At 41.0% G+C, this 110,150-nt stretch overlaps 1 protein-coding gene across 1 annotated transcript; it reads right to left on the reverse strand.

The window, feature by feature from the left end:
- Positions 1 to 25,647: 25,647 nt before the first annotated feature.
- Positions 25,648 to 87,617, reverse strand: LOC140727675 (immunoglobulin-like domain-containing receptor 1). The gene is made up of 8 exons (XM_073045314.1): positions 87,318 to 87,617; positions 62,032 to 62,202; positions 48,740 to 48,889; positions 46,096 to 46,215; positions 34,521 to 34,667; positions 31,959 to 32,093; positions 28,372 to 29,237; positions 25,648 to 26,247 (listed from the first exon to the last, which is right to left on the reverse strand). The coding sequence occupies exons 1-8, from the start codon at positions 87,367 to 87,369 to the stop codon at positions 26,206 to 26,208; spliced, it is 1,683 nt and encodes a 560-aa protein (XP_072901415.1). The 5' UTR covers positions 87,370 to 87,617; the 3' UTR covers positions 25,648 to 26,205.
- Between the last annotated feature and the right edge of the window lie 22,533 nt (positions 87,618 to 110,150).

Genomic DNA, 110,150 nt, shown 5'->3' on the forward strand with positions numbered 1-110,150 from the left:
ATTTGGGTTTCGGTTTTATCCCTTCAATATCGCCTAATAAAAATAATATTGGGTTATGTGGAAGTTGTGTTCCAATAATTTGTTCCAATAAAACTCTTAAATTTATCCAAAAAGGTTGAATTTTAGAACAAGACCAAGTAGAATGTAAAAAAGTACCAATTTCTTGGTTACATTGGAAACACTGATCAGATAAATTTGGGTTTAATTTATTTATTTTTTGTGGTGTAATATATAATTGATGTAAAAAATTATATTGCACTAATCTTAACCGGACATTTATTGTATTTGTCATACTATCAAGACATAGGCTTGACCAATTTGTTTCTTCAATTTTAATATTCAAGTCAATTTTCCATTTTTGTCTTGACTTATGGATTCCTTGTTTAATTGCCTGTTTTTGAATCAAACTATACATACAAGAAATAATTTTTTTAGTTTTTCCTTTTTGAATTAAAGTTTCTATTTCATTAGATTTCAGCAATAACATTGTTTGACCCAATTTTTCTCTTAAATAAGCCCTTAATTGGAAGTAACAAAAAAGTGTTGTTTGATATTTTATATTTATTCTTTAATTGATCAAATGACATTAATATACCTCCTTCAAAATAATCTTCTATATATCTAATCCCTTTTTGAACAATTATATAAAAGTTGATTATCCATTGTAAAAGGAATAAGTCTATTTTGAATTCAAGATCTCTTTGCTAATAAAGATTTCTTTATCTCATCATCAACATTTATCTTATTCCATAAATCAATCAAATGTTTTAATATAGGAGATTCTTTCTTTTCCCGTATCCATTTAGATTCCCATTTATATATAAAATCTTCTGGTGTATTTTCTCCTATTTTATCTAGTTCTATTCTAATCCATGCTGGTTTATCTTTATCAAAAAAAGATGCAATAAATCTAAATTGATTTGCTTTATAATAATTCTTAAAATTTGGAAGTTGTAACCCTCCTAGATCAAATTTCCATGTCAATTTTTCCAACGATATTCTTGACATCTTACCTTTCCAAAGGAACTTCCTCACATATTTATTTAACTCTTGAAAAAACTTCTGGGGTAGTTGTATTGGTAGTGATTGGAATAAGTATTGTAGTCTAGGGAATATATTCATTTTTATGGTATTTACTCTACCTACTAATGTTATTGGTAATATCATCCACTTATCAAGATCTTCTTGAATTTTTTTCAATAATGGTAAATAATTTAATTTATATAAGTTGTTCATATCATTATCAACTCTTATACCTAAATATTTTATACCGTTTATCGGCCATCTAAATTGAGTTATTAATCGACATTGACTATAATCTCCTTTAGTAAGAGGTAAAATTTCATTTTTATCCCAATTTATTTTGTAGCCTGATATTTTCCCATATTCTTCTAATCTAGAGGATAATTTACGCAACAAGTACAATGGGTTTGTTAAATAAAGCAGAACATCATCAGCAAATACGTTAATCTTGTATTACTCCTGGTTAACTCTGAAACCCTTAATATCTGGGTCCATTCTAATTAATTCAGCTAATGGTTCTATCGCCAACACAAGTAAAGCAGGTGATAATGGACAACCTTGTCTAGTTGACCTTGTTAACTGAAATGGTGTTGAAATTTGACCATTTGTCACTACTTTAGCTTTGGGATTAGTATTTAAAGTTTTAATCCATTTTATAAAAGATACTCCTAATCCATATTTTTCCAATACCTTAAATATAAAATCCCATTCCAATCTATCAAATGCTTTTTCTGCATCTAAAGCAACTGCCACACTCATTTCCTCCCTCTTTTGAGCCAAATGAATTATGCTAAATAACTGAGTTATATTATCTGCCGATTGTCTATTTTTAATAAATCCTGTTTGATCCATATGTATTAATTTTGGTAAGTATTTAGATAATCTGTTAGATAAGATTTTTGCTATTATTTTATAGTCAGTGTTTAACAAAGAAATATGTCTATGTGATGTTGGCTTTAAAAGATCTCTATCTTTTTTTGGCAATACTATTAAAATAGCTGTCGAAAAAGATTCTGGAAGTTTATGCGTTCTTTCCGCTTGGTGTATTAACTCCATAAAAGGAGGAATTAATAAATCTTTAAACTTTTTATAAAATTCAGGCAGAAAACCATCTTCTCCTGGGGATTTATTACTTTGAAATGATCCTAGAGCTTCTTCGACCTCTTTTAATGTAAAAGGCATATCTAATCCCTTCTGTTCTTCCGAATTCAATTTTGGAAGAGTTATTTGTGATAAAAACCTTTCTATCTTGACATTATCATTTTGTGATTCTGATTATACAGCTCAGAATAAAAATTCTTAAAAGTTTCATTAATTTCTAAAGGTTTCTAAGTAATTTTATTTACTCTTGTTCGAAGTGCATTTATCGTTTTAGAAGTCTGGTCTGTTTTTAACTGCCAAGCAAGAACCTTATGTGATCTTTCACCTAGTTCATAATATCTCTGCTTAGTTCTCATAATTGCTTTTTCTGTTCGATATGTCTCAAGTGTATTATATTGTAACTTCTTGTTAACAAGTTGTCTTTGTTTTTCTTCTGTCATATATCTTTGAGATTCTTTTTCTAATTTTGTAATCTCTTTTTCCAATTGATCTATTTCCATCATATATTCCTTCTTAATTTTAGAAGTATAACATTATCTGACCTCTCAAATATGCCTTCATTGCTTCCCACAATATAAATTTATCAACTGAATGTGAATTTGTATCTAAAAAAAACTGAATCTGCTTTTTCATAAAATCACAAAAATCTTGATGTTTTAGTAATATTGAATTAAATCTCCATCTATAAATTGATTCCTCTTTATCTATCATTATCATTGTCATTATCAAAGGAGAATGATCTAACAATATTCTTGCATTATATTCCATATTTTTCACTCTGTCTTGAATATTCATTGTTAATAGGAAAAAATCTATCCTTGAATAAGTTTTATGTCTATTTGAATAAAATGAATAATCTCTTACTTTTGGGTTAATTCTTCTCCATATATCAATCAAATTTAAATCTTTCATCAATGATAAAGTTAATTTTGCTACCTTTGATTTTGTGACAACCTTTGTTGATCTATCTAAAACTGGATCTAGACAAAAGTTAAAATCTCCACCTATTAATACTTTGTCATGTGCATTAGCCAAATTCAAAAAGACCTCTTGTATAAATTTTACATCATTTTCTTTTTTTTTTAATTTTTTAATTAGTTTTTCAAAGCATTTTACAAAATTAAAAACCCCAAATCCCAATGAGGAGCATTAATACAGAGCAAGATTAAGCATACAATAACAATATGCTACAAAGGAAGAGAATTTAACAAAAAAAGCACCTAAATTAAAGACAAGTGAGCTTAGCGTCCTCCCCAAGCCCCACAACACAAGAAAAAAACAACAACAACTCCAGACCAACCACCACACAGTATAAAGAGTATAAGTCTGGACAGTCAAACTCCCAGACTGTGAATACACTTAGCAACAGAGGATAATAATGCCTACTACCAGAAAAAAAAGGGAGCTGAAAGCAAGGGACCGAAAAGAAAAAAAAAAGAAAAAAAAACCCTAGTCAAGAGGAAGGTTATGAAAGTACTCGATAAAAGGTCCCCAGACCTTATGGATCTTTAGATCCGAATTAAGAACCGATTGAATAGCTAAGGCAGATTTAGTAGGTGATCTGGTAACAGAGGACGATCGGTCCAGTTTAGGATCCAACCAACAGTTGAAATCACCACCCAATATAAGAGAGTATGAGTTTAAGTCTGGTAGTGAGGGAAAAAACCATTCAAAAAAGTTAACATCATCAAAGTTGGGGCATACAGGTTTGCTAGTGCAACTCTAGTGTTATATAGTTTACCAGAAACAATAATAAAACGGCCATTTGTATCAGATATTTTATTATGGAGTTCAAAAGGAATATTTGAATTAATAAGAATGGAAACTCCCCTAGCTTTAGCGGCAAAGGATGAATGAAAATGCTGACCCGCCCACTTTGACAGAAGCCGGGAGTTATCAAAACAACGAATATGAGTTTCTTGAAGGAAAGCAATGTCAGCTTTGAGTTGTTTGATATGTGAGAATACCTTCCTCCTTTTAACAGGGTGGTTCAGTCCCTTTACATTCCAGCTCACGAATTTAAGTGCACTAGCCATTATCAATTACTAATGCATAAAAGGCAGCAGGCATATAAAAAGTCAAGCAGTACAATAGCAGTCTGGGAGCAGAGATGTAAACATAGATTCGTAAGGTCAAAATATAAAAACATGTCCTAAGCAATAAAGAGATGTTGGAACTGGAAAATCCACCCCACCCGCACAACCCAAAACTAGATGGCTACCAAAACAAGTAGCTAGCTCTACCAAAAAAATTAACCCAAATACAACTTCCAGATCTGTGTCATTAACAACATTTCCGTATAAATATTATAGCAAATAATAACTAGTTTATGCACTAGAAAACATAACTACAGATTAGAACACCTTCTGCAGAAATGTACAACTTAATACAGAGAAAATCGGAAGAAAACCAAAACTAACCTACCCGCGAAACATTATAGAAGAATAAAGTAAGAGAAAGGGGAAAAAAAAGGTAAGAAGGAAAAAGAAAAAAAAAGAGGAAGGGGAAAGTTATAAATTCAAGACGAGTGTTTATCAACCATTTACAGAGAAGGGAGAAAAAAATTCAGAGATTAGAAAAAAGGGGTGAAGAAAAGAAAAAGATAAAATAAATAAATATTTAAAACAAAGGAAAAATAAATCAGCAGTTGAACTGTGAACCGACAAACAGGGAGGCCTTCACTAAAGACTTCGAACCTCCAAAACAAGTTAGAATTAGTTGCAGAAATCTGTAGGTAAAGTTATACAAGAATAAAAATAGATTACACACACACCAAATCCCGGGAGAGATTGTCAACGGCCCTTAAAGTTTCAATGAATAATGTCCGAGTGATTCAAGTGAATTCCGAGTCCAGAGAAAGTAATTTTACTACGAGGAGTACTTATCCACCATTTTATGAGGTCCGATCAGATTCCGAAGATGGCTGGATAGCCGGAAGACTTGCCACAAACGCTTCAGCTTCCTTTGCTGATTTGAACCACTTATATTTCCCGGTATTAAGCTTGATTCATAGATCAGCAGGGTTACGAAGGGAAGATTTGAAACCACAATCAAAAAGCACTTTCATTGCGCCTTTAAACTCAGCGCGCATCTTTAAGGTCTGGGGTGCAAAATCTTCCACAAAGCGAATGGTTGTATCCTTGAAGGGAAGCGACCCCCTGCGACGCGCCTCTACGATCAGACTGTGTTTTACCTGGTATTGATGGAAACACAAGATTACTGGTCGCGGGTGGGAGCCCAGAATTCCGGGGGGAGCGTAAACTCTGTGTGCCCGTTCGAGCTCAGGCGGCTTCGGAAGCAAATCTTTCCCGAATAACTCACAGAGAAACTCGGCGAAAAACTTCACGGTTGATCCCTTTTCAGTCGCCTCTGGTAATCCCAGAATTCTGATGTTACAGCGTCTGCTACGATTTTCGAGATCCACCATTTTGGAAAGAAGTTTGTTAGATTTTTCCTCTAAGCTGGAACAGAGAGTCTCCAAGTATCGAACATGACTTTCTAAATCTTCAGAAGTCGAATCGATGCAAGATAAGTGTTCAGCATGTTTGTCCACTTTATCATTGATCCGATCCAGTTTGTCTTCTAACTGTTTGACAGCGGTTTTAAATTCCTTTAAGATTTCGTCTCGGAGCTTTCCAAGCGCAACCAGCGTCTCGTCCGACGGGGTCATGGCTTCTTTTCCCCCGGGTTTAGAACTCTTGCGGAAGTCCCCAGCGGTTTTAAATTCCTTTAAGATTTCGTCTCGGAGCTTTCCAAGCGCCACTATAGTCTCGTCCGACGGGGTCATAGCTTCTTTTCTCCCGGATTTAGAACTCTTGCTAGACATTGTAAGTTAGATATATTCACAGGCAAGTAAGAGATACCGAAATAATTCCTAACTAAGGTTTAAAAAATGGAGACATTTAGTGCAAAGGTAGCGACAGTAACGGAACAAAAGTTCGGAGCAGCTAAACAATCGCCATCTTACCGGAAGTCCCCCACATCATTTTCATTTGGTGCATAAATATTCATAAGAGTCCATAGTTCTGAAAAAATTTGACAATGTATAATTACATATCTCCCCGCCAAATCAATTAATACATTTTGTATTTTAATTGGTAAATTTTTATTAACCAAAATTGCAACTCCTCTCGCCTTTGAGTTAAATGAAGCTGCAATAACTTTTCCAACCCAATCTCTTTTTAATTTCTGATGTTCATTCTCTATTAAGTGTGTTTCTTGTAAAAAAAGCTATATCTATTTTCATTTTTTAAATGTGTGTTAAGATTCTTTTTCTTTTCACCGGTCCATTAAGCCCATTAACATTAAAACTTTAAAAATTTAGTAAATTAATCATTATTTTTAATTGGGTTACTCCAATCTATAATAATACCTAATCTTTCAACTTTCGTGGTACCTTGGGGAATCTTTTAAAAATTCTCCATGTTGCTATGTGTGTCCCCACTGATCATCCAGGCAAAAAAAGAAAGATAGAAGAAAAATAGATTATAAAGAAAAAAACAAAATACCCCCCCCTGCTAATGTTGTGGATAAAAAAGAACACAACATTACCCCTCTCTGTTGACGGGTCATGGCAATCGCCATGATTACACACGTGAATCCCGTAGCAATCAATCCAAAGCTCCCCCAGCTCCCCCGCGACATAAAAAAGTATATATATGAGAAGAAAAAAAAGAAAAAATACTACTCGCAATTAATATTTCTCAAATTTTGCCTTTCTCCCCCTGTATCATCCTTAAATGTCCATCAATTCCATTCACTGTCTCTGTCTTCATCTTTAATCCATTACGCTTAAAAATCTCTGTGTGTAATTAGCGAATAATTGGGAGTTTTTGTGCAAACTCCTCCGCTTCTTGATAATCAGTAAAAAATCTTTTTCCATCCTCCAAAAAAATTATCAGTGTTGCTGGGTGACGCATTATGAATTTATAACCCTTTTCCCATAAAGCTTTTTTCACTGGGTTAAATTCCTTCTTTCTCTTCGAAAGGTTATAACTTATATCAGGATAGAAAAGAACTGCTTTCCCTTCTATCATCAATGGCCCTTTTCTCTTTCTGGCACATTGGGCAGCTGCCTTCAGGATCTTTTCTTTATTTTGGCATCTTAAGCATTTTATCAAAATTGATCACGAATTTTGATCAGCTTGAGGTCTTGATCTTAAGGCTCTATGAGGCCTTTCAATCTCAATTAGTTTCTTCTTTACAGGGATCCATTTTTGAAAAAAATTTATTGGATCTTCTCCTTCTTTATCTTCTTTAAGTCCAACAATCTTAATATTGTTTCGTCTGCCAAACTTTTCAAGCTTATCCACTTTTTCCAACAATTGTTTTCTTTCTGATGTCCAGGCAAAGATATTATCTTCCATTTTATTCATTCTTTCAACCATGTCTTCCATTGTGGCTTCCAAGTCTATAATTCTCTTATCCATTTTTTCCTGTCTTTTTATCATTTTATCAAACATAATTTCCAAATTTATCATTTTTAAAATTTCTTTTAATGCATTTAATTTTTCTAATTTACACATTATTTGCATCAAAGTTTTTTTCTATATTTCCAGAAAAACTTTTCCCTCCATCTTCGTCTGATTTATCCAGAGAATCCGAATCTGCCTCAGATTCACTTTCACTTCCGTTTTCAATCGTAACTGGGATTTGTAGTTCTGGATGCTCGCGTTTGCGCATGCTCCTTCCTTCACGTTTGCGCAGTTCTTGTTGGTCTTTTTCTTTAGAAATGGTCGATGTTGCCGCAGTTTCCTGTTCTGTATCACCGGAGGTAAAATGTACCTTAGCCCGCGGTTCTTTGGCAGCAATGGGCCTTGATTCTGTTCCAACTTGTGTTGTCTTCACGGTAATAGTTTTCTTCATCTTCTGTTTATGAGACATAGTTTAAAACAATCCAGAGTAGTTTAAAAGTAACTTTTAGAAAGTATTTACTAACTTTTCTTCACTTAAACATTAATTTATTGATTTTTTACGGGAGAGCTGGATTTCAGTGTCTCGATCCTACGTCATCACGTGGCATCCCCCCCAAAACAGCTCTGAGAAAAAGACACCCCCCCTCCCCTCCCAAAGTCAGAAGGCCAGCCAAAAGAAGGCTGGCAGCTACAATTAATGACATCACCCTCCCAAAACTACCTGCTGATTTGACTCCTATTTAGTTCCAAGGTCAACTGTATTCCAGGCTAGACTAAATAACGGCCAAAAAAAAACTTAACCCTCATAACAGGAACACAAGTAGATTATTACAGTTTCAAAACAATAGAATAAAAATACCCAAACTAAGCCATATTGATAAAAAAACCTCGAGAAAAGAGTATGAAATAATAAAAAACTTATCAAAATTCAGAACATATAATCACACTCGGTATTAACTCATTAAAATCTTATTCTCTAAGTAAAGCATTTAAATCACAAGGAAGTCTAGCTGCGAAGTTTCACCAGAAGTAAGAGAAGCAATTATTCATATAGCAAGAAAATAAACAGTCAATCCATTGTTTTTAAAAGTCCCAGCCTTCTCTAATCGAGCAAAACCATTCTTTAGAAACCAAAGTGTCTGGGGGACAGTGACCACCGCTCCCTGGCCTTTAACATTATCATGGAAAAGGATGGAATCAGAGAGGACAGGAAATTTTTTAATTGGGGAAGGGCAAATTATGAGGCTATAAGGCTAGAACTTGCGGGTGTGAATTGGGATGATGTTTTTGCAGGAAATGTACTATGGACATGTGCTCGATGTTTAGGGATCTCTTGCAGGATGTTAGGGATAAATTTGTCCCGGTAAGGAAGATAAAGAATGGTAGGGTGAAGGAACCATGAGTGACAAGTGAGTTGGAAAATCTAGTCAGGTGGAAGAAGGCAGCATACATGAGGTTTAGGAGGCAAGGATCAGATGAGTCTATTGAGGAATATAGGGTAGCAAGAAAAGAGCTTAAGAAGGGGGCATGAGAAGGCCTTAGTGAGTAGGGTAAAGGAAAACCCCAAGGCATTCTTCAATTATGTGAACAAGAGGATGACAGGAGTGAAAGTAGGACCGATAAGAGATAAATGTGGGAAGATGTACCTGGAGGTTGTGGAAGTGAGCGAGGTCCTCAGTGAATACTTCTCTTCGGTATTCACCAATGAGAGGGAACTTGATGACAGTGAGGACAATAGGAGTGAGGTTGATGTTCTGGAGCATGTTGATATTAAGGGAGAGGAGGTGTTGGAGTTGTTAAAATACATTAGGATGGTTAAGTCCCCAGGGCCTGATGGAATATTCCCCAGGCTGCTCCATGAGGTAAGGGTAGAGATTGCTGAGCTGCTGGCTAGGATTTAAATGTCCCCGTTGTCCATGGGAATGGTACTGGAGGATTAGAGCAAGGCGAATGTTGTCCCCTTGTTCAGAAAAAAGTATTAGGGATAGTCTGAGTAATTATAGACTAGTGAGCCTTCTTAGGGATTCTTAGAGATAGGATCTATGGGCATTTAGAGAATCATGGTCTGATCAGGGACAGTCAGCATAGCTTTGTGAAGGGCAGATCATGTCTAACAAGCCTGTTAGAGTTCCTTGAAGAGGTGAACAGGCATATAGATGAAGGTAGTGCAGTAGATGTGATCTACATGGATTTTAGTAAGGCATTTGATAAGGTTCCACACGGTAGGCTTATTCAGAAAGTCAGAAGACATGGGATCCAGGGAAGTTTGGCCAGGTGGATTCAGAATTGGCTTGCCTACAGAAAGCAGAGGGTCGTGGTGGAGGGAGTACATTCGGATCGGGGGGGTTGTGACTAGCGGTGTCCCACAAGGATTGGTTCTGGGACCTCTACTTTTCGTAATTTTTATTAACAATCTGGATGTGGGGGTGGAAGGGTGGGTTGGCAAGTTTGCAGATGACACAAAGGTTGGTGGTGTTGTGGATAGTGTAGAGGATTGTTGATGATTGCAGAGAGACATTGATAGGATGCAGAAGTGGGCTGAGAAGTGGCAGATGGAGTTCAACCCGGAGAAGTGTGAGGTGGTACACTTTGGGAGGACAAACTCCAAGGCAGAGTGTAGCCCTCCATTAGTCTTGATAGACCATGGATTTGTGCCTTGGAAAGTTTCCAGGGCACAAGCCTGGGCAAGGTTTTTTTTTATGGAAGACCAGCAGTTGCCCAAGCTGCAAGTCTCCGCTCTCCACGCCACCAATGTTGTCCAAGGGAAGGGCATGAAGACCCAAACAGCTTGGCACCAGTGTCATCGCAGAGCAATGTGTGGTTAAGTGCCTTGCTCAAGGATACAACACACTGCCTCAGCTAAGGCTCGAACTAGTGACCTTCAGATAGGTAGACAAATGCTTTAACCACTTGGCCACAAAAGGCAGAGTACAAAGTAAATGGCAGGATACTTGGTAGTGTGGAGGAGCAGATGTATCTGGGGGTACATGTCCACAGATTCCTGAAAATTGCCTCACAGGTAGATAGGATAGTTAAGAAGGCTTATGAGGTGTTAGCTTTCATAAGCCGAGGGATAGAGTTTAAGAGTCGCGAGGTAATGATGCAGCTCTATAAAACAACGGTTAGTCCACACTTGGAGTACTGTGTCCAGTTCTGGTCGCCTCACTATAGGAAGGATGTGGAAGCATTGGAAAGGGTACAGAGGCAAGTTACTAGGATGCTGCCTGGTTTAAAGTGTATGCATTATAATCAGAGATTAAGGGAGCTAGGGCTTTACTATTTGGAGAGAATGAGGATGAAAGGAGACATGATAGAGGTATGCAAGATATTAAGAGGAATAGATAGAGTGGACAGCTAGCGCCTCTTCCCCAGGGCACCACTGCTCAATACAAGAGGACATGGCTTTAAGGTAAGGGGTGGGAAGTTCAAGGGGGATATTGGAAGAAGATTTTTTACTCAGAGTGGTTGATGCGTGGAATGCACTGCCTGAGACAGTGGTGGAGGCAAATGCACTTGCAAAATTTAAGAGACTACTAGACAGGTAAATGGATGAATTTAATGTGGGGGGGGGGTTTATATGGGAGGTAGGGTTTAAGGGTCAGCACAACATTGTGTGTCGAAGTGCCTGTAGTTCTATGTTCTATCTTGCAGAGTGTTTCCAAGACAAACAGGATATCGAAGAGACGGCTGTAAATCTTTGTTAAACAGTTCCGACATAACCGCTTTGAATTTGGAATGTTCATTCATGACCTCGGGTGAAAAATCCTTGACAATCCTAATCTCTGACCCTTCTAATCAATCATTTCTCTTCGACAAGATTCACAAATTAAACATTCCTTTGTTTGAAATTCGTGAAAACAAATTATAACTGATCTGGGTTTGGCTCCCAAAGGTGGTCTGGGCACAGGCAATCTATGAGCTCGATCAATCTTAGGTGCAGATGGTAAGATTTTAGGAAATAATTGTACCAAAAAGCTTGCAAAGAATTCAGTTGGCTAATCACCTTCTGTTAACTCTTCAAGACCCAGAATTCATAGGTTATTTCTTCTACTTCTGTCTTTAAATCAAAAATCTTCTGTCTTAATTTCTCATTAGATTTAGATTGCTTTTGCAGGTCATCCATTCTTGCATCCAAAATCGTCAGAGTTTCTTCATTCTCTTCCATTCGTTTATCATGCTCAGTTAAGGTTTTTTGAATAGAATCCAGTTTTGTGTCCATTAGTTTAAATTCAGATCTAAGTTGTTGGAACTTGTTGGAAGATCCTTTTCTGTGTTTTCGAAGCTAATCCATTATGGACTCCAAGGATGCAGGAGCATCTTTTTTTTAGTAACTTTGGCATCCTTCGTACTCATAGTAAAAAATAACATGTTTAAAAGTGAGGTTTCAAAACAGATTGGAAACAGTAAAGTAAGTGAGATAGGAGTGACCGCAAGAAGCTGTTACTCCATTCACAACCAGCAGGAGAGCCAAGTCACGTAATATCATGGCCATACCTTTCTCCTTGTCGTCTTTGCTAGCTTCAGCCTGTTCTGGTGCTACCTGTATCTTTTTGTCTTTGCTTTCTCTTTGTATTTCTTGTTTTCTAGTGTGTTTTGAAGTCCGAGACACCATACTCACGTTCCTCTACTCTTTACTTAACAAAAATATCTTTCATAGATGGTCAAAAGTAACTTAACAGCTATTATTCCTTGAGATTCATGGGAGGGAATTCGAGGCTGATAATACTGAATTATGGCATCACTGGGAGTCCTCATCTTTTTTTCCAGTCCTTTTGAAGCAGTGATTTATCTAAGGTATGGCAGGTATGGCATGTGCCGTCTAAGATATGGGGCACCAATGAGCAGTTTCTATTAAAGTCAGACAAGCCATCCTCGGATAGTGAAAAAAGAATTTTCTTCAGATGTATGATCTGTCTTTGATTATCATGGGTGAGAAGCACTAGGATGGCCTTATTTCAGAGCATTGTGTAAGAAGACCATGAAACGTTTCTTCACGAAGAAGAAGGAAAGTGGAGCTGAAAGACATTTAGAGATGAAAGAAATGAATGACTGATGAGAAGTCGAGAGACGCTGGGTTAACAGCTAAGGAGGAAATGGAAAGAGTCACGAAGGGAACACACTTGACCATCTTCACAGAGAAATGGATGAAAGGTCCGCTCATCTGCATGACATTGACGCCAAGTTGGGTTCCTTCTCGATGTTGAGAGACTATGTTACAGCGCTGACAGTAACGACCTAAAAAAGAAGTGCAAAGATTTGTGCGAATTGTACAGCTCTGATGTTGATGGACAGCAGCTATATGAAAAAATTTTGGATTGCAGAATGTTGCTATCAAGGCGGGTCAACATGAAAGTATGAAGACCTGAAGAGCTTTTTGAATTTATTGTTGAGTATGGAGATGAGAGCGTCTTTCTCAATCTTCACATTGCTATTCAGATAATGCTAACCATCACAGTTTCCATCGCCAGCTGTGAGAGATCGTTCAGCAAGTTAAAACTAATACTTTCATATTTGAGAGCCTCCATGGGTCAAGGCAGACTCTGTGCTCTTGCTCTGCTGAGTGTAGAAAGAGAAGAAACTGAAAAAATGACTATGATCACATCATAGTCCAATTTGCATCAGTGAAAGCAAGGAAGGTGCAGTTATAATTTTCATGTAGTGCCATAATTTGTTAATTAAAAGATTAACAAACTTGACTTGTATTTTTGAGCTGATATTATGGTAAAGTTATCTAAAAGGGTGTCAGATGCTTGGAGAAGGGTGCAATTTCAGTGCTTGCCATAGGCACTATTTTCCATAGATACGCCGCTGTATTGAAGGGTCTTGGCTCAAAACATCAACGATACTCTTTTCAATAGATGCTGCCTGGCCTGATGAGTTCTTCCAGCATTTTGCGTGTATTGCTTGGATTTCCAGCATCTGCAGATTTTCTCTTGTTTGTGAGTTTACTAACTGGCTTGCTGAGTTTCATTTTCTAAAAGATTGTAGTGAAACAGATGGATATTTACGGCAAACTGGGTATCCTAACTGGTCCTTGCTTCCCTATTTAGTTAATTAATTCAATTTGCATTTCACAGCTGGCATGGTGTAATTCGTACTTGTGGCACCAGATCATTAGTTTAAACCTTTTCACTCCTATTCCAGTTGCTATGTTGTGCTAATGTTGGGCTAATTATTCTTACTACGATGCTATCTGTAGTGCCAGATATGACAGCTTCAAATTTTAAGAAAAAAAAAAATTATTTTCTGATAACCCGCTGGCTGGTGGCATAGTGGCACCAGTGCCGGACTTCGGAGTTTGAATCCAGCCGGCTCCCGGTTTGAGCGTCAAGCTAGGAACTCAACCTCACAAAAATAAGAAAGTCTGCTAAAAAAAAACGCGTCACCACGGAGTCCCGATGACTCCACTCGGAGTTAAGGGCTTTCTCTAGTCAGCTGAAAAGATACAAAAACCTGAAAGCTTGTACCACCAAGCTTAAAGTCAGGTTTCATCCTATTATTATCAGATTCCTGAATGGACATCTTGGACTCTTAGATTCACAGTCTACCTGCTTATGAGCTTTCACTTTATCATTTACCTGTACTTCAGATTTTTGGTGGGTTTTACACTTTATTATGTTTGTTATAGCTTTACCTTATTCTAGCTAAATGCACTGTATAATAAATTGATCTGTGAAAAACAGTTTGAAGATGAGTGTTTCACTGTACTTTAGTACATGTGGCAATAAAACAATGTGAGTACCAATATTTACCAGAAGGCAATTGCATAGACCAAAGAAGTTTATGATATCATTTGAGGTATGCAGATACTTTTCATGTATATGTCCAAGTTAGTGAGTACTGTAAACATAATTTGGGGGATCGGAATAAGTGGACTGGCATAAAAGACTGAAGCTGGCTTTTGGTCCTATGCTTTAACATCTGGCTGACCCTCTGTCAGATCATTAGTATATGCCACTACTAATGCAGTTCTATTCTTTATTCAGGTCACATGTTATATGCTGGTCCCTTGCATTATTTATTCTCCTTGTACAGAGTTAAGGTCATGAAAAGCAGTCTACTTTTGAGTAAAAGCAAATCATTATACCATTATCTGTGGTGAAAGTTAAATAATGTAACAGTACCCTCTGCTGAGCAGATGTGGGAGTACAACATTATTCAGGAGAAGGAATAGGACAGTGAATATGCAGTTGGCACAGGGCACCCTGTGGCTATTCCCCTTGAAAATAAATACATAGTTTTGGATACTATTGTGGGTGGATGACCTCACAGAGGAATTCCACAGAGACCAAGTTACTGGTCATGGCTTCATGGTGCAAAATGGAAAGAGGGAGAAGAGGGGAGCAGTTGTAATGTGGGACTCAATAGTCAGAGGAACAGAGAGGAGCTCTGTGGACGTGAACAGGACACCCGGATGGTATGCTGCCTCCCAGCTGCCAGGGTTAGGGATGTCTCGGATTGTGTTCACAGCATTTTGGAGGAGGAAGGGGAGCAGCCAGATGTCTTGGTACATATTGGTACCAATGACATAGGAAGGAAAAGCAAAGAGGTCCTGAAGAAAGAATTTAGAGTGATAGGCAGAAAACTGAGAACCAGGACTTCTTGGGAAGTAATTTCTGGATTGCTACCGGTGTTGCATGCTAGTGAGGGGAGAGACAGTGGTGGTGCGGGGATCGATATTCTCACGGGCAGATTGTTAGAGCTGTTGGGGAGAGTTTAAACTAATTTGGCAGGGGGGTGGGAACCGGAGTGAAGGGATGCAGGTTTGGATGAATGGTAAAAAGCAAAGATAGTGTGCAATCAGACAAGTAGATAATAGAACAAAATTGCAGCCAGCAAGGATGAGTATCAGTGCATTAGGGATGCAGAATCAAAAAGGGTAGCAAATATATTACTCTAAGTGTTATATCTCAATGCACAGAGTATAAGAAATGAGGTGGATTATCTTGTTGCACTTTTACAGATTGTCGAATATGATGTTGTGCCCATCACTGAACGATGGTTGTAGTTGGGAGCTGAATGTCCGTGGTTACACATTGTATGGAAGGGTTGGGAAGGTTGGCAGAAGATGTGGCTCTGCTGGTAAAGAATGGCATCAAATCAGTAGAAAGATATGACATAGGATCGGAAGATGTTGAATCCTTGTGAGTTGAGTTAAGAGACTGCAAAGGTAAAAGGATACTGATGGCAGTTGTATACAGGTCTCCCAACAGTAGCTGGGATGTGGACCACAGATTACAACGGGAATTAGAAAAGGCATGTCAAAAGAGCAATGATAGATAGATAGATAGATACTTTATTCATCCCCATGGGGAAATTCAACTTTTTTCCAATGTCCCATACACTTGTAGTAGCAAAACTAATTACATACAATACTTAACTCAGTAAAAAATATGATATGCATCTAAATCACTATCTCAAAAAGCATTAATAATAGCTTTTAAAAAGTTCTTAAGTCCTGGCGGTTGAATTGTAAAGCCTAATGGCATTGGGGAGTATTGACCTCTTCATCCTGTCTGAGGAGCATTGCATCGATAGTAACCTGTTGCTGAAACTGCTTCTCTGTCTCTAGATGGTGCTATGTAGAGGATGTTCAGAGTTTTCCATAATTGACCGTAGCCTACTCAGCGCCCTTCGCTCAGCTACCGATGTTAAACTCTCCATTCCTTTGCCCACGACAGAGCCCGCCTTCCTTACCAGCTTATTAAGACGTGAGGCGTCCCTCTTCTTAATGCTTCCTCCCCAACACGCCACCACAAAGAAGAGGGCGCTCTCCACAACTGACCTATAGAACATGTTCAGCATCTCACTACAGACATTGAATGACGCCAACCTTCTAAGGAAGTACAGTCGACTCTGTGCCTTCCTGCACAAGGCATCTGTGTTGGCAGTCCAGTCTAGCTTCTCGTCTAACTGTACTCCCAGATACTTGTAGGTCTGATGACCATGGGAGATTTTAACATGCAGGTAGATTGGGAAACTCAGGTTGGTAATGGATCTCAAGAGAGAGGCATTGAACAAATTCAATCTGATGGCTTTTTAGTGCAGCTTGTCGTTGCACTTAGTGGGGGATCGGCTATACTGGATTGAGTTTTGCGTAATGAATCGGAGGCAATTAGGGAGCTTAAGGTAAAGGAACCAGTGATCACAATATGATTGATTTCAGCTTGAAATTTCATAGGAAAAATGTAAAGAATGACATAGCAGTATTTCAGTGGAGTAAAAAAATTACAGTGGTATGAGAAAGGAGTTGGCCAAAGTAAATTGGAAGGAGGTGCTTGCAGGGATGACAGCAGAAAAGCAATGGTGTGAGTTTCTGTGAAAAATGAGGAGAGTGCAGGATAGGTGTATTCCAAAAACAAATAAATTCTCAAATGGCAAAATAGTACAACTGTGGCTGACAGGGAAAAGAAAATCTAATGTAATAGCAAAAGAGAGGACATACAACAAAGCAAAAATTAGCAGGAAGATAGAGGATTGGGAAGCTTTTAAAAACCTACAGAAAGGAAATGAAGGAATCATTAGGAGGAAAAAGATGAAATATTCAATCAAGCTAGCAAACAACGTCAAGGCGCATAGAAAATCTTTTTCAAGTATGTAAAAAATGAAATGGTGGTGAGGGTAGATATAGGAGCAGAAGAAAATGAGGCCAGAGAAATAATAATGGGGGACAAGAAGATGGCAGATGAACTAAATGAGTATTTTGTATCAGTCTTCACTGTGGAATACACAAGCAGTGTGAAAGCTGTTGAAGAGTGTGAGGAAAGAGAAATGAGTGCAGTTATGGTTACAAGAGAGAAGGTGCTCAAAAAGCTGAAAGACCTAAAGGTGCATAAGTCACCTGGACCTGTTGAACTGCATCCTAGGGTTCTGGAAGAGGTAGTGCAGAGATTGTGGAGGCATTAGTAATGATCTTTCAAGAATCATTGGACTCTGGCATGGTTCTGGAGGACTGGAAAATGGCAAATGTCACTCCACTCTTTAAGAAAGGAAGGAGACACCAGAAAGGAAATGATAGACCAGTTAGCCTGATCTCAGTGGTTGGGAAGATGCTGGAGTCAGTTATTAAGGATGAGGTTATGGAGTACTTGGCAATACAGGACAAGATAGGACAAAGTCAGCATGGGAAGATCTTATGGGAAAATCTTGTCTGACGAACCTGTTGGAATTCTTTAAGGATATATGATAAGTCGGATAGATGAAAGGAATGTTGTATATTTGGATTTTCAGAATGCTGTTAACAAGGTGCTACACATGATGCTGCTTACCAAGTTCAGAGCAAAGGTATTACAGGAAAGTTACTGGCATGGTTAGAGCATTGGCTGATTGGTCGGAGGCAGCGAGTGGGAAGAAAAAGATCCTTTTCTGGTTGGCTGTCAGTGACTAGTGGTGCACTGCAGGGGTCAGTGTTGGGACCACTCTTTTTATGCTGTATATCAATTATTTAGTTGATGGAATAGATGGTTTTGTTGCCAATTTTGCAGATGATACGAAGATTGGTGGAGGGGCAGGTAGTGTTGAGGAAATGCGAAGGCTGTAGAGAGACTTAGTCAGATTAGGAGAATGAGCAAGAAAGTGGAAAATGAAATAACAATGTCGGAAAATGCATGAATTTCGTAGAAGAAAGAAATGTGCAGACTATTTTCTAAATGGTGAGAAAATCCAAAACTCTGAGATGCAAAGGGACTTGGGAGTCCCTGTGTACAGCACCCTAAAGGTTAACTTGCAGGTTGAGTCAGTGGTGAGGAAGGCAAATGCAATGTTAGCATTCATTTCAAGAGGTCTAGAATACAAGAGCAGCGATGTGATGCTGAGGCTTTATAAGGCACTGGTGAGGCCTCACCTTAAGTATTGTGAACAGTTTTCGGCTCCTTATCTACAACAAAATGTGCTGGCATTGGAGAGAGGTCAGAGGAGGTTGACAAGGAAGATTCCAGGAATTAAAGGGTTATCATATGAGAAATGTTTGATGTCTCTAGACCTGTACTTGCTGGAGTTTAGATGGATGGGGGGAGGGATCACATTGAAACTTTTCGAATGTTGAAAGGCCTAGACAGAGTAGATGTGGAAAGGATGCTTCTGTCATGGTCCGGTCCGTGAAATCTGCATTCTGGTTCACGGTCTGGTCCATGTACCTTATAAGCCTACAGACTCTCACAGCTACCTGGACTATTCCTCTTCCCACCCTGTCTCTTCCAAAAATGCTATCCCCTTCTCACAATTCCTCCGTCTCCGCCGCATCTGCTCTCAGGATGAGGCTTTTCATTCCAGGACGAAGGAGATGTCTTCCTTTTTTAAACAAAGGGACTTCCCTTCGTCTACCATCAACTCTGCTCTCAAATGCATCTCTCCCATTTCCCGCACATCGCCCTCACCCCATCCACCCGCCACCCCACTCGGGATAGGGTTCCCCTTGTCCTTACCTACCACCTCACCAGCCTCCAGGTCCAACGTATAATTCTCCGTAACTTCTGCCACCTCCAACGGGATCCCACTATCAAGCACATTTTTCCCTCCCCCCCTTTCTGCTTTTTGCAGGGATCCCTTGTCCACTCGTTCCCCCCATCCCTTCCCACCGATCTCCCTCCTGGCACTTATCCTTGTAAACAGAACAACTGCTACACCTGCCCTTACACTTCCTCCCTCACCACCATTCAGGGTCCCAGACAGTCCTTCCAGGTGAGGCGACACTTCACCTGTGAGTCAGCTGGTGTGGTATACTGTGTCCGGTGCTCCCGGTGTGGCCTTTTATATATTGGTGAGACCCGACACAGACTGGGAGACGGTTTCACTGAACACCTACGCTCGGTCCGCCAGAAAAAGCAGGATCTCCCAGTGGCCACACATGTTAATTCCACATCCCATTCCCATTCTGATATGTCTATCCATGGCCTCCTCTATTGTCAAAATGAATCCAAACTCAGGTTGGAGGAACAACACCTTATATACCGGCTGGGTAGCCTCCAACCTGATGACATGAACATTGACTTTGCTAACTTCTGTTAATGCCCCTCCTCCCCTTCTTACCCCATCCCTGACATATTTAGTTGTTTGCCTGTTCTCCATCTCCCTCTGGTGTTCCCCCCCCCCCCGCTTTCTTTCTCCTGCGGCCTCCCGTCCCATGATCCTTTCCCTTCTCCAGCTCTGTATCACTTTCGCTAATCACCTTTCCGGCTCTTAGCTTCATCCCACCCCCTCCGGTCTACTCCTATCATTTCCCATTTCCCCCTCCACCCACTACTTTCAAATCTCTTACTATCTTTCCTTTCGGTTAGTCCTGACAAAGGGTCTCGGCCCGAAACGTCAACAGTGCTTCTCCCTATAGATGCTGCCTGGCCTGCTGTGTTCCACCAGCATTTTGTGTGTGTTGTTTGAATTTCCAGCATCTACAGATTTCCTCGTGCATGTTCTTTATTCCAGGTTTTCCGGGTTTCCCCAGTGTCTGTTGAGGCACTTGATTCTTGTTTGGGCTGGCTTAATAAATAGCTTCAGGATTCAGCCACTGGCTGCTGGATTGTTCCTGTCCAAACCCTCAGTCTGCATCCCTTCCCTTCACCTTCCTGTCTGGAGCCTCGCCTCACCTCACCTGGCCTGGAGCCTTGCCTCGCTTCGCCTGTAACCCTTGCCTTCTCTGCTGTCAAGTTCAACCACCGGAGCAAGATAAGGAACTGTCTTTTGTTGTTTTGAACTGTCTCTGTGTCCACGCCTTCACTAGGTATGTATGGCCGTCTGCCACTACCTTGTGTTGGGAACCGTCTTGTCGTATTTTGCATTCTGTGTATGAGTCCTGGCCCTACATCCTGTACCCAAGAAAGGGTCCCGACTCTGTTCCATGTTCCTGTCTCTACCTCAACCAATCAAGGCTTCAGGGTCTCGTCCAGTCCTAGCCATGTCCAAGAACCTTGTCCTGTCCAAGCCACGACTTTGTGTTCTCGTCTTCTCCATGTGCCTTGCCCAGCCCAGGAGTACCTTGCTCAGCCTGGTGCTGGGGTTCCCTCGTCCTGTGCTGGGGTTCCCTTGTCCTGTCCGGGTGTCTCATGTCCAGTCCTGTTGCCTCTCCTCGTCCTGTAGCAACGTCTTGTCCTCTCCTGGTTCCGGGATCCGAGCCCGAGTCAAGGCCCAGGTTCTGGGTCCTTGTCCAGTCTCTGGCTCGGAGTCCTTGTCAAGGTTCCAAGTTTCTAGTTCCCAGTTCCATGTCCTAGTTCCAGTATCCTAGTCTAGCCCTAGCCCAGGCCTGGAATCCTTGTCCCATCCAGGGCCTGTGTGATGTCCAGCGTCCTTTCTTCCCCACTTTCCTTGCTTCCTTCTCACGCCTAGTCCTGTTCCTGGTAGTTCAGTGTCTGTGTCTTGCTTTTGGGTCCACTCCCAACGCCCCCAGTATGACAGCTTCACATAGTTTAGGACAAAATGGGACAGCCTCAGGATAGAGGGTGTCCATTTAAACCAGAGATGCATAGAAATTTCTTTAGCCAGAGGATGGGGAATTTGTGTAATTTGTTACCACAGGCAGCTGTGGAGGCCAGGTTATTGGATGTATTTAAGGTGGAGATTAAGTTTTTGATTGGCCATGGTATCAAAGGTTACGGGAAGAAGGCTGGGGAGTGGGTCTGAGGAGGTGAGAAAAGGATCAGCCATTACTGAATGGCAGAGCAGACTTGATGGGTCAGCTGGCCTAAATCTTGCTCCTATGTCTTGTGGTCTTATGGTCTAAGTTAACTATCAATAGAGTTTAAAAATAACGATCAAAGTGGTGCTTTTTGTAATTAAAAGTTTACCTACTTTTTACATTTAACAGTATGTTTTAAATTTCAGAGATTAGCAATAAGATTGGGATTAAATATTCAGTGAATGTATTTTTAAGCATTGATTGAATGAGCCAGGTTGTGCTTGATATGACCACCATCCTCAATTAAGAAAAATTTAAAAAATAGAACTTAATCTGAAAGTACCTTCATAATGAAGATCAGTGTGGGGTCACTTGCATGTAATCTGAGTCCAGCAGCAGAGCTTGAGGCTCGATGCACCAGCACGTGAATTTTTTTAATTTCTGTGGGCCGTTAGAGAGTAAATGGGCATTAGATTTCCATGGAACTGCCATGCTCATCAGCTTCAGTAATACATCTTGCTTTTATGTCTCAATGTATCTTGAAATAGGCTTTAAGCACATGCATTGTTTCATGATCATTTATGGCTCTCTCCCCAAAAAAATGGAGTAAATGATAATAGACGGAGGTTCCCGATACAATCCTGAAACTTCTTTTCTACTTTGAATGGTCAATGGCCAGTGATTCCCTCGAGTCGGTGGAGATTTCACATTTCGTCAAAGAGGCTTGGAGAATGTCCTTGAATCTTTTTTTCTCTGTCACCCGATAGTGTCTTTCCTTGACAGGTTGGAATCGAACATTTGTTTAAGGATGTAGTGTCAAGCATGTGAATGAAGGAGCTCCAATGTAGCCATCTGAATGCAACAGAGCCTCTTTAATCTCGAGGTTGGCAGGGTATATTGTCTGCATGAAATTTTAGCAGGGTTTGAGGTCCCACATGGCAGGCTGATCCAGAAGGTTAGAACACATGAGTGAGCTAGCCAAAATTAGCTTGGTGGAAAGAGTCAAGAGAGTAGTAATAGGGAGGGGGGAGGATTGGTTGTCAAATTGGAAAGCTGTAACCAATGGGGTACTGCATGAATTGGTCCCCTATTGTTTGACAATTTAGATGAGACTGTAGGTGGTGTGATATGTACGTTGCAGATTGGACCAATATTGGTGGTTATAGTGGACAGTGAAGAAGGCTATTGAAGTTTACAGTGGAATATTGATCCATTTGGAAAGTCAGTAGAGGAATGATGATGAAACTTAACTCAGACAAGTGCAAAGTGATACATTCAGGAGGTTAAACCACTGCATAGTGACTGGCAGGGCCCTGATGACTGTCATTGATCAGAGATATTTGGGGATCCAAGATGCTCCCTGAAGGTGGTGACACGGGTATGCAGTGGTGAAGAAGCTCTATGGCTTGCTTACCTTCATCAGTTGTAATATTGAGTACAAGAGATGGGACATCATGCTTCATTTTTATTTATTTTCAGGTACAGAATGTTAACAATGAGCCCACGCTGCCCAATTATACCCATGTGACTTACCAACCTGTTTGTCATTGGAAAGTCGGAGAAAGCCAGAGCACCTGGAGGAAACCCATTTAGTCACAGGGAGAATGTACAAACTCCTTACAAATACCAGTGGGAATTGAGCTTGTGTCGCTGGTGTTGTAATAGCGTTTCGCTAACCATGCCAATTTCAATGTAAAAGGACAGCTGGGTTCACTTGAACATCAACATTTTTTTTTGTCAGAATTTCTTCTTTACTGGATTGTATAAACTCAACTTTTTCCACTTTGTGCTCTTTGCCATGGTGTAGTTTTATTGTGTACATCTTCATGAGGCCTCTGTGCATCATGATTCATAACAAATGTCATTGGATGAAAGAGATGCATGGTGCAATAACATATTATTGCAAATTTTGCATATTTTGTTTTAAGTGCAAGACTTGGATCTGTGATATTCTAGATGTTCTTTAGAAATAAAATTTTGAATGAAAGCTAGGTGAGAGCACTGAAGATGAATGTAGTGCTGGCTTTTAAACTTGTCATATTCCAACTAAACGTGAATAAAGATGTGTGAAACAGAGACCTCCCTCCGTAAGCTATTCATTCCCTTTCTCTGCTTTGTCATTCAATGAAATCACTGCTGATCTTTTACCTCAGAAAAATTTTTCTGCCCTTCCCTATGACCTTTAATTCTGTTTATAATTAAAAATTCTTTCTTGAAGATACTCAGCAATTGAGCCTCTGAATATCGAAGATTCTTTACCCTACAGGTGAACAAATGTCTTCCCTTTTTTCTCTCCTATCTGCCCATCTCCTGATGATGATATTGATCTCAGTTTCTAGAAACCCATCCAAGGAGAACATTATCCCTACATCTACCCCATCAAATGCTATAAGACATTACAATCATTTCAGTGAAATCATTACTCATTCTTTAAATTTTAGGGAAAATTGATTCAATCTGCTTGACCTCTAAGTGGTAAGTTCAATGTCAGGAATCTCTTTAATACATCTACTACACTTTCTCAAATGCAATAGTGTTCTTTCTATATTAAGAGATCAGACCTATGTATAGTATTCCTGCAGGCTCACCAGTGTGATATCCCCATTCTTGTACTTGGTTCATTAGGAATAAAGGCCAACATACAGAGATGAAGAGACTGCCGATGCTGAAATCTAGAGCAAGAACAAATCCTGCTGGAGGAACTGAGTGGGTCATGCAGCAGAAGTGGTGGTGGTTGGGAGGGAGCAAAGGAACCGTTGATGCTTTAGGTCAAGACCTTGTAACAGGATTGATGTCAAATGCAGTGTGCACTCCTAATTGCATAATGTATCTAAATGTAAATTCTCAATGGACACCCAGTTCCCTATCAACACCAACATCAGACCACACTGGACTTGCTGAAATTCTAGCCTTTTAAATGATGAGAATATTACAATTGGTAAATGCTTAAATTTCTCTGAGAAAACTTGGGGACAGGCCAGATCTGTTGGTAAACGTTTAACTTCATTGAAGATGCAAGATTATCTTGGAGCAGTGCTGCAAGCGGTATATTAATTTCTTTAATAAAATTCAGAGAAACTCTGGAGATTGTAGCCTGTGTTATCAAGCTGCAGTTATCACTTGAACTGGAAAACTATTGCTCAGTTTAACCAGGACCAGGTGATGAGCAAATTGGTTCTAATACCACTCAAGCAGAGTTACTAGATAATGTTACTAATTCAGAGCTCAGTAAAATATGTTTGAGAATCTTTGTTTTGAATTCAATTGTTATTGATATTATATTATTCTACATTCTTTGTGGCTAACTTGTATACTTTTGCTTTAAAGGAGCTGACTTGTGGATCAGTGAGGTGATGTGGTGGGACCACGGTGTTTATTTCTGTACCGTTGAGGCACCGGGTGATACGACAGGGGACTCTGACAAAGAAGTTCGACTTATAGTTTTATGTATGTTTTCAAATTGTTTACATTTCACATATGTTAAGTGCTGTTTATCCATTTGTACACCTAATTCATTTCATTTAGGTGATCTGCAAGATAAATACTACATATAGAAACATAGAAAACCTGCACAATGCAGGCCCTTTGGCCCATAATGCTGTGCTAAACATGTACTTTAGAAATTACACAAGGTTACCCATAGCCCTCTATTTTTCTAAGCTCCATGTACCTATCCATGGCTTTCAATGACCTGTGCACAAGGATACCCTTACTCCCTTTGAATACTAACACCTACCAATCCCTCTATTTAAAAACAACTCTGCTCAAATGGATAACCTCACGTTTCTCTTTAACTGCTATGTTGTTGCATATTTCCTCAAAGCCTCTGCAGCCTCATCACTACTAATTCTCTACAAATATATTCAGAACTTTCATACTTTGTATGAGATTTAGTATTCTTTTTAAATTTACATGGGCTCATATTTTATCATCCAGTGTCACATTCACTTCAGATATCCATGGGAAATAAAGGGGAAATGATTATTAAATTTTTGCTGTGTCTTTCTTGTCAGATGTGGCATATCACATAATATCTTCATTAAGTTTTGCATCTTTAATTTTTTTTGTTCTTTGATAATTTCATTTCTTTTTTTAATTTTAATATCCCAATCTGTTCATTGACTGTCTGCTGTCCATGTACTCATATTCCCTCAGTTCTTTACTCAGCTGTGGGGTCACTTGTTATGTAATATACTCTCCTGTCAGCAGGATCTCCTTCATGTGTTCCATTGGACACCAAATGTTTCCCATAAGTGATCTGCATGTTTGTTATGCTGATAATGTTGCCCATTTTATTTTCCTGAGCTCAGACCCACATTTTTTTTCTCCAATGTATTTTTTTGAATGTATGTCTTTTTGAAACTGGTTATACACTAAAGTGTTGATTTCCTGTCCTGACTGTTGTGCAGTCACTTCTGAGCATTTCCTGCATCTGAGTCCTCCACACACAATTGCTTTCAGCTGTCTTGTTTTATGCATTGCTGCACAGATAAAGGAAAGCAAGAGAAGAATAATTTTAATTTATTTCAATGTATAGATTATTTATATTAAACAATATCAAAATATGAATGATTAGAATTACTACATACTAATTTGAAACAATTAGCTATTTTGAAATTGAAAGTCATCAATATAATTGTTTATAATACAGTTGACATTTTTGCCATTGCCAATTTACAATCATAATGAGATGAGATTTTTGATAGATTTTAAAGCTACAAAATAACAAGTAGTCTCAATGAATATTTCCTCAAACAGGAAACCACTTACTGTTTGGACTAGATGAAAACCCAGGTATAGATGAGATGGCTGCCAATTCCCCATTAGGTGTACATATTATTAAAAAAAACTAAGTTATCCACCAACGTCCAATTGCACTTTGTCTATTCCACAGACAATCATAATGAACAGTTTCTGTTGTGAAGTTATAGATCTCAAGCACAGCTTGAATATTCATTTTGGAGCTTTTTTTATGTTATGTAAAAGCCATGATGAAAAGATAACAGAGGTCATCATCTATATACTTCAGCATAACCAACATATCAATTGTGGAAATCTCCATCATATCACAATACTTCTCCCACTCCGAGAACTGCCACGTCCCTATCAAAAAGATAAAGATTTGTTTTAATTTAATTCTTTTCTAAACTGTAATGCAATTTTTTTAGAAATAACTTTTTAGAAGAGGGAAGCTATTAACAAGGGGAAAAACAAATTACAGGAGAGTTAGTATAAAACATTTCAAATTTCAGTATTTGTAAAAGAAAACTTTCAGTGCCAAATGTTACGCCCATGGCCCCCTCCTTTTTGAGAATCGCAGGATCGCTATTGATTCGGGTTAGGAGACCCAGGAAATGAGAGAGAGACACGCAGATTCCTCAATGTTTGGAATGTGTCCTGGGCCTCCGAGAGACAAAGCCACATGAATATTGGAAGCAGCTGTTGAAGGTCTTTGTTCTCGGCAAACCTCTCTCTCTCTCTGTCTCGTTGGTGGGGGAAGAGTTTGCTGCCAACTCTCGAGTTGGAGAACTCGTAAAAAGTGACATGGCACACTTTAACACTGTAAATTAGTGATTGTTTTTGTTGGTCTCCCCTCTCGCTGTGTGACACCTATCTGCACCTTTATTAGGGACAGAGAGCCTATGGCACGGGAAATTGGTTGGGTGAACGATCAGTTTTTCTGGACTGGAGATCACGGTCCCTGTTGGGGGCTCTGCTATTGCTTGTTTGGTGGTGGTGATGGGTGCTAATGCTTTTTTTGCTGAATAAGTGGGGAGGGGGAGGGTTTATGCTTTGCTGTTGCTTGTGCATGGGAGGACAGAAGGGGGCATTGGGGTTTTGACGTTTTTACTGTCACACATTCTTTGCGGCACCCTTCTGTTTTCATGGATGTCTGCGAAGAACAAGAATTTCAGGTTGTATATTGTATACATTCTCTAATATTAAACAGAACTATTGAAATTATTGATAATGTTCTGCTCAAATTCTGCACCTAGCAGAGTCATAAATATGAGCTTTTAGGAAGATGGGCACTTACATTTTGCACTTAAAGACCCAAGCTCTGGGTCAAACTGTACAAATCCTAGAAAGGTAGTTCCATAAAAAAAACAGGTGGGAAGATCCTCATTATAGTGAGCTCATCTCCAACTGCCACACCTGCAGAAGTCAGAGACCAGCACAACTGACCTCGCCCCACTGTCTGATTGCCACCAAGTTCAGCAACAAAACACAAATGTCCTGAGCTCAGGGAATAACAGGTATTTTATATCCTGCTTCTCAGCCTTTTACAGTTCATTTGATTGGGGTTTATCAGCCTTAAATAAATCAGTCAGTACAGTTAAGTGCTTTATTTAGTTTGGTTAGTCTTTATATTTTTAATTAATTTCTAGTACTAGTAGGGGAAAGTATACAGTTAATGGCAGGAGCCTTCACAGCACTTATGCAGGGAGGGATCTTGGGGTTCATAGCTTCCTGAAAGTTGCAACACAAGTAGATAGAGTGGTGAAGAAAGTATGGCATGTTTGCCTTCATCAGTCATGCCTCGAGTACAGAGTCAGGAAGTTTTGTTACAGAACTTCTGTTAGACTGCACTTGGAATATTATATGCAGTTGTGTTTGCCTCATTACAGGGATGATGTGGAAGCTTTGGAGAGGGTGCAAAGAGGTTTACCAGAATGCGCTCTAGAGAGTATTAGCTTAAAGTAGGGGTTCGACAAACTTGTTTTTTTACAGTGGAGAGTCTGATATAAGTTTACGACATTCTGAGAGGCATCAATAGGGTAGATGGTCTGAATCTCAGGATAGAATTGTCAAATATAAGAGGGTATAGCTTTAAGAAGAGGGGGAAAGTTTAAAGGAGTTCATTTTACTCATAACTGTCAGGGATGGTGGTGGTGGTGGCGGAAGATAATGGTGGTGTTTAAGGGGCTTTTAGATAGGTACATGAATATTCAGGAACAACGGGAATATGGGCAGAAGGGATTAGTTTAATTTGGCATCATGTTTGGCACAGACATGGGCCTGAGAACCTATCCTGCACTAGAATTTTATGTTCTACATTATACTTTTAAGATATTAACTTATTTTCTAACTATGATCATATGACTTAAATATGACCATCAAATATATAAAGTACCAGAATCTGTTACACGTAGGGTATAAGGAAAGTTTGTAAAACTGCACTGAGATAGAAAAGACTGCAAAAGATATATTTTAATACAAACTTACTGAGAGATGTTCAATATTTGATCTGCGTGTACTACTTTCTTGTGATTCCCCATCTACTGAATGATAGCTTGGTGGCTTTTCATGATATTTAAATGGCTTTTTCAGAGTTTCCAGCCAATCTGCCATTCGATCATCTTGCCGAGTTCTGTTTTGTTGAGAGCGGCTTTCGAAATCTTCCAGGGAACTCCATGATCCTCGACGCCTTCCACGAGGTGGAGGGGAGTAACTTCGGTCTCTGCGTCTATGCCTTCGTTCAGGTGAGTGGTCTCTATTGCTCCTCCGATGTGATCGCCTATCCTCCTCATAACCTTTTCTGCCATTCCTCTGATTTGAACTGCTGTGCCTTGATCTATCATAATCTGAATCATCATCACTATAATCTCTGTGACTTCGTTCTCTTGGAGGAAACTGTCGTCCACCTTCATAATCACCTCTCCTGTTCCCTGGATATCGGTTAGACCTTCTGTCTTGTGAGCTCCGACTTGACCTTGATCCTCCCTGATTCCTTTGATTTCCACGAAACTCCGATTCCAAAATGTCCTCATGGCTTCTCGTCCTTCCGTGATAATTCCTTCGGGATGAGTTGCTGGTTTGTTGTGATGAGGGAAGGCTTGTTTCACGGATTGTCTCCAGTATTGGGGGCAGATGGATAACACGGCGATCTACCTCTCTAACTCCAATTTCATTGAGTGATGAAAGCACACTGGGAGGTGGGCTACCACTTGTGCGGATTCCATTTTGTAGAGGTTGTACGGAGTTCAGGTTCTTCACTTCATTCTCTATGTAGTCCAGCATCCTAACAGAAGAGTGTGGGTGGGCACTGTAAGGAATCATCGTCAGAGGTATACTGTTCTTTGTGGAAAAATCTACACAATGGAAAAAAGTGGAAAATTTACATCTTTGCATCAATGCTTCAAAGTACTTTCAGACACACACCAATTCCACTAAATAGTCTTTTACATGTTATAAATAAAAAGACAAAAATATATAGAAAAAATGTTCAATTAAACAACCACTCAGTTTTGGTGCTAAAATATTTTCAGGAAAACTATCCAACAGTGCAGAAGGGAGATGAGGGAAAATATCAGAATTGGTAAAGTCTCCAAAGGGGGAAGAGATGTAGCTAATGTAGGTGTCATTGTTTGTGTATGGTTGCATCAAGCTATGCTTAGGGCCTGGGTGTACAAACACAGTGTTGACTATTGCTGAGATTCCCCATGTTGTGAAGGATGGGCCTGGCCTTGTTACCACAGAATATTCCATTCACTTCAACCATGCCACACCACCTGACACTCAGAAAAGTTTCCACCGATCACAAGTTAATCAGGCAATGATCAGCATGGTACATCTCTTAGAGAAGAAACCCTAGGTCCTGTTAGATGGTTCCATGAACAATCTGTCAGCCATTTGGCAAAATTTTCAGTGATAAGACCTCTCAAGCAAACGCCATTTCCTCATTTGGCTGGTGGTGAGAGGGGACCCCTGAATCATACCTCAATCCCAACTGCACATTATGGTGAAGGTGGCTACAGTGCAGATGTGACCCCATCCACCTCCTTGTTGACTGTGCATGCCCCAAGAAGGTCTGGAAAAGGATACAGTGATTGTTGCCAAGGTTCACATTGAGCAGCTTTATGAGCTGTTCTCAGGAGTATACATCACCAGCTGCTATAGAATTGACAACTCTGTGAAACTTGTTGGGTCATTGAGTGCAGAGCTATCTGCAAAAAAATACTGCCAACTGATTCTTTTCAAGTTGCAGGACCGTGCACTGAGGAATGCACGAATGTGGGTGCAGCCTAAACAGAAGCTCCACACAGACCACAGTCTGGGGTCCTCCTGCCACTGGACACGGAAGGGCTGTGGCTCTCACATGTTTCTCCAATGGAATTAAAAATCAGTGACACTGACATATTGTAAATACTGCAAGCGAATGCAGGCTTATCTGTACACCATGAAAACTGTACCATCGATTGCCAGACATTGTCGCTCAGGTCTTGGAGTACATATGTTTTTTCTGAGTGAATACTCTTCTTTCCTTGCTAATTTTGAATTACATTACTTGCTTTTTTGCATGGTGCTTGCTATTTTGAATGGCTTGCACCTTGGCCCCAGATGAACAGTCTTATTCAACTGTATCCATGTAAGGTTTGAATGATAATTAAACCTGATTTGATTTGAAATAATGCCATGAGATGAATGTATAACTTTTTTTTCATGAATTGAAAAAGACCAGCATTGTTACACATTGCTGATGCAATGTTTAGGAAAGCCAAAAATTATGCCACCTTGACAATGTAAGTATCATAAGAAAAGTCAAGCATTGCCTCAGCATTGTCAAGGACCCATCCCATCTGTCCGACAATCACTTTAACATCCTACCATCAGACAGAAGGTACCGCAGCATAAGATCAAGGACTTTGTTAGGCTGGGTAACAGCTTCCTCCCCCCAGGTTGTGAGACTTCTGAATACACTATGACCATCCAGTACACATTATTTATGACAAAACCAGTAGCATTATACTGTCGTATTCTTAACTATATGTGCATATGCACTTTATGTCAATTTGTACACAGAGAGATTTTTTAATTATCTATTAATATTATTGTGTTAATACGTTTTATGTGCTGTATGTGAAATGTGAACTGTGTTTTGCATCTTGGTCCCAGATGAATGTTATTTCATTGAGCTGGATACATGTATATGATTGAATGACAAAATAAACTTGATCAAGCACAACTATTTACTCATTGCTGTAAATGAAAACAATGCTGCAAATCATACAATTACAAGCTTACGAACAAGGTCTATTTTGTGGAACTAAAATCTCAGGCAGTGCAGAAACTTAGATCAAGACCTCCTTGTATATTCAAGTTGTTGCTATCTTCTGCTTTGATCTATTTGCAGTCTACAGATTGATAAGTACTTGTCAGCACTTTCTTCTGGCTTTACCACCAAGTTCAAGAACAATTACTACGCCTCAGCCATCAGGTTCATGAACAGAAGGCGAAAACTACACCTATTTGCCCCATCACTGAAATGGTCTGACAACCAATGATCGAACTTTAAAGACTCTTCATCTCATATTGTCATTATTTATTGCTATTTACTTAATATTTGCATTTGAATAGTTTGTTGCTTTCTGCACTCTGGTTGATCTTTCATTGATCCTGTTGTAGTCACGATTCTATAGATTTGCTGAATATTGCTGCAGGAAAATGAATCTCAGGGTTGTATATGGAGACATGTATGTACTTTGATAATAAAATCTACTTTGTACTTTATATTAAAGAAAAGTTGATGTTATACTGATCTACTGCAAGTGATGTAAGCAAATCATTAATTAGCACAGCAATTAATGGTTTTGCCTATCAGCTCCAGAGACCACGGCTCGACCCATTGCTCAAGCGTTAATGGTGTGGAGTTTGCAAGTTTCCTCCTGGAAATCCAAAGACAATGCCAACTTCAATTTTGACCCATAATAAACTGAGATGGCACTGAAGTCACTGATGCATATGTTATCGTGAGCTATTTTTTGTCTCAACAGTCCAAACATACACTGGTGAATTAATATTAAACTACATACCTCTTTGTGATGGCCCATTCATGTAGAAAGAGTTTAAATGTGAATTCCTTTCTTCTTCACTATACATAGGCCCATTGTACATCCAAGGTATTAGTCCCTGCTTTGCCTGCTTGACAAATTCATGCCTCGCAAGAGCTAAGATTAAAAAAATATACATCGCCAGATAACAAATTGTTTCTACATAATTGAATTATACAGCAGCAGCTTATAGATGGAATTACTACCATGTATATAATAGGATGCAAGCTACTATTTGATGGGATTTCATTTGGTTGCCAGTCATTGTTGCTATCATTTCTACTATATTTCACAACCAAAAACAACAATGCCCATTAATTAATAGGGAGAGTTAGCAAACAGTTCACTTGTATTTTAAAACAACAGATATACGAGTTATGCAGGCTAAGATGCTACATATTACAAAATTTAGCTTTGTGCCACTGATATAACAATTTGAAGACTGTTAAACACACATGCACTTTCATGTTCCCAAATACTTCAAACTTAGGAAGATTTAATGGTGTAATATATATCGTGTGCATCTAATTTCAGTCTATTTCCTGGACGTTTCCCAGGTTTGCTGATGAGTTTCATCTCCTCACACTCGTTCTGCAAATTGAGTAAATCCACAGAAAGCAGATGAATTTGCAAAGCTTTATAAATAAGTATACAAGTGGTTTTACATTATTTGCTCATTTTTCTGCTTCAATGGAATCAACCCCATTTATTTTAAATGCACCATACACCTAAAGGCAGAAATCTGACTCCCAAAATTGCAGGATGTTTTCATGCTTCCTGCTTGTTAATCAACTGGCCTATCAGAACAGAATTCATTCTCCATGTTCCAAAGCAGAACCAAGGCACTAGGAAAAATATTATCCTAGCTTTGTAAGTTGACACAATTACCATTGTTATGCATACAAGTAAGTGGCTCCATAAATCCTGCATTGCATACTCCTTTGGGATTAAGTTTCAAAATAAATACACCATGTGCTAACTGCACAGTACATGTTCATTTGAAAGCAGTGGGGCTTTTTGAATTGTATAGATACAAAGATAATGTCTGGATATAAGGTTCAAAACCTGTGTCCAAATATCAATCAAAATAATGCTAACTATAGTTTGTCTACGTATTTTCAACGGAGACAAAGATGATGTGCAAGTCAATTCAGTTACACAATTCATTGTCATGCACCTTAAATATGGGTTACATCAAGTGATTAGGATCCAGAGAACTGGTTAATATATCAGACAAAGGAAAACCCATCAAATTCCTCTTAACTATTCAAGAATTATAAAAGAAAATATGAAAATCAGTATGTAGAAAACAATAGATCTTTACAGAAAATGAACTATAATACTAATGTCTTCTCACAATAAAAAAGGTAGGCTCACCTTTTTTAATTCTATATAAAATGAGTTAATTTGTGACAACGCCCTGGATTCTCCCAGCCACATTTTAAGAAAAAATAAAAGTGCAACTTCTGGTAGATGGAGTTCAACCCAGGTAAGTGAGAGGTGATTCATTTTGGTAGGTCAAATATGATGGCAGAATATAGTATTAGACTCTTGGCAGTGTGGAGGATCAAGGGATCTTGGGGTCTGAGTCCATAGGACACTCAAAGCTGCTGCACAGGTTGACTCTGTGGTTAAGAAGGCATACAGTCCATCCGCCTTCATCAACCGTGGGATTGAGTTTAAGAGCCGAAAGGGAATGTTACAGTCAGGCTCCACTTGGAGTACTGTGCTCAGTTCTGGTCACCTCACTACAGGAAGGATGTGGAAACTATAGAAAGGGTGCAGAGGAGATTTACAAGGATGTTGCCTGGATTGGGCAACATGCCTTAAGAGAATAGGTTGTGTGAGCTCAGCCTTTTCCCCTTATAGTGATGGAGGATGAGAGGTGACCTGATAATGGTGTATAAGATGATGAGAGGCATTGATCGTGTGGATAGTCAGAGGCATTTTCCCAGGGCTGAAATAGCTAACACGAGAGGGCATTGTTTTCAGGTGCTTGGAAGTAGGTACAGAGGAGATGTCAGGGGTAAGCTTTTTTTTCTTACGCAGAGATTAGTGAGTGCGTGGAATGGGCTGCCAGCAATGGTGGAGGAGGCGAATATGATAGGGTCTTTTAAGAGACTCCTGGATAGGTACCGTACATGGAGCATAGAAAAATAGAGGGCTATGGGTAACCTTCGGTAATTTCTAGGTAAGTACATGTTTGGCACATCATTGTGGGCCGAACAGCCTATATTGTGCACAAGTTTTCTACGTTTCTATGTTTTCCTGGTTTCTAACGATGTAACAATGTACATTAACATCAGCATAAGGTCTGTACACAACTAAAATACTGATATGATGTATGCAGATCTTGGAATATCCCTGCATCTCACTCATAGAAGAATGAGATCCCTGTGTCAATTAATCAGCACGTTCATAACTTGTTCATAACATCATATGCTCATTAGAAATCCCTCCCTTATTAACCATATTATCCAACTACTGTTGTATGAGAAAGAGTAGAAAGATAACCCACAGGAAAATAATAAATAGTAGATTTACCTTTCTCTGGGCAACAGCAATGTTTTGGGCAGCAAATGCACCGAACATAGCAACAGCATCGTTGTGGACAGCATTGACACCAACAGATACTTATCAAAATGAATAACAGTAAAAAACCCATGATAATAAATATCACCGTCAGCCAATCTGAAAAAGAAGAAAAGATGGAAATAATAGTCTTTTTCCAATAAAGCACTTTGCACATTGTTTGTGGGAAGTAATTCTCACTAATGAACAGCCCCAGCATAAAAGGCACAAGCAAATCAAAGCACAATCCAAGTAGAGACTAGTGGCATAATACGATGATCCCAGTGAACTGAATATGCAGTATCTTTTTATTACCTCAGAGACAACATTATAGAGCCTTTATTTCTCCCATTCGGATGATAAACAGGTGACACAGCTGCACAGTTAGTAGACCCACTGCCTTGCAATGCCTAAGATCTGTGCTCAATCTGGACCTTGGGTGCTGTGTGTCTGGAGTTTGCATGTTCTTCCAGTGACCTTGTGAATTTCCTGTGGAAGCTGCAGTTTACTTCCACCTTTTAAAGACATGCAGATTGGTGGGTAAACTGGCCATTGTAAATGGCCCCTGTTGTATATGTAACACTCGCTTTGCCTAGTTGCTTACTAGAGGGGGTGATAACCCCCTGCCCGGCCAAACTTAAGAAATCCCATTTGGGTGGTTGCTGTACGATGTGTCCTCTGTTACAAATCAGTACTCCAAAATAACAAACAACACACAAGATGTGATTAAATGATTAAGCTTTATAACTCTTGCTTTGATTATATAGTTAGTAGAGAAACAAAATATAAAAGAAAAAGGGCCCAGATCATAAGATTTAAAACTAAACAGTCTGTGCACAAAAGTTGGAGCTCACAGTTTCCCCTTCACCAATCCTCCTTCAATCGTTGCTGACCCTCGGACCCTCGCTCCGAGTCCACCCCGTCTGGTGGTTTACCAGATCTCTCAATTTGCGTCTTCTCTCTTCATCTCTCCTCGACCAAAGACCGTGAGAAAACCCGGCTCCCAGACACACAAGAAAGAACAACATTTCCTTATTGGCTAACCCCTGCATTCTAGCCATCTCTGTTATCTCTAGCCAAAACCCAAACATTGCTACTACAGAGAAACCATTACCTCAGCAGTGAACAATACAGAGAAGCCATTACATTAGCCTTAGCTGTGACACATTACAAAGAAGCCATTACATTCTCCCCCCATCAAATTTAGTCATGCCCTCTTGACATTGAGATAATTCACCAACCTTTCCTGCAAAACACAAAGCTCAATCCTGGTGCAAAAGGCAGTGACATAGCTCCCCAAAACAGTAGAGATCATGCCCTGTTCCCCAGGCACTACCTAGGCCAACCTATCCGGTGGTTTCCTAATTCTGAGGCATCCGTACCTCCTCACCTAACTTTTCAGGCTCAGCCGCTACTGGGGATACTTCGGGTCTACTTGACGAATCCTCCCTTGATCTATCACTCATGTCCCCCTGCAACTCAGAGCCCCCTGTTCCGTGTCCAGGCCCCGCTTCCTCTCCTTCAGGGTCCTACAGTAACCCAGGCTGCCCACAGATAGCCTCTCCCCCACTTCACTTAGTGGGAGAAGGGCCAGAAGTCTCTTCCTCAATCAATAGCAAAAGTCAGCATATACCACACATCCAGGTCCTCATCCTCTGAATCAGTATCCCTCTCAGGGGCAGGGCCTGGTCCAGCCTCTCCCGCTGTGGGCCCTGCAGTCACACTGCGTTTTTGCAGAGTCCTCTTACTAGGTGTAGGCTCCAAGTCAGACTCTTGATCTACCTGCACCTCTTGTCCCGGGGCAACAGCTGGTCTGGATGGAGAATCTTGACAGGCCCATTCCCCTCCTCTGGTTTCACTCAGAAAACTGGTAGGTTTGGCATCTGACTCTCCACCACATAGGGTGTGGCCACCCAGCGGTCAGCCAATTTATGCTTTCCAGGTAGCCCCCAAAATTCCTTATGAGGACGGTCTTCCAGCAGGAGTTGGGAGAACCTCACCTTCTGATCATACCTCCTATTTCCACGATTCTGCTTGGCGGCTGTGACCCACCCAATTCATAAGCCCTTTTCAGTTCTCTCCTCATATCAGGCACATACTTCAGATAAGGATTTGGAGGTAAGTCACCCATGTCAGTCCCAAAACAAAGGTCAATGGGCAACCTCGTCTCGTGCCCAAACATCAGACAATATGGCGAGTGCCCAGAAGCTTCCTTTTGTGTACAGTTGTAACAATGAACCAGATGCCCAATATGTTGCTCCACCTGCTCTTCTTGCTGATGTCCAGGGTTCCAAGCATGTCTAGCAAGGTCCGATTAAACACTGGGGATCGCCCTGAAATACTTCTCCCATAACACTTTTGCCACTGTATTCGCCTTGGTAGGAAAAGCCTGAGCATATCTAGTGTAGTGGTCCATGATGACCAAGACATTCACTGTGTTGCTTGCATCGGGTTCTATGGACAGGAAATCCATACACACTAGGTCCAGGGGCCCTGCACTCTGCAAGTGGGACAAAGGAGCTACCCGCGTAGGCAGTGTCTTCCGCCGTAAGCAGCGAATGCATGACTTGCAGTATTCTTCAACCTCCAACTTCATCCGGGGCCAGTAAAACTGGTCTCTGAGCAATCCATAGGCCTCTTCCATCCCCAAATGTGCAGAATCATCATGAAGTGACTTCAACGCCATCCTCCGATACTTCTTGGGCAGAACCAGCTGGCAACGCTGAGGTTTGTCTGGGGGTGACGTGACCTGGCATAATATCTGGTTCTTCAACTCCAGCCGAGGACATTCTTTCAGTAACGGAGGAACCGAAGCGTGTTTCATCTTCTCCGCCTGAGCCATGTCTCCCTTTTCAACCGCGGACCAAATAGTGCCAATACCCGGATCATCTCGCCGAGCAGCTGCCACTTCCCCAGAACTCAATTCCAGCAGCTGATTGGTTTTCAGAGCTGTCAGGTTAATGGGGAATGGCGTCATCAGAAGCCCCCAATTGATCCACCGCTCAATCCGGCCCCTCCTTTTCCTCTGCCTTCACAGTGATGGCAAACTGACACATGGCCTTCCCCCCAGGGGCAGGAACGCTCTCCCACTCCTCGTCCCTGTCCAGTCCCTCATGCGCCTGTCAGAACAAAACATCCGCATCAATATTCCGGCTTCCCAGCCAGTACATCAGGCTGAAATCATAGGCAGACAACGCTGCCAACCACCGATGGCCTGTGGCATCCAGTTTCGCCGAGGTCAGAATATAAGTTAGGGGGTTGTTGTCTGTCCCACCTCAAACTTGGCCCCGTAGAGACAGTCACTCAGCTTATCCACCACCGCCCATTTCAACACTGGGAATTCCAGCTTGTGGGTGGGATAGTTTCTCTTGGAGGGCGACAAATTCCAGCTGACAAATGCCACAGACCTCAACCCAGTGCCCTGATCCTGATACAGGATGCCCCCATCTGTGTGCAGTACACATGGCAATCTGGGGTCCATAAAAGCCGGCACCGGCGTCTGGTTCAGCAACTCCTTCAGCGACTGAAAAGCCTCCCCACATTTTACATCCCACCTCTGTCCAAAGGTTTCCGATGGGTTTAGATATTCTCCACCCTCGTGTCCTTTTTTCCCACTCCCTTTCTTCCCCAAGGGAGGGTAACCACACAGAAGCTGATTCAAGGGGTGACTCACTTTGGCGTAGCCCTTCACAAATCTCTGATAATAACCACAGAACCCAAGGAATGAGCGCAGAGCATTCACAGTCTGGGGCATTGGCCAAGTGGTCACCACTTCTATCTTGGCCGGGTCTGTAGCTGCTCCATTCCATGAGATTGTGTGTCCAACATAGCTAACAGATGTTTGACAGAACTGGCACTTGTCCAGTGAAAGTTTTAACCCTTCAGCTTTCAGGTGGCCGAGCACCTTCAGTAGCCTCCCAAATACTATGAGGTCATCTAAATACACCAATACCTCAAGGAAGTTCATATCCCCCACCATCTTTTCCATGACCTACTAGAAGGTTGCCAGGGCTCCCAATATGCCCTGTGGCATCCTTTCGAACTGGAAGAATCCCAGGAGACATATAAATGCCGTCTTCTCTTTGTCAGCCTCACTCATGGGGATCTGGTAATAACCACTCCTCAAATCCAGCACACTGAACCACTTGGCACCACTCAGACAGGCCAGCGCATCCTCGACCCTCAGGACCGCATACTGATCAGGGACGACGCACCTGTTCAGAGTCCTATCGTCTACACACATGCACACTTTCCCGTCTTTCTTCCAGGCCACTACTATTGGGGACACATAGGGGCCTCTAGACTTCTATTCCAAAGAACAGGCAGAGCCTGCCACAGCTGGGACTTTGAATCTGATTTATCCATTTATTCACAGAGAAGTAAGGGCAGATACTACCTCAGAATTCTCATTCTTCACTGGGGGACATGGATTAATTATACATTCCAAAACCGACCACTCTTTCCCCTCACTTCTCAGATAGAACCCTGTCTTTGAAATCTCCACCTCCAGCTACCTCAGCGCTGGTCTGCATTAAAACGAGAGTTGCGCCCGCCATTTTAGCAAACCTCCGCTCACAATCGCAACTTTAACAGTACTTAACAGTGGAATTAACAATTCATCTGGAGTACATATATCTGCCCCACTGGGTCATTGCTCAGGGTAATCACACAGCATCCAACATAATCAATCCCAGAGGAGCCCCCACAATTATAACACTCGCTTTGCCTAGCAGCTTAATATAGGGGGTGATAACCCCCTGCCTGGCCAAACATAAGAAATCCTGTTCGAGTGGATGCTGCACGATGTGTCCCCTGTTACAAATCAGTACCATGAAATAACAAACAGTACACAATATGTGATTAAACAATTAAGCTTTATAACTCTTACTTTGATTATATTGTTAGTAGAGAAACAAAATATAAAAGAAAAAGGGCCCAGATCATAAGATTTAATAATAAACAGTCTGTGCACAAAAGTTGGAGCTCGCGGTTTCCCCTTCACCAATCCTCCTTTGATCGTCGCTGCCCCTCGGACCCTCGCTCCGAGTTCACCCCGTCTGGTGGCTTACCAAATCTCTCCATTTGCGTCTTCTGTCTTCATCTCTCCTCGACCAAAGACCGCGAAAAAACCCGGCTCCCAGACACACAAGAAAGAACATTTCCTCATTGGCTAACCCCTGCATTCCAAAGCCCCATTATCTCTAGCCAAAACCCAAACATTGCTGCTACAGAGAAACCATTACCTCAGCAGTGAACATTACATTCACCTTAGCAGAGACACATTACAAAGAAGCCATTACATACAGATAAGTGACAGAATCTGGATGGAGGTGGTGACCAAGTGTGGAGAATAAAAAAATGAGAACATTGTAGAATGAGTGAAAATGAGCAGCTGAGCATCAATGTGGATGTAGTGGGCCAAAGTGGCTGCTTCTGTAACCAAAAGCAGATCACATTTTCAATTAGAGAGAACCAAAGACAATCACACCACTAGATATTTAACAGTCCGACTCTTGACATTTGTTTGAATTACAACATTCGAAACTTGTGAACGTTCTAGAAAGTAAGAGGTTTTAAAACTTATACATACATTCAGACAGCATTATCCTCAGCTTCATGGGGTGTACAATTTCTTATAGTTGTCAGTGGTGTCCTAGGAAATGCTTCATATTTTTATTTGTTTATAATTTATTCTGGTCCCAGAGATGAGATTTCCCTTACTGTCTGACCTGAATACATAATTTTAGATGTAACCCTTCCACCGTAGGCTCATAACGAGCCAACTATTCCTGTGAATCCAACTTAACAGTAGCATAACTCTACAATGCATGGTGAATAATGATAAAAAGGCAATTTCCAATAAACAACCACATCTAGGGTAAATATGATTCGGGTAAACACAACACATAAAAGGTTGAATGTCTCTAAGGGAAAGTAGGACTGTTACATATATGAATATTGACACCCATGCAAATTTACTGTTTGCCAGGAAGCAATAATTTAACTCACACCAGAATAGGCTTAGATTAAAGTTGCATTGACAAAATATTTTTAAACTGTAACAAACAAAATGAAGTAAAGGGGCCATTACACACATATGAGCTTATAGTGAGCACTTTATTGTTGGAGCTCACTGTGGCATAATCAATCCAGTTTGCTTCCCTTCATTTACTCACTGTACAAAACAGTTCTGCCTGAAAAAAAGTTGTGGAACATCAATAAATATCCACACCACATCCAAGGACAAAGCATTGAATATTATTCAAGGTGATATGATAACTAGCTAATTTAAAGTTATCCGTATATTCTCCATGAGATCATTGTCTACATGAAGATTTTCTGACAGCAGTATCTGTCCTTCCAAACGCATGCCAGAAGGATGTTACAATCGTCCTGGGGGGACTTAAATATGCAGGTAGATTGGGAAAAATCAGTTTGGTGCTGGATTACAGGAGGGTGAGTTTCTACAGTGCCTAAGAGATGGCTTTTTAGAGCAGCTCATGGTTGAGCCCAGTGGAGGATCAGCTATTCTTGATTGGGTGTTGTGCAATGAACCAGAATTCATTAGAGAACTTAAGGCAAAAGAACCCTTAAGGACAAGGGATCATAATATGATCAAATTCACCCTGACATTTCAGAAGGAGAAGCTGAAGTGAGATGTATCAGTATTTCACTGAACTAAAGGGAATTACAAAGGCATGAGAGACGAGTTGGCCAGAATTGATTGGAAAAGAACACTGGCAGGGATGACAGCACAGCAGCAATGGCTAGAATTTCTGTAAACAATTCGGAAAGCTCAGGATATATACATCCCAAAGAGGAAGAAGTATTCTAAAGGAAAGATGACTCAACCATAGCTAACAAAAGAAGTCAAAATTAACATAAAAGCCAAAGAGAGCGCATATAATGGAGAAAAGATTAGTGAGAAGTTAGAGGATTGGGAAGCTTTGAAAAACCAACAGAAGACAGCTAAAAAAGTCATTAAGGTAAAAATGGAATATGAAAGTAAGTTAGCCAATAATATGAAAGAGGATACCAAACATTTCTTCATTTACATAAAATGTAAAAAAGATGCTGGAGAGGTAGTAATGGAGGACAACAAAATAGTGGATGAACGGGATAAGTATTTTGCATTAGTCTTCACTGGCAGTATGATGAAAGTTCCAGGTATCAAGAGGCATGAAGTGTGTGAAGTTACCTTAACTAGAGAGAAATTTATTGGGAAACTGAAAATTCTTAAGGTAGATAAGTCAGCTAGACCAGATAGTGTAGAGCCCAGAGTTCTGAAAGTGCTGACTGAAGAGATTGTGGAGTCATTAGTAATGATCTTTCAAGATCTCACTAGATTTTGGAATGGTTCCAAAAGACTGGAAAATTGCAAACATTATTTCACTCTTCAGGAAGGGTGAGAGGCAGATGAAAGGAAACTCTAAGCCAGTTAGTCTGACCTCTGTAGTTGGGAAGATTTTGGAGTCGATTATTAAAGATAAGGTCTCAGGGTACTTGGAGACACATGAGAAAATAGACAAGAGTCAGCATGGATTCCTCAAGGGAAAGTACAGACCAACAAAGTTCAGCAAGGCATTGATAAGGTACCCATGCAAGACTTATTGAGAAAGTAAGGAGGCAGGGGGTACAAGGGCACCTTGCTTTGTGGATCAAGAATTGGCTTGCTCACAGAAGGCAAAGAGTGGTTGTAGACGGGTCATATTCTGCATGGAGGTCAGTGACCAGTGGTGTGCCTCGGGGATCTGTTCTGGGATCTCTTCTCATCATGATTTTTATAAATGACCTGGATGAGGAAGTGGAGGGGGATTGGTTAGTAAATTTGCTGATGACACAAAGGTTGGGGCTGTTGTGGATAGTGTGGAGGGCTGTTAGTGGTTACAGCAGGACATTGATAGGATGCAAAACTGGGCTGAGAAGTGGCAGATGGAGTTCAACCCAGATAAGTGTGAGGTGATTCATTTTGGTAGGTCAAATATGATGGCAGAATATAGTATTAATGGTAAGACTCTTGGCAATATGGATGATCTGAGGGATCTTGGGGTCTGAGTCCATAGGACACTCAAAGCTGTTGTGCAGGTTGACTCTGTGGTTAAAAAGGCATACGATACATTGGCCTTCATCAACTGTGGGATTAAGTTGGAATACTGTGCTCAGTCCTGGTCACCTCACTACAGGAAGGATGTGGAAAATATAGAAAGGGTACAGAGGAGATTTACAAAGATATTGCCTGGATTGGGGAGCATGGCTTATGAGAATAGGTTGAGTGAACTCCACCTTTTCTCCTTGGACGATGAGAGGTATTGATCTTGTGGATAGTCAGAGGCTTCTTCCCAGAGCTGAAATTACTAACATGAGAGGGCACAGTTTTAAGGTGCTTGGAAGTAGGTACAGAGGTGATGTCAGGGGTAAATTTATGTTTCTTTACGCAGAGAGTGGTGAGTGCGTGGAATGGGCTGCCAGCGACGGTGGTGGAGGCGGATATGATACGGTCTTTTAAGAGACTCCTGAATAGGTTGCAAAATAGAGGGCTATGGGTAACCTTAGGTAATTTCTAACTAAGTACATGTTTGGCACAGCATTGTAGGCCGAAGGGCCTATATTGTGCTGTAGGTTTTCTATGTTTCTAAAACTGTTGGAATTCATCAAAGAAGTAACAAGCAGGGTAGAGAAAGACGAATTGGTTGATGTTGTGTACTTGGTTTTTCAGAAGGCCTTTGACAAGGTACCATACATGACGTTGCTTAATAAGCTACAAGCCCATGATATTACAGGAAAAATTCTAGCAGGGATAATGTAGTGGCTGATTGGCTGGAGGCAAAGAGTGGGAATAAAGGGAGCCTTTTATGACTCTCTGCCATTGATGAGTGGTGTTTCACAGGGGTCTGTGTTGGGATCGATTCTTTTTACGTTTAATGTCAATGATTTGGATGATGGAATTGATGGCTTTGTTGCAAAGTTTGCAGATGATATGAAGATTGGTGGAGGGGCAGGTAGTGTTAAGGAGCTAGAGGGATTACAGAAGAACTTAAACAGATGGACAAAGAGTGGATGTAGAGAAGGTGTTTTCTATGGTAGGAGCGTCTAAGGTCAGAGGACACAGCCTCAGAATATGGTGGAGCAGACTCGATCAGTCAAATGGTCTGAATCTGCTCCTATATCTTGTGGTCTTATTGTCTTAAATGGGTTCTATGAGTGTTTCACCAAGGTCTTCACTCATGTTTGTCATCTTTCAACTGGCTCCTTCTGCTTCTTCCAAAACTCCTACACACTCTCTCTCTCTCTCCCCCCCCCCCCCTCTCTCCCCCTCTCCCTCCCTCCCTCCCTAGAAAATGGCTACCCCACAATCCCTCTAGAATATTCCAGGGCATCTTATCGGACAGAATGTTAACAAGACAAACCTTGTTGGCTAATTCAACTAGCCTAACTTATCAATCAGCTGAATTATTCAATTGTGTAATGTAATAAAAAGGACTACATTGCACTTTGAGAAAACCTGCAGAAAATAAAATACCCAACAGCATAACAGTATTGATACAAAAAAGCATGGTCCTAAACCAGGGGTATTACATAGACAATCAGAGTTAAAGATCAATAAACACATAGTAAAAGAGCTGAGAAGGAGAAGTAGAAAGTAAAGGAGATGAATTCACTGAATTTCGATATTGAAAGGAATAAGAAGGAAAAAATCCATTGAAAAGAGGGAGAAATAAAAATTGAAGACTTTTTTGTTTAAAATAACTTTCAAATCTAAAATAAATCACAACTTTATGAAAAGAAACCTGAAATGTGATAAAATCTCTGGAATTGAGATAATGAGCAGTAGTATCACATGCAACACACACAAAGTGCTGGAGGTACTCAGCTGGTCAGGCAGCATCTATGGAAATGAATGGATAGTCAACGTTTCGGGCTGAGACCCTTCTTCAGGACAGAGAAGGGGTAAATAGTAGAATAAAAAGGTGGTGTGAGGGGAAGGAGGCTTGCTGGAAGGTGACAGGTGAAGTCAGGTGGGTGGGAAAGGTCAAGGGCTGGAGAAGGAGGAATCTGGTAGGAGAGAGGAGTGGACCATAGGAGAAAGGGAAGGAGGAGTTGGAGACCTAGGGGGAAATAATAGACAAGTGAGAAGAGGTGCAAATAGAGGAGTTGGGGGGCTGGAAGAATTTAGTTACCAGAAGGAGAAATTGATTTGCATGCCATCAGGTTGGAGGCTACCAAGACCAAAGACAAGGTGTTGCTCCTCCATCCTGAGGATGGTCTCACCTTGGCACAGAAGAGGTCATGGACTGACATGTTGGAATGGGAATGGGAATGGGAATGGGAATTAAAATGTTTGGCCATCAGGAAGTCCTGCTTGTGGTGGATGGTGCCGAGGTGCTTGACGAAGTGCACCCCTAATTTACAACGGGTCTCATCAATGTAGAGGAGGCCGCATCAGGTGCATTGGATACAAAAGACATTTTTGTTTTAGGACATTCTATAGATCGCTACAAAGCTCAGTTTGATCTATGGTACAAACACAACCTCTGAAAATTTGATGCATTTCAGTAATGAGGCATTAGTAAAATCTCAATTTTGCAATGTAGAGCAACATTTGGATATTCACATTAACCTGCTTTCACCAGTATCCTTTATTAACTACAGACAACAAGCCCCACTGACCATTACTATCTTGACGAAACTGTCTGTTCATTGGGTTTATAGAGATGTTTACCTGAACTATCTAGATTTTCGTAGGGTGCTATTTTGCTTTCTGGCAATTATTTTAAAAAATTGCAATTTGATTGGTTATTTCAAAGTCTATAGTCATATACACGTGTACATGTATATACAGGTGCAATGAAAAACTTACCTACAGCAGCATCACAGGCACATAGTGGTAAACTCTCTTTCCACCTATTCTAGTTGTATTCAATGAACGATCTGTAGTCAACTATGTTGACTTTTTCAAATAATTTTATCAATGTGATTTTACAAGGATGTTGCCTGGATTGGAGAGCATGCCTTATGAGAATAGGTTGAATGAACTTGGCCTTTTCCCCTTATAACGACGGAGGATGAGAGGTGACCTGATAGAGGTGTATAAGAGGCTGAGAGGCATTGATTGTGTGGATAGTCAGAGGCTTTTTTCCAGGGCTGAAATGGCTAACACGAGAGGGCACAGTTTTAAGGTGCTTGGAAGCGGGTACAGAGGAAATGTCAGGGTGTGTTTTTCTATTTTACACAGAGAGTGGTGAGTGTGTGGAATGGGCTGCCGGTGACGTTGGCGGAAATGGATACAATAGGGTCTTTTAAGAGACTCCTGGATAGGTACATAGAGCTTAGAAAAATAGAGGGCTATGGGTAACCTTAGTTAATTTCTAAAGTAAGTACATGTTTAGTACAGCCTTGTGGGCCAAAGGGCCTTGTAGGTTTCCTATGTTTCTATGTTTCTCTATGTAATATTTATCATCTTGCAGATATCCTAAATGAAATGATTTAGGTATACAAATAAATAAACAGCACTTAACATATGTGGAATTTAAACAATTTAAAAACTTACGTAAAACAATAAGTCGAACTTCTTTGTCAGAGTCCCCTGTCGTATCACCCGGTGCCTCAACGGTACAGAAATAAACACCGTGGTCCCACCACATCACCTCACTGATCCACAAGTCAGCTCCTTTAAAGCAAAAGTATACAAGTTAGCCACAAAGAATGTAGAATATATCAATAACAATTGAATTCAAAACAAAGATCCTCAAACATATTTTACTGAGCTCTGAATTAGTAACATTATCTAGTAACTCTGCTTGAGTGGAGTTAGAACAAAGTTGCTCATCACGTGGTCCTGGTTAGACTGAACATTAGTTTTCCAGTTCAAGTGATAACTGCAGCTTGATAACACAGGCTACAATCTCCAGAGTTTCTCTGAATTTTATTAAAGAAATTAATATACCACTTGCAGCACTGCTCCAAGATAATCTTGCATCTTCAATGAAGTTAAACGTTTACCTACAAATCTGGCCTGTCCCCAGGTTTTCTAACTCAGAGAAATTTAAGCATTTACCAATTGTAATATTCTCATCATTTGACAGGGTAGATGTAGGGATAATGTTCTCCTAGAAACTAGAAACTCCCAGTTTCTAGAAACTGAGATCAATATCAACATCAGGAGATGGGCAGATAGGAGAGAAAAAAGCGAAGACATTTGTTCACCTGTATGGTAGAGAATCTTCGATATTCAAAGGCTCAGTTGCTGAGTATATTCAAGAAAGAGTTTTTAATTATAAACAGAATTAAAAGACAAAGAGTAGGGCAGGAAATGTTTTCTGAGATAAAAGATCAGCGGTGATTTCATTGAATGGCAAAGCAGAGAAAGGGAATGAATAGCTTACACCTCCCTCTCTTTCACACATCTTCATTCATGTTTAGTTGGAATATGGCAAGCTTAAAAGACAATGCTATGTTCATTTTCAGTGCCCTCACCTAGCTTTCATTCAAAATTTTGTTTCTAAAGAACGTCTAGAATATCACAGATCTAAGTCTTGCACTTGAAACAAGATATGCAAAATTTGTAATAACGTTATTGCACCATGCATCTCTTTCATCCAATGACATTTGTTATGAATCGTGATGCAGAGGCCTCATGAAGATGTATACGATAAAACCACACCATGGCAAATAGCACAAAGTTGCAAAAGGTGAGTTTATACAATCCAGGGAAGAAGAAATTCTGAGTAAAAAAAACATTGAGAAATTAAGAAATGTTGATGTTCAAATGGACTCAGCTGTCCTTTTACATTGAAATTTAACAAGCACGTGCAGTAGGCAATTGGGTATGAAAATTGCTTTAATGTCAAAGTACAAAAGTAAGTTTTACTTCAATCAGAGACCAAGCTTGGAAATCGTGTGCATTTTGGCATTCTAACATGAAAAAGGATACATTTGGTTCTTGTGATGTCATTTCATATTAGAAAAGAGGGAATAAGCAAGGAATTTTCAACTATAGTACCTGCACCAAATACTTCCTCTGGCAGCTCATTCCATGTGCTCACATCCTCTTCATGAAAAACTTGCTCCTCGATTCCCTTTTAAATCATGAACCCTATACTGATGCCCTGTACATTCATACTTTGGACTTCCTTACCTTGGGGAAAAGACTATTACCACCCACCATATCTATGCCTCTCATAAATTTAAACACTTCATAAGATTGCCCCCTCATTCTCTTATGTTGCAAAGAGTAAAAACCTAGCCTGGCCCACTTCCCCCTGTAACTCAGGTTCTCAGATCCTGGCAACATCTTCACAAAACTTCTCTCTTCTCTTTCCAGTTTAACCGTGCATTTCCTATAACAGGATGGACTGAACTGTACATAGTACTCCAAGTGTAACCTTACCAAAGGTTTATACAACAGTAACATAATGTCCCAACTCTTTTACTCAGTACCCTGACTGTTAAAGGCCAGTGTGCTAAATGCCCTTCTCACCACTCTGTTCACTTGTAATGCAGCTTTTAACAAACTATGCACTTGTACTCCTGTACCTTCTGCTCCATTACAATCTCTAGTGCACTACAAGTCCTGCACTGATTTGACTTTCCAAAATGCATCACCTCATTATCTGTATTGAAATTCATTTGCCACTCTTTGGCCTACTTAGTTTACTGATCAAGATCCCTCCAGAATCTACAATAACCTTCTTCAATATTAACAACAGCCTTCAACCACTACCCTCTGCTTTTTACTTTGCTGAGTGGTGGTGCAGATTCAAGGGATCAAATCGTCTATTCTTATGCAATCCATATTTTGACTCACATTTAAAAGGTTTTGGTATTTACATCAAAGGGATCCAGATTTTTACAATTCCAGCTGTAAGATTTTGGACATGCCTAGCATGCAAATCTCTAGATTGCCCCCAGAAGGACATTTATGCTAGCCAACAATATCATATTATTATTACTATGCACATGTAATCAACATTTTGCTTGCACCAGATGATCAAATATTAAAACAAAGAACAGCATAAAAAGTAACAACACCAAAAAGAATTAAGAGGCAGTAAGTTATGTCATGGATAATAAAAATTTTTAAAGCAGTTTTTCAAAAGAGGAACAGAATATTTCTGCTGGAAAAGGAGATAGGACAAGGGGTGAAATACTGAGAACAGATAGCCTATAATTATTGGCGTCAATGTGATGCTTACTGTTCTGAATGGTGATCTTCCTTTGTCTATATTCGTTCCCCAGTATGGGTTCATTCTGGCCCCGTTTCTGAATTACAGTTCGCACATGACGCTGATCATCTTGGCAATCATTGGATGGATCTTGGCCCATACTCAACATAGCAATGTACGCTGCGAGAAGGACTCAAATTAATTCTTGTGCACGTTCATGTATTATACATCATCATATAATTTTATATAGTATACAAAAATAAACAAATTATACTGTTCTAATGTATTTCACAAATAGACAAATATTTGAGACCTGTTTTACTTGTATTACGCTCCTTAATTCCTGATTTTTCCTATAAATAAAACTATTTCTCCTGGTATCTTGCCAACTGAAGGTAATCACTGAGATTCTTGCTGGCAGCCTGTGACATTTTCGAACAAATGAAACATAGTCACCAAAGCTGCCACTGCTGATCTCTTTGTGCAAAACAGTTTCATGAATACATTCTCTTTCATATTTAAGTTTAATTATCATTCAACCATACAGGATTACCCATGAATAAAGCCAAACCAAAGTGTTCCTCCTGAGCTGAGGTGCAATACATAGTGCCAACAGCATATACTATATAAAATAGCATTAAGCATAGTCACATAAAAAATACACATTGCCCAAGTTCCTCAGTGACATATCTTGAAAATTGATGGTGCATGAGTATTATTGGCAAGAACAAGCAGTTTACAGCAGATAATGAAGACGTACATGCAAGCAATCTACCCTGTCTTCCACTGACTGAACACTGAACACCGATGGTAGGGGTCAGCTCTTAATGCCACATCACACTGCTTCCGGCGTCAACTTTCCTGGACTACTGCAACGGGCAAGCCGTCAGCAGGAGAAGAGATGAATGGGTACAGAGAATGTTGCTAAAGTGTTTTATGCATGCAAGTGTCAACTACATCAAAAATCACTTCAAATTGCTTTTGACATTGCATTCATTATAGAGTACAACATGACAATCATCTCATGACTTCCGGTAAGATGGCGATAGTTTAGTCGCTTAGAATTATCGCTCTTTTTCATTTCTTACCTCCGCACTCTATCTCCTTTCTTTTAAACTCCAGAGTGTTAAATTTTTTGCTCTCCTACCTGCCTGTGAATACACCTGTCCTACAATGGCCACAAAGTTCCCTAAATCTGGGAAAAAAGAAGTCTCTACGATTGCAACTGTCTTGGGTTCCTCTGCCGAGATTATCTCTATTTTGGAACAGCACCGACAAGAGATTATATCTGAACTTAAGTCTGAATATAAGTCTTCTTTCAGTTCGTTGGGAGTCAAAATTGGATCAAATTAATTCCAAAGTGGAGGATCATGCCGAACTTCCCTTTCATCTTGAGTCAGCTACTGAAAATTTAAAATGTCGCGATCAGCAGCTGGAATTCGTCTGTTTCAATTTGAGTGAGCATAACACCAAGTTAACGTCCAAAATAACTGATCTCGAAGATCGGAGCAGGTGTCATAATCTACGAATCCTCGGTCTGCCAGAGGCTATCGAAAGTGGGTCTCTTGTTGAATTTTTTTCTTCTTTACTCTCTGAGATTTTTGGGAAGGATATTATTCCGACCCCACCCAAGTTAGACAGAGCTCACCGTACATTTCTGGCCAAGCCCGAGTTGGGCTCTAGGCCACGCCCAGTAATTCTGTGCTTTCATCGATATCAGGTGAGAAATCTTTTGATCATGGAAGCACGTCAGAGAGGAAAATTGGATTTCAAGGGTAATTTTATACGTATTGTTGAGGATTATGCTCAAGTTCTGAAGCTGCGCACTGAGTATAAATAAGTTATGAAAGAGTTCTACAATCGTGGATTCAGGCCCTCTCTCTGTTATCCAGCCCATCTCTGAATAACTCTTAGTACTGGACAAAAAAATGGTTTAACTCGGTTACAGAAGGTCAGAAATATATTGAAAGACTCCCTGCCGTTTCAACTCCATCAGACTCAGTCCGATTATTTAAAATGGCCACTAAGTACTTCTTTAAAAAAAAATTCTTTCTAGTTTTTTTCTGTTTTCTTTTTAAATTATTGTATTTTTTCATAGTTTCTCATGGGTGGGCTACTCTGGATTATTACTTTGAGTTAAGTTTAATACTTTTTGATAGAACTGTTTCTTCTTTTCTTTATGCATAATTTTAATTTGTAGTGCATAAGCTCTCTGGTTTTTGAATTGTTGTCAAACGGAGCTTATGATGATGTTGAGAAACTGAAAGTTGGTTTTTGGGGTGTTTTTTTCTCTGAAGAGCTTGCTGCTGTTTTTTGGTAGCTTTTTTCTTCTGGGATTTGAAGGCAGGGAGGGCCCTCTAGTGCCAACACCATACATAGAACCTTTAGTTATTCCTTGTTACTCAAGACATTTTTTTGTTCTGATTCTCTTGTCTTATATTTTTGTCTCAGAGCTGTTTTTTGAATATTTGATCTTGTTTATGCCTACTACCCTTTATGTTTTTTTAAATGACAATGGTTAGCCCGTTGAATCTTATAAGCGGGAAGGTTAAGAGACTGAACTATCCTGTTAAAAGAAGGAAGGTGCTTTCACATCTTAAGCAGCTCAAAGCTGACATTGGTTTTCTGCAAGAAACACATATTCGAAGTTTTGATAACTCTCGTCTTATGTCCAGTTGGGTGGAACAGCCCTTCCATTCTGCCTTCCCGGCTAAAGCCGGTGGGGGGGAAGGGGGGGGGTCTCAATCCTTATGAATCAAAATGTTCCCTTTGAGCTTCACAACAAAGTATCTGATAAAAACGGTCCTTTTATTATTGTCTCTGGAAAACTGTATAATACTAGGGTAGTCTTGGCTAACCTGTATGCTCCCAATTCGGATGATGTGAACTTTTTTGATCAATTTTTCTCTTTATTGCCTGACTTGAGTTTATATTCTCTTATATTGGGTGGTGATTTTAATTGGTGCGTAGATCCAGTTTTGGATTGATTGTCATCTGTTCCTAGACAACCTAGTATATCTGCTTTATCTATTCACTCTTTTCTTTCTAATTATGGTATCTCCGACGTGTGGCGTTTTTCCCATCCTACTGAGAGAGATTATGCCTTTTTTCACATGTCCATCATACTTTTACTAGAATTGATTATTTTTTAATGGATAACCAGCTGATTCCATCTGATCGCTCTTGTGATTATCAGAGTATATTGATTTTGGATCATGCCCCAGTTACCCTGTCTATACATTTTCCTGGTTTCCCTCAAATGAATAAACATTGGCGTTTTACCCTAACCTTGTTGTTGGATAATGATTTTGTAAAATTTATGAAGGACCAGATAACTTATTTTTAAAACACTAACACGTCATCTGAAATCTCATCCAAGGTTGTCTGGGATGCCATGAAAGCATATTTGAGGGGTCAAATAATTTCATATACTGCGAATCTGAAAAGAAATACCTATTTAGAGCAATTAGATTTGATCAGTCAGATTAAAGAAACAGACCAACTATATGCCCAGTCCAAAAATCCCAAACTGTACAAGAAGAAAGTAGAACTTCACACTAAGTTTGACCTTATTTCTACCCAACCAGTTGAAAGTCAACTTCTTGAAAGCAAGAACTAATTTTACATTCATGGTGATAAATCTGGCAAGTTTTAGTCAACCAACTAAGACGCTCTAAAGCTAAACAACAAATTACAAAAATTCGAATGGGAAATGGGAACATTACTTTGAATCATTCTGAAATTAATGACACATTTAAGAATTATTACTCTCGATTTTATACCTCTGAACCTTTAAATGGTAATATCTCTGTTGAGCATTTTTTAAACAGTTTAAATATTCCTTTGCTTTCTTCCGACCTTAAAACAAAATTCAATGAGCCATTATCAATAGAGGAAATATCCTCTGCGATTTCTGCACTGCAGCTGGGTAAATCTCCTGGATGGTTTTCTGCAGAATTTTATAAATCATTTTCCTCACAGCTTTCATCTCAATTATTCTTAGTTCTATCTGATTCATTTAAACATAGAAAATTGTCAGCATCATTTAACGAGGCATGAATCATTTTTAGCCAAAGAAGGTAAAGATCCAACAGAGTGTTCTTTGTATAGACCGATTCCTTTGTTAAATGTCGATGTTAAAATGTTGGCTAAAGTTTTAGCTCGTAGATTGGAGAACTTGTACCTTCTATTATTTCTGAAGATCAAACTGGTTTTATTAAAAATCGCCTTCTTTTTTTTAATATCCAGCATCTATTTAATATCTTATATTCACCTTCAATTGGGACTCTTGAATGTGTCATTTCTCTTGATGCGGAGAAAGCATTTGATCATGTGGAGTGGAATTACCTTTTTGCAGATTTAGAAAAATTTGATTTTGGTCAAAGTTTTATTTCATGGATTAAATTGTTATATTCATGTCCCACCACTTCTGTTTTGACCAACTCGCAGCAATCCCAGTCTTTTAGCCCTAAACATGGCACCTGACAAGGATGTGCTTTAAGTCCCTTCCTTTTTGATTTGGCCATAGAGCCACTGGAGATTGTGTTTCGTAGCTGTGCTGAATTGATGGGGATTTGGAGGGGAGGTGTTGAGCATAAAGTTTCTCTTTATGCCGATGATCTTTTTTTTTATATCAAATCCAAGTACTTTACCCCCAATGTTTTTACTTCTTAATCAATTTTGTCAGCTTTCCAGTTGCAAACTTAACTTACATAAGAGTAAACTCTTCCCAATCAATAGCGAAGCATAACCATTAGTATTTCATGACCTCCCTTTTAAAGTAGTTAATAATCAATTCACTTACCTTGGTATTACAGTAACAAGGAACTTCAAGAATCTTTTTTGAGAAAATTTTGTTAATCTTTTAAATTCTACAAAACAGAGTTTGACACAGTAGTCACCCTTGTCTATGTCTCTGGTAGGTCAAATTAATGTTATTAAAATGCATATCCTTCCTAAATTTTTATACTTATTTCAGTCTTTACCTATTTTTATTTCTAAAGCTTTTTTTGATCTGTTAGATTCTATTATTTTGTCCTATCTATGGAAGGGCAAATGTTCCAGACTTAATAAAGCTCACCTTCAAAAATCTAAAAAGGAAGGCGGTATGGTCTTGCCTTACTTCTGTGTATATTATTGGGCAGCCAACATTCATTGTCTTACTTTTTGGTCCTTCTTTAATAATCCGTCTGACTACCCAAAATGGGTGGCAATGGAGTTGGAACTCTAGTAAAGATCTCTCCATTTCTGCACTTCTTGGATCTGCACTTCTTTATCACTTGCCTAGACTAATTGTTAATCCTCTTAATATACATACTCTGAGAATATGGGCTCAGTTCAGAAAATGTAATGGCCTTCATGGTTTCTCTCTCTCTAGTCCTATTTTACACAATCAGCTTTTCCTACCTTCTATGCAAGACTCAACATTTCATGATTGGTATAGAAAGGGCATTAGGCACTTTGAAGATCTTTTCATAGATGATCATTTTGCAACTATTTAACAACTGTCTGTAAAGTTTAACCTACCTAATACTCACTTCTTTAGATATCTTCATATTAGACATTTCATTAACCCTTTAATATCTAATTTTCCTGAGATGCCAGAGAAAAATGTTGTGGACCTGTTTCTTTGTATTAATCCATTGGGTAAAGGTTTAATATTTACTATTCGTGATAAGTTAGTGATCTTGAGGCATGCTCCCTTCGATAAAATTAGAACTGCCTGGGAGCATGATTTAAATATTTCTTTATCTGATGCGGTTTGGGATTCAATTCTTAAGTCAGTTAACTCAACCTCTTTATGTGCTCGCCACTGCCTTTTGCAGTTTAAGGTTGTACACAGGGCTCATATGTCTAAAACTAAATTATCATGGTTTTATCCTGACATTAGCCCTATAAGTGTAAAGGGGGTGAGGCTTCTCTTATTCATATGTACTGGGCTTGTCTTAGTATAGAGAAATTCTTTATCCCATATTCTTAATTGCCACTTAGAACCTAACCCTCTGATTGCTCTTTGTGGCACCTTGGGTGAAGTAGACATTCATTTGAGTCCGACTAAATGTCAAACATTATCTTTTGCCTCTCTTTTGGCTAGACGGTTAGTTCTTCTCAGGTGGAGAGATGTTACCCCACCCACTCATGCTCAATGGCTTAGTGATATTATGTCCTGTTTAGACCTTGGAAAGATTCATTATTCACTTCTCAATTCGGATATAAAGTGTCATAAGGTATGGGGACCTTTTCTTGAATACTTCCATAACTCCTCTTTAGATTAAGTTTATTCTTTTTTTGTACTATAATCCCTTACTTTCAGCTTTTTTTTTCCTGTAAGCTTTACAGTTTTTTATGAGAATTACATTATAGTTTTGGTAGTAGGCATTATATTTTCTTTTTTTAATATATATTTACAGCTCTGTGGGGTCGAACGCTCCGATTAATTTTTCTTTTACACATTGAAATGGTTGGCCTGAAGTTTTGTAGTGGGGAGGATACTAACTTTATATGATTTTATTTTGGGTGCTTTTTCCTTATTGTTATGAATTATATATTAGACACGTTTGTTTTGCACTATATAAATCTCCATTTTGTTGATGGGTTTTTTTGGTAGTTGTATTGTAAAACCTCAAAAAAATTAATTTAAAAAAAGATCATCTTGTGCATACTGAATGCCAAGTTCGTTTCTAGTGGTGTTGGTTGAAAAGGTGAGGGAGATTCATCTACTTTCCTTCAAAATCTGGTTTCTGTTCTTTGATGGCTATGTTAAGTATTGAAACAAATTTAGTTTAATTAAAGGAGAGCATCTCTGCAACGAAGAGCTTTCTTAAGTTCTACAATGAGGGGTTATCTAAAATTTGAGCCTAAATAAGACTCCTGTTTAATACTAGTTCTATGTAGTTACAAGATAATCATGACTGTCCAGTATTCAAAATGGCATATCTCAGTCATAGATTTATACAACATGGAAACTGGTCTTTCTGCCCAACATCTATATGGACCAAGATGCCCATCTCAGCAAGCGCCAGTGTCCTGTATTTGGCAAGTATCCTGCTGAACTTTCGCAATTATTTTTTAAATATTGTATTTCTTGCCACTCCCACTTACCATAGGAGCTTGTTCCAATACCCACCATAATTTGTGTGGCAAAGTTGCCCCTCAAATCCCCTTAACTACTTCCACTCTTGTCTTAAATATGTGCCCTCGTGTTTGTGACTCTCTAATGCTGGGAAAAAATCTGTGACTATCTACCCTATTCATGCCGCTCATGATTTTAACACAATGTCTATGTGCTCACCTTCCCTCACTCCAGGGAAAACGGTCCCAGTTTATCTAATCTCATTTTTTAACCCAAGACCTTCATTCGCGTCAACATCCTCACAAACATCTTCTCCATATTCTCCAGCTTAAGTACATGCTTCCTATAGTGTGACCACAAGAGGTGTGATTCTTGCTTAGGGTGCAAGAGGCCCCGGGTGAGCCCAATTCTGGGGCGGCATGGTTAGCGAAACGCTATTACAACACCAGCGACACAAGCTCAATTCCCACTGGTATTTGTAAGGAGTTTGTACATTCTCCCTGTGACTAAATGGGTTTCCTCCAGGTGCTCTGGCTTTCTCCGACTTTCCAAAAACAAACTGGTTGGTAAGTCACATGGGTATAATTGAGCAGTGTGGGCTCATTGGCTGGAAGGGCCTGCTAACATTCTGTACCTGAAAATAAATAAAAATGAAACATGATGTCCCATCTCTTGTACTCAATATTACAACTGATGAAGGTAAGCCATAGAGCTTCTTCACCACTGCATACCCGTGTCACCACTTTCAGGGAGCATCTTGGATCCCCAAATATCTCTGATCAATGACAGTCATCAGGGCCCTGCCAGTCACTATGCAGTGGTTTAACCTCCTGAATGTATCACTTTGCACATGTCTGAGTTAAGTTTCATCATCATTCCTCTACTGACTTTCCAAATGGATCAATATTCCATTGTAAACTTCAATAGCCTTCTTCACTGTCCACTATAACCACCAATATTGGTCCAATCTGCAACGTACATATCACACCACCTACAGTCTCATCTAAATTGTCAAACAATAGGGGACCAATTCATGCAGTACCCCATTGGTTACAGCTTTCCAATTTGACAACCAATCCTCCCCCCTCCCCATTACTACTCTCTTGACTCTTTCCACCAAGCTAATTTTGGCTAGCTCACTCATGTGTTCTAACCTTCTGGATCAGCCTGCCATGTGGGACCTCACGGCCCTGCTAAAATTTCATGCAGACAATATACCCTGCCAACCTCGAGAATAAAGAGGCTCTGTTGCATTCAGATGGCTACATTGGAGCTCCTTCATTCACATGCTTGACACTACATCCTTAAACAAATGTTCGATTCCAACCTGTCAAGGAAAGACACTATCGGGTGACAGAGAAAAAAAGATTCAAGGACATTCTCCAAGCCTCTTTGAAGAAATGTGAAATCTCCACCGACTCGAGGGAATCACTGGCCATTGACCATTCAGAGTAGAAAAGAAGTTTCAGGATTGTATCGGGAACCTCCATCTATTATCATTTACTCCATTTTTTTGGGGAGAGAGCCATAAATGATCATGAAACAATGCATGTGCTTAAAGCCTATTTCAAGATACATTGAGACATAAAAGCAAGATGTATTACTGAAGCTGATGAGCATGGCAGTTCCATGGAAATCTAATGCCCATTTACTCTCTAACGGCCCACAGAAATAAAAAAAATCCACGTGCTGGTGCATCGAGCCTCAAGCTCTGCAGCTGGACTCAGATTACATGCAAGTGACCCCACACTGATCTTCATTATGAAGGTACTTTCAGATTAAGTTCTATTATTAAAATTTTTCTTAATTGAGGATGGTGGTCATATCAAGCACAACCTGGCTCATTCAATCAATGCTTAAAAATACATTCACTGAATATTTAATCCCAATCTTATTGCTAATCTCTGAAATTTAAAACATACTGTTAAATGAAAAAAGTATGTAAACTTTTAATCACAAAAAGCAACACCACTTTGATCGTTATTTTTAAACTCTATTGGCAGTAGACCATAAGACCACAAGACATAGGAGCAGAATTAAGCCAACTGACCCATCAAGTCTCCCATCTTCCCATGCTGACTTCGTCCTAACTTGTCCTATATCGCCAAGTACTCCATAACCTCATCCTTAATAACTGACTCCAGCATCTTCCCAACCACTGAGATCAGGCTAACTGGTCTATAATTTCCTTTCTGGTGCCTCCTTCCTTTCTTAAAGAGTGGAGTGACATTTGCCATTTTCCAGTCCTCCAGAACCATGCCAGAGTCCAATGATTCTTGAAAGATCATTACTAATGCCTCCACAATCTCTGCACTACCTCTTCCAGAACCCTAGGATGCAGTTCAACAGGTCCAGGTGACTTATGCACCTTTAGGTCTTTCAGCTTTTTGAGCACCTTCTCTCTTGTAACCATAACTGCACTCATTTCTCTTTCCTCACACTCTTCAACAGCTTTCACACTGCTTGTGTATTCCACAGTGAAGACTGATGCAAAATACTAATTTAGTTCATCTGTCATCTTCTTGTCCCCCATTATTATTTCTCAGGCCTCATTTTCTTCTGCTCCTATATCTACCTTCACTACCATTTCATTTTTTACATACTTGAAAAAGATTTTCTATGCGCCTTGACGTTGTTTGCTAGCTTGATTGAATATTTCATCTTTTTCCTCCTAATGATTCCTTCATTTCCTTTCTGTAGGCTTTTAAAAGCTTCCCAATCCTCTATCTTCCTGCTAATTTTTGCTTTGTTGTATGTCCTCTCTTTTGCTATTACATTAGATTTTCTTTTCCCTGTCAGCCACAGTTGTACTATTTTGCCATTTGAGAATTTATTTGTTTTTGGAATACACCTATCCTGCACTCTCCTCATTTTTCACAGAAACTCACACCATTGCTTTTCTGCTGTCATCCCTGCAAGCACCTCCTTCCAATTTACTTTGGCCAACTCCTTTCTCATACCACTGTAATTTTTTTACTCCACTGAAATACTGCTATGTCATTCTTTACATTTTTCCTATGAAATTTCAAGCTGAAATCAATCATATTGTGATCACTGGTTCCTTTACCTTAAGCTCCCTAATTGCCTCCGATTCATTACGCAAAACTCAATCCAGTATAGCTGATCCCCCACTAAGTGCAACGACAAGCTGCACTAAAAAGCCATCAGATTGAATTTGTTCAATGCCTCTCTCTTGAGATCCATTACCAACCTGAGTTTCCCAATCTACCTGCATGTTAAAATCTCCCATGGTCATCATAACATTGCTCTTCTGACATGCTTTTTCTAATTCCCGTTGTAATCTGTGGTCCACATCCCAGCTACTGTTGGGAGACCTGTATACAACTGCCATCAGTATCCTTTTACCCTTGCAGTCTCTTAACTCAACCCACAAGGATTCAACATCTTCCGAACCTATGTCATATCTTTCTACTGATTTGATGCCATTCTTTACCAGCAGAGCCACACCTTCTGCCAACTTTCCCAACCCTTCCATACAATGTGTAACCACGGACATTCAGCTCCCAACTACAACCATCGTTCAGTGATGGGCACAACATCATATTCGACAATCTGTAAAAGTGCAACAAGATAATCCACCTCATTTCTTATACTCTGTGCATTGAGATATAACACTTAGAGTAATATATTTGCTACCCTTTTTGATTCTGCATCCCTAATGCACTGATACTCATCCTTGCTGGCTGCAATTTTGTTCTATTATCTACTTGTCTGATTGCACACTATCTTTGCTTTTTACCATTCATCCAAACCTGCATCCCTTCACTCCGGTTCCCACCCCCCTGCCAAATTAGTTTAAACTCTCCCCAACAGCTCTAACAATCTGCCCGTGAGAATATCGATCCCCGCACCACCACTGTCTCTCCCCTCACTAGCATGCAATACCAGTAGCAATCCAGAAATTACTTCCCAAGAAGTCCTGGTTCTCAGTTTTCTGCCTATCACTCTAAATTCTTTCTTCAGGACCTCTTTGCTTTTCCTTCCTATGTCATTGGTACCAATATGTACCAAGACATCTGGCTGCTCCCCTTCCTCCTCCAAAATGCTGTGGACACAATCCGAGACATCCCTAACCCTGGCAGCTGGGAGGCAGCATACCATCCGGGTGTCCTGTTCACGTCCACAGAGCTCCTCTCTGTTCCTCTGACTATAGAGTCCCACATTACAACTGCTCCCCTCTTCTCCCTCTTTCCATTTTGCACCATGAAGCCATGACCAGTAACTCGGTCTCTGTGGAATTCCTCTGTGAGGTCATCCACCCACAATAGTATCCAAAACTATGTATTTATTTTCAAGGGGAATAGCCACGGGGTGCCCTGTGCCAACTGCATATTCACTGTCCTATTCCTTCTCCTGAATAATGTTGTACTCCCACATCTGCTCAGCAGAGGGTGCTGTTACATTATTTAACTTTCACCACAGATAATGGTATAATGATTTGTTTTTACTCAAAAGTAGACTGCTTTTCATGACCTTAACTCTGTACAAGGAGAATAAATAATGCAAGGGACCAGCATATAACATGTGACCTGAATAAAGAATAGAACTGCATTAGTAGTGGCATATACTAATGATCTGACAGAGGGTCAGCCAGATGTTAAAGCATAGGACCAAAAGCCAGCTTCAGTCTTTTATGCCAGTCCACTTATTCCGATCCCCCAAATTATGTTTACAGCACTCACTAACTTGGACATATACATGAAAAGTATCTGCATACCTCAAATGATATCATAAACTTCTTTGGTCTATGCAATTGCCTTCAGGTAAATATTGGTACTCACATTGTTTTATTGCCACATGTATTAAAGTACAGTGAAACCCTCATCTTCAAACTGTTTTTCACAGATCAATTTATTATACATTGCATTTAGCTAGAATAAGGTAAAACTATAACAAACAGGATAAAGAGTAAAGGCCACCAAAAAACTGAAGTACAGGTAAATGATAAATGTAAGCTCATAACCAGGTGGACTGTGAATCTAAGAGTACATCTTATTGTACAAGATATCCATTCAGGAATCTGATAATAATAGGATGAAAGGTGTCTTTGAGCTTGGTGGTACAAGCTTTCAGGTTTTTGTATCTGTTCAGCTGAGTCGTTAACATGTATTTCAAGCCAGTGCCCTAAATGATAGATAGATAGATAGATAGATACTTTATTCATCCCCATGGGGAAATTCAACTTTTTTCCAATGTCCCATACACTTGTTGTAGCAAAACTAATTACATACAATACTTAACTCAGTAAAAAATATGATATGCATCTAAATCACTATCTCAAAAAGCATTAATAATAGCTTTTAAAAAGTTCTTAAGTCCTGGCGGTAGAATTGTAAAGCCTAATGGCATTGGGGAGTATTGACCTCTTTATCCTGTCTGAGGAGCACTGCATCGATAGTAACCTGTCGCTGAAACTGCTTCTCTGTCTCTGGATGGTGCTATGTAGAGGATGTTCAGAGTTTTCCATAATTGACCGTAGCCTACTCAGCGCCCTTCGCTCAGCTACCGATGTTAAACTCTCCAGTACTTTGCCCACGACAGAGCCCGCCTTCCTTACCAGCTTATTAAGATGTGAGGCGTCCCTCTTCTTAATGCTTCCTCCCCAACACGCCACCACAAAGAAGAGGGCGCTCTCCACAACTGACCTATAGAACATCTTCAGCATCTCACTACAGACATTGAATGACGCCAACCTTCTAAGGAAGTACAGTCGACTCTGTGCCTTCCTGCACAAGGCATCTGTGTTGGCAGTCCAGTCTAGCTTCTCGTCTAACTGTACTCCCAGATACTTGTAGGTCTTAACCTGCTCCACACATTCTCCATTAATGATCACTGGCTCCATATGAGGCCTAGATCTCCTAAAGTCCACCACCATCTCCTTGGTCTTGGTGATATTGAGACGCAGGTAGTTTGAGTTGCACCATATCACAAAGTCCTGTATCAGTTTCCTATACTCCTCCTCCTGTCCATTCCTGACACACCCCACTATGGCCGTGTCATCAGCGAACTTCTGCACATGGCAGGACTCCGAGTTATATTCGAGTTAATAGCAGTAGGGTTTGGTTAAAATACTGGTCAAAATTTGACTAGCTTTAACACTCATAAAAACTTACATAAAAATGTATAAAGTATCAAGGTTACCAGAGATATTTCCCTGAGATCTTTCCCTAAAAGGGTAAAGTAGTAATGAAGATAAACAAAATAGGTAACGTCCAATGGTAGTACTTACATGAGGAATAGTATTCAAATATGGGGTCTTTGCAAAATGTTTTGAAACGCCAGGTGACAACTACATCCTGAACTTGTGAGGATGTGGAATAATCACATCTTAGAGCAATGGAAGAAAAGAGTGTTGTCGTGCGTTTTGTCTCTGGTACAGTCACCAACAATGCAAGGCATGCTGCAAGAGAAAATAATTGTAGATGTTCAACACAAAGTTCTGTGGAGATTATAATATTACAATGCAATTAATTTGGTTTTAACTGGAGTACATTAAATTCACACATTAGAACTCAGAATTAGAGCTTCAAATGACTGTTCTATGTCCTCATTACCTTTTTCTTCTGGCTGAGCAAGTCTATTGAATATAAAGTATATGTATACGAATTAATAGTATCAGTATATGAAGTCCTTCTTTCTGGACAAATACTCCAACAAAAAGAGGATTTCAGCGATAACTTGAGTTGGTAAACAGAAATTCCTTTGACTGGGATAGACTGTCATGGCAAGCGGATTTTCAATGGTTTGGATACCACTGTGGAAGAATCATTCTAAGTTTCAAAAGGGTGAGTGTTCACCTATGCCCAAGTCCTGATCGTCTCTGCCAACCTCTACTCAAAAGCTATGTGAAATCTTGATGCAGGCCACTAGTGTCAAGTTATCACTGAAGTGAAAATTGTGAAAACCTTTACTCTACAAACAACTTTGTCCTTCAAACATCCAAATTTGCAGAACTATAATGTTCCAGTAATATTTCAGTTTTGCACTTACTTGAATATTTAGCAAAAATGTATACTTTGTATTGATAGTTAAAACTCCATAACCATGCAAAGGCCATTTACTGATTTTTAAAAGAATAAAGAAAACCGTTAATGAGGAATGAAAAGTTTATTTGAAGAAGTCCCTTCAAAAGTAAGAGAATGACATGCCAAAATGGAGCAGAATGGATTGGGCCTGGTGTTTTTCCTCCAGTTTGTGTTGGGCCTCACAAACCAGAGGAACACCTCATATTCTGCTAAAGTATATGACATCCAATGGCATGAACATTAAATGTTCCTATTTTAGGTAACTCTTACCTCAGGTTCCATGCCTTCCCTCTGCCACTGTCTCCTTCTGTTCCTCCTCTGACTCCCTATTTTGTCCCCTTTTTTGACCCCCCACTCACTCAGTGCATAATCATCCAACTTTGACCAGCACACAAAAAAACTGGAGGAACTCAACAGGTTAGGCAGCATTTGTAGAGGGAACTGGTTATGTTTACATCCTTACAATAATTTGGGGAGAAGAAATTGCTCATGAATTCCGTCTTAATTAAATTTGTTACTGCTTTGTAATTATGACCTCTAATTTTGGATTTTGACACGTGGACACATTTTCTTATTCCTACTGAGTTATCTCACTGACTTTTCTCAAACAGATGCTCAGACCTGTTCAACTCTTCCTGTTAACCACATAGCTCGCTCTTGTAGATCAAATTAGTCCAAACAAAAAGCAGACACATCATTTGACGGACTGCCAGGAACTCAAACACTGGATGCATATGCATTTCCCAGGGTGCTTATTTAACCCTTATAGCCTGTCCTAGAGTTCCTGCTTCAGGTGCATATTCTGAAGCAAAGAAATCCAAATAATAAATGAATGGGCAGCAGATAGTCTTTACAGTAGACTTCTACAATAGGAATAAGCCACATTTTGCTCAATGATATATTCCATGTAGAATATTTCGCTGTGACATGCAAATTAAATGTGTGGCACAATAGTGCAGCAAGCGTCATTGTTGTCCCATGGCTCCAGTGACTGAAATTTGATCCTAATCTCCAGCATTGTTTGCATGAAATACATACGTTCGCCCTGTGAGAGTGTGTGGTTGCCCTGGATGCTCTAGACATCGCCCACATCCCAAAAAGGTGTTGTTTAACTGATTGCTGTGCATTACCCCTTGAGTTGACGCATAGCCAATGAATAAGTCAGAGTTGATGAACATGTGAGAAAGAATAGGCTGTAAGAAAATAAGTGAGGGAATGTGCTTGATCCAAGAGCTGGCAAAGAATTAAATAAAGAATTGGTTTATAGACAGTTCTATAGATGGAATGTATCCCCCGATGGGGTAATGCGTAATAATGGGACATACGTAATAATATTTCTAATGAGAGAGTTGGTTAAGAAAACAAGCTCCACGTGTAAAATAAACCAGGGGTTCCCAGCCTGGAGACCACAGACCCCTCAGTTCATGGTCAGGGTCCATGGCATGTAAAAGATTGGGATATAAACTTATTCTGATGAAAGGACGGTGTCCAAAAACAATAAATCTACTTCTCTTCACAGATGCTTCCTCACCAGTTTCCAGCATTTTATGATTTTATTGCACATAAAATTAGATCAGGCATATTTTGGAATGCAAAAATCAAGGATGCTGAAACAGGGTGAAATTCAATTAATTAGGATTTTAAGGTTACCTAGAATTTATGGTCTGAAAATGTTGTCCTTACAAGCTACCTTAATATGAAGATAGAATCCAATCAGAAAATAAAATCTGAAGCTGTCATATCTGGCACTACAGATAGCATCGTAGTAAGAATAATTAGCCCAACATTAGCACAACATAGCAACTGGAATAGGAGTGAAAAGGTTTAAACGAATGATCTGGTGCCACAAGTACAAATTACACCATGCCAGCTGTGAAATGCAAATTGAATTAATTAACTAAATAGGATCAGTTAGGATACCCAGTTTGCCGTAAATATCCATCTGTTTCACTACGATCTTTTAGAAAATGAAACTCAGCAAGCCAGTTAGTAAACTCACAAACAAGAGAAAATCTGCAGATGCTGGAAATCCAAGCAATACACACAAAATGCAGGAGAAACTCATCAGGCCAGGTAGCACCTATTGAAAAGAGTTTTGAGTCGAACCCCTTCAATAGGACTGGAAAAAAGGATGAGGAGTCAGAGTAATAAAGTGGGGGAGGGGAGGAAGAAATACAAGGTAATAGGTGAAACCCGGGGGGTGAAGTAAAGAGCTGGGAAGTTGATTGGTGAAATAGATACAGGGCTGGAGAAGGGGGTATCTGACTGGAGAGGACAGAGGCCATGGAAGAAAGAAAAGGGGGGGGGATCACCAGAGGGAGGTGATGGGCAAGTAAGGAGATAAGGAGGTAAGGTGAGAGAGGGAAATGGGAATGGGGAATAGAGAAGGGGGGGGGGGGGGAGAGCCATTACTGGAAATTCAAGAAATGGATGTTCATGCCATCAGTTTGGAGGGCTACCCAGATGGAATTCAAGGTGTTGCGCCTCCAACCTGAGTGTGGCCTCATCCTGACAGTAGAGGAGGCCATGGACTGACATGTTGGAATGGGGATGGGAAGTGGAATTAAAATGGGTGGCCACTGGGAAACCCCACTTTTTCAGGTAGGTGCTCAGCGAAGTGGTCTCCCAATCTATGTCAGGTCTCATCAATATACAGGAGGCCACACCAGGAGAACCAGATACAGTAGATAACACTAAAAGACTCAGAAGTGAAGTGGTGCCTCACCTGGAAGGACTCTCTGGGGCCTTGAATGGTAGCAAGGAAGGAGGGGTAGGGGCAGATGTAGCACTTATTCCATTTACAAGGGTAAGTGCCAGGAGGGAGATCAGTGGGCAGGGATGAATGGACAAGGGAGTCACGTAGGGAGCGATCCCTGTGGAAAGCAGAAAGTGGGGAGGGGGCGGTGGGGAAGATGTGCTTGGTGGGAGATCCCATTGGAGATGGTGGAAATTATGGAGAATTATATGCTAGACCTGGAGCTGGTGGGATGGTAGATGAGGACAAGAGAAACCCTATCCCTGGTGGGGTGGCAGGAAGATGGGGTGAGGGCAGACATGCGTGAAATGGAAGAGATGTAGTTGAGGGCAGCGTTGATAGTGGAGGAAAGAAAGCCCCTATCTTTGAAGGAGGAGAACATCTCCTTAGTTCTGGAATGAAAAGCCTCATCCTGTTAGCAGATGCGGCATACCTGGAGGAATTGAGAGAAGGGGATGGTGTTTTTACAAGTAACAGGGTGGGAAGAGGTATAATCCAGATAGCTGTGAGAGTCAGTGGGTTTATATTAGACATCAGTAGATAAGCCGTCTCCAGAGAGAGAGACAGAGAAATCAAGAAAGGGGAGGGAGGTGTCAGAAATGGACCAGGTAAATCTAAGGGCATATTTAAAGTTGGAGGCAAAGTTGATGAAGTAGACGAGCTCCATATGGGTGCAGGAATCAGCACCAATGCAGTCAATGTAGCGTAGGAAAAGTTGGGGATTGATACCAGTTAAGACTTGGAACACAGACTGTTCCACGTAGCCGACATAGAGGCAGGCATAGCTGGGACCCATACGAGTCACAACTACACCTCTTATTTGAAGGAAGTGGGAAGAGTCAAAGGAGAAATTATTGAGAGTGAGGACGTCCACCAGAGAGAGGAGTGTGGTGGTGGAGGGGAACTGGTTGTGTCTGGTGTGCAGAAAGAAATGGAGAGCTTAGAGGCCTTCTTGGTGGGGGATGGAGGTCCATAGGGACTGGGCATCCTTAGTGAAAATAAGATGATGGGGGCCTGGGAAGTCGAAATCACTGAAAAGATCGAGACAGTGTGAAGTGTCTCAGATGTAGGTAGGAAGGGACTGAACTGAAGGGACCAAACAGCGTCGAGAAATGTAGATACAAAGTTCAGTGGGGGCAGGAAGAAGCAGAAACAATGAGTCTACCTGGAGAAGCGGGTTTGTGGATCTTGGGTAGGAGGTAGAAATGGGAATTACAGTGTAGTTAGTTAACTACAGGTCTGAGATGAACAATAAATGTATCATAAGCCATATCTGGTAAGTAAAAACAATGAAGTGGCAAAACATCCTGGAGTCTCATGGGCAGTATTCAATCATTACACTGAGAATTCACAATTTCCTAGGTAGAATATATACCTGGATTGGAGTATGGGAGAAAACTATTAGATAAGGTGACTATGAAGAGAGATTGAGCAATATATCATCCAGATTCTGCCCTGAAATAAATAATCTGTTATCACTGAACACAACATACAATTCAATCACAGATTGGAGGTAAAACTGCACATTTTTTTGTCCATCCCTAAATGTCCTGGAATAGAATCGCTTGCTGGGAGCCTAAAACAGAGAACAGATCAGTGAAGGACAGCAGGTCTCTTCCCCTAAACACAAAATACTCTGCAGATGTACAACACGCTGGAGGAACTTAGCATGTCGGGCAGCATCCGTGGAAATGAGCAGTCAACGTTTTGGGCCGAGACCCTTTGTCAGGATTGAAGAGGGAGGGGGTAGGGGCCCTATAAAGACAGTGAGGGGAGAGTGGGAAGGAGAAGGTTGGTAGGTGCCAGGTGAAAAACCAATCAGAGGAAGGATTGAGGGGTGGGGAAGGGGAAGCAGGGAGGGGATAGGCAGGAAAGGTGAAGAAGGAATGTAAGGGGAAAGCACTATGGGTAGTAGAAGGAGGTGGAACCATGAGGGAGGTGATAGGCAGCTGGAGAAGGAGGCAGAGTGAAACTGGGATGGGGGAAGGGAGGGGAGGGAATTACCAGAAGTTGGAGAATTCGATGTTCATACCAAGGGGCTGGAGACTACCCAGACGGTATATGAGGTGTTGCTCCTCTAACCTGAATTTGGCCTCATCATGGCAGCAGAGGAGGCCATGTATGGACATATCCAACTGGGAATGTGAAGCAGAGATGAAGTGGGTGGCAACAGGGAGATCCTGTCTGTTGTGGCGGACGGAGCGGAGGTGCTCGATGAAGCGGTCCCACAATCTGCGTCGGGTCTCACCGATGTAGTGGAGGCCGCACCGGGAGCGCCGGATGCAATAGATTACCCCAACAGACTCACAAGTGAAGTGTTGCCTCACCTGGAAGGACTGTATGGGGCCCTGAATGGTGGTAAAAGGAGGTGTAGGCACAGGTGTAGCACCTACACTTGCAGGTATAAGTGCCAGGTGGGAGATCTGTGGGGAGGGACGTGTGGACCTGGGAGTTGCAGAGGGAACGATCCCTGTGGAAAACAGAGAGGGGTAGAGAGGGAAAGATGTACTTAGTGGTGGGGTCCTGTTGAAGGTGGTGGAAGTTGTGGAGGATAATATGCTGGATCCAGAGGCTGGTGGGGTGGTAGGTGAGGACAAGGGGAACTCAGTCCCTGTTGTGGTGACGGGAGGTTGGGGTGAGGGCTGAAGTGCGGGAAATGGAGGAGATGCGGGTGAGGGCATCATTGATGACGGCAGAAGGGAAACCACGAACCTTAAAGTAAGAGGACATTTGAGATGTCCTGGAATGGAAAGCCTCATCCTGGAAGCAGATGCGGCAGAGACAGAGGAACTGGGAATAGGGAATAGCATTTTTGCATGTGGCAGGGTGGGAAGAGGTATAGTCGAGATAGTTATGAGAGTCGGTGGGTTTATAGATGATGTCAGTGAACAGTCTTTCTCCAGAGATGGAGACTGAGAGATCAAGAAAGGGGAGGGAAGTGTCCAAGATGGACCAAGTGAATTTGAGGACTGGGTGGAAGTTAGAGGCAAAGTTGATGAAATTGACGAGCTCCGCATGGGTGCAGGAAGCAGCACCAATGTAGTCGTCAATGTAGCTAAGGAGAAGTTGGGGAGCAGTACCAGTATAGGTTTGAAGTATAGACTGTTCCACACAACCAATGAAGAGGCAGGCATAGCTGGGGCCCATGCAAGTGCTCATAGCTACACACTTGGTCTGAAGAAAGTGGGAAGAGCCAAAAGAGAAGTTATTAAGTGTGAGTACCAGTTCCGCCAACTGGAGAAATGTGGAGGTGATGGGGAACTAGTGAGGTCTATTGTCCAGAATGTAGCAGAGGGCTTTGAGGCCTTCTTGATGGGGAATGGAAGTGTATAAGGATTGGACATCCATAGTGAAAATGAAGCGATCGGGACTGGGGAACTGGAAGTTATTGAAGAGGTGGCGGGCATGGGATGTATCCTAGATAGTAGGTGGGTACGGACTGAACTATGGGTGACAAAACGGAGTCCAGGTAGGCCGATACAAGTTCGGTGGGGCAGGAGCAGGCCAAAACTATGGGTCTACAGGGACAGTCAGGCTTGTGGATCTTGGGGAGGAGGTAAAACCGAGCAGTGCGGGGTGTGAGAATTATGAGTCTTTTGGCTGAGGATGGAAGGTCTCCGGAGTTGATAAGGGCAGTGATGGTATGGGAGACAATGGTTTGATGATTTTTGGTGGGGTCCTGTTCCAGGGGTAAGAGAAGGTCTCTTCCCCTAGAAGGTCAAAAGTGGACCAGCTGGGCTTTACTTATATTAATGTTCACTCATAGTTATTTTATATTCCAGATTTATCTGATTAACTCTGCTTAAGTTCCCCAGTTGCCTTAGGGCATTTGAACTCGTGTCAGACTAGATTGCCAAGCAACAACTAAGAAGCAGAAATTCAGTATATATTTAGTCTGACATTATGGCCTAATATTCAATAACCTTTGTAAATACAGTATTAAGTTGACTTTCTTTTTTCCAAAACTATCAAAGTAACACAAAACATGAATACTTAAGGATTAAACAGTATATTTGAAGACACAGCTCAAACAATGTTTAATCTAAAGGTCAAGTTTGGAGTGCCTGCAATCACATCATCGGAATCATTTGATTCTATTGAAGCTTTAATCAAGATTTACTTTACAGGTTAGTTAATCTTTTTTCATCATGTGGTGTAAACAAAGGCCTTCAGCATATTGACATGTGAAAGAAAGACAAATGGCATCAGTATGTAATAAATCAGTTTATGAATGAATCATAATATGACTAACCGCTTTCCTTTTGACAATATAATTGCCATCATACAGTTGAGCATTCTGAGATTTGTCTTGAATACAAGTATTTCAATGCAAAGGCTTTAGCAGGAACAAGCAGGCTTAAGTAGTACCCACAGAAACAAATTAAAGTGTATAAAAATGAATTAGTGATTGTTGAGCTTACATGATTTTATGAAGTATTTCCCATCCGTTTCACCATTGAAACTATGCTAGAAAGAGCACAAATCAAAAAATACCACTACAATGAAGTAAAGCTGGGAACCCCACAAAAGATTCTACAAAATCATTCAAACTAGAAGATGTCAGAAATCAGAACTTGGAATATTTTGAGTTGATAGGAATGTAGGGAAAATAAAATGGAATTTCTCTAGGATATTCATATCTAAAGTTTGTTGGCCAGTGAGGAAACAGTGGACCAAAGATGTGTCTCTCGACTCTATAAATATATTTGTTAAAACTTATCCAGAGCAAGGACAGCAACAATACCAGAGCCTGGATGTTAACTCACAGCGTGAATTCAGTGTAAGGAATAATGGCGTAAGCATTAAGATTGTCTGGCTAATCTACAATTTGGGTCATCCTAAATCTCAATCCTCGCTTTCATTTAAAATGGTCATCCCAGGAGATATCAGTAGCCAGCAACCAGATGAAGATGGAAGCTGGTGGAAGAATATTCCTCAATAGTCAAGTGCATACATTGGATTGAGGTTGGAACATACAGGGCTGGGGTGAGCGTAATGAGTTTCTGGAAGCAATGTCAGTCAAAGGGTGATCAAAAGCATCTGCTTATTTTAGACCATAATCCAGATATTTAAATATTTTCCTTTCTTCACCCTCTTCTTAACAATATTCTCTGGCCAACCCAGCATGTGCATGGTTTATAAACATGGAAACATAGAAAACCTACAGCACAATACAGGCCCTTCGGCCCACAAAGTTGTGCCGAACATGTCCCTATGTTAGAAATTACTAGGCTTACCTATAGCCCTCTATTTTACTAAGCTCCATGTACCTATCTAAGAGCCACTTAAAAGACCCTATCGTATCTGCCTCCACCACCATTGCCAGCAGCTCATTCCACACACTCACCACTCTCTGAGTAAAAAACTTACCCCTGACATCTCCTCTGTACCTACTCCCCAGCACCTTAAAACTGTGTCCTCTTGTGGCAAACATTGCAACACTGGGAAAAAGCCTCTGACTATCCACACGATCAATGCCTCTCATCATCTTGTACACCTCTATCAGGTCACCTCTCATCCTCCTTCACTCCAAGGAGAAAAGGCCGAGTTCACTCAACCTATTCTCATAAGGCATGCTCCCCAATCCAGGCAACATCCTTGTAAATCTCCTCTGCACTCTTTCTACAACTTCCACATCCTTCCTGTAGTGAGGTGACCAGAACTGAGCACAGTACTCCAAGTGGGGTCTGACCAGGGTCCTATAGAGCTGCAACATTACCTCTCGGATCCTAAATTCAATTCCACAATTGATGAAGGCCAATACACCATACGCCTTCTAAACCACAGAGTCAACCTGCACAGCTGCTTTGAGCTTCCTATGGACTCGGACCTCAAGATCCCTCTGATCCTCCACACTGCTAAGAGTCTTACCATTAATACTATATTCTGCCATCATAGTTGACCTATCAAAATGAACCACTACACTTATCTGGGTTGAACTCCATCTGCCACTTCTTGGCCCAGTTTTGCATCCTATCAATTTTCCTCCGTAACCTCTGACAGCCATCCACACTATCCACAATTCCTCCAACCTTTGTGTCATCAGCAAACTTACTAACCCATCCCTCCACTTCCTCATCCAGGTCATTTATAAGAATCATGAAGAGTAAGGGTCCCAGAACAGATCTTTGAGGCACTCCACTGGTGACCGACTTCCATACAGAATATGACGCGTCTACAACCACTCTTTGCCTTCTGTGGGCAAGCCAGTTCTGGATCTACAAAGCAATGTCCTCTTGGATCCCATGCCTTCTTACTTTCTCAATAAGCCTTGCATGGGGTACCTTATCAAATGCCTTGCTGAAATCCATATACACTACATCTACTGCTCTTCCTTCATCAATGTGTTTAGTCACATCCTCAAAAAATTCAATCAGGCTCGTGAGGCACGACCTGCTCTCGACAAAGCCATGCTGACTGCTCCTAATCATATTATACCTCTCCAAATGTTCATAAATCCTGCCTCTCAGGATCTTCTCCATCAACCTACCAACCACAGAGGTAAGATTCACTGGTTCATAATTTCCTGGGCTATCTCTACCCCCTTTTTTGAATAAAGGAACAACATCCGCAACCCTCCAATCTTCCGGAACCTTTCCCGACCCATTGAAGATGCAAAGATCATCGCCAGAGGCTCAGTAGTCTCCTCCCTCGCCTCCCATAGTAGCCTGGGGTACATTTCGTCTGGTCCCGGTGACTTATCCAACTTGATGCTTTCCAAAAGCTCCAGCACATCCTCTCTTAATATCTACATGTTCAAGCTTTTCAGTCTGCTGCAAATCATCACTACAATCACTAAGATCCTTTTCCATAGTGAATACTGAAGTATTCATTAAGTACCTCTGCTATTTCCTCCAATTCCATACACACTTTCCCACTGTCACATTTGATAGGTCCTATTCTTTCACGTATTATCTTCTTGCTCTTCACATGCTTGTAGAATGCCTTGGGGTTTTCCTTAATTCTGCCCGCCAAAGGCCCCTTCTGGCTCTCCTAATTTCCTTCTTAAGCTCCTTCCTAGTAGCCTTATAATCTTCTAGCTCTCTAACATTACCTAGATCTCTGAACCTTTTGTAAGCTTTCTTTTCTTCTTGACTAATTACAGCCTTTGTACAGCAGTCCCTGTACCCTACCATAACTAACTTATACAGAGCTCTACACAAATACCCCCTGATTATTTGCCACATTTCTTCAGTACTTTTCCCCAAGAACACCTGTTTCCAATTTAAGCCTTGAATTTCCTGCCTGATAGCCTTATAATTCCCCTTACTCCAATTAAAAGCTTTTCTAACTTGTCTGTTCCTATCTCTCTCCACCCCATCTAAACCCCTTGCTCTAGAGAGATGCCAATCGATATTTGGGAAATTAAAATCTCCCATCACGGCAACTCTGTTATTATTACACCTTTCCAGGATTTGTTTCTATCAGCTCCTCGATATCACTGTTACTATTAGGTGGCCTATAAAAAAAAACACTACATATTAAGTTTGCATTGTATCAAGGTTCAGATTTTTCTGCATGTGGGTAGGATTCCCAAAATACCAGAAATATACCAGCTAAATGGACATCTGGTATACTTGCTGCACAGAATTCCACTTAATTGTAACACTGCCTCTTCTCACTGTCCTCAATCCACAAGGGGTTAATCGCATGTCAGAGAGAGAAACATTAATCTAACTTGATGAACTTGTTTCTCTACTATCCTTAATTCTATGAAATACACTTCCATAATCAATCTTATAAAACATCAGTGGGACATGACCACAAGAACATAGGAGGAGGTAAACTATTTGGTCCCTCAAGTCTGTCTCACCATTTAAGATAATTATGGTTCATTTATGCTGGCCAATACTGTGCCTGTTAACCATTGCCCTCAACTCCTCAATCTTCCAAATATTTATTTAACTATCTCGACCTCAAATCTATCTAATGATCTGGCCCTCAGGGACAGAAAGAATTTCTATGTATGTAAATTTAAATGATCCAACCCTTATTTTGTAGCCATGTTCCCAGGTTCATAACCTTTCATCAGTGGTAGTTTTTTTAAAATGCATAATTTTAAAAACGTATGATCTTTAAATGTATAATTATAGGCCAATGACATTAATGTATACAAATAATAAAAGCTTTTAGAATTCTAAATGCTCCAAGTTTAAGAAAGAGTTCATATCTAGTCTATTGCTCTTAAAGGGTTAACAGAAACTTCGAGTTTCATTTGAAACTCAAACGGAGTAGGGAAAAAAACAACCTGTTATTGCACAATCCACCAAATGGCTGCTAGTTCCAACTGCTTGCATTACAACTAGTTAACAATTAACTGCAATAAATACTTGAGATTGTTTTTACGTAGAATCCTACAAAAGCAGATGTGATGTTCATCCAATCACATTTCCTGGAGGTTATATAAATTGTATTAAAAATAAAATCTCATTTAATTAAAGCATTGTAACCAACAAATTAATTAGAAAATTTTATAAATTCACTAATCTATATTTAAAAAGTGTGCAATGGTCTTAGAATTGACAGCAGGAACAAAATAAAAAATGAAGACAGAATACAAAGGACATGGATCTACAGTTGTGTTAGTATTCCTTCTTAAATTGGAAAAAAATGTATTTAAGGATTCTAATATGGTTAGGATTGTTTAGACACAGTTCTTAAGTTCACTATCCAGTGTTACAATGGATTTTAGCAATTAGAGACAACAAAGATGGAAGCTCCGAAGATGGAAGTTCCCAATATTTGCCACCAATACCCAGTCTGGAAAGTAGATGAGTACTTCAGACATCAGATGGGTTGGGATCAAACTTATTATTTGAAAACCTCACAGTTAGTTTGCTTATTTTGACATTTGGAAGCAAAAGATGTTCATGACAAGCATTGTGAGCATGCTTTGTTGCTGCTGGAATGTAAACTGATACTTGCAGGCTGCTCCCAGCACATTCTTGGGCACACTGGTTGTTAATACAAATGACATATTTTACGATATGATAACATGTACACATGATAAATAAATCTGAATCTGATGAATCATAGAAGAAATACAATTGCAAAGTCTTTGTAGTAAAAAGATTCGTTGCAGCTAGATTAAAAAAATGTTTGATCTGCTTCCGTCTGGTAGGTGCTTCAGATCCCTCCAGACTAAGACTAATAGGCATTGGAGAAGTTTTTTCCCTACTGCGGTCACTTTGCTGAACAGTTAACTGCCGGTTAACTGTCGGCTAACTATTACTTGGATCACACTACCTGTATGTATAATCTATATTTTCATTTATAATTATCATTATTATTGTTATGAGCAGAGAGACAACATCTGCCGGAAGTAAATTCCTTGTATGTGCATAGGTACTTGGCGATTAAAGTCTGATTCTGATTCTGATTTATACTCATGGAAATATTGCTACTACAATGACACATGGATCAATCTTTCTACTGCAGCAGCATGGTTCATGTAGCTGTAATATTTAGCAGTGCAGTAATTGAATTGGGAGTACTTATTCCAGATCTTATTCTTAATAGTTTGAACCTCATAATAAAGCCACTAGGTGCAATGAACTAGAATTGATTAGAGAGCTTAAGGTAAAGGAGCCCTTAGGGGCTATTGATAATATGATACAATTCAGCCCGCAATTTGAGATGGAGAAGCTACAGTCAGATGTATCGATAATACATTGGAGTAAAGGGAATTACAGAAGCATGAGAGAAGCGCTAGCCAAAATTGATTAGAAGGGAACACTAACAGGGATGAAGGCAGAGCAGCAATGCCTGAAATTTCTGGAAGCAATTTGGAAGGTGCAGGATAGATACATCCAAAAGAGAAGAAATATTCTAAAGGCACCATGGTGCGACTGTGACTGGCAAGAGAAGTCAAAGACAACAAAAGCCAAAGAGAGGGCATATAACAGAGCAAAAAGTAGTGGGAAGTTAGAGGGTTGGGAAGCTTTTAAAAACCAACACAAAGCAACTAAAAATGTCATAAAGGAGGAAAGGATGGAATATGAAGGTAAGCTAGCCAAGAATTTCAAAGAGGTTAACAAGAGTTTCTTCAGATTTCCAAAGTGTAAAAGAGAGGTAAGAGTAGATATCAGACCACTGGAAAATTATGCTGGAGAGGTAGTAATGGGGTCAAGGAAATAGCAGACAAACTGAATAAGTATTTTAAATCCATCTTCACTGTGGAAGACATTAGCAATATGCCTGAAGTTCAAGAGAGTTGGAAGCAGAAGTGTGTGAAGTTGCCATTACTAAGGAAAAGGTGCTTGGGAAATTGAAAGGGCAGAAGGTTGATAAATCACCTAAACTAAATGATATACACCACAGAATTCTGAAAGAGTTGGCTGAAAAGATTATGGAGGCATTAGTAATGATCTTTCAAGAATCAATGGATTCTGGCATCGTTCCAGAAGAATGGAAAATTGCAAATGTCACTCCACTCTTCAAGAATGAAGAGAGGCAGAAGAAAGGAAGTTATAGGCTAGACCTCAGTGGTTGGGAAGATGTTGGCGTTAATTGTTGAGAACGTGGTTTTGTGATTCTTGGAGGCACATGATAAAATAGGCCAAAGTCAGCACAGTTTCCTTAAGCGAAAATCTTGCCTGACAGACCTGTTGGAAATCTTTAAAGAAATAATAAGCAGGGGGTAGACAAAGAAGAATCAGTGGACGTTGTGCACTTGGATTTACCGAAAGCCTTTGACAAGGTGCCACATGAGGCTCTTTACCAAATTAAGAGCCCATGGTATTACAGAAAAGATACTAGCATGGATAGAGCATTGGGTATTGGCAGGAGGCAAAGAGTGGAAATAAAGGGAGTCTTTTCTGATTGGATGCCAGTGACTAGTGGTGTTCCACAGGGATCTGCCTTGGGACCCCTTCTTTTAACGTTGGATGACGGAATTGATGGCTTTGTTGCAAAGTTTGCAGATGATTTCAAGATAGGTGGAGGAGCAAGTAGTTTTGAGGAAGCAGAGAGGCTACATAACGTCTTAGACAGATTAGCAGAATGTGTAAAGAAATGGAAGATGGAATACAGCATTGGGAAGTGTATGGACGTGCGCTTTGGTATTAGAATTTAAAGTATAGATTATTTTCTAAATGGAGGGAAAATTCAAAAATCTGGGTACAAAGGGAATTGCGAGTCCTGGTGCAAAATTCCCTAAAAGGTTAAGTTGCAGTTGAGTCTGTTGTGTGGAAGGCAATGTTAGCATTAATTTCAAGAGGGCTAGAATACAAAAACAAGGATTTAATGTTGAGGCTTTATAAGGCCTCACTCGGAGTATTCTGAACAGTTTTAGGCCCTTTATCTAAGAAAGGATGGCTGACATTGGAGAGGGTTCAAAGGAGGTTCACAAAAATGATCATATGAGGAGCGTTTGATGGCTCTGGGCCTATATTCACTGGAATTCGGAACAATGAGGCAGAACCTCATTGAAACCTATTGAATGTTAATAGGCCTTAATAAAAGTGGATGTGTAGAGGATGTTTCCTATGATGGAGGAGTCCAAGATGAGATGTCACAGACCCAGAATAGAGAGATGTCCATTTAGAATGGAGATGAGGAGGAATTTCTAATAGCATAATTCTGCTTCTATATCTTATGGTCTTATGTTTTTAAATGGTAAGCAAAATTTTAATTCATTTTTAATGAGAAACAGTAAACTTTTATTAAATGTAATCAAGTAATGTTAATACACCAGGAAGCACAGAACTTAGAATTTTACTACAATTACATGCAAAGAAGAAAGGCAAGAAGGATTCCACCAATAGGACCAGCCTATCCATGCTGTTAAGACCCTGTCATTCCTTTATTTATTTTCATCAGATCTCCTTTCAGCCTTTTCTTTCTATAGAAGCTCCAGCTTCTCCAATCTATCCTCATAAGTTTAGTTTGTCACCTCATCAACTACAGACATACCTGTAAACCTCCCCTAGACCATCTCCATGTCTTTCAAATAATAAAGCAACAGCATTGAACACAGTTTGCCATTGAGGCCAGACAAGTGCTTTAAGTCACTTTCTGTGTTTATACCCCATGTCTCTGTTGATGAAGCAATAAACAGTGCATACTGCATCTTATGACTGCTTTCTCAACATGCCTACAGGAAGGTAAATTTACAGTAGTCAAATAACCTAACAACCAACATATTTTTGAAATGTGGGGCAAAATTTGAACATCTGGGGGAAATCCATGTGATCACAGGGGTTTTGCATACTCCACACAGACAGCACCAGAGGTCTTTACTGAACCCAGGCTGCTGGAGTTAACAATAAGGTTTAACATCACTGCCATTTGTCCTGAAATTTGTTGTTTTGCAGCAGCAGTACATTGCAATACACAGAAATAAAAACTAAAAATTACAATAAGTACATGTAAAAATAAGTTAACTAAGTTGTACAAAAGAAGGGAAAAAATACCAAGGAATGTTAATGGGCTCATTGCCCATTCAGTGCCATTCTATTGATGCTTTTGTCCCTGCCTTTGAACAGAAATGACCCTAATCAAAATCACATTTGCTCTGTGATACCGTACACCTCATTTGACTCTAATCACTCAGCAGTCTTTCATAGTATTACTTGTATCCTTTCATAGTATCATGCTCCAAAGCTGCTTTCCCAATATTTTATCTGACTGGGGCTGTGCCAGCTCAGTTCTGCTTTTGCCTCTTACGTTCCTGTATCAATGACATTTCCTCTAACCATTAAAATGTTTTAAGCCTATAACTACCCAATTATGTACCTTTGTCCATTCTGCAGGCTTTCAATTAGTTACATTATTCGATACTATAGAAACAATCTTTTTCTAGCTCCTTGATCATCTGCTGGAGACAAATTAATATAACAATCAAAGCTAACATTCCCATCTAATACTCAGGAAATAGTGAACTGGCAGAAGTAAATACAGGAGATTCTGCAGATGTTGGAAATCCAGAGCAACAAACAACAAAATCCTGGAAGAACTAAAGATCAGTCAGCATCAGCGTACAAAAATAAACAGTTTGGCTGAGACCCTTCATCAGGACAGGAAAGTAAGGGGGGGGGGGGAGAAGCCAGAAAAAGGTGGGAGAAGGGGAAGGAATATAAACTGGCAAATGATAAGTGGAACCAAGAAAGGGGAAGATGAGTGGGTGGGTGGGTGGGGCAGGGGCAATGAAGTGAGAAGCTGGGATGTGATAGGTGGAAGAGGTAAAGAGCTGAAGAAGGAACCCTATTAGAGAGAGTGGACCATGGTAGAAAGGGAAGGAGGATGGACACCAGACAGAGGTGATGGGCAGATAAGCAGAGAAGGGGTAAGAGGGAAGCCAGAATGCGAAATGAAAAAGAGAGAAGGGGAAGTGAAAAAATTACACGAAATTAGAGAAATCAATGTTCATGCCATCAGGTTGAAGACTACCCAGATAGAATATGAGGAATACACATAAAATTCTGGAGAAACTCAGCAAGCCAAGCAGCTTACAGAAAAGATGTTTCGGGCTGAGACCTTTTATCAGGACTGGAGAAAAAAGGTGAGGACTCAAAACAAGAAGGTGGGTGAGGGGTGGAAGAAACACAAGGTGACAAGTGAAACCAGGAAAGGTGTGGGGGAGAGTGAAGTAAAAGGTTGGGAAGTTGATCGGTGAAAGAATTATAGGGCTGTAGAAAGGGTAATCTGATAGGTGAGGACAGAAGGCCATGGAAGAAAGAAAAGGGGGAGGAGCAGAGGGAGGTGATGGGCAGGTAAGAAGATAAAGTAAGAGAGGGAAATAGGAATGGAGAATGTTGAAGGAGAGGTGGGTGGGCATTACCGGAAGTTCAAGAAATCAATGTTCATGAACTATAAGGCTGGTGGCAGTGGATGGGACATCCCCAGAGTTAATAATATCAGTGATGGGGTGGGGGACAATGGCTGCTGCTCTGGTCTTCTGCCTGCTCCGGATCTTTTCATTTCTAACTACTGACAGGACCTCAACTGTCTCAACTTCGCTACTCCTCCCTGCAATTCCAACCTTACTCCTTCTGAATGCACTGCCCTCTGCATTATCCTAACCTCACCATCAAACCTGCACACGAAGGGGGTGCTGTAGCAGTCTGGCAGACTGATCTCTACCTTGCTGAGGCCCGGTGACAACTGTCAGACTGCTCCTCTTACTTACCCCTGGAAACGAACCCCAACAAGGAGCACCAGGCTCCCACACCATCACTGACCTTATTAACTCTGGGGATCTCCCAGCCACTGCCACTAACCTCATAGTTCATGAAAATTGATTTCTCAAACTTCCGGTAATGCCCTCTCCCCTCTCCTTCACCATTCCAATTTCCCTCTCTCACCTCATCTCCTTACATGCCCATCACCTCCCTCTGGTGCTCCTTCCCCTTTTCTTTCTTCCATGGCCTTCTGCCCTCTCCTATCAGACTCCCCCTTCTTCAGCCCTGTTTCTCTTTCACAAATCAACATCCCAGTTCTTTACTTCCGGTTTCACCTATCACCTTATGGCTCTTTCTCTCCTCCCTCCACCTTCTTACTCTGACTCCCTGACGAAGGGTCTCGGCCAAAACGTCGACTGTGCTCTTTCCATAGATGCTGCCTGGCCTACTGAGTTCCTCCAGCATTTTGTGTGTGTTGTTTGGATTTCCAGCATCTGAGGATTTTCTCTGGTTTATGATTGGAACATGAGGAGTTGCCTTTACAACTTGAGTGGCCTCATCATGGCAGTAGAAGAGGCCATGGGCAGATCAGACAAAATAGGAACGGAAATTGAAAATCGAAGCAAGAGACGGAGAGGGAAGAGGTAAAAGAAGCTCGGAGAGAAGCTTTTTTTTTTTAACTGTTTGGGGCAAGAGGCTAGACTGCGCAGGCACGTGACGTTGCGCGCCAAAGGTTTAAAAGAAAGACCGCCATATAAAGTGGCCATCATCATAGCGGCCACTGTCGGAGTGGACTGAGGCAGAGTGGGACGGCTTTGGCTCAATCAGGCTTCGGCGAGAACAGGCAGAGGCGCAGTTGAACGGAGCACGACTGCGCAAGCGCGTGGAAATCGGCCTCTGAGATCAGCAGGGGAATTTAAAAAGCGAGCAGAGGCTGAGTACGAGCTTCACTTCAGGTGAGGTAAGGCTGGGTAAGCTCCTTTAATTAATCTAATTAGATTAGGAGTAGGTAATGGAGGCAGCAGTTAGGCAATTGAGTGCTCCGTTTGCAGTATGTGGGAAGTCAGGGCGAGCACAGCTGTCCCTGATGACTACACCTGTAAAAGGTGCATCCAGCTGCAGCTCCTGACAAACCATGTTAGGGAACTGGAGCTGGATGAACTTTAGATCATTCGGGAAGCAGAGGCAGAAATAAGCAGGAGTTACAGGGAGATAGTCACCCCTAGGAGTCAGGAGACAGGTAGTTGGGTGACTGTCAGGAGAGGGAAGGGGAATAGACAGGAAGAGCAGAGCACTCCGGTGGCCGTTCCCATCAACAATAGGTATACCGTTTTGGATACTGTTGGTGGGGATGACCTACCAGGGACAAGTTGCAGTGGTTGCATCTCTGGCACTGAGACTGGACCCTCAGCTCAGAAGGGAAGAAGGGAAAAGAGGAGAGCAGTAGTGACAGGGGATTTGATAGTTAGGGGGACAGATAGGAGGTTCTGTGGAAGAGATCAAAAATCCCGGATAGTCTGTTGCCTCTCTGGTGCCAGGGTCCGCGATATCTCAGATCGAGTTGTCAGTATTCTCAAGAGGGAGGGTGAGCTGCCGGATGTCGTGGTCCATGTAGGGACCAATGACGTGGGTAGGAAGAGTGAGGAGGTCCTGAAAGTTGAGTTTAGGGAGCTAGGTGCCAAGTTAAAGGACAGGACCTCCAGGATAGCAATCTCAGGATTGTTACCAGTGTCACGTGCAGGTGGGTTTAGAAATAGTAAGATAGAGCAGATCAACACGTGGCTGAAGACGTGGTGCAGGAGGGAGGGCTTCAGATTTATAGATAATTGGGCAGTTTTCCAGGGAAGGTGGGACCTGTTCCGGTGGGACGGTTTACATCTGAACTGGAGGGGGACAAATATTCTTGCAGGTATGTTTGCTAGAGAGGCTCCAGTGGATTTAAACTAAATACGAGGGGGGAGGGGAACCAGAGTGTAGGAACAGATGTATGGGAGAAGGAAGAAAAAGAAGACAGTAAAGTTCTTTGTACTGTTAGAAATAAACAGAGAGGAAGAGGCGGAGAATTTCTTAAATGCATTTATTTTAATGCTAGGAGCATCGTTAAGAAAGGTGGATGAGCTTAGAACATGGATTGATACCTGGAAATATGATGTTGTAGCTATTAGTGAAACATGGTTACGGGGGGGATGTGATTGGCAACTAAATATTTCCTGGTTTTTGTTGCTTCAGGTGTGATAGAATCGGAGGGACAAGAGGGGGAGGTATTGCATTGCTTGTCAGAGAAAATATTACAGCGGTGCTCTGGCAGGATAGATTAGATATTTGTAGTAAGCACAGGTTTTAATTTTCCACACATAGACTGGGAAGCCCATGCTGTAAAAGGGATGGATGGTTTGGAGTTTGTAAAATGTGTGCAGGATAGTTTTTTGCAGCAATACATAGAGGTACCGACTAGAGAAGGGGCAGTGTTGGATCTCCTGTTAGGGAATGAAATAGGTCAGGTGACGGAGGTATGTGTTGGGGAACACTTCAGGTCCAGTGATCACAATGCCATTAGTTTCAATATAATTATGGAGAAGGATAGGACTGGACCCAGGGTTGAGAATTTTGATTGGAGAAAGGCTAACATTGAGGAGATGCGAAAGGATTTATAAGGAGTGGATTGGGACAGTTTGTTTAAGGGAAACAAGTAGGGAAGTTATGGAAACTATGACGATTAAAGAGGAGGAAGTACTGGCGCATTTAAGGAATATAAAGGTGGATAAATCTCCAGATCCTGACAGGATATTCCCTAGGACCTTGAGGGAAGTTAGTGTAGAAATAGCAGGGGCTCTGACAGAAATATTACAAATCTCATTAGAAACAGGGATGGTGCCGGAGGATTGGCGTATTGCTCATGTGGTTCCATTGTTTAAAAAGGGTTCTAAGAGTAAACCTAGCAATTATAGGCCTGTCAGTTTGACGTCAGTGGTAGGTAAATTAATGGAAAGTATTCTTAGAGATGGTATATATAATTATCTGGATAGACAGGGTCTAATTAGGAACAGTCAGCATGGATTTGTGCGTGGAAGGTCATGTTTGACAAATCTTACTGAATTTTTTTGAAGAGGTTACTAGGAAAGTTGACGAGGGTAAAGCAGTGGATGTTGTCTATATGAACTTCAGTAAGGTCTTTAACAAGGTTCCACACAGAAGGTTCAATCGTTAGGTATTAATATTGAAGTAGTAAAATGGATTCAACAGTGGCTGGATGGGAGATGCCAGAGAGTAGTGGTGGATAACTGTCAGGTTGGAGGCCGGTGACTAGTGGTGTGCCTGGGGGATCTGTACTGGGTCCAATGTTGTTTGTCATATACATTAATGATTTGGGTGATGGAGTGGTAAATTGGATTAGTAAGTATGCAGATGATACTAAGGTAGGTGGCATTGTAGATAATGAAGTAGGTTTTCAAAGCTTGCAGAGAGATTTAGGCCAGTTAGAAGAGTGGGCTGAACGATGGCAGATGGAGTTTAATGCTGATAAGTGTGAGGTGCTACATTTTGGTAGGAATAATCCAAAAAAGATATACATGATAAATGGTAGGGCATTGAAGATTGCAGTAGAACAGAGTGATCAAGGAATAATGTTGCATAGTTCCCTGAAGGTGGAATCTCATGTGGATAGGGTGAAGAAAGCTTTTAGTATGCTGGCCTTTATAAATCAGAGCACTGAGTATAGGAGTTGGGATGTATTGTTAAAATTATACAAGGCATTGGTGAGGCCAAATTTGGAGTATTGTGTACAGTCCTGGTCACCAAATTATAGGAAAGATGTCAACAAAATAGAGAGAGTACAGAGAAGATTTACTAGAACGTTACCTGGGTTTCAGCACCTAAGTTACAGGGAAAGGTTGAACAAGTTAGGTCTTTATTCTTTGGAGTGTAGAAGGTTGAGGGGAGACTTGATAGAGGTATTTAAAATTATGAGGGGGATAGATAGAGTTGACGTGGATAGGCTTTTTCCATTGAGAGTAGGGGAAATTCAAACAAGAGGACATGAGTTGAGAGTTGGGGGCAAAAGTTTAAGGGTAACACGAGGGGGAATTTCTTTACTCAGAGAGTGGTAGCTGTGTGGTACGAGCTTCCAGTAGAAGTGGTAGAGGCAGGTTCGGTATTGTCATTTAAAGTAAAATTGGATAGGTATATGGACAGGAAAGGAATGGAGGGTTATGGGCTGAGTGCGGACCAGTGGGACTAGGTGAGAGTAAGCGTTCGGCACAGACTAGAAGGGCTGAGATGGCCTGTTTCCGTGCTGTAATTGTTATATGGTTAAAGTAGAATTAAAGTGGATGGTCACTGGGAAATGCTGCTTGTTGCAGCAAATGGAGCAAAGGTACGTCTGGTCTCACCAATGTAGAAGAAGATGAACCAAGAGCACCAGATACAGTAGAAGACCCTGATAGACTCACAGATGAAGTGATGCCTCACCTAGAAGGACTGCTTTTGGACCCTGAATGGTGGCAAGGCTGGACATGTAGATGTAGGTGCAGCACTTGTCCCGCTTACAGGAATAAGTGCCAGGAGTGAGATCAATGGCAAGAGACAAGGAGGCAAGGGAGTTACATAAAAAGCAAACCCTGTGGAAAGCAGAGAGTGAGAGGGAGGAAAGATGTGTTTAGTCACAGAAATCATTGTCGATGGCAAAAGTTCTGTAGAATAATGTTATGGATGACGAGGCTCTGAGTGGTAGGCAAGGACAAAATATACTCTGTAATTGCGGTACAAAAATGAGGTGAGGGTAGAATGTCTAAGAAATGGAGGAGATGTGGGTGAGAGCAGCATCAATGGTAGAGGATGGGAAATCATGTTCTTTGAAGGAGGGCATCTCAAATATACTGAAATGGAAACCCTCATCCTGGGGACAGATGCAGTGGAGGCAGAGGAACTGAGAAAAGGGAGTAAGCAATATTACAAGTAACAAGGTGGGAAGAGCAAAAATAGATACAAGTTTAAGTAGGTTTATAAAAGCAATTAACAAGCAGTCTGTCTCCGGAGATGGAGACAGACAGAAGGAGATGGAGGTGTCAGAGATGGGTCAGATAAATTTGAGTGCAGGGTGGAAGTTGGAGGTGATGTTGATGAAATTGATGAGCTCAGCATGGGTACAGGAAGTAACATCAACACAGTCATTAATTTAGCATAGAAAGATGGCTGTGCCTCGTGTTTGGAGAAAGCAGGAAGAGCCGAAAGAAAAAGTTGATGAGAGTGAGGACCAGTTCCACCGAGCAGTGTGGTGGTGGAGGGGAACTGGTTAGGTCTGTTGTCTAGAAAGAAATGTAAGGCCTTAAGGCCTTCCCTGCTGGAGGATAGAAGTGTATAGGGACTGGAGGACTGGACATCCATAGCGAAAATGAGGTGACCAGGGCCAGAGAACTTAAAAGTGATTAAAGAGATTGAAAGCATGTGCAGTGTCACAGATGTAGGTAGGAAGGCACTGAACCAAGGGGGACCAAATGGAGTCAAGTTATGCAGAAGTACCATTTACCAGATGAGATTGTAAACCAAAACATTAGGATGATGCAAAATAGCCATGACTATTTTAAAGAGCAAAAGAGGTTCCAAGTCAACATTGTGATCCAACTCTATCTGATCTCACTTGCGTGATGTGGAAACTTCCCCAATTATACCTTTGTCACCTACAGACATTACATTTTCAGAGATCGTTTGGATTGCTTCCCAAGATTAATCCTGCATTACTTAAATTAATAAAAAATATGTTCTTCTCATTCTATGCACTATTCTTTTCATGTGTCAGTCTGCCTCCAGAACCACGAACTCTAAACTATACTAATAGCTTTTATAAACCTACTGGCTCTCACAGCTATCTTGACAATACCTCTTCCCACCCTGTCACTTGTCCTAAATGAATGTCTTTCATTCAAATTCACAATGGAAACAGACTGTGTAGTTGGAGAATTCACTGAAGGGGCAGGTGAAAGCCTAATACAGGTCTCCAAACATAGATGGATTACTTGTTGCTTTTGGAGGCTTAGAAGTGGATAAATACCCAGGCCAGATGAGATTTATCCCAAGCTGCTATGGGAGGATTGATAAGCCTTCTCTAGACTCAAGAGAGCAACCAAATTACTCCAGTACAGCAAATGTGGTTCCCGTTTACAAAGAAAGAAGCAGGGAAATGTCTAGTATCTCTGGAGTTGAGGATGTTAAGAATGGACATGATTGAGGTGCAAGTTATGAGGGGTAGGGAACATTTCTGCATATCGGAGAGATAAATTAGAGGACATAGGATTGGGGCGAGGGGAAAGAAATTACAGAGGATAAAGATACATTCAGGATGTAGGAGCAGAATTAGGCCATTTGGCCCATTAAATTTGCTCAGCTATTCCATCATGGCTGATTTATTATCCCTCTCAACCATTTTCTCCTAACTTCTCCCATAACCTTTGATGCCCTTACTAATCAAGAACCTATCAATCTCCAATTTAACTATACCCAATGACCTGCGCCCCCCCCCCCCATAGCTGCCTGTACAAGAATTCCACAGATTCACCACCTGATCTGACAAATGACAAGAGCTATTCACCAAGTCGATGCTTTAAATATGACAGGTCTTTGCAAAATGATAGAAGATCTGAGGGACTGAATGTGTCGTCGTTCTTATTTACTCAGCCTGGGACGAACAGAAACGGGAATGCTGTGTATAGCAGTAGATTTTCATTGCAACGGAGCTTCATATAATTAAGTAATTGACATCGAAAGTAGAGCTCCAAATAACAGTGACAACAGACTTATGATCGAATGGTCAAAAATAAACCAATAAACACTTTGGAAATAAACCTGAAGACGGTATCTTGCAAATTGACAATAGTTAGCTGTAAAGCAGTTTAAGAGTCTGACCGGATCCACATCATAACAGGAAGTCAAATTCCAAGCTGAGACACCTCCTATTACTATGAAGGATTAAATAATTCTAACTATGAACAAATATTGTAGGGTTGATATAATCATACAGTTTCCGTAACATCGACAGACAATGCATAATCCTTTCGGCAGTTCTGCAAATCAACTTCTCCATCGGTTCCTCTGAATAAACAAACAAACTGACAAAATAAATTCGCGGCACAACACAGGTGATAGTTCGACGTGCGGGCGGAGTTGAGCGGTAGTTGTAATCTTCCGTTTTGAGCGGTTCCCCTACCCGACCCCGCTCTCCATCAGCTTGGAACGGGCATTGAAAATCAACTCATTTGGAAAAAGTAAATGTTCATCCAAATCATGAAACTTCCCCAACAAAGAGTGGCCGTTCACAGAGCTACTTGGAATAGCTGCCTGCCCATTAAAATAGATCCAATGATTTCAACCAGGAACCTGGATCTATTTATCCACGCTGGCCTCTGTCACTAGGGGAACTCCATGAACTGGCAGAGGCGATGGTGGAACACCTGATGCCATGTTCTCCCAAAATGGGATCCATTCCCAATTCACCTGTTGCATGCTCCAATGCGCAGGCGTAAAACAAAGTACCTGCACCATCATAATGCTGGGAACACAGAGCTCGGCCGCCCGTGTCCCTTGCCTCACCTGCCGGAGGTGGTCTCCGCGCGCTGGCCCTTACCTGTCTGGCAAAGCGCGAGGACCACCCAACTCAGAAGCTTGCTCCCCGCCATTTTCGCCCACCGGTCTTCCACAAGCGGCTGTTTCACTTCCTGAAATTCGTCGCCCAGGTGCTAGCCCTCTGATGGTGGATCGCCAGGGGGCCGGCAGAGCGACTGCGGCTGCTCCACCCCCACCGTGAACCGGTTCGCCAGGTTTGGCCGCCCCGCCCCGGGCTGTAACCGTCAACGCCCGCCGCCGCGCAGCCAGGTAGGCCACGTGACCGCGGAGGCGCGTCCCTCCCCAGGCTGAACCTCCCTCACTGGGTACGCGGGCTGAGCCACCCTCTATCCGCCGCTTCCCCACCTACAGAAGCCGAGATCCCCCACCTGCCCACCCACCACGTGTCCGTCCTTCAGCCACAGGAGCCGAATCGCCCCCACCTGCCAGTCCTCCGGAACTGATTCCCTCCCCGACCTTCAGGAACAGGAGCTGAATCTCCTCCCCGTCTAATTATCATCCAACTATAGGAGTCAAATCTCTACCAGCCTCCTAGCACAGGAGCTGCATCTCTCCCCACCCATCTGTCCATTCTCTGGGTACTGACCAAACACACACACACTCCTGCCTGTCCTACCTCCTTTTGGCATACTCCCTGCATCCCATCTGTCCAGCCAGTAAGAATTTTGTAAATTTCAGTGGGTAGTTCTGAATCTAGAAAGCAGAACTGTAGCCTACTTAATCACTACTCATAGGATAAAATTGCCATCTTAGGAATCAGTCTGGTAACTCTTCACTTTATAGGAACTATATTCTTTTATGATACAGTTGTTATAAATTTGTGCACAATGTTCCACCAAGATCAGGATTAGATTTATTATCATTAATGCTGGCAGCAGCAGTTCACTGCAATACATAAAATGTATACTATAAATAAAATACACTATATATTATAATTTATAGTATATTACAAATAAGTAGTGCAAAACCAGTGAGGTAGTGTTTCATGGGTTTGTTGTCTATTCAGAAGTCTGATGGCAGAGGGGAAAAAGCTGTTCCCAAAACATTGAGTGTACATTTTCAGGCTCCTGTAACTCCTCTCTGATGGTAGTAATAAGGTATATCCTAGTGGTAAGAGTCCTTAATGATGGTTGCTGCCTTTTTGAGACATCATTTTTTAAGATGTGGTGAACTACATATACCTGTCTGGACATGCCCCTCTGCTGACTGCTCCTGTGGCTCCTCCCACAGATCCCTGTATAAAGGCAATTGGAGGCACTGCTCCTCGTTCAGTCTCCAGGATGTTGTGTGGTGGTCTCTTGCAGCTAATAAAAGCCTATCGTTCGCCTCCCGTCTCCGAGAGTTATTGATGGTGCATCAGAAGATGTCCTTGATAGTGGGAGGGATAGTGCCCAAGATAGATCTGACTGAGTTTACAACCCTCCACAGCTTTTTCTGATCCTATGTGTTGTGCCTGTGATCAAAGTTCCTGGAAAGACACTAACACTGGTGATATAGTGTTATATCACTATATGGAAATACACTAACACTGGTGATAATAGACTTTATTCACCACAACAAGCGGCATCATTCTGAAGACCCTCTCAACAGGGGCTCACAAACTCGAAGTACATCACAATTTTTATATCCTTAAGATCAATGGTAACAGTAGGTGATTCAATACAATTTCAATAGTTACAATGACTTACTTTACCTCAGTTGGCAATGCTTCCTTTGAATTATATATCCGCAGCGGGAGAGACCTCTCAATGTTCAAATATCTTGGCTGAGTCATTTCCCTGAACTTATTTACATTTACAATGGTGCAAATTCCTTAAACCCATAGATGATATAGGGCAATTAACACAAGACCATTGTTTTAACTTTTGACTTGTGCAGATACAAATATGGTCACCATTTTGTAAACCACATATTTTAGTTTTGGGCTTTTAACTTCAGTTTTCTGTTTGCAATTTACAATAACAACTAAAGACTAATTGCAAGCTTCCTGAACTTATTTAAATTTACAATAAGAACTGAAGATTGGTTCTTGTTTGAACTAACATCTGCTATATTCACATAATTCCAGAATACTCCCTAACACTGTGCAGTGCCCCTTCTATACCATACAGTGAGGCAACCAGTTGGAATGTTCTCCATGGTACATCTTTAGAAATTTGCTGGAGTCTTTGAGGACATGCCAAATCTTCTCAAACTCCTAATGAAATACAGCCATTGATGTGCCCACTTCATAATATGTAGGGCCCAGGATAGATCTTCAGATATGTTGACACCCAGGAACTTGAAAGTGCTTATCCTGTCCACTGTTGACCCCACAGTAAGGACTGGTGTATGTTCTCTTGACATCCTCTTGCTAAATAATGCTATATAATTGGGCTCAAATCATCTAGCAGTAAGGCCCAAAATATCACTTGTCTCTTTTTTGTCTTTTGTGAATGTTGATGCTTCCCATTTTTCATCACTTAAAAATAGTCGCCATTTCTCTTTTTTCTACCAAAGCAGTACTTTACCTTTCATTTTTTTGAAAACTTGAATTGTTTCATGAAGAAATCTCCTCTATTTTGTAGAGGAGATGTGCAGATTGGAGGACCTCTGCAAAATATTTCTATCAGTGCTCCCAGTTGCCTTAATTCTTGGTATCATTCTCATTGTGACCACTTCAACTTAGTTTTCTACCCTGTTCTAATAAAGCCCAATAATGGCTTGAACAACAGTATTCTGTCAAATTACATTAAAGATCTCCAAACTCCTGAAATCTTTTTAAAGTTAAAAAAGTTCAAATAATTTCCCGTCTTTACAGATTTTAGTATCTGTTTTGATATTTTCAGATATCTGGGTGTTTCTAAACTGGAAACCATGCATGAACTAGGAGAGCCACTCCCTACTGAACTCCAGGACTGCAGTGTTCCAATCAGGTGACCCTGACCTATACAAGAAATTGAAAGATGACTTCCATAAAGTATTCAGTGATACCATGAGACAGCAGTTAGTTGTGGTAAGGCTTAGTTACTACAACAGGCTACAAAACAATCAGGCAGCACTACCAACATCTCTTCCTGATGAACTTAACATACATATGCTATGCATGTTTTGAACAGAGATATCATCCATCCTGACACCCTCCATTGTACCTGAACCCACAGTAACCATTGCTTATGTAAAATCAGTCTTCCAGAGAGTGAACCCATGGAAAGCATCTGGCCTGGATGGTGTCCCTAGCCTCGTTTTTAAGATCCTGCACAGATCAGTTGGCAGGGATATTTGAAGGCATCTTTACCTCTCCTTGCTTCAATCTGGGGTTTCCTACTGCTTTAAAAAGACCACCATCATTCTGGTATCAAAGAAAAATAAGATAACGTGACTTGATGACTACCATCTGGAGGCTCTGACACCCACCATCGTGAAGTGCTTCATGAGGCTAGTCACAGCGCACATTAACTCCAACCTCTCAGACAACCTTGATCCTCTGCAACCTACCTAATTCTGAATCAGGAATAGGACAGATGTCAGCTCCCTGGCCCTACCCTTATCTCTGGAGCATTTCAAATGTAAAGACATCCATTGTATATAGCTTCACCTTCAAAATTTTAATTTTAAGCAGACTCATCACCAAACTCCAAAACCTGGTTCTCAGCACCTCCCTTTGCAAGTGGATCCTTGACTTCTTAACAAACATACTACAATCATTAAGAGTAGGCAGCTACACCACTGCCATGATTATTCTCAACACTGGTGTCCCACAATGCTGCGTCCTCAGTCCCCTACTCTTCTTATACTGTACACTCACAACTGTATGGCCAGATTCAGCCATCCACAAGTTTGCAGGCAACACTAATGGGCTGAATCTCAAATAACAATGCGTTGGAGTATAGGAAAGAGACAGAGAGCCTTGTGTAACGGTGTCATGACAGCCTTTCCCTCAGTGTCAGCAAAGCAAAGAGCTAGTCATTCTTGCTTACATCAACAGTGCTGAGGTCAAGAGAGTTCAATGCTTCAAATTCCAAGGGGTGAACATAATGTTACATACCCCGTAACTGGGTCACTGACCAGCAAGGATAGAGAGGTCCGTTGAAGTCTGATGGTACTATTTTTAAAAGTCTTTATTTATAAAGGGGCACAAAAATAAGATTAATACAAACATTCAGATAATATACGTCATCAATACTCAATCTAAAAGCGCGGGTATAATAATAATCATCAATAAGAAATAGCTCTATCGTTTGTCTAGGGGATACTGTATTGTCCGATGGAAAAATAAAGTCAATGTCATTCAAGATGCTCATTCAAGATGCAGCTCTTTGGGTTTTAGAGAGACGGTTTTAAACTTGCCCGGGTCTTTTGATGAGGCCAATCCGTTGAGTCGGGGGAGTTGGTTCCCCGTTGTTAGTTCAAAGTCGTTTTCTGTGGTATCAGCCACCAGCTCCCAGGCAAGGGAACTGAACGCACGTGGCTTCCTTCAAATGGCTTCCCGCTATTATGGGATCGCTAGCGTTTCTTCTGGTGCGTCTGAAGGGGGCTGTTCCTACAGCCCCTCTTTTATCCTGACTTGCAGGGTTGTAGATGTCAATCAGGTTGAGGTGATGATGCAATCTCTCCCTGTCACCCATCCCACTTTGCCCGAAGGCTGTCACGTAGCATAGGATCGCAATCCACAAATGTGTCTCCAAGAAACAATGGATATGTCCCGTGATTTTACATTGCCGGGGAACGAGGCATTTTGCACGTCTCTCTCTCATTTCCTGGGTCCCCTGACCCAACCCAAGAGTGCTCTTGCAATTCTCACAAAGGGGGGGGGGGGGCTGCGAGCATAACAATAAATAATAGCCTCCCCTGGTTCAACCATGCAGACATCACAGCTACGAAAATTCACCAGTGCCTCTACTTCCTTTGGAGGCTAAAGTAATTTGGCATGTCCCCTTTAATTATTATGAATTTTTATTAATACTCCATACAAAGCATCCCATCAACAGGGTTTGATATGACAACTGTTTTGCCAGAGACTGCAAGAAACTACAGAGAGTTGTGGATACAGCTTAGCATGTCATGCTAAACTTAATTCGGAGCAAGAAGGCTGCGAGTGAACTGCTGATTTTTCGGAGTGAAGGGAGTATTTTACTACTTGGGTTAAAGAGAGGCAAGACTGTGCAAGCGCGTGATGTCAGCCAGTTGAGTGCAAAAGGTTTAGAGAGAAGGCTGCCATATCCAGTGGGCAGCAGAGTGAGTGGCAGCAGAGTAATAGGGCTTTGGCTCAAAGGGCTTAAGCGGTAATGGGACGAAGTGAGGTAGGAAGTATGTGTGTGAGGCTAGGTTTCTGTGCTCAGTGTCAGATGTGGGGGGGGTTCCTGGAGTCTCCCAGCCTCCCAGATGGCCATATCTGCACAAGGTGCGTCGAGCTGCAGCTCCTGAGAGACTGAGTTAGGGAACTGGAGATGCAGTTCAATGACCTTCGCCTAGACAGGGACAGCGAGGAGATGATGGAGAGGAGTTACAGGCAGGTGATCACACCGGGGCCACAGGAGACAAGTGGGTCACAGTCAGGAGGGGGAAGGGGAAGAGTCAGGTACTAGAGAGTACCCCTGTGGCTGTACCCCTTGACAATAAGTACTCCTGTTTGAGTACTGTTGGGGGGACAGCCTACCTGGGGGAGAAGCAGTGGCTGTGCCTTTGGCACAGAGTCCTGCCCTGTGGCTCAGAAGGGTAGGGAAGGCAAGAGGAAGGCAGTAGAGATAGGGGACTCTATAGTTAGGGGGTTAGATAGGTGATTCTGTGGATGCAGGAAAGAAACTCAGATGGTAGTTTGCCTCCCAGGTGCCAGGGTCCAGGATGTTTCAGATCGCATCCAAGATGTCCTGCAGTGGGAGGGAGAACAGCTAGAGGTCGTGGTACATATTGATACCAATGACATAGGTAAGAAAAGGGAAGAGGTCCTGAAAAAGGACTACAGGGAGTTAGGAAGGAAGTTGAGAAGCAGGACCACAAAGGTAGTAATCTCGGGATTGCTGCCTGTGCCACGCGACACTGAGAATAGGAATAGGATGAGGTGGAGGATAAATGCGTGGCTGAGGGATTGAAGCAGGGAGCAGGGATTCAGATTTCTGGATCATTTGGACCTTTTTTGGGGCAGGTGTGACCCGTACAAAAAGGACAGGTTGCTCTTGAATACCAGGGGGACCAATATCCTGGCGGGTAGGTTTGCTAAGGCTACTGGGGAGAGTTTAAACTAGAATTGTTGGGGGGTGGGAACCGAACTGAAGAGACTGGGGAAGAGGAGGTTAGCTCACAAATAGAGAAAGCTTGTAGACAGTGCGACAGGGAGGATAGGCAGGTGATAGAGAAGGGACACGCTCAGACCAAAGGCTTGAGATATGTCTGTATTAATGCAAGGAGTGTTGTGAACAAAGCAGATGAGCTTAGAGCATGGATCAGTACTTGGAGATATGATGTGCTGGCCATTACAGAGACTTGGATGGCTCAGGGCCAGGATTGGTTTTAGATGTTTCAGAAAGGATGGGGAGGGAGGCAAAAGAGGTGATAGCGTGGCATTGTTGATCAGAGGTAGCGTCATGGTTTCAGGAAAGGTGGATGCCATGGAGAGATTGTCTACGGAGTCTCTGTGGGTGGAGGTTAGGAACAGGAAGGGGTCAATAACTAAACTGGGTGTTTTCTATAGGCCGCCCAATAGTAACAGGGATATCGAGGAGCAGATAGGGAAACAGATCCTGGAAAGGTGTAATAATAACACAGTTGTCGTGATGGGAGATCTTAATTTCCCAAATATCAATTGCCATCTCCCTAGAACAAGGGGTTTAGATGGGGTGGAGTTTGTTATGTGCATTCAGGAAGGTTTCTTAACACTGTATGTAGATAAGCCTACAAGAGGAGGGGCTGTACTTGATTTGGTATTGGAAAATGAGCCTGGTCAGATGTCAGATCTCTCAGTGGGAGAGCATTTTGGGGATAGTGATCATAATTCTATCTCCTTTACAATAGCATTGGAGAGAGATAGAACAGACAAGTTAGAAAAGCATTTAATTGGAGTAAGGGGAAGTATGAGGCTATCAGGCAGGAAATTGGAAGCTTAAATTGGAAACAGATGTTTTCAGGGAAAAGTACAGAAGAAATGTGGCAAATATTCAGGGGATATTTGTGTAGAGACCTATATAGGTACGTTCCAATGAGACAGGGAAGTTATGGTAGGGTACAGGAACTGTGATGTACAAAGGCTGTAATAAATCTAATCAAGATGAAAAGATAAGCTTACAAAAGGTTCAGAGAGCTAGGTAATGTTAGAGATCTAGAAGATTATAAGGCTACTAGGAAGGAGCTTAAGAAGGAAATTAAGAGAGCCAGAAGGGGCCATGAGAAGGCCTTGGTGGGCAAAATCAAGGAAAACCCCAAGGCATTCTACAAGTATGTGAAGAGCAAGAGCATAAGATTTGGAAGAATAGGACCTATCAAGTGTGACAGTGCGGAAGTGTGTATGGAACTGGAGGAAATAGCAGAGGTACTTAATGAATACTTTATTTCAGTATTCACTATGGAAAAGGATCTTAATGATTGTAGTGATGACTTGCAGCAGACTGAAAAGCCTGAGCATGTAGATAATAAGAAAGAGGATGTACTGGAGCTTTTGCAAAGCATCAAGTTGGCGAAGTCACCAGGACTGGACTAAATGTACCCCCAGGCTACTGTGGGAGGCAAGGGAAGAGATTGCTGAGCCTCTGGTGATGATCTTTGTATCATCAATGAGGACAGGAGAGGTTCCGGAGCATTGGAGGGTTGCGGATGTTGTTCCTTTATTCAAAAAAGGGAGTAGAGATAGCCCAGGAAATTATGGACCAGTGAGTCTTACCTCTGTGTTTGGTAAGTTGATGGAGAAGATCCTGAGAGGCAGGATTTATGAACATTTAGAGAGGTATAATATGATTAGGAGTAGTCAACATGGCTTTGTTGAGGGCAGGTCGTGCCTCACGAGCCTGATTGAATTTTTTGAGGATGTGACTAAACACATTGATGAAGGAAGAGCAGTAGATGTAGTGTATATGGATTTCAGCAAGGCATTTGCTGAACCCCATGCAAGGCTTATTGAGAAAGTAAGAAGGCATGGGATCCAAGAGGACATTGCTTTGTAGATCCAGAACTGGCTTGCCCACAGAAGGCAAAGAGTGGTTGTAGACGCGTCATATTCTGTATGGAAGTCGGTCACCAGTGGAGTGCCTCAAAGATCTGTTCTGGGACCCTTACTCTTCATGATTCTTATAAATGACCTGGATGAGGAAGTGGAGGGATGGGTTAGTAAGTTTGCTGATGACACAAAGGTTGGAGAATTGTGGATAGTGTGGAGGGCTGTCAGAGGTTACAGCGGGTCATTGATAGATGCAAAACTGGGCTGAGAAGTGGCACATGGAGTTCAACCCAGATAAGTGAGAAGTGGTTCATTTTGATAGGTCAACTATGATGGCAGAATATAGTATTAATTAGTATTAATGGTATGACTCTTGGCAGTGTGGAAGATCAGAGGGATCTTGTGGTCCGAGTCCATAGGACACTCAAAGCAGCTACGCAGATTGACTCTGGTTAAGAAGCCATACGATGTATTGGCCTTCATCAATCGTAGAATTGAAGTTAGGAGCTGAGAGGTAATGTTGCAGCTATATAGGACCTTGTTCAGACCCCACTTGGAGTACTTTGCTCAGTTCTGGTCGCCTCACTACAGGAAGGATGTGGAAGCCATAGGAAGGGTGCAGAGGAGATTTACAAGGATCAAGATGTACAAAAAAGCTGGATGAACTCAGTGGGTTGGGCAGCATCCGTTGAAAGGAGCAGTCGATGTTTCGGGCTGAGACCTTTCGTCAGATTTACAAGGATGTTGCCTGGATTGGGGAGCATGCCTTATGAAAATAGGTTGAGTGAACTCGGTCTTTTCTTCTTGGAGCAACAGAGGATGAGAGGTGACCTGATAGAGGTGTACAAGATGATGAGAGTCATTGGTCATGTAGATAGTCAGAGGCTTTTTCCCAGGGCTGAAATTCTTGCCACAAGAGGACACAGGTTTAAGTTGCTGGGGATTAGGTACAGGGGAGATGTCGGGGTAAGGTTTTTACTCAGAGAGTGGTGAGTGTGTGGAATGGGCTGCCTACAACGGTGGTGGAAACAAATACGATAGGGTCTTTTAAGAGGCTTTTAGATAAGTACATGGGACTTAGTGAAATAGAGGGCTATAGGTAAACCTTGTAATTTCTAAGGTAGGGACATGTTTGGCACAACTTTGTGGGCTGAAGGTTTGTTCTGTAGGTTTTTTAAGTTTCTATCATGGAAACCAGCCTTCCCTCCATAGTCTCTATACATCTCTCTGCCTTGGTAAAGCAGCACTATAATCAGTTGCAATCTAAAAGGTGGACAAAATCAAAAAGGGTGAATACAAGTCTGAAGGAGTTATATTTGAATGTGCACAGAATACAGAATAGGGTAGATGAACTTGTACTACGGTTACAGATTAGCATGTATGATGTAGGCATCCCTAAATCATGGCTGAAAGAAGATTATAGCTGATTAATGTCCAAGGATGTACATAGTATTGAAAGGTCAGGCAGGTAGGCAGAGGGTGTGGCATGGCTATGTTGGTAAAAAAAATGAAGTCAGGTCATTAGAAAGAGGTGACATATGGTTGGGAGATGTTGAATCATGGATCGAGCTCAGGGACTCCAAGGATAAAAAGACCCCGATAGGAATTGTATACAACTCACCAAACAGTAATATGGATGTGGTCAACAAAATACAGTGGAAGATAGAAAATAAATGCCAAAACGGAAATGTTACAAATGTTACAATAGGCATGGCAGATTTCAATATGCACGTAGATTGGGAAAATCAGGTTGGTGCTGGGTTACCAGAGGGGAAACTTCTAGAATGTCTATGAAATAGCTTTTTAGAGCAGCTCGTGATTGAGCCCACTAGGTGATCAGCTATTCTGTACTAGGTGTTGTGCAATGAACCAGAGTTGATTGGAGAGCTTAAGGTAAAAGAACACTTATGGCACATAATCATAATATGATCGAATTCACCCTGAAATTTAAGGAGGAGAAGCTAAAGTCAGATGTATCAGTATTACAGTGGAGTAAAGAGAATTACAGAGAGATGAGTGAGGAAATGGCCAAAATTGATTGGAAAAGAACACTGGCAGGGTTGACAGCAGAGCAGCAATGGATGGAATTTCTGGAAGCAATTGGGAAGGCACAGGATTTATACATCCCAAAGAGGAAGAAGTATTCTAAAGGAAAGATGACACAACTGTGACTAACAAGAGAAGTCAAAGCTATGTAAAAGCCAAAGGGAGGGCATATAATAGAGCAAAACCTAGAGATTGGGAAGCTTTTAAAAACCAACAGAAGGCAACTTAAAAAAAAATCATTAAGAAGGAAAAGATGGAATGTGAAAGTAAGCTAACTGATAATATTAAAGAGGATACCAAATTTTCTTTAGATACATAAAGAGTAAAAGAGAGGCAAGAGTTGATATCTCTGCAGGAAAGCAATGAAGGAGAGGTAGTAAGAGGGAGAAGGAAATGGCAGATGAACTGTGGAAGACACTAGAAGTATGGTGGAAGTTCCAGAGTGTTAAGAGTCAGAAGTGTGTGAAGTTGCCACTACCAGGGAGAAGGCTGTTGGGAACTGAAAGATCTGAAGGTAGTTAAGTCTCCTGGACATGATGGTCTACACCCCAGGGTTCTGCTGATCCCAGCTCTCAGCTGTGCTGGGTATTCACCATTCCCCTCTCTAAGGCAGAACATTCTGTCCTTAGTAAGGGCCTCACCTTTGTCCCCCTACGTCCTCACATCAGCAACTTATGTGCCTGGCATGACTCTCTTTACTTCTGCTGCCTTTGTCGCTGAGCCTACTTCCTTGGCAAGGACTCTCCACCCTGCACTGATGACCATTTCTCCCGTCTTTAACCCTCCTCCTCCTCCTGGACATCATGTCCTGGTCTTCTGCCTGCTCTGGACCTTTTCATTCCCAATCGTCGACAGGACATCAACTGTCTCGACTTCAACACTCCTCTCTCCAAATCCAACCTCACATCTTCAGAACGCTCTGCTTTCGACTCACTCCACACTAATCCTAACTTCACCATCAAACCCACACAGGAAGGAAGTGGTGTAGTACCCTGGTGGACTGACGTCTACCTTGCTAGGGCCAGCGACAACTCTCAGTCACATCCTCTTATATAACCATCAAACAGAATCTCACACCATCACTGACCCTATTAGCTCTGGGGATCTCCCATCCACTGCCACCAACCTCATAGTTCCCGCACCTCACACCTCCCATTTCTATCTCCTACCCAAGAACCACAAACCCACTTGTCGAGATAGACTCATTGTTTCAGCTTGTTCCTGCCTCACTGAACTCATATCTGCATATTTTGACTGTTTTATCCACCCTAGTTCGGTCCCTCCCTACCTACATTCAAGACACTCCACACGCTCTGGATCTTTTCAATGATTTCAAGTTTCCTGGCCCCATTATCTTATTTTCACTACGGATGTCCAGTCCCTATACACCTCCATCCCCCTCTTCAAAGAAAGGTGCTTCCCTTCCTTAACCATCACTGCTGCGCTCAACTGAATCTCTTCCATTTCACGCATGTCTCCTCTCACCCCATCCACCTGCCACCCTCCCAGGGACAGGGTTTCTGTTGTCCTCACCTGCTACCCCACCAGCCTCTACAGCTAGCACATAATGCTCCATAACTTCTGCCATCTCCAACAGGATCCCACCACTGAGCACATTTTTCCCAGCCCCCCCCCCACCCACTTCCTGCTTTCCGTGACTCTCTTGTCCATTCGTCCCTCTCCACTGGCATTTATCCTTGCAAGCAAAATGAGTTCTACACCTCCTCACTCACTACCATTCAGAGCCCCAAAGAGTCTGTTGGGGTCATTTACTATGTCTGGTGCCCCAAATGTGGCCTCCTATGTAGATTCCTGAGCACCAGAAGAACAGATCTCCCAGTGGTCATTCATTTTAATTCCACTTCCCATCCCATTCTAATATGTCAATTGTTGCGATGAGGCCTCACTCAGGTTGGAGGAAAAACACTTTATCTTCTGTCTGGGTAGCTTCCAACCTGATTGCACGAACATCAAATTCTCAAACTTCCGCTAATGCCCCCTGGGCACCATTCCCCTCGGCTCGAAATGTTGACCGAACTTTTTTTCCTTAGATGCTACTTGGCCTGCTGAGTTCCTCCATTCTGCAGGTTTTCTTTTGTTTGTGAAGAGATTATGAATGCATCTTTGAAGAGTCACTAGATTCTGAAATGGTTCCAGAATACTGGAAAATTGCAAATGTCACTCCACTCTTCAAGAAGGGAAAGAGGTGGAAGAAAGGAAATTATAGGTCTGTTAGTCTGACCTTAGTGGTTAGGAAAATGTTGGAGTTAATTATTAAGGATGAGGTCTCAGGGTACTTGGAGGCACATGATAAAATAGGCCACAGTCAGCATGGTTTCCTCAGGGGAAAATCTTGCTTGACAAATCTGTTGGAATTCTTTGATGACATAATAAGCAGGATGGGCAAAGGAGAATTGGTTGATGTTATGTACTTGGATTTGCAGGAGGCCTTTGAGAAGGTGGCACATATAAGGCTGCTTAACAAGCTCAGAGCCCATGGTATTACAGGAAAGATTCTAGTATGGAAAAAAGCAGTAGCTGATTAGCAGGAGACAGAGTGGGAATAAAGGGAGCCTTTTCTTGTTAGCTGCTTGTGACTACTGATGTTCCACAGGGATCTGTGTTGGGACTGCTTTTTATTTTATATGCCAATGATTTGGAAGCCAGAATTGATGGTTTGCTGGCCAAATTTGCAGACTTTATGAAGATAGGTGGAGGGGCAAGTAATTTTGAGGAAGTAGAGAGGCTACAGAAGGACTTGGACAGATTAGGAGAATGAGCAAAGAAATGGCAGATGGAATAGGGTATTGGGAGGTGTATGGTCATGCACGTTTGTAGAAGAAATAAAAGGGTAGATTATTTTCTAAATGGAGAGAAAATTCAAAAATCTGAGGTGCAAAGAGACTTGAGAGTCCTTGTGCAGGATTCCCTAAAGGTTAATTTGCAGGTTGAGAGGAAAAATATAAGAGCACAGATGTAATGCTGAGGTTTTATAAAGCACTGGTGAGGCCTCACTTGGAGTATTGTGAGCTGTTTTGGGCCCCTTATCCTAGAAAGGAAGTGTTAAAACTGGAGAGTGTTCAAAGAAGATTCATGAAAGTGATTCCAGGATTAAAGAGATAGTCATATGAAGAGTGTTTGATGGTTCTGGGCCTGATTTCACTAGAATAGAGAAGAATGAGGGGTGACCTAAATAAAACCTATCGAGTGGTGAAAGGCCTTGATAGAGCGGATATGGAGAGGATGTTTCCTGTGTTGGGAATGTCTAGGACCAGAGGACCAAAGAGCCTCAGAATAGAGGATCATCAGTTTAGAATGGAGACGAGGAGGAATTTCTTTAGCCAGAGCATAGTAAATTTGTGGAATTTGTTGCCACAGGAGGCTAAGGAGGCCAAAAAAACTCCATCCATCCTAGACATCCTCTTTTCTACTCTCCTATCAGGCAGAGGGTAGAAAAACCTGAAGGCTTGTACTGTCAGGCTGAAGGACAACTTCTATACTGCTGTTATAAGACTATTGAATGGTCTGCTAGCACAACAAGATTGACTCTAGATGCAAGTAAAACAGTAAAATAATCAGAAACTATACAAAATATTTTATAAAACAGAAGTGTTGGAGAATGTGGAGTGAACAGTTGAAATACAGTTCAGGTGTAGTCATCATAACTGAAATGAATGGACTGAAGTTTCAAGGCAGGATATAACAATATAGGATATAACACATTTCTTGGTATATCTGCACTTCTTCATTGCCCCATTCTTATTGACATGTGGGTTCTAGAAACTTTTCCAACAACTATATGTAAAACTGATCTCCATAAAATTAAAATAAAATAGTTTCTGGCTGTAAATTTATGGGTAGTTGCAAACTAAACAGAACAATGAGTTTGTTATAATAGCAGAAAAAGGAATTTCTGAGAATGAGTGCTTCCTTGATTGTTCCCTGTAATTTCCTAGTTTAATTTTGAACGTACATGTTGATAATGTGGTATTAATATGCTTATTTTTGATGTTAATCAAGCTTACAACTACCTGGCAGACAAGAACTGCAGTAGTTTTGAAAGGTCTGGTATTCAAGGACAAATCAGTACTGGTTCTGAAAGAACCCTCCAAGACTAGTCATGTAAACTTTGTTATCAAGCATTATCAATGGTGGTTACAAAATCAAGATTTGCATTGGCTATGTGCCAGCTGCTGAACTGATATAATCATGATGCAAAAATCTTACATGGCTTATGTTAAGATAACTAAACAGTATTTGTTTTGTGAAAATTGGAAGTGAATATAATACAATAAATTACATTGGTAAATAACTTATCTAATTATGAATAAAAATTCACATACAATTATAGAAATATGGGAGTTGAAATGTAAACACTATTACATTGGTTTTGTAACCACATTTGTGTATGTGTATGAGCATTCATATGAAGAATTCAGCTCTGTGCAGAAATTTTACTACAATCAATTGAACCACCTTGACTGCGCACAGGTGATCTCCATTTACTAATATGTGATGTCTAAAAGATTTGGTGTGCCATATTAAAGGGGGGGGGGATTAATACTTTTTTGTATTTGTAATTTGATGACTTAATAGAGATCAGTTTCACTTTGACACAAAAGAGACTTTTTCTGTTTATCAGTATCAAAGAAAGCTAAATTAAATCTAGAGTCATTCAATGTTGTAAAGCAATAAAACATGAAATATTCCAAGGGCAGTGAATAATTTTCATAGACACTGTACATTGATTGTACATAAAGTGACACTAGATGCAGGAGTATCTGTACATAAGGTGACTGACAGGAAATGATAAAGTAACAAAGTGTAATAGTAAAATTCAAAGCCATTTAATTGGCATTTTATTTTCATGTTAGCAGATACTATTTTGTCTTACATTGTGTGATTAATAATCTACAGCAAAACCTCCAACATACTTTTATCTATTAGTACTGAAGAGGCAGCTTGTACTATTGGCCTTAACCTTATACTCTGTTTAGGATTTAATCAAGTATAAGATTTGGGCAATGAAGAATTTGACGTACATGTTTGAAATGCAAGTCCACAGTATTGCAGTATGTGAACATTTAACATGCTTGAATAGAAATTTGCTACTGAATTTTGTATTGATATTTACTCAAGGTCAGCTTGATTTTGATTCTGTGAATTTAATTTATTAAAATTTGAAATGTGAGCTTCAAATTAGCACAACCAGCAGATAGGACGAACAACTTCTAAGTATAATCTGAAATCAACATCAATATATTTAGACTTTGGATAGTTATGTCTACTTAAAGGATATAAAATTGATTTAAATGATTAATAACATTGGTGGATATGTTAGATATGAGCCAACCATTCAGTTCAACAGTTACATTTGAATTGCTGCAAAGATACTGCTTTACTTTTTGGTTAATTACATTCATATTAAATTATTGTGCAACATAATGGCATCAAATGTTTAAACCAATCACACAAATTCTACATCCAGTACTGTTAAGAAACAAATATGAAACAAGCACACCTCAAAGGCCATGTGCTTGCAGAATTTTGAACAATTACTGTAATTATCAAATGGAATAGGGATTTGCAATGTTTTGGCATTGCCATTTTGGATTTGTTTATATTTTACCAACAATGATTTCCAAATGGAATAGTAGCAGTAGAATAATTTCAACAAGGTAAGGCAGCATCATAAAACACATGAGGTAGTTTCCATTTAATTCATGTGAAGGTTGAAGCAGACTAACAGATCTTGAAAGAGCAGATCCAGGGAACTTGTGTTCTGCAGTAACAGGCAGCCACCTGAGCTGGATTAGCTGTGTAAAGATACCTTCAGCTAATATGTAGTGTAGCACGTATCAGCCACATCCTTGAACATTTCTTTTTCCTTCCACTCTGTGGCAGTGCTGCGCTATGAGAGTGGGAATTGGTAGGAGTGGTGTTGGTGTGTTTTGGAATGGCAACCTTATTTTACTTCATCATTGCTTCCATCAAAAGGAGTGGTGATTGATATTGCCATGACTTAAGTTCAAAATGTCTGCCTCTAACAGTGCTCACCCTTGAATTTTTCCCAGGAATTAGTTATCCGTATATTTTTAGAAAAGGCTGAAATAATATCAAAATATTCACAACCTTTACTAAGGCTCATAACTCAATTGTTTTAATGTGTGCATCCTTGTAAATGAACACATACCTTTGTCATTAGATCTTTAGTGTGTAACTTAAAAGTTTTAAGTTTCAAACTATATTTATTATCAAAGTATGTACAGTATACAGTATACAACCCTGAGATTCAGCCTCCCACAGGCAGTCATAAAACATCAAACACCCAATGTGTGAAACGAACAATTTGCACAAACAGCAAAATATGAGCAATTATCACATGGAATATTAAACATCAAACTGCAGTCCCCGAAATGGTCCAGGAGCCACAGCCACTGAGTCAGTTCAGTTTAGCACTGTGTCAATGACTGCAGGCCCTACCCGCCAAGCCAGTTCCATGCCAAAGTGCCTCGATCAAATCGTGCAAATAGCAAAAAAAAGGTAACCAGAAACATATGCAACATGAACTGTAGAGTCCTCAAAAGGAGTCCACAACTACAGAATGAGTTCAGTGCTGAGGACATTACACATCAAAACTGCAGAGGTGATTGAACCTGCACCTTCCTGCAGCAGTGAGAGGTCAAACACCAGTCAAACACAGGCAGATGGCACCAAACACTCACTCAGTTTCTGTTCTTGTCCTTGCTGATTTTGATTTTGCTCTACACTTTAATCAGCAAGGATTAATGGAGCTGCCCATGGTTCACGTTCCTGCCATTAGGAAGCAATGGCTGCAAACTCTACTCTCAACCTTGACAAATTTTCCAGGAGATAGTAAAAACACTAGATCACTCAGTCAGCCCAAAACTACATCAGAATAAGGATCAGAATAACTTGATGTTATGTTACATAGAGTCATGGAAATGACTCTGTCGCATTGTCAGAAACAAGAACCTTGGCTCATCTAGTCTGTGCTGAGCCATTTAAACTGCCTGCTCCCATTAACCTGCATCAGGACCATAGCCCTCCATACCCATATATAATCATAAAAGTTTAATCAAATAAATAGTGCAAAAAGAGATTTTTTAAAAGTGAGGTAGTGTTCCTGGGTTAAATGTCCATTTAGAAGTCTGATGGCAGAGGGGAAGAAGCTATTCATGAACTGTTGATTGTGTGCCTTCAAGCTCCTGTACCTCCCCCCTGATAACAGCAATAAGAAGATGGCATGTCCTGGATGACGGAGGTCCTTAATGATTGATGTCACCTTTTATGACTATTAGACATGGGAGCAGATTTAGGATTTTTGTTCCATCAAGCGTGCTCCACAGATTCACCACTCTCTGGATAAAAAAATTCCCCCTCATGTCCATTCTAAAAAAGATGTCTATTCTGAGGTTGTGTCCTCTTGTCTTAGACTCTCCCACCATAGAAAATATCCTCTTCACATCCACTCTATCAAGGCCTTGCACCATTCGATGGGTTTCAATGAGGTCACTCTTCATTCTTTTGAATTCTAGTGAATACAGGCCCAGAGCCATCAAATGCTTTTCATATGACAAGCCATTTTCGTGAACCTCCTTTGAATCCTCTCCAGTTTCAGCACATCTTTTCTAAGATTAGGAGCCCAAAACAGCTCTCAATACTCCAACTGAGGCCTTACCAGTTGGTAACTTTTATAAAGTTTCAACATTACATCCTTGCTTTTATATTCTAGTTCTCTTGCAATGAGTACCAACATTGCATTTATTTTCCTCACCACAGACTCAACCTACAAATTCACCTTCAGGGAATCCTGCACAAGGACTCCCGAGTCACTTTGCACTTCAATTTTTTGTATTATCTCTCCATTTAGAAAATAGTCAAAACTTGCAATTCTCTACCAAGCGCATTACCATACACTTCCCGACACTGTTTTCCATCTGCCACTTCATTGCCCATTCTCCTAATCTGTCTAAGTCCTTCATGTGTAAGCCTCTCTACTTCCTCAAAACTACCTGCCCCTCCACCTATCCTCATATTGTTTACAAATTTTGCAACAAAGCCATCAATTCCGTTATCTGAATCATTGGATATAACTTAAAAAGAATTGGTCCCAACCCAGACTCCTGTGGAACACCACTAGTCACCAGCAGCCAGCCAGAAAAGCCTCTTTGTATTCCCACTTTTTGCCTCCTGCCAATCAGCCACTGCTTTATCCATACTAGAATCCTTCCTGTAATACCATGGGTTTGTAGCTTGTTAAGCAGCCTCATGTGTGGTACCTTGACAAAGGTCCCCTGAAAATCCAAGTACACAACATCAACTGATTCTCCTTTGTCTATTCTGCTTGTTATTTCTTCAAAGAATCCCAACAGTCTTTTCAGGCAAAATTTTCCCTTGAGGAAACAATCTTGACTACGGCCTATTTACCGTAATCATTTGCCTCCAAGTACCCTGCGACCTCAGTCTTAATAATCAACTCCAATATCTTCCCAACCACTCATGTCAGACAAATTGGTCTACAGTTTCCTTTTTTTCTGCCTTTCTCCCTTCTTGAAGAGCAGAGTGACATTTGCAATTTTCCAGTCTTTGGGTACCATTGCAGAAACTAGTGATTCTTGAAAGATCATTACAAATGCCTCCATGATCTCTTCAGCCACCTCTTCCAGAAAAATAGGGTGTAAACCATCTGGTCCAGGTGACTATCTACCTTCAGACCTTCCAGTTTCCCAAGAACCTTCTCTCTAGTAATGGTAACTTCACACACTTCATAATCCCTGACACCTGGAGCTTCTACCATGATGCTAGAATCTTCCACGGTGAAGAATGATGCAAAATACTTATTCAGTTCATCTGTCATTTCCTTCTCCCCCATTACTACCTTTCCTGCATTGTTTTCCAGCAGTCTGATATCCATTCTTGCCTCCCTTTTGCACTTTTTGTATCTGAACAAACTTTTGCTATCCTCTTTAATGTTATTGGCTAGCTTACTTTCGTATTCCATCTTTATCTTCTTAATGACTTTTTTAGTTGCCTTCTGTTGGTATTTAAAAGCTTCCCAATCCTCGAACTTCCCAGTAATTTTTGCTCTATTATACGCTCTCTCTTTGGCTTTTATGTTAGCTTTGACTCTCCTTGTTGGCCATGGTTGTGTCATCTTGCTTTTAGAATATTTCTTCCTCTTTGGGATGTATATATCCTATGCCTTCCAAATTGCTTCCAGAAATTCCAGCCATTGCTGCCCTGCTGTAAACCCTGCCAATGCTCTTTTCCAATCAATTCTGGCCAACTCCTCTCTCATGCCTCAGTAATTTCCTTTACTCCACTGTAATAACCATATAACAATTACAGTATGGAAACAGGCCATCTTGGCTCTTCTAGTCCATGCCAAACACTTACTCTCATCTACTCCCACCTACCTGCACTCAGCTCATAACCCTCCATTCCTTTTCTGTCCATATACCTATCCAATTTTTTTTAATTGACAAAATCAAACCTGCCTCTACCACTTCTACTGGAAGCTCATTCTTTACAGCTACCATTCTCTGAGTAAAGAAGTTCCCCCTCGTGTTACCCCTAGACTTTTGCCCCTTAACTCTCAACTCATGTCCTCTTGTTTGAGTCTCCCCTACTCTCAATGGAAAAAGCCTATCCACCTCAACTCTATCTATACCCTCATAATTTTAAATACCTCTATCAAGTCCCCCCTCAACCTTCTACGCTCCAAAGAATAAAGACCTAACTTGTTCAACCTTTCTCTGTAACTTAGGTGCTGAAACCCAGGTAATATTCTAGTAAATCTCCTCTGTACTCTCTCTATTTTGTTGACATCCTTCCTATAATTCGGTGACCAGAACTGTACACAATACTACAAATTTGGCCTCACCAATGCCTTGTACAATTTTAACATTCCATTCCAACTCCTATACTCAATGCCCTGATTTATAAAGGCCAGCATGCCAAAAGCTTTCTTCATCACCCTATCCACATGAGATTCCACCTTCAGGGAACTATGCACCATTATTCCTAGATCACTCTGTTCTACTGCATTCCTCAATGCCCTACCATTTACCATGTATGCCCTATTTTGAATAGTCCTACCAAAATGTAGCACCTCACACTTATCAGCATTAGACTCCATCTGCTATCTTTGTAATATTGATACATCTGACTTTAGTTTCTCTTTCTCAAATTACAGGTGAATTCAATCATAATATGATCACTATACCTTATAGGTTCTTTTACTTTAAGCTCTCTAATCATAGAACCATAGAACACTACAGCACAGAAAACAGACCATTCAGCCCTCCTAGTCTGTGCCAAAATTTATTCCATTTCAGTTTCAATTTCAGTTCATTGCACAACACCCAGTCTAGAACAGCTGATCCCTTAGTGGGGTCAACCACGAGGTACTCTAAAAATCCATCTCAAAGACACACAAGAAATTCCCACCTCTTGGCATTCTGTACCAACCTGATTTTCCCAATCCACCTGCATATTGAAATCCCCCATGACTATTGTAACTTTGCCCTTTTGATATGCATTTTCTATCTCCCATTTTAAATTGTAGACAACATCTTACTATTGTTTGGGGGTCTGCATACAACTCCCATCAGGATGTTTATTTACACTTGCAATTCCTTAGCTCTATCCACAATGATTCAACACCTTCCAACCCTATGTCACCTCTTCTAATGATTTAATTTCATTTTTTATCAACAGGGCCTCATTGCCCTCTCTGCCTTCTTGCCTGTCCTTTTGATTCAATGTGTATTCTTGGATATTAAGCTCCCAGCTATAATTTTCTTTCAACCATGTTTCAGTGATGCCTACAACATCATACATGCCAATCTGTAACTGTGCTACAAGTTAATTGACCTTATTCTGTATACTGCGCACATTTAAATACAACACCTTTAGACCTGTATTCACGTTTAAACAAGCTATCGCTGCTTAAGACTGACAGAAGCAAGACTGATTGTGGTTGGAAGTGCCCACATAGGACACCACGGAGGAAGTGCGGGTGCAGAGCAGGGTTACAAGTGTGTTTAAGGAAACGGTTTTAAACTTCCTGTACCGATTATCTTGCTGGCAAACATGCAGTCTCTGGTGAATAAAATCAGTGATCTCAGAGCTAAGGTGCTAAATCAGAGGGACATTAGGACCGCATATGTCCTTTGTTTCACAGAATCCTGGTTAACCCCTTCTGTACCAGATGCAGCAATTCAGATCGATGGGTTTACTATACACCATCAGGATAGATCTATAGAGTCTCTCAAAAGCAGAGGTGGAGGAGTATGCCTCATGATCAACTCTTCTTGGTGCAGAAATATATTAGTGCTATTCCAGTTCTGTTCACCAGACCTGGGACAGTTAATATCTAGCAGTTAAGTGCCATCCTTTTTACCTACCACAGGAGTTCTCTGGGGTCATTTTGGTAGCAGTATACATTTCACCTCAGGCCAATGTCAACCAGGCTTTAGATGATCAGAGCAATGGGATCAACATGCACAAATCAGCATACCATCGTTTTGGGAGATTTTAACCAGGTCAGTCTGAAAAAATCACAAAGCAATTACCATCAACAGTTCACTTGCAATACCAGAGGAAACAACACAGTGCACCATTGCTATACCACCATCAAGAATGCTACCATGCTATTCCACACCCTCACTTCAGGAAGTCTGATCACCTGGCTGTACTTCTACTCCCTGAATATAGGCAGAGACTGAAGACTGCAGCACCAGTAGTGAAGACCAAGAAGGCATGGACAAGGGAAGCACAGGAGCACCTACAGGACTGCTTTGAATTGGTGGACTGGACTGTATTCAGAGATTCATCTTTGAACCTGGATGAGCATGCTGCAGTTGTCACCGACTTCATTAAAACCTGTGTGGATGAGTGTGTGCCCACAAAGACTTGCTGTACATTCCCAGACCAAAAGCCGTGGATGTTGTCTGCTGAAGGCTAGATCTGTGGCACTCAAGTCTGGCAAACCAGGCCTGTACCAGAAAACCAGGCATGATTGGCGTGGGGCTGTTTCAAGGGCAAAGAGACAATTTCAAATGAGGTTGGAGGCAACATTGGATGCATGGCAACTCTGGCAGGGTTTGCAGGACATTACTTCCTACAAACTGAAACCCAATAGCATGAATGGCAGCGATGATTCACTACCAGATGGACGCAATGTTTTCTATGCCTGCTTTGAAAGGAAGAACACAACTACAGCTGTGAAGATCCCTGCTGCACCTGGTGACCCTGTGATCTCCATCTCAGAGGCTGATATTAAGCTGTCTTTAAAGAGACTGAACCCTCGCAAGGCGGAAAGTCCAGATGGAGTACCTGGTATGACTTTGAAAACCTGTGCCAACCAACTAGCGGGAGTATTCAAGGACATTTTCAACCTCTCAGTGCTATGGGTGGAAGTTCCAACTTGCTTCAAAAAGGCAACAATTAAACCAGTGCTTAAGAAGAATAATGTGAGCAGCCTAAATGACTATCGCCCAGTAACACTCACATTGACAGTGATGAAATGCTTTAAGAGGTTTGGTCATGACTAGACTGAACTCCTGCCTCAGCAAGGACCCAGACCCATTGCAACTTGCCTATCACCACAGTAGGTCAATGGCTCTCCACATGGCT

The sequence above is a fragment of the Hemitrygon akajei genome, chromosome 5, assembly GCF_048418815.1.
Source record: "Hemitrygon akajei chromosome 5, sHemAka1.3, whole genome shotgun sequence".
Taxonomy (NCBI): Eukaryota; Metazoa; Chordata; class Chondrichthyes; order Myliobatiformes; family Dasyatidae; genus Hemitrygon; species Hemitrygon akajei.

Bases quoted from the DNA above. Each gene is read 5' to 3' on its own strand.
- LOC140727675 (XM_073045314.1), bottom strand. From the start codon at position 87,369: ATGGCGGGGAGCAAGCTTCTGAGTTGGGTGGTCCTCGCGCTTTGCCAG. The intron at 46,216-48,739 runs GTAAGCATCACA...TTTGCTTTAAAG, and splicing joins GAAGATCACCATTCAGAACA to GAGCTGACTTGTGGATCAGT. The intron at 32,094-34,520 runs GTAAATCTACTA...TTTTAATCTTAG, and splicing joins TTGCTGTTGCCCAGAGAAAG to CTCTTGCGAGGCATGAATTT.